Source organism: Porites lutea, chromosome 6 (genome assembly GCF_958299795.1).
Source record: "Porites lutea chromosome 6, jaPorLute2.1, whole genome shotgun sequence".
NCBI lineage: Eukaryota > Metazoa > Cnidaria > Anthozoa > Scleractinia > Poritidae > Porites > Porites lutea.
In genome coordinates this window covers 6,096,684-6,240,862 of record NC_133206.1, presented here as the reverse complement: position 1 = coordinate 6,240,862, position 144,179 = coordinate 6,096,684, and the positions used below count along the sequence as shown (strand labels likewise).

At 40.1% G+C, this 144,179-nt stretch overlaps 7 protein-coding genes and 1 non-coding gene across 8 annotated transcripts; 4 read left to right on the top strand and 4 right to left on the bottom strand.

Annotated features, from left to right (window-relative positions):
* Window positions 1-37,972: 37,972 nt before the first annotated feature.
* LOC140941816 (uncharacterized) lies at window positions 37,973-38,389 on the bottom strand. The gene has a single exon (XM_073390827.1). It carries the CDS (start codon window positions 38,387-38,389, stop codon window positions 37,973-37,975), a length of 417 nt encoding a protein of 138 aa, XP_073246928.1.
* A 6,572-nt stretch (window positions 38,390-44,961) lies between these two features.
* LOC140941815 (trace amine-associated receptor 9-like) lies at window positions 44,962-45,414 on the bottom strand. Its single transcript, XM_073390826.1, has one exon. It carries the CDS (start codon window positions 45,412-45,414, stop codon window positions 44,962-44,964), a length of 453 nt encoding a protein of 150 aa, XP_073246927.1.
* Window positions 45,415-45,571: 157 nt separating this feature from the next.
* LOC140941814 (tRNA-splicing endonuclease subunit Sen54-like) lies at window positions 45,572-60,617 on the top strand. Its single transcript, XM_073390825.1, has 11 exons — window positions 45,572-45,612; window positions 49,983-50,144; window positions 50,590-50,653; window positions 52,271-52,354; window positions 52,982-53,029; window positions 56,138-56,185; window positions 56,679-56,748; window positions 57,597-57,779; window positions 58,495-58,561; window positions 59,055-59,159; window positions 60,292-60,617. Exons 1-11 carry the CDS (start codon window positions 45,572-45,574, stop codon window positions 60,443-60,445), a joined length of 1,026 nt encoding a protein of 341 aa, XP_073246926.1. The 3' UTR covers window positions 60,446-60,617.
* A 1,088-nt stretch (window positions 60,618-61,705) lies between these two features.
* LOC140940862 (lipase maturation factor 1-like) lies at window positions 61,706-72,569 on the top strand. The gene is made up of 11 exons (XM_073389833.1): window positions 61,706-61,968; window positions 62,897-63,203; window positions 63,774-63,784; window positions 64,492-64,640; window positions 65,091-65,156; window positions 65,744-65,911; window positions 66,982-67,159; window positions 69,283-69,436; window positions 70,278-70,467; window positions 71,349-71,461; window positions 72,245-72,569. Exons 1-11 carry the CDS (start codon window positions 61,785-61,787, stop codon window positions 72,438-72,440), a joined length of 1,716 nt encoding a protein of 571 aa, XP_073245934.1. The 5' UTR covers window positions 61,706-61,784; the 3' UTR covers window positions 72,441-72,569.
* Trnat-agu (transfer RNA threonine (anticodon AGU)) lies at window positions 64,186-64,258 on the top strand. The gene has a single exon. It is a non-coding gene; the product is annotated as a tRNA-Thr (tRNA).
* A 3,602-nt stretch (window positions 72,570-76,171) lies between the features above and the next one.
* LOC140941812 (enoyl-CoA delta isomerase 1, mitochondrial-like) lies at window positions 76,172-80,028 on the top strand. The gene is made up of 5 exons (XM_073390824.1): window positions 76,172-76,361; window positions 77,350-77,532; window positions 78,549-78,568; window positions 79,179-79,357; window positions 79,720-80,028. Exons 1-5 carry the CDS (start codon window positions 76,200-76,202, stop codon window positions 79,881-79,883), a joined length of 708 nt encoding a protein of 235 aa, XP_073246925.1. The 5' UTR covers window positions 76,172-76,199; the 3' UTR covers window positions 79,884-80,028.
* A 1,160-nt stretch (window positions 80,029-81,188) lies between these two features.
* LOC140941811 (uncharacterized) lies at window positions 81,189-142,406 on the bottom strand. Its single transcript, XM_073390823.1, is given in 28 exon segments — window positions 81,189-85,979; window positions 87,024-87,254; window positions 88,162-88,280; window positions 88,282-88,331; window positions 89,368-90,587; window positions 91,262-91,445; window positions 93,330-93,554; window positions 101,116-101,751; window positions 103,801-104,046; window positions 104,301-104,444; window positions 105,263-105,531; window positions 109,941-110,034; window positions 113,276-113,413; window positions 115,543-115,728; window positions 117,722-118,110; window positions 121,449-122,261; window positions 122,409-123,702; window positions 126,724-126,748; window positions 127,058-130,677; window positions 131,362-131,519; window positions 132,537-133,256; window positions 133,992-134,351; window positions 135,003-135,629; window positions 136,512-136,611; window positions 137,093-137,415; window positions 138,444-138,597; window positions 141,772-141,873; window positions 142,011-142,406. Coding segments are annotated over 28 exon segments (15,765 nt in total). The 3' UTR covers window positions 81,189-83,037.
* Window positions 123,399-124,884, bottom strand: LOC140940857 (uncharacterized). The gene has a single exon (XM_073389827.1). The coding sequence runs from the start codon at window positions 124,301-124,303 to the stop codon at window positions 123,707-123,709; it is 597 nt and encodes a 198-aa protein (XP_073245928.1). The 5' UTR covers window positions 124,304-124,884; the 3' UTR covers window positions 123,399-123,706.
* Window positions 142,407-144,179: the final 1,773 nt, after the last annotated feature.

Sequence of the window (144,179 nt, the reverse complement as noted above, 5' to 3'; positions counted from 1 at the left end):
CCTAGAGTTACCGTTTTTCTTCTTTTCTTTCCGTCGCTAAGGTTATGCAGTGCACGGAGAATTCTAAAATCTGACTGAGTAAATCTTACTTTTGTCGCTCTGAGTCTAACATTTATTAGAGGTCATAAAGGTTTCTCGAAGTCTCATGCAGATCACGTAATTATCGGGTTACCTTGCGGTCAAGGTCAACTTTCCAGAATTTGGAAAGTACAGCGTGATTGGCTAAGCGTGGGAAAGGAATGTTGTTCTCGGTTGAGCACGCGTTTGTGGGGAGGGAAGAAATACGAGCTCCCCTAAAAACGCCTGCGTGGGAGGCTACCCCAAGTTCAGATTGGAAAAAACTTCGAAAATCGCTAAAAACATCAAAGACACCGTAGTGTTCGGGTGGGGCAGGCAGATTTTGAAAAACTCGAGCTAAACAACAGGAATCACAGCGGTAACTGCCAGCGCTTGTTAAATTTACAATTCATCGTGGCCGAATTTTCAGACCTTCGAGCTTTTGTCGACGTACGAGGCTACTACTATCCTTTGCCATTTTAAGGTTTTTTCGAAAGCTCTCTACAGGCAAGGACTCACACGCTTATAATCCCTCACCATTTTGAGATTTTTACGGGAACCGTCTACTGTAGTCTCCCTCGCAGCTGTTTTTTGGATGTGAGCGTTGCGTGACATCCAAAAACACGGCTGCGAGGGAGACTATCTCTACTGCGGCCGCGGGCGAACCAGCTCCCGTCTACACAGGCAAGCACTTCACAGGATTGTTCTGCGAGCCAAATGCTTTCTCTGCAGCCAAGCACTTTGTCTTCTTTATCTGTCCCATCCTCCTGAAACTGGGAAAGGAGGAAAACGACCCTTCGACAAAATGGTCGGTCGAAAAAGAGAAAATGTTTTTTGGTATCTGGCCTTCTTCAGTTCTCAATGACAATTAACTCCCACTAATGCGACCCTCCTCGGTTGGACTGAAAGTTTTCTTTTCCGGTTGCAGTTTCGAATTTTTGTGGTTTTTTAGCAGGCAAAGATGAAAACGTTTCCCAAGAGCAACGTATGCATAAGGATCTATCCGCACTTGCAAAAAAGCTGTTTTTTGTATTTAGACAATTATTCTATCATCACCAACGCTTAACAAATACGAATGGATTGTCGTAGCCTACGAACAGCAGACGCATGCGACTACTGGAAATGCGTCTGCTATTCGCAGGCTAGGTTTGTCGCGATTTTACAAATTCAAAGGCGCCAAGGACAAAATTTGTCCGGGTTAAAAACTGGGCAAAATCGACTATATAAACGAAAATATGTTTTTCTTGTCAGTCGTTTGTTTAAAGCCGTCATTCTCTCCATTAAGTCACGACAGATGTGACGACCTGTTAAGAGTAAATAGTTTCCAGTGCGGATAAATTTTTACAAAAAAAAACTTGTCACTAAATTGTCACTATGCAATTTTTTGTTTAGATGTCCCAAGTACTATTAAAGCCCCGTGCAAACGGACACAACATTGTTGGCCAGCAACTCCAAACATTGTTGGATGTTACATGTTGCGTCCGTTTGCAAACCCTGTTGCATGTTTTTGGATGTTGTTGCGTGTTGTCGCGCAAAGTTTGAAACCGGTCAAACTTTTCAGCCAACAACTCCCAACATTTCTTTTGTTCCGTGATCGCCGAAGCGTAGCGCAACAATGTTGGATCCGTTTGCACAGCTCTTCCAACATTGTTGAGGACACGCACGCTCATTACGCGTGGTTTACAAAGACTTATGGGTTGTATCCTTCCCACGATGCACTGCAGGTCCCAACATTGTTGGGTGTTGTTGCGTCCGTTTGCGCACCACTGCCAACAAGCACGCAACAACTCCCAACATTGTTGGCGTAACAATGTTGGGAGTTGTTGCGCCCGTTTGCACGGAGCCTAATATCAAAAGCGAGTGCGCGAGTTTCATTAGAGGCTCGATCCATTCAACCAAAATTCCCGGAAATTTCGGTCCAAAACGCAGTGGATCGGTTCGGTCCAACTAGAAAAGTTTCGAAAAAACGAGTCCACCTTTTGAGGTGGACCACTTTTCCCGGTCGGACCGGTCTGAATTTTTGTTGAATGGATCGCGCCCTAGGTTTCCAAACGCGAGAAAACATTTGAAACCACGAGGCCGCAGGCCGAGTAGTGGCCCGGCATATGTAAAAAAAATTCCGAAATCTCGGCCGAATGGTTTTATTGTTTTCGAGCGTTTGGAAACCTGATGAAACCCGAAGCACGAGTTTTTGAAATTACTTATCCAACAAAGAAAATTAGCGGAAATTATCATTTTAATAAGTTTTCTGAATTCAGACACATTTTATTTGAGGCGTGGAATGTGAACCTGTCACCTTCTTGGTTCTTGTTGCATTGGTGCGTGATATTATTTCATTTGCCTTCAATGACATAGTAGCTTCCTTAGGGCCTGTTTACATGGAGTGGGGGACCCCGGTCTAGTGGGGTTGGTTTCTTTTGTTTTCACGCTCTGGAGGACACAAAACAAAAGAAACCTACCCCAGTAGACCGGGGTCCCCCACTCCATGTAAACAGGGTCTTAAGCTTTGTGCAAACGGATACTACAACTCTCGATATTGTTGGCCCAACAATTTTGGGAGTTGTTGCGTCCGTTTGTTCGTTGCTAAACCGGTTTGACGGGTTTCAAACTTGCGCAACAACTCCCAACAACACGCAACATCATGCAACAGGGTGTGCAAACGGATGCAACATGTAACATCCGACAATGTTGCGTCCATTTGCGCGGGGCTTTAGCTGTTTGTGACTTCTGGACAAACACGTTGCTTCGCAATACAGAAGGCAGAGAAAAGGGCAAGGTTTTGGTACTAACCCCTATACGTTAATTATGCATGCACCTATTGTTCAAAGAAAACAAAGGTCAGGACAACACTACAGTGATTTTAGTTGAACCGTGACACAGATACTAACAAAAATTTAATCGTGCAAAATAGCGAGAGGTAAACAAAAGAAGACAATAGAATTTATACATTTGATATAGTGCGTTGTATTCTAGTACCTATTTCACGGTTCAAGTAAAATCACTCTAAGCCTTTGGATTTTAACTATTGTTTTAAAGATTTTTACTTTTTAAAAGCCTCAAATTTCGCGGTCTCTTTAAACATTATGATCTGCACAAAGTTTAGGCCTTGGAAGTTTTGTTAGTTCAAATGGATGCTTTAAGCCTTAATTAATAGCTGACAAAGTTTATCCAAGAAGTTGTAAAACCGTCAAAGGAAAGATATCCGACCAAAACGTTATACCAGATTGAGTGTGGAATACGTCGTCTCATCAAGGAAAAGAATGTGCAAGTTGGATTTTAATCCTCTCGATTCGAACAAAACTGCACGGTGTGTTGCTTTATGTGGCACTTGTCATTACTGATTCATTTTGGTACTTTGAAACTGTTTCATTTCAGTCGTTAGCAGTAAATAAGCATGCTCTAAACTGTATTGCAACTCTGTGATTAAATATTGTTTTTCATCTTCATGCGTTGGTCTTGCTATGAATTTGCAGATAGAGAAACATTTTACATACGGGTTTGAAATCGTTTCCTAACACGTGTCGTTTTCAACTTGTTTTTCATTGGGTTTCTAAACTCATCCACCTGACCAATATGAGGCGTTCTGGTTGGGTGACAACACGAGTTTGAGAAAATTTGTCTGCTGGTGCGGATTGGCCCAAAAATATTGCCAAGAATTTAAACAACGGACCTTCGTCAGGTTCGGTGCACTCCGGAAAGAAATCTTGTAGCGTTAATGTGGCAATTCTTACGAAGTTCTTGTGTGCTCATATAAATCAAGACACAGTCCCTTTTAAAAGTTCGATGATGCATATCAGGTTCCGTTGTAGGTACATGAATTTGATCACGTATTTAGTCTCCTGTGCAGCCGCTCTGGCCGGAGTCATGCAATGCTCTAGACTAAACGACTCCGAACAACATGCCGACAGGGTGTGTAAACGGACGCAACATGTAACTTCCAACAATGTTATGTCCGTTTGCAAGGGGCTTTAGGGCCTATTTACATGGAGGTGGGGGACCGGAGGTAGGTGAGGTAACCCGCTTTGGTGGGTAACCCGCCTGTCCATATAATCTCTCATTTTAATTTGATCACGTTTACATGATAGGTGGGGTGACCCGCCACATGTTACCTCACCTATCTTCGGTCACCCACCTCCATGAAAACAGGCCCTTAGTCATCATATAGCCGCCGGCGATAATTCTTGAATTATTTATGGTTCAAAAATTTTCTAACATAGCGCAAAACAAGAGGAATGCGAAATACACCAGTCGGTCTTCTGAATTATTCCCCATTTATGATACAACGGAATAGCATGGCCAGGGACTGAGCATTGCTGTACGTGCAAACGGACGCAACAACTCCCAACATTGTTGAGGCAATAATGTCGGCAGTTATTGCGTCCGTCACGTAGCTAAGTGGAAGATTAATCTAACCACGTCCAACCGTTCAACATCAGAACTCAAGCGAAACACGTTGTTTTCCCGTTGTTTCAATGAATTCCACCTTAGTATAACGCACTTGCATGGTTGTCTCTAGCATGCGTTTGTTCAGTCTGCGCTGAATTCTCGGACACAAAACTGTCGGAAAAGTCAAGGTTTGAGACTCCCTAATGTGTACCGACCAAAGCCCGAGTTCCAAGCAACAAAATTGCAATTATATATGGTAATCGTGTTTTAATTTGTTTTATAAGCTGCAATGTCTTCCAGGATTTTTGAGGCGACAAAAAAGACGTACAAAGAGTTTTGGTATAAAATTTGGTTGAAACTTCTCAAGATCTCCTTATTTTTAATTCCATATGATTAAAAATCACTGACTCAAGGTTTGATTCAGAGCCCGCTTTTTGCTTTTGAATAATCATTTTGTTTCGCAGTTTGCGTGCCACACGCCACTTGAACACGCTTTGCTTCGTGCATGCGCCTCAAATAAATGCAAAACGATGAGCCCAAGGTTAAAGGCAGCGAGCTATTGTTTTAAGCATAGGTATGAATAACAATGGTTGTCAGATCAAAAAAATACTACGCGCTATTGAAAACCATTCACTTGTGAAGTATATAGTTAGTTGATGCCGTTGAAGAACCTCTAGTGTACATGCAACAGATTCGTTCAGAGTACTTCGCGCAGTAAACTCAAAAGCAGTTGAACTTAAACTTTAGGTAAAATCTTTGTTTGCCAGTTAAAAATCTTGTTTCCATTTTTGCAAGGAGTAGTGACGTCACTGGAGGGCATTAACGGCTCATCGATTCAGACGTCACTGAGGACCTAACTGCGTAGTGATGTCGGAAGTTCAGGCAAATACCCTGGTAGCCAATCAAATGGGTTTAAAATATGACTTGTTAAGGGGGTATATAAGAAATATACTACTGTCACAAACTTTTATAATCAAGCTTATTTTGCTCACCTATCAGACACACCAAAGAACACTGAACGTGAGGGGCAATGTATTTTGCATCACTCGTGCTTCTTTACTTCATCACTGTAAGCTTGTCACATGAGTTTCCTTAGAGTGAATTGGACATGTCTTTGATAGATATCCCCGAGGCCACTAACTTAATATTTAACGTTTTTTGCAGTTAGCAAAAGTCTTGTTCGCTCATCCTATAGGTAAGTTAAAGTGTTTTTATCCATAAAAAAAATAAGTCTTAGGAATTTGTCAATGTTTCACTAAAAATTTGAAGAACTGTGATGATTTATACTAGCTTCTAAATTTCTCCCAGCTACTATGATGTTATAACTAGGAGTTTCAGTTTGATAGTAAGTGCTGGCGTCAGAGCTGGAAGAAAATACGGTCTGAATACAATTTGAAAAAAAATAAAGTGAAGAAAATGAAAGCGACTCTTGGGAATTAGGGTGGGTAAGCCTTTTTAAAAGAAAAATATGTTATTTTTGTGTAATTGTGATGTATAACAGGGGAAAGTAAATTTCCAGAGTGCAAGCAGATGATAAACGAGACCTGATTTTTTAATAAATTCTTGTTCTGCATATTCTATATTTCTTTATTTGCCTATCCAGAGAATTCATCAAGGCCACGAACGGTTTAGTGATGAATCCCGAGGAAGGCAAGAGATTTTTATGTGTTTGGCTGCTTTACTATGCTAAGTATTTCCTCGTTCTAATGGTAACGGGTATCATTCGCATTGATGAAACCTTGTTGGTTCCGACGCTGTATTTTTTACAATCAAGCATTTGTTCGTCAAAACTCGTACAGCACCTTTCGGCAATAATAATACATATTTTCAGGAATATTCAAGGACAATGGGCGAAAGACAGTTTAATGTGGTGCTCGAGAATTTCAAAAAAACGTGTTAAGAAATGGTCCAATTCCTCGAAACAATAGGCTTTTATCTAGGTGTTGCTGCCGAAACCACACCAAACACGTGAAATTTTGGGCGTGACAAAGTTATAATATTAGCGGGGTGGAGAGTGGTCTTTTGCTCTGACGGGTTGCTATTTTTACTTGGGTACAAAGGAAAAGTTAGACGCTTATCAAGTAAAACATTGGGGTGAACTTTTTTTCTTTGATCTGCCCAATACAATTCTCACATGAATGAAAAATCTTGGCCGTTCTTATGGCTTTTCAGTAAACTAAATAACTAAGGGAGTATCGATTTACGAGTGACATTTTGGGGGGTCGAAAAGGGAAACCGTTTCGTTTTGGATCAGATCGCAATGTGAGGGAATCTTATTATAACAGGGACATATTAACACTCCCATATGCGTTTCTACTGAGCGTTCTGTTTGTGAAGACTAAAGTGGCACTGAGTACCGGAGTTCTCAAACCGTCTATTCTTTGCGCGACCAAGTGGTGTGAATCACAAAGGTGCAATCTTCTTATCCACACCTTTTTTAAACTGAAAAATTATTTACCAGGTCTAAGGTGCCGGTCACATTCCACAGGTCAAGATAACAGGTCACTGTTCCATTGATAAATTACAAAACCACACAGATTCCCCTCAGTCTAATACTAGCATTTTGTTAAGAGAGTAAGGCTAGGGGACACTTTTAACGCTGTTTATTTCGTCATGGTGACCTGTACTGACCTGTACTCTGACTTGTGGAAAAGTGACCTGTATTTTGGACCCGCCGAAAATTATTCGACTTTTAATGCGCGCAAACTTTGCAGTGAAAATTATTCGACTTCTTATGCGCGCAAACTTTGCAGTGAAACCACCCGCCTGCGGCTCGTGTTTCCACTTGAATTTTGAACATTTTATGACGTCATTTCTATGGTCTATAAGAGTTTAAACCATGGAAAATTGTGGTCGATTTGTTAAATAAATGCCATGTGCAAGATGTGCACGTGCAGCGGTTCCAGGATTCCAATTAACGGACAAATAAACATTTATGTCTCTGTTAGCAAAAAGCATTGCGCAAGAGGCCAAGCCCAGGCCCTGTGGCGATTTCTTGCCAAAAAGCGCGACGTTCAGCCATTCTAGAGAAATGCTGAGAAAGACCTCGATTGTTTTTTGTTTCTTTCTGCAGCTCTTAAGTACTCGTAAAAAACGAATCACGAAAGCATATATTTTACAGTTAAACCCTTTGCAATTGAGTTAAAAGTAACGAAAAAATAAATACGAAACTACGCATGAAAAACTCTTTTCTATAGCAAAGGCCTCATAGTTTCAGCTTTTGTCGCGAGCAATCACGTTTGTGATATGCATAAATGATTTTACTGCGAAAGGTGAGAGACAACTTGTGCTTCAAGTAATATACTTTCTCAACAAGTGTGAAGCCATTTTTTCTACAGATTTTCAAGTGCACTTGAATCAAGTGCTTAGTACTTGAAACTAACTTAGCTTCTAGTGTGAAGCCAAGAATTATCTCTCCAAAAGAAAATGAACAAGTGAGTTCTACAACAGATAAAACGATTTCACTCTTTAGTTCAGCCTAATGAACACTTCGAGAAACGTGAACATGGAAATGCTTGGTTAGTTCCGTAAGCGGAACTTTGCGAAAGTGAGATTTTTGTGATCATTGTTTTTCATTATTTCTTGTTAGTATTGGCGTGCGCAATGAACATCGCGCCCGAACATTTTTTCGTTGTAAAAACGTTTTAAACCGATTCCAAGAAAAATCACAAAGTTTTCATGACAAACGCTTCTTTACGCTAATGAAAGGATTACGCCTGCAAAGTAATTAGTCACAAGCGGTGAATGCTTGAGTTGGTGTTTTGAATGAGATTTGTGAACTTTTCATGTATTGTTTGTTTGCCGAGTAGCAATATCCCTTAAGATACAAGTCCATGCGCAAAAGAAACTGTAAAAACATTTTGAACCGTTTCTGAACATAAATTGTAACCTGTTCAGAACGAACTCATCCCTACACTAAAAAGAAAAACCTGAAGTTTCACGCCCGAAGAATAAATGAGAGTCACGCATTAAGCTGTTTTTTCGTGTGACTTTTCGTTTATTGATTTTGTTAAAGAATCTGGTAAGCAATTTTTCCTAAAGTATAACTCGCATGCAAAAAGATCGAAAACTGTAAAAGAAATTTAAAAAAACCCTTTCCAAAGTCAAGCCAAGTTTTATGGCTAAGGGTGGATTTCCATTGTCGCATGGGCGCGTAAAATTCACGTTCTCAAATAAAATAGAGGCAATGCTTGAATGATCTTGAATGGTCGCACGTAAAAGCAAAAGTTGAACCTCGCTCAACTTCACGTATAAGCTCAACACTTTATATCCTGCCTCGATTTTATTTACGCGGGTAAAAATTTCGTGCTTGCAAACACACGCAAAAGTTACGCGAAAGCGGAAACCCACCCTAAATCTCTCTACTGGTATAACCTTTTCCGAAATTCCGTCAGTGTTGATAGAGTGAAAAGCGCCAAATATTTTGCTTATATATATAACATTTTGCTTACATACATGTCTATGGCTCAGTTTAGTAGAGAGCGCCGGTGTGCCGAGCGAGAGGTCATGGGTTCGAACCCCAGCCGGACCAAATCTCAGGGTCTTCAAATAACTGAGAAGAAAGTGCTGCCTTTGTTATGACATTTGCAAACAGTTGGACTTTCTACACTCTTTTCGGATAAGGACCAAAGGCGGCCGTTGTGTAGAGGTTCGACTGTACTTGAGTCTTAGCACTTTCTCAAGTATGCCAAAACACAACAATACATTTGACAAGGAGCATGACTAATGAAGGCCAAGGATATAACTAAAATGGAACTAAATAGCAACCAAAACGTACAGAAACCTTCTTGAAGGCGCACCCAAGATCAGTTAAGCCAAGTGCAAACGGACGCAACATTGCTGGATGATTCATGTGGCGTCCATTTGCACACCTTGTTGTTTGTTTTTGGGTGTTGTTGTTGCGCAAAGTTTGAAATCGGGGTCAGTTTAATAAAACTTTTACAGGTGCAGTTTACAAATGTAGCCAGTGATTTAGAGTATGAAAACAATAGTTACACTTGTAAGTGGTTAAGCTTTTGAGCCAACTACTCCGAACATTTCTTTTGTTCTGTGATTGCCGAAGCGAAGCGTAACAATATTGGATCCGTTTGCACAGTTCTTTCACCATTGTTAGGGTCACGCACTCGCTTTACACACGGTTTTCAAGATCTTCAGCCTCGTACCCAGGCCAGTTCGCGCTATCCGAGTTATCAAAGGAGGCTTGGAACCGAGTGCGTTTTCGACAAGCTTGACAGGTGACGTCACATCCGAAATCGCAGACGACGACTGGGAACGAGGCTGGGGAAATGTTGCATCCGTTTGCACACCACTGCCAACACGGACGCAACAACTCCCACATTGTTCGCCCAACAATTTTGGGAGTTAACCCGCCGTTTGTACGTAGCTTTAGAAATCCTAAGCAGTCATGTGTACCTAAGGAAATTAAATATATGGTTAAAATACCTGCCAAGAAAAATAAGGACTCAAAAGGCAGACTAGAAAAGAGTGTTGAAAGAGACACTGGCTCTTAGATATTATATAATAAAAACGGTTTCCAGTAATTTTATAAAGTACAAGGAAACAGAGCGAAAATAAATCTGATTCAAATACAGTAAAAATCCGCGTATAAGAACCTACATTTTAAGAACCTGCTAGGCTGCATAAGAACCTGTTTTAGCCTATAAATTTGAAACAGGTTCTTATTTTGAGAAATTCAGTCGAACACTGAATACACAAATTTAATAGAACAAGCTCTACCACTTAGTAAAATTCTCGTAAGAATAAGACGCTGGGCATAATTTCTAATACGTTTAATGAGAGCCAACACAACAAAGTTTAACAAAGTTGAAATGCTATATTGCAATGTAAAGTAGGAATTAGGCCTCGTCTTCGGAAATAGCTTGGTTGACATGGCTGGTAGAATCTTTTTCATAGCACGAATCTACTGAATATACTTTAAGAGTACCTTTCTGAGCTCTTTTCTGTAGACATGAAGGAGGGAATTCTTGGCCTTAACGCTAGTCACGTTTTCTGAATCTCACTAATCAAAGAGGATCTAAGTGTAAGTGTTCAATCTCTTCTGTCTGTTCTTGAGAAGAATCTGTTTCGTGAGAGACTTTAATTACTTTCTTGGGAGAGGTCCCTTTCTTCACTTTTGTCGACACTCCTACTATCTTTTTGAAGGTATTCATTATATCCAACACCCTTCCAAATTTTGTGAATTGCACAAGTTCTGGATATAGATTAAAATGCTGCGGCTGTGGCACGCTTCGGGCATCTTTTTTATTTTTTTCAAGGTAGGGTAATATATAGATTTAGCCAGGGCTAAAAGCGAAGCTCTGGTTAATAATTCTTGTAAACAAGAAAAATTAAATCGTGTAATGCTTAACGGGGAGGGTAATGAAAATGGCATCAAGATCAATAGATCTAATTAGCAAAAAAACAAATTGCATGTGCAGCACACTTTTTTTTTCTAATTAGCAAAAAAACAAATTTGCACGTGCAGCACGCTTTTTCTCTTTCTTTGCCGTTGTTTTGCACAACTACAACGCTGTTTTGTAGGGGTAAAACGTCAAACTTCCTAGTTACACATCATTTTTCTGGAGGAATTGTCGAATTTGCTTACCCAATATTTTGTCTCCTGTGTTCATGTTCGCTTTTATTTTCCACTGCCTCTCATTTTCACCTTGCTGGCCGCTAGCATTTCTCATTGTCTCACAACCGCTTTGAATTTTCATGTTTTTCTTCCTACAAAGTTCGTCTCTTTTGTTTTCAATCACTCGCTCTAGCTCTTTCTCTGTTATTCACGTGAGTGTAAACATCAAAAATAACGTCGAAAAAGACACGACTTTGTAGTTGTTTTTTCTTTCTAAAAGTCCGGCGGCCACGCGATCTCTTTCCAAATAAAACCTTGAGTTGCATTTGGGTTGCCATACCTGTTCATTGAATTATTTTACATTGGTATGCCTGTAGTGCGGACGGACGGTAGGGAGGGCGGTCGGTCGACCGGTGTACGGTCACGTGTTTACCAAATTTTCTCGGATGGGTAGTTTGCCACATTTTTTTAACCATGATGCTCCGCTGCGCGCGCTTCGCGCGCAAGAGCTCCGCTATTATTGAGCTTCCTCCTTCACTACGAAGTACGGCGATTTCAGGGGAGAGCATCTAAGGTTCAGCAGAGCAAATAGTATGCGTCTGTTAAACATGATCTTTGAAAAGATATTGATAAAGGCGGGGTTACTAGGCGTCTTCCTAGTTTGTATTCGACCCACCACATCGGCCTCAAAACCCTATAATTAGTTGTTATACTGATTAAATACAGTCAACTTTCGCCTTGCGGACACCCCTCTATAGCGGACACCCCCATAACACGGACAGCAGCTAAATCCCTAGTCTGCGTAGCAGACGTAATCTAACCTCGGTTAGTAACGTCTGTGAAGCAGCCACGACATTCTTGTTCTGGGCCTCCAACAGACTCAACAAATTACCTGAAGTGCGTGTCGAATTTCCTTTCAACCTGATCGGGAAATCGACAATGGCTTTTTTAACAGGCCAATCATAGCGCGTACTCAAATCCTGGTACACAGGCGGGTGGGGGCCTAGACCAAGGCTTTCGGCGCTGTTTCGCAGACGCACTTAACCAGTCTGTTAGTCTCGTACGGTGGCGCAGGCCACTAAATCCCAGACAAAAATAAAGAAGTTGTTTGACTGAAATAAACTCCCGCTATAACGGACTCTCGCTAATGAGAACACTAGCCCAAGGTCCCTAAGGTGTCCGCTATAAAGGGAGTTGACTGTATTCATTTACCTTAGCAACATAGCTTGACGAAATACAATTCTAAAAAGGAAATATTCTATTGTTCTAATTGTATTTTGGGGGTCGTCCACTAGATTAGCTTTAGCTTTTTGGATGATCCCAAGTCGCTCCTTATTTAGATGCTACAATTGTTATTCTTTACTTATTTAAATGTATTTATTTGTCTTTGCTCAACCTGTGTCATATGTAAACCAAGATGAGTGAAATAAATCTTGTTATATAGCTGAAAATTTTTTTCCCAACAGCGCGCGCTCTCATTGGTTACTTCGAAGTCACATGACATCTAACAATTAAACTGTTTTCCATCAAAATCTCTGAGCGGGTAACATTGCAAATCTATGACGTCAGAGGGTAGGAGTGCACTGTTACCCTCCACCGTTGAGATTCTCAGGAAACAAAATTAACTGTTTCCGTCCGGACCACTTAGGTGTTTATTTAGCCTTGTCTTCTTTTCTTGCTAGAGAGAAGAGGACCATGTGAAATACCCAAAATTAGCGTTCCTGGATTTGAATCCTATAAACAGCAGTTCAAACGCTCAGAGAAGATTACTATCAAACCTGTGAACACGTTTCACTGCTTCAATTTTACTTCCGAACTCAGGTGGAAAATTACAAAGAGATGCGGCATTCATGAAGAAGATCCGATGCCAGAGGAATTCATCTCAAAATCAGCTGATTTGCACTATCCCGCGAGGCATTTCAATATTTGCAAAGAGATCGAATTTCGGTTTTCGATCAACATAACTTGGGCAGAGGGATTTTGCAGCAGTGAGAAGAAATTTTCTATTGAAATTATTCCAACTCCTCTCGCGGCAAGTATTTTGGGCGGCTCCAAGAGGACTGTAGGCAATGACGTTACAATGCAAATTGATGCTTCTAAGTCAGTGGACCCAGATGAACCAGGAAGCAATTTCGAGTTTGCTTGGTTCTGTAGCTTTACTGGTTCCAAGTTGCCGGAAAATATATCCTCTATTGAGACAAAAAATCCCTCGAGCAATGGAAGCTGTTTCGGATATGCTCCAGGTCAACTTACGGATTTTAACGAAACAAAAATAATAACGTTAAATACAAGCATGGCGATTCCTAACTCAACATATACTATCAGATTTATCATGGCAAAAAGTGGTCGACAGTCCCAGTTTAAGGATCAAGATATTACCCTTGTTCCTGGTGATCCTCCTGTTATGAGCATCGAGTGAGTATATAATATCAATTTTTATTTATACTATGAACTTTCTAAACGGTACTTATATCTCCCCACAAATTTACACTAACCGGCTTATTTTTGGCAAGGGCGTTTTTTTTCATTTTCTTCTTTCTGAATATGCCAACCAATTCCATATTTTCACAAATTTGAATTTCGTTGACGTCACTTTTCTCTTCTCTATATATCCTGTATCTACACTTTTCCTACATTAGCCCAAGAAATAGCACAATAGAAAGCAACGGAACATGATCAGACCAAGAAGGATATCAAAGCCAATGAGTTTAAGTGTATAGCGCTAGCGTAGCTGGACTGGGAGTCTGATGGGTTTGTCCCCAGTTTCATACTAGTGAGGGTTGACGCTAAACTCTTGTTGACAAAGCCCAAGGCGAGATCTGGTCAAATCCGATTTTTACACGTGATAGCCTGTCAGGAATATGACAGGCGATGAAAGAGCGCATGCTTAAAATAAATCCTCAATTTTAGTCGTGTCAAAGAACGAATGTGATAGAGCCGTGAAGTTTTCAATAAAAAAAATCGTGGTTATACGCATATCTTAAGTATGAACCAACTAACTTGTTGTTGTTTTTCTTTGTAACATCAAATTCAAAGTGACAGCAAGTTAGGTTAAATTTCATCATCATTGCCCGCGTTGAAAGCTCAAAGCAGTACGCATCAACTTCTACGAGAGAATTTTTTTTTTACCCTTTCAAAACTCTTTATTTTGGTATCGAGAGAGAGTTTTAAAAAGTCTTTAAAGATGAGATTAAAACGGATTTACAAGTTATATTGACACGGAAAACTACTTCTTCAATGAAAATACTTATTTGAGCAGATCTGAAGACTTTACAAAGAATGAATTGCACATGTCAAGCCATAGCGCGCACAAGAGACAAGCGGCTCACGTCATTCGCTCACAATCTAGCCAATCAAAAAAACTGAATTTTCTTACTTAACCAGACCTGGCCTGCCTTCGGCTTCGTAGACAAGACATCTGGGTACGAGATCAAGTCGACGTGACAAAATATTACAAAGTGATTTGTAAAGGAAAGAAGACGCTGACCAAGGAATCTTTCATCGTTTTTTCTGCTTGCTTGCTGTTGGCAGTTGGAAAATTTATTTTTTGATAGCTGATGGTAAATTCTCTCTTGTTTGTCAGTTGAATGTTAAAAATACTGCTCTATATTGTCGCCTTTTAAGGCACAGTCGCAGCGCAAAGGTTGCTGGGAAATCGTAGCGCAAAAACGAGGCTATAATGATTATAAATCAACTGGAATAACCAGCAAATATCTAACTTAATGGCGATCACCCTTTATGTGATTTTCATCGCTACTTGCTTTTAATTTCAGGTGTGTTAAAAACTGCAAGGAAAAATTAAACCCATCGAAGAAATTTTCATTAAAAGGAAAAGGGAAGTCCAAAGATAACCGAAAGATAATTTACGGGTGGAGCGTTCAAATATGTGATACATTCAGTGATACCTCAAACTGTCCAAAGGAAAAGAACCTGCAGAGTTACTCCGCAGTGCCGGATCTAACGTCAGAGACCTTGGTCATAAACCCGGGTTATTTTAACGGTAATTTTGGTAGTGAAATGTGGTTGATTCACTAAGATAATCTTTACTTTTGCCTACAAAATTAAGCTTTTCTTTTCATCAGAATAGTTTAATTTTGTCCATGGCTCTTTCTCAAAAAGCGCAAGGGGTGTGATAGAAAGAAGACTGTGGACGAAGGAATAAAAAGCTTTAGCACCGACGACGGCAACGACAACAAGAACGTCAAAAAAGCAGCAGGTTTAATAAGCCAAAACAACATTTCTACGCGTGTAGCACACTTTTTATGTACATTTCTCTGCCCTCACTGCACGAGTACAACGTGAAATACCCTCATGAGACGGTTTATTCACCATTTTCACATAGACCATGATGCACCTTGTTTAAAAGAAGAAGTCCTCTATTACAATAGCGGCCAGTTCCGTGTGTAAGCACGAAATTCTTACGGATCGACTCAACAAAATACAGTTGCGTACAGTCTGATGTTCAATAAATTTCTACTTCCGTAGTAAACAAACCACGAACGTATTCTTTTATTGTACGTTCGCATGAATATGCGTTGACTTTTCCTGTAAAACAACTTTCACAAGTTATCACGTAATTAGTGCAAAAACTCGTGTTTTGAAGTGCTGCTGTTTGTTGTTTGACTGATCTGAGTTTTGAGAAAGTTCAACGCTATTAAATCGTGAGTCATGATTGGCTTATGATGACATTAGGGAGAAGACGTGACTTGCTCACGGTACTAGAACCATAAAAGACTCCATTCTACTAAAAGCTATTTTATTTTACTCGAAAAGCTTGTAAATCACTCGCCTTCGGCTCCTGATTTACAAGCTTTTCTCGTGTTCTCCCAACATCCCGCGTGGGTTATCACGACGGTAAACCCATAGAGAGTGTGGTATATTGCTTAAGTATTCAGTGTATTCGCGAAGTATTCAGTTCCAGGGTCTTTTTTTACGATTAAGCGAGTTGTTTGAAAAACGCGAAAGCTTTTTAATAGTGACGTTCTCGTTGCCATCGCCATACAAGTCCTTATACACCAGACGTAACTAGTCGATGATGCATAACATCAATGAGTAATCGATGAGTAATCATTGTTTTCGCTTGAGCAGGCGTTTGTGGTGAGGATTGAAAAACGATCGAGCTCCCCTCAAAACGCCTGCGTGGGAGGCTAACAACAACGATGCTGAAAACCAAACGAAGGGTGAAACAGCCAAATTGACGCCATGTTCACACTATACCGTGCAGCTTTTGAGCCGCCACAAAAACCATACCGGATAGGGCTTCTGTTCGCGCACAAGAACGGTGATTTCGGCGCGATTTCTGTAACGGAGCCAAGCTACACAGAGCCGATCTTGAAAGTGGAACGTTACATATCGCATGGGTTCTGTGCCAGACTTTGATGCAGTGGGAACAAGTATTGAGACCGTAAAAGAATTAAATAAGCACGAGCGAGGACTGGAACCCACTGAGATGGAACTACTGCTATGGCACGATATTCGATCAGTGTGAACGACTTGTTTCCGAGTTCATACTGTATTGGGTATAGTGACTATAGCGAAGACATAGTCTAAGAGGTATACTCAGCAGACATCGTAACGTAATTTACCTACCCTGAAGTGAGAAGAGTGATATTTTCTTATTTTCTTGGGAAAGCGTTTACTTCTGAAAATTTCTTATAGTTCTTGTATACCAGACGTTCCTGGTCGATGACATCAGTGACATCAATGTAATCAATGATTTGTGGGGAGGGATGAAAAACGAGCTCCCCTAAAAACGCCTGCGTGGGAGGCTACGTTGTTGGCGGCTGCTCAGGTATTAACCCGGTACCTTTAATTTTCTGCTCATATGAGACGGATGTAAATTAGGGCTTTGGTTAAGCAGCCACGGTTTCCTTTCCGCATGTTTATAATCACTTATCGAGTTTTTTTCTTTGATAGGTACTATGAAATACCAGGTTACACTTAGTGGACAGTTTGAACGTAGTACAGCAAAGGGCACAAGCACTTTCAATGTTGAAGTTAACAAGCCTCCAGAAAAAGGCCGATGTGAAGTATCTCCCAAAAAAGGGGAACCACTAAAACCTGTATTTAAAATAGAATGTAAAAACTTCAAAGATCCAGATGGGCCAGCTGAGTCTTTAAGCTACAAATTCTTCTACAAACAAAGTAAAGAAGGTCCTCTAACACCTTTAGGCCAGGGCTCTAGTTCCGATCTCAACGATTTTGCTTTGCCAAGTGGCAATTTGACTTTTACCGTGAAGGTAACGGACAAATTCGGGGCATCTGTCTATTACGATATCCACAAGTCTGTCGAGGTGGGTATTGTTATGTCAGTCAGGCCATTATCATTATCAATATCATTTTGCTCTAGTTTGATTGTTATCTCGTTCTTTCCTTGTACCTAACGGAGTGGGTGGCTCAAGCCAAGCGCCTAGGCCAGCTCGGATTGAACAAGCCTAAACCATACTGTGAGTCGTAACGTCATCAAGAGAGATACGGCTTGTTGTTTTCTGGCCCTGTCTACACGTATCCGCATATTTTTTAAAACGCAGATATTTTTCCCGTCAGTTTTAGAAAAACAACGCGTCCACACGTAGCGTATTCGAATCGTTTTCGCCCATTCACACAAAAACACTAAAACGATGGCAGAAACATTAGCATCCCAGCACATAGGTCACGTGGGACACCTATCCGTAAAAAAAATTCACAAGGCAAAATTTCAGTTCTTGTGCTACATTTTTTAAAACGCTTATATCTCGGTTATTTTAGAAGTGATTTAGCTAAAATTTGTCGGAGACATTGTGGAATGATGGACGTCAAGAGGTTTCTTTTTCATTTGGTAGATCGCGCTTTACAGTGATGCTTGAAGTCACATGTACAGTTGTATCAAATTGGGAAATCGTGATTTTGTGTCCAAGTTTGCGGAAAAATAGAAGACAACACTCTATTAGTGATTTTATTAATAAATTATCAGTTAAAATCATTAGTGTGTTTTGTATTAAGCAAGTTTTGCAATTTAAAGTTTACCAGCAAGTATAATAGTTTAAATAAGAATAATCTGTCATCCCTGAAATAACAATCATATGTCTTTTTATAAAAGCGCTCTTTTAGAATTCAATACATAACACAGGATAGTCTACAAAGTTTACACCTCTGCAGTATCAGCTCGTGAAGTTTTGTATCTCCGCTGAATTTTTGGACATAAAATTGTCGGAAAAGTCAAATTTTGAGACTTACCCGACTAAAGCACGAGTATGTAATAAGGTGCAATGTTTTCAAGGATTTTGGGGACGAAAAAAAACGTACAAAGAGTTTTGGTGACAAATTTGGTTGAATTTCTAAAGATTTCCTTATCTTTATTTCCACATTATTAAAATCACTGAAACAAGGCTTCATTCAGAGCCTTTTGTTACTTTTGAATAAACATTTTGTTCGCAGTCTGCGTGCCACAGGTGCTCGTAAACGCTTTGAATTATGTGCTCATCTTTTATCCAGTTATGAATATCTCGTAAATCTGTCGATATCAGTCGTTATACTTCATACATAAGCTATAAAGAAATGCATAAAAATAAGCCCAAGGTGTCCCCCGCGACCTCAGTGCTAGTCAGTATGATCAGTCAGTGGTAAGCCGATAATGTTCGAAAAGCTTCGATTTCGTCCGGGGCAGCCCTCACCATCAGCGTTTTAAAAAGTCTTCATTCTAGAGAGCGTTTCTGAAAAAAAAGGCGTTTTTGTGACCGTTTTATTTCACCGTGTACGTGTGTAAGCTATTCAACGGGACGAAAAATCTCCCTTTGGAAACAACACCGGACAGTGTATGCGTGGACGAGGCCTTAATTCTATCGTCAATGCTTTCCGTTGTTTATATTTATTTTCCATTTCCCCGACTAGTTTCCATCCAGTGAAAGCTATCATCTGCGGGTTGAAATTTGCTTTTATCAAGTTCTTGCAGTGAGGCTAAATATCACGTGAATGGCTTCCATTGCTTTTCATAGTACATGTTTTACATTAGGTGCGGGTTAGACATTTTACCCATGGAAAATGGCTGTTGCCAACGGGGAAGCAACTTTTTGAGTATGACCGATATCTCAAAGGTTAATGAACCGCGGGAAAAATTCAATTCCATCGATACTTCAAATTAATTAACGCCCACGTTCGATATATCAAGGGACAAAATTGCAAATTTTCCACGACTTCATTGTCTCGCAATTCCTCGAAGAGACTCGAGCGCAAAGAAAACCAAAATCAGATATAGAAATATGACCAGAAAGTGCCGGAGTCATGTTAGAATTTTAATATATCGAACGTGGGCTATTACCCAAGACAGTTACCGAAAAAGTGCTTTAATCCTTCTTTGACAGGTTACTAAAAAGGAATTGAATGCTAAGCAGCTTACAGAAATAGTAGACTCAAGTCTGGACGAAATAACTGCTGGTGGCAACCTTAACCAGAAACTGTCTTTTTTATCAAGTGTTGCCCAAGCTTTTGTACAACAAAAGCAAAGCAAAGAAGATTCCAAGGCAAGCAAAGAGGTAATTCTTACTTTTTTAACGCCCTATTATTACTTATATTTTTGGTCTGTCAAAGCGTGCCAGCTTCCTATTGGTCAGTTTAAATTTTTGCATCTTAAGGTAAACCCTTCGTTTCCAGCCGCTTATCCAACTAGCTAGCCAATTTTTGATTTCATGGACATTGATTGGTATAATAAGCTTAGAAAAATTACTGTTTTCAATCTAGAATAACAAATATATGCGGGTGTTTACTGAAAACCCGTCCTTGAGTGGCCTTTGGAGATGTAATAATTATTTATTTATTTTTGCCTTTTTCAGTTCGTTGACAAGCTTGCTTCTGTTGCACTTGACAATACTGGTATCGGAGAGGATATGAAGTTGGCTGATTTAACGCAGCTGTCTGGGACTCTCAGCAAAGCTACTTCCGTAACCGAACAGAATTCTAACACTGTGATCGTAAGTAAAGTATAAAATTAGATACGTTACATGATTCCATACTAACAGTAAAAGCGCGCGACCAAGAGCCTGGTTTTTAAGAATCTCTTAGGCTAAAATTTGCCTGTTAGGTACCCTTTTTATAAAACCTGTTAAGCTATAAATTTAAAAGAAGTTCTTAATTTCTACAATCTTTAAAAAATCCTGTATTCTTTTTAGGATCCGTTTTGGCGACATGGGCGGGTGCTTATCACAGTCCAACCGCAATATAATAGTATGCAGATTTTATAAAAAGGAATAAGCCGAATACGACTAAATACGACTAAATAATGTGCTTGTGCTCTAATGCGCGAATTAGAAAAACAAGAAATAAACAAGAGAGAGGAATACTGGTTTCATAAGCAGTGTGAGCTAGAACTTGCTTTAGAAGCAAAAAAAGGCCACACGGGAAATGACTAAACTAAAAGCAGTTAAACTGCGTAACAGAAGCATTCTATCACACCATTAAGAACAGATTAAAAAGACTAGCTCAGATTCTGGAATCCGTTTGTTGTGGAAGTTGACACTGAACTCTAAACTTTCTGAGATACGTAAATTCAATTACTTGCTTGAACGAATGGAAGGCGAACCAGAAAGTCATATTCTTGGGTTGCCGCACACTGCTGAAGGCTACGAGGAAGCAAAAAAAAGACCTTAGAAATTACGTAAGGAAAGGATACTAAGGTTCTCAAGGCATTAAAGAAGGATTTGGAAAAACTGCCTAACATATCGAGCATCAAAAAAAACAAAAAAACAAAAGAGATTCATAAGTTTTACAACCAGCTGTCTAGAACTGTGAGAAGGTCTGAGAACCTTATTAGCACAATGAAGAAATTTCAAATTACTCAAAGTTATGTTTACAGCATTATGGACAAGCTCAGTCCAGTGAGAAACCCTAGCACAAAAAGATGATGACTGGAAAGTGTGGGGATTAGATGAGAGGAGCTAGTAGAAAACCTACGCAAGGAACTTTACATTCCCCATCAGCCAGTAATCAGAGACCAGGCAGAGTATACAAAGATGACGAAAGTGTATGATTGATCATAGTTCTCAAGTACCTTCTTTGAATGACTGTCTGGAAGTGGGACACCCTTTACAGCCTATCTTTGACATTCTTCTACAAAATCGCCTGAAGTTGCTATGTATCACCGGAGACGTTCAAAAGGCCTTCCTCCAGATTAACGTCGATCCAAAGGACAGGGATGTTCATCGCCTCCTATGGTACCAAAACCTTGATTCAAGGGTAGTTAGAGAGCATCGTTTCACAAGAGTGATTTTTGGGTAAGGAACTAGTCCTTACATTCTCGGGATGACACTTACAGAAACACGTGAGTCAGTGTGCTGAAACGTTTCCCTCTACCACCGGTAAGTTTCTGAACAACACTTATGTGGATTATGTCCAGTCAGGTGAAGATCACAGAGATGAGCTGGTTATGTTCAAAGAGGAGGCCACACGGATTATGGAGGAAGGTGTCTTTCACCTTCACAAATGGCACAGTAACCTACTAGAGTTAGAGGGGCATTAGAGACTAAAAGAAGATGTACCCCTGAAGCAAGTACGACTTAAGTTAGAGGTGGGAACTAGTTCTAAGGAGACAAAAATACTGGGAGATCCTTGGAACAACACAGAAAATGAACTTTCTATTGGCTTCATGAAGCTGTTAGAATCGGTTCCCGAGGGTCCTTTAACAAAGAGGAAATTACTATCGGCTGTCAACGGTGTATATAACCCGCTGGGTCTTCCTTCTCCGGCACTAATCACAAGAAAGATCCTATACAGCGAAACTTCATTACACAAACTCAAGTGGGATGAAAGAGTATCCACGCAGCTTCGTAGACAGAGGTGTAAAAGGAACTGTCCTTCGCGGCTTCGCCGATGCCAGAAAGCCAGCAGTTTCGGCAACTATCTTCATTGTAGCATTTCATGCGAGTGCACTAGTTTGCAACAATCTCCTTGTTGCAAAGTCAAGAATAGCTCCAAGAAATCTATCAATCCAAGCTTGGAAATTATCGCTGTCCTTCCCAAACAGATTAATAGTCGACATTAAGAGAGCTCTTTCAAAAACGGTTGGCCGAAACCCCCTGACCTATCCAGAGCTTTAAGATGTCTTGCTGGACGTTGAGAAGTGCATGAACAACCGCCCACTTCTTAATCAACGGGAATAGTTTGAGCAACCAGTGCTTACCCCAAACACCTTCCTAAGGGGAAAACCAACCCAAATCTTAGAGGAAGATTTTCAGGCAATTGGTGAAGAGAAAGTAAACAAAGCGAAGGAGATTCTTACAGAAAAGCAATGAGCAGCTTCAAAAGAGGTTTTTAAAAGAGTATGTGTATGCCCTTGGAGAAAGAAAGTGTGATGCCGCTGCATACAGTGCAAAAATTCCAGACAGAGGATCAGTGATGTTGAAAAGTGAAGCAAAGGATAAAGCATCGTGCAAGCTTGGACGAGTCGTGGACAAGATTATTTGCAAGGATGGAGAACTTCGCGGATTGAAGCTGAGAAGCGGAAATGTATTTTTTTTATATGTTGTTGAACCTCCTTTTCAACTTGTGCGTAACTTGGAAATATGAAGGAGAGAATCCTAATTACAAGCTTAAACCCCGAAGCGGAAGTGTTTTTACCAACAGTGAGACCAACCAGGAGGATGAGAGATTGTAAATAAAGAGATTGCAAGTGAGCGAGTCCGAGACATTACTGCCCAAGAAGCTGAAGACGGTGACTGCCATTTAAGTTGATGAACACTTAAATGGGGGGAGGGTGTTGAGATCGTTGAGAACATTCGCGACAGCTATATTAAGTGTTTTGTTGTAGCCTCGTTTAAAGTATTTTTCGCAGACCCATCGGTAGGCAAAGAAGACCTATGGGAAGCGGTTTTGAATTTGTTGCTTTTCGGCTTTCTACTACCTTTTACTTTTACTTGCACTTGGATAGGATTGTATATATTATCAACCTGTTGAGATTTTCTAACCTTTTCCAGTGTATACTTATATTTCACGCTTCTCTTTTAAACAGAACAAAGTTACCTCTTTTATCAAGAACGCGGCAGACATAATTCTTAACCAAACCAAGGAGGCCTCGAGTAAGGACATTGAGGAAGCTTCAGAGGAATTGTTCGGTACAGCAGTGAACGTCATTAAGACCGACTCATCAAAATCAAAACAAGTAAGATCTACTACTACTACTACTACCACCACCACCACTACAACTACCACTACCACTATTCATGTTATTATTCATTCATATACCACTGTTCACTATTCATTCCACTATTTATTTCTTCCTGTATGATTATTCGTGATACGTTGTTATTGTCAAGGAAAAGTAATTTAACTTAGGGACTGTGCAATAATTATCAGGAGGGGGGCTGAAAAACTAGAGGTGGGGGCATTACATAAAATTGCTGCCAAGATAGGGGGGCTCAAAGTAAAATCACTCATTTGACGGAGGGGGGCCTTAAGTTTTATTCGAAATGTAAATAAAATCAAACGCAATAAAAGATTCTCAATACAGGCATCATGATAGACTGTAACAAATATCAATACGAACAGCTGTTAAACGATTATTGAAAATATTCCATCAAAATGAAAAGCAAATTCACAACTGATTAATTTTAACCCGTCTTCTAATTAATTGAGCTGATCCTATGTAAAGCAAAAATCATGAACTTGTTTTTCAGCTTCCCCATAAAACAACGGGAATCAAACAGATCTCGTAGACAAGCTTTGTCGGTTTTTGATGTGAATAAAAGTAATGTTTCTTCATCGACTGAATCGATTTGCTGAATTCCATATATATCTGGCTCATAACAAAGTTCAACAGGCTCTCCTCCCAAGGATCTAAATATAGTGAAAGCTCTTTTTCGTCTGCTATTTGAAGCGTTCAATCTCCTGTTCTTTGATTTTTTTTCTCTGCTCCTTTCTCTTTCTGGCTTCAGAAGTTTTAGATTTTGAGCCAATGTGGTAAGCACCCCGGTACTTAGCAAATGCTTTGTCTAAATCTTCAATCAAGCGATCAACATCCTTCTCGATACTAGATGTTACATAATAACGTTTGTCATTATTGAAGCTGTAATGGCAGCTCAGTCCAGTTTTGAGGTGCGACGTTATTTTTAACATAACAGAGGGGGGTTTTCAGCCCCCCCTCCTGATAATTATTGCACAGTCCCTTAACCCTCGGACGTACAAACAATTTCATACCCCCACCGTGGTACAGGGAGGGGGGTGGATGGAACCCCTCCCCGGAGCTTTTGATATGTTGCAGTATTTTGAAACGATTTTATCGTCAGTGGAAAACCTTTGATCTTCTTAACAAGATGAGGTATATTTGATGGGTGGTGGCGCTGCTGGAGGCCTGTGACGTCACCAACAATGGTCACCATCTTGGCTGCCATCTTAGATTTTACTAAGAATTAGAAATCAGGATAAAACCGCGAGCAGGGGTAATTTTTTTACGCTTTACATGAAAAATAACACATAAATAAGCATATGCATGATTTTAGCCACAAGATTTACTTTTATTGTTAAAAGAAATTGAAAAAACATATTTTCACCTAAAATTGGCTTGACCACCTTCTACTTATGATGTCATATTCCGTAACCATAGCAACTGAGCATCACTAAACTGGTCTCAAAATCTGCAAGAGGGATGAACGAACAGCTATTGAAAACGTCAGATGCCGATGTTTTCTCCTCTAGGAAAAAACTCAGGAAAACCTTATTGGGGGTGGCATCCACCCCCCCCCCCCCCCCCCCCCCTGTTCGTCCGAGGGTTAAGTTGATTAGTATAATATATTCATTGAAACAGGCAAGCTTTTGCAATGCTGTAAAATGTTATGGTCATGCAAATAAAGCAATTTATTGCTATTACTTACCACTACCACTACCACCACCACCAGCACTACTACTACTACTACCACTACCACTACCACGGACCGCTACTGCTACCGCGACCGCTTTTAAGTAATGTCTTGCTCGAGTAATTCAACTTTTGCCGTAAGCAGAAAACAGACTGAATTCCGCGTTAAAAGAAAGAAACCTGAACCCGTGATCAAAGTGTTCATCCGATAACTTTTAAAATCGTCGCTTCAATGAGTTGTCTACTTGAGATACAATCATGTGACATTCGTCAGCGGATACCGTTTTTTGACAGCTGTCAATTGCCCATAACATGGATATTCAATACCAAGTTAAACAGAGCTAGTATAGGCCTTGGACTCCGAGCTACAGTAGTAAGTGTGCTATTTCACATCCATTAACATGAAGGGGTGGACGTACGGACGTACTTATGGACGGTTTCGTCAAAACCAAAACTATTTGGATGCATAGACCAAATTTTCTTTTCCATGGTGCTCTGCTACGCGCGCACAACAAGAGAGCTCCGCTATGATCAAAAATTATCTTCGTCCTCAAAAGTTACTTGTAAATGGTCTGACCCAGAGGATGAAAAAAGTCTCAGAAGCTGATCACAAAATTTTGTTTGTAGGATTCATGAGAGAGCAATAATACACAAGAAGCTGTCGGTATAGTCAAAAAAATTGGAGCAGCTATACTGGCCACTAAGATTGATGGAGAAAAAGAAACAACAATTAAGAAGGAATCTTTCGCTCTGGCAGTTGAGAGGTACAAAGCAGATGACATGAGCAATAAAACCATCAATTTGGATGGAAGTGAGGTCATTTTGCCGGCAAATTTTAAAGCCTGCCTCAATAAATCAAGTGTTAATCGAATGGTATGTTTACCAATCCACTTCTTTCCATTGTTTCGTAAACTTTATCTTCAATGAGGACTCTCTCTTACCCTGTCATGTCCTCGAGACTAGCTTTAGCTGACACCCAGAAGAAAGGGGGGACACTATTGTCGATTGCCTAATTCAGAGCCTCTAAGGAGAATGAGTGCAAGCCTTGAGTGCAGTGTTATTGGGATCCATTGGGTGGACGGAGCTATTATTGGTCGATGGTATTCAATGTGACCATTAACCAATCATAAGTAACGCTTGTCCACCCACGCGATCCCAGAAGTCGTTGCGTCGAAAGTTTTTTGTCCATTTTGGAGACTTCCAAAAGGAATGTGTGCGGCGGAGGTCCTTTAAAAATCCCTGGCTTTATTCAGTTAGTTAGCTAAAGCGAGAAACCTCTTAGAAGATTCGCATGCAAAGCCAAAAAAGATACCTTTTTAAGGATTGAACACCAAGTAGAAACCATACCTTACTCTGGCGGCTCAAATTACAATTGTAGACGTCAAGGTGAACCCAATTAACATTCCAGGGGAAGCCTGAAAAAAGCTTTCACTTTGCTACAAACCAAGAATAAAGGTACGATGGTGGATCTCTGAAAAAAAGAAAAAAAGTAATGTTCAATAGAAACCAGCTGGCCTATACTCTACAAGAAAATACATTATTAATTTTAATGGATCAATCCTTTATTTTTCAGAGCTTAATATCAAACACAAATCTGTATTCAGGCGCTAAGGGAGGAGGCCAAGTAACAGACAAAATTGTAAGCTTGTCGGTTTTTGGATCAAAAGATGATGGGAGTGTTGACGTTGATGGTGATGAGTGCAAAGTGAAAGGTCTGGAGGAGGAAATCAGTGTTATGTTACCAAGAAATAATACCGCTAAAGATTCTCCAGTGCAAGAAGGAAGTCTTCGCTCTGATAAGTACAATATATATGAATTTAATATAACAGAAAATGCATCTGCTGTGACTGTTCAAGTAGCTTGGAATATCAGTGTTGCGGTGCAGATTTACATTAAAAGGGGAAGCATACCTAAGCCAGAAGAAGGTGTTTACGACTTCAACGCAACATTTCGCTTGGGAGGGTGCTATAGTGATCACTCGACAAACTTCTCTCTTTGTAAGCTTTTTTTATCCAATGATGATTTAAATTGGACTGCCGCTGGTCAGTATTTTGTGATGATGGGATATACGAAAAATGACTGTTTACCTGTGGAAGAGCTGAAGAAGATTGGATCTGATGACACTGTACCCTACAATTTTTCCATGTATACGTCCAAGTGTATGTTCTATGACGAAAAAAAGAACGTGTGGTCAACAGACGGGCTTAAGGTAAGGTTGAGGAGGACTATCCAGTATTCCTATTTCTAAATTATACGCAATCTGATTACAGAATTGAGAATAAAAAAATAATCAGCGAAAAACGTTATACACAATATTTCAAGAACGTTTGACTCACATTTTGTTCGGCAATTTGACCCAACTGGCGAACATCAAAATTTAAGTCAAACCAAACTCAGCTTAACAGGGGCACTCAACGAGTGTTTTCTGTAAAATATAGGGAGAAGCAAATATTGCCTAGAATTTTCTACGGCTTGAGGACGGCTACAAATTTCTAGTTGACCCTTTCATTTACGTACAATTTTCGAAGCTCATCACGAAATAAATTCTCTACGATTTTCTTAAGTTTGATTTTTCACATTTCACTCCCCAGTTAGGCTATTTTTGTCAAAAAAAGTAAAACCTAAAATTTGAATCAGAAAAAAATCTCACTTTCGCAGTAATACGTTACATTGCATCTTAAATTCTCGATAAAATAATACTGAAGCCCTTGTAATTTAATGACCGAAAAGGTACAAATTTTATAGCACCGCTTAGAATGCATTTCTAGAGATCTAAAAGTACTGTGGACAGCCTACAAAGTGTTTTCAACGTATTTAGGGGGAAACCATCGTAACCGGGTGCCCCTGACTGAGATCGTTTCATGCGAAGTAGAGAGTTTGACCTGGGACTTACTCGGCTTTTTTTCTCACACGCGCCTCTGAGCGAGTAGTAAATCAATCACTTCTCATCAAAACTTCCACAAGTTGAAGATGCTGTTTTTTGGTTACTGACTTCTTTTTACTAATAACCATTTTGCTATCAACACATAAACAGCAAAATATCTAAAAACGTGTGGATTCACAATTACACCATTTCTTTTCCAAACAAATATTATATCACTGACTAATCTACCCTTATACCTCCAATACGGTATTATGAGTTGGTGACACACATACCCAAGTAGATTCAAAACAGTCCAGACAAAACAAAATTAATTAGTCCATCAGCTGAAAGTCGAAAATTTGGTTTTATGGCTCACTTGAGGGGAACAGCCGAAAGGTGTCAAATCTTAATCTTTGACTATATTAAGTATCACAAAAAGGTATGATAGCAAGGATAAAACTGTAGCTTTCACTTTGAAAATCGAAATTTAAATTTGCCCCTCATAATCTCCTTTTGGCCGCCATCTTAGATTTCGGGGATGGCTACAAAAGTTGCTTATATCGTTATAACGTTAACAAATCGCGTTTTAAACTTCAATTTAAAGCATATTGAAACTAAAAACACGCATCCCGTTTATTCTAGTGCTTAAATTATAACTACCTGACGTCGCGTGTGAATACACATCGCCTGTTAGTGTTGGTCACAATAAGAACGGAAGTTTGCACTTGATGTTATTACTAGAAAAAATTGGGAGGTTTACATTCATCCTAACGCAGAGATATTTGTTGCATCCTTATATCGTGCTTTCGTGATCCTGAATCAGTTTTACGGCCGAGTTAGACGGTACCTATGAGTTTTGCTTACGACTGAAGTTCATACGTCAAGACTTTCGACCATCCACAAGCACACATGTCGTACGAATGTCGTGGGCCTAATTTACACGACACAATCTGTCGTGAAGTCTCGACACATGGTAGTCGCGCACGATAGTAGTAAGCAAACATCGCACCGTCTAAATAAGCCTTTAGAGGTTTCAGCTGAATATGAATTCCTCGCACATCCCATCTAATATTGATTCAGTTACCGAACTGAGTTTACCAACAAGAGAGATTTGCATTTCGCTAAAACTGTCCACACAGAAGTAAAATAATGATGACTGACTGCCGGTCACGAGCACGTGAAAGCAGCCATCGATAAACTTTGTAACGGGCCGTTGCTCATCCAATCACTGACTCTAGACTATTTTTAGCCAGTGGAGAAAGCTAAGCTGAAGGCTGTGCGTAAGGTTCGCAACAAGGATCTAGTGCTTCCTTTTCGTATGGATCACGATTTTTTTCGCTCGGATGGCACTTCTCAGACAGCTTCATCATATTGACATTAAAGTTGCCTTCACATTGAAAACAGCTTTAAGAGCCCCTAAGCTCTTCCTTGGTCTCTTACCGATCCTAAGGGACTCACGCGAAAGACAAGCAAAGCCAGACTCTCCCAACAGCTTAAGCGACGCATCACAGCCACCTCGAAATGCCCAGAGAACGTAACCAGCGCCGTTTGTGCGGCTTGTACCTATGTCGGCTCCTGGAGAAAGTTACTCTGAAACTCGTTCTCGGGAACCTTTTTTCACCTTATGATGCTCGATACACAAATGCAGTACATGTAAACATATTTTTATGTTGTATCTTCCAAACGCGAGTGTCAGGATTGAAGAATGATGTTATACAATTATGTTATATGCGATCAACCCGATAAAGATGCTTTTCAGTGTTCCCAAACAAGCTCAAGACTAAAGAATAGACTGAATAGAGCCAGTTACCTAGTATCTAGTCCGATTTGTGGTTTAAAGCCTCGCGATAGAAGTATGTTTTACTTAACGTGGAAATCGACGTTACAATAGTCCTTTGCACGTTTTTCGAGCATTGTGATGTAGAGGGCCCGAATAGTAATTTTATTTATAACTGAGACAGCAGTTGAAAACACTAATGCTAAAAGCAAAATGGCGGTCACTATGACGTCATATATGACGTCATCTTATCTTGACTAACTATAACAATCCTAAAATAATATCTCTGGTACCTATCATTTCAAATAAACTTCAAAACAAAAATCGTGTGTTTTTGAGAGAGAAATCGAAGGTCTGTTTATTATAAATCCAAGATGGCGACCAAAAGAAGGGTATTTGGGGTAAATTTCGATTTACAGAGTGAAAGCTACTGCTCTTTCCTTGCTATCTTGCATTTTTGTCATGCTTTTTACTCAAAGATAAAGATTATACAAGTTTTGTTTGTTCCCCTTAAGTGAGCCATACACCCCCCCTAGCTGATGGATGGACTAAATGTATACGCTGTATAATATTTAGCTATAATTCAAACTTCTAGACATCATGCTCAATAAAGACAACATTTTTCAACTTAAAATCTGCTTACTAACCCATAAAATCTCAGAAAATGAAGCCAATATACCTGAAGCCGGTTTCAAACCTCTGATATTCACTCACTCGACACCAGGTATGCCCCAAATCTTAATTTTCATGTCTTACGTGTAAGGTCAAATTATTGCAAACGCACATTTTAGTTTGGCATAACCAAAATCTGAGAAGAGATTCCTATTGAAATAAAAAAAAAAACTCTGAGTTACTACCGCTTCAAAAGACAATAACTGAACTGGCATTTTCGATTTATTAATTTTTATTTTTGTTTCATATGCTTCTAGGTGGGTCCCAAAACTAATTTGAAGTCTACCGAGTGCTTAACAACACATCTAGGAACATTCGGAAGCAGCTTCTCCTCTCTATCAGCGTTCAACTACACTGTCGCACGTTGACAAGCAAAGTGTGAAGCAGCAGAAGAGCCCACGACAAGCCGCGCGCTCTTAGCCACCAAAAATAACTCAGTATCCAGCTGAGATCGGGGACTTTTAGTCCTCGATCTCTGCTGGATACCTAGTAGCTTGTAACATTCTTTATCCATTAATCTCTGATCGTATTTCGCATCTAATATGCTGAACGTGTTATAATAATATATCAAGAAGAGCTTAGGCATAATTAAGCTGGGATCAGGCCCAATTTTAGCAGTTCTCAGACATTCTCTCTTACGTACTCCCGCTAAACTTGGGCCTGATACAAAGTCTGCTGCTAGATTTTGTCCGCAACGCTGATTGGCTGTCAGAACAATGCCACAGGATCTGATTGCCTGGTGGAGTCAACGGAAGTTGAAAGCGCTTATAGACCTTTGTCACGCGGCGGTCATTTTGTCTCAGGAGATTTAAAAAAAGCTGTGGTTATGCATGGCTAGCCTCGTTCTGTCTAAGAGGCTAGCCGTGCAAAAACAAAGCTTTTCATTTGAAATTTTACCCGGGCATGACGTCTCTGAACGGAGTACGCAAGCTGAGGCTCACTGCGAAAGAAACTTCAACTGCCAGACGCATATCGCATCGCCGTTCAAGCTAAGGATTCTTGTAGACATTATTATAAAAGCTAGAGTTGCTAGTCTCAAGGTAACAGAATTGTTGTTTGCCTTCGCTTTTTGGCTGTTTGCTTTTTGTTAATTTAGCTTATATTAAATTTAGCGAGTTTTTCCTGAACTGTAATAAAACAACAACACAACAGAAATACAAAGTGTGTTTGTAACATTGTTTTTATTTTGTTTATAGGTCAGTTGCGCATGCAGTTTTAGTATTTTTAGTATGGCAGATATTATAAAAAAATATGTTTTCTTAGACGGTTGTTTCTAGTAAATTCGCAAATTGTTAGCGTACTCACGGGACTAAATTAAATGCACTTGAGAACTCGTTTGGTTTGTTCTGAGATAATTTATATATTCTTTGAAAAAGTTAGCGATATATTTCTTCAAGATTTTTACAGATTCATGTACCAAAATCGGGGAACAACAGGAAAAATAGAAATCTCACTATTTTAAAAGTCGAGTGCATCTAACTAAAAATACCGTAAAATTCCGAAAGTAAGCCCTGGGGCTTACATTTTTCAAAGGCCCTTTTTGGGGGGCTTATTTTTGGAGGGGCTTATATTCAGAGGGGCTTATGTACGGAGGGAAATTTGCGTTTAAAAGCAGATTAGGCTAGCCTTATTCTTGGTAGGAAATTTACCGTTTTTCTTTGTTTTACTTTGTATTAGAGGGCAATTAACAAGTACAAGCCCCCCAGGGGCTTTTATTTGGAGGGGCGATTTAACGGAGGGTTTTTTGCGTTACAAGTCTGGGGGACTTATATTTGGAGGGGCTTATACATGGAGGACTTATTTTCGGAATTTTACGGCACTCTCAAAGCCATTAATAATTCATTAAGAAAATACAAAGGAAATTAGCCTCCTCGCGGAACGTCCCCAGCGGCGAAGAGTGAGGAGAAACGGACGTTTTCGCAGGCTATAAGGAAATTATTTTAATGTTTAACGAGTGTTTGAAAACCAGGTGAAAAACTGCTCATTTTGCATCCTTAATTTCTCCCTCTAAAATCATTTTGTTTGAGAAGTAATATCAAGCACTCGACACAGTGTTTCATCAACAGATGAAACACCACGAAGTTCGTCAAAAATGCGTCGCATTTTCAACTCCCTTTCTCGGTGTTTCATCTAGTGATGAAACACTGCGTCTCATGCTTGATATATTACTTAAAACTACAACATGTAACATGTCGCCGTCTTTTCGAAAACGTTTTACCTTCTACGCCAACAGAAATAACCTTCAAGAACTCCTTTAATCTCGCAAGAAGTTAAACGTGACTGTGCTGATTGATTTGTTTTTAGACGAAAAAAAAAAAGATTAATTCTATTTTCTACATTTTCCCACGTTGCAAACTAAAAAAGCATGCAACGGAAGTACAGTGAAACCTGTATTAAGCGGACACCGTGTAAAGCGGACACCCTCTATTAAGCGGACAGTAGCCGAAGTCCCCAAATTTATTACCCTTATTTACTTTAAATGAAACCTTTATTAAGCGGACACCTCTATTAGGCAGACGCGGACACCTAAAAAGTACCTGAAATAGTCATTTCTATTGTTTCCAACCTGTATAAAAACGGACACTTGTAATTAAATTCCACCACCTAACATGCCAGACAACGAAAATGCGAAAGACTGCCACCTATCTGATTTCTTCAAATTTGAGTTGCAATCTATGTTTATGGTACTTTGATCAACTGGCCCACTTAAATAAAGAAATTAATGCAAACGTATACAGGGACCGCGGAGGGGGAGGGGCTGGTAGGGCCGCGGCCCCACCACTTTTTTGCGTCCCCGCCCCCACTTTTTGCGCTAAAAAGAAAAATAATTAAAATAAAAAAAAAGACTTGAAACAAGTTTTTTTCCGTCTATATTCCGCTATATTCTCTGTATTTTCTTTAATTTCAAACGCCAGGCATTTTGTGGGGCTCCTGTGCTTTTCGCGGTAATTGTGCTCTGGGGCCGACTTGCCCCTTGATCAAACGCCATGCCTTGGCCACTCCTTCGCTTCTTTCGGCAGCGTGTTTTGTATTTCCAGCTCCGGCAGAGTTTTTTATCAGTTTTATCAGACGAAATGAAGAAAATTACCAGCTTTTTCAAGCCAAACGAAGGTGAGTAGTTGTTTTGAGTTGATAAAAGTTTTATCTTTTGTCAGTTTCTCCTTTCGAATGAAATATTCGATGGCAAGAAGAATAACATTACTTGAACAGTGAACGGCCATAGTTAGAAATTTTTCAGATCACTTCAGTGTAGTATTTTCTATACTAAAATTGTAATCGCGTCTTTTCTTGCATTGAATCTGAACTGACCGTGTATGTTGGCCGACCTATAAAGAGCAACAAATACACTGGATAAAGTATGCAAAGTCACGCGACAGAAACAAATCAAATACTATGATTTTATTCGTTTTTTCGATTTTCAATATGAAAAAATTATTTTCAATTGTCAGCCCTGCCACTTTTCACCTTGCTCCGCGGTCCCTGGTATATCGTCATAGTCTCTGGGAGTATTCTAAACGTTTCCACTGTTCATTTGAATGGCATTTGACACCTCATATGACGTTATCTATCGAAACCTGTATTAGGCGGACACCCTGTATTAAGCAGACACTACAGCATTCCCCGAGGATGTCCGCTTAATACAGGTTTCACTGTATCTCATGTATGATATCAACAGACAGTGCTCGCCAACTACAATCCTTAACCAATTTACTAAATCGTCTTCGATTGATAATTACGATACTAGATCAGCCCCAATGAATCTTTTCATGTTATAAGTTTTCGAGGACGGAAAAAATGATTGACTCCTTTACAAGAATCGGTCTTAAGATTTAAAACTCAATTCCACCCTCAATAAAACTATTTAGCCGAACCAAATATCGGAAAGCGATCAAGAGTTTACGTGAAGACTTTCTGCAGTCTGAATATGATGACTATGTTGAGGTCCCTCGCAGCCTTATTGAGCTTTTCTCTTCAATGTCATCGTTACCTTCATAGCTCTTTTACCATAGTATTTTAAGAATTCTCTTTCTCCTGTTTATAGTGTTCTCTTGTTTATAGTTTATTTAATTATTTGTTAAATTATCGAGAGTTTTCTTTCTTTTCTTTCATTTTTCTCTTCCCTTCCCTTCTTGTCTTTCTTTCTTTTCTCCTTGTGTGTGAGTGTTTATGTGTCATTTCTTATAACCATTTATTGTAAATATAATTGTAAACTATAGGAATAGGAATAGCATATTTGCTAATTGTGTGGACAAAACAACTGTAACATGTTGCATGAAATTCATTAAAGATTGCTGCTATTTTTTTCGTTGTTGTTAAAAAAGATTTAATTAGAAGTTGAATTTTTCGCTATTTCTCTTTCACTTTTTACATACAGTTCATTTTACATGTATTTGCCGCAAAGTAAGCCTTAGAAATTAAAGGTTTGAACAGTGCACTGAAATTCACGCTCGCGCGTTCTAGTCTTTCTTTAAACTTTATAGATGGAAATCCGTGAGCAGGGAAGAGGTCAGCACAGAATTTGATTGTCGGCCAATTTCTGTAATCGTCTATCGTTTTGCTAGTGATAAGCTAGCCACTGATTCACTCGTCGTGCTTGTTTGGGACTGAGTCTTATTCCCCGAAAGAGAGAGAAAGAGTGTCTGGTGAATTGTTTCCAATCAAAAATTTGAGAACTCGTGTCTGGAAAACTCTCGAAGTGTTTATATACACAATTATAGGCACCTTATAACTTGATCTGCGCTTAACGAGTGTCTTTTGGTCCATAACTTTTAAAACAACTGCTCCACAGAATGTCACTGATAACACGTAACGCAAAAGACTATCGAAGTATGACCGTACAATAAATGTCACAAAATCTACCTAAGCGGTCCCTTCGATATTTTCTGTTTTACGTCACCCTAACAATCTCTTACTCGCGTGCGCCAACGATAGAGACGTCATCATTACCCACCGATTCCTCGCGGCCCCTGTTCAAGCAAATCGAGATTTTTTCTGCCATACTAGCTGTATATTTCAACTGTAAGTATTTCCCTTGATATATGCGCGAGTTACTAGAGAGTGCCTTCTCGGGATTTCTCCTGCTGGGCTAAATCCCTGCGGGGGCAATCATATCATGCCAGGACTTCTACCTGTATGAACCAGAAAGGATATATAAAACAACTGCCTATTTTTATTTTCGGCTAGGAGTCGAAATGCTAAACGTGTTTTATATCCTAGAAGCGCTCAGGCATAATAATATCATGCGAGGACTTCTACCTGGATGAACCAGAAAGGGTATAGAAAAACTGCCTTATTATATTTTGCTACAGATCGAAAGGCTAGACGTGTTATATATCCTAGAAGCGCTTAGGGAAAATAATATGCCAGGATTTCTGTGATTAATTTTGCGGTGCGCAAACGGCATAAACAGCTGATCGATCGCACAAAGCCAGATTATGTACACCTACCTTTCCAACAGTTCCTTCTTATGACCATTTTGATTTATACGGCGGCATTTAAACCAAAACTTTAGTTGAGCAACGGTAAATTTTTCTCTCTTCTTCTCTAAAGGAAAGTCCTCTGGAGCAAGATCGACTTGATCGTCCGCCATGTTTACTTCGTTATTTTAAATTTGCCGCGAGGGTTATTAAGCCTCACTTCCATGCAACTTCCGGTAGTATTCGTTCAGAAACAGGTAGCCAGTGAAGATTGAAGAGGATGGGAGTGATGTGATCACACTTCCTAGAGCGTCTAATCAGTCTGGCAGTTGCATTCTGCACCGATTGAAGCTTTTTGATGTCATTTTTGGGGACATTATATAGCAGAGAATTGCAGTGATCGAGTTTGGCAGTTACAAAGGTGTGAATAACCAGTTTGAGTTGATAAGTATTTCCTTATGCGGGAAATGGTGCGAAGATGATAAAAGGCAGATTTATAAACACTGTTGACATGGGGAAGCATAGGCAAAGTGGCATCGAAGATAGCGCCAATATTTCTTGCATGTGAAGAGGGCTTGATTATGTCAGTTCCAAAGCGAAGCGGGAGTAGAGATTGTTGTGGATTATACTTTGAGAATAAGTAGAGAAGGTCGGTCTTGTCTTTGTTTAGTTTTAGTCTGTTGATGGACATTCACTTATCAGTGTCGGACAGGCATTCCTCAATCGTAGTGATACTATTTGTTAGTTCCATATCGCTGTTTGTAGAGAAAGAAATACATAATTTAGTGTCATCGGCGTAAAAGTGAAATTGCATTTCATGGAATCGTAGAATGTCGGCCAGTGGTGATGTGTAGTACATATAGAGTCGGTCCGAGAACAGAACCTTGAGGTACACCGCACCTGAGCTCGCGAGACGGTGATCTACACCCTTTGATTAACGCAAATTGCAAGCGATTAGTAAGGTAGCAGCGAAACCATTCAAGAGCTGGGCCAGAGATAAAGGAATTAAATTAACCGCAAAATCCGTGGACGAAGATCATGCTGGTTATAAACGTTGGATCTCTGGAAAAAAGATCTTATCAGCCAAAATATTAAGAACCAACAAAGTCCAAAGACTACTGCAAAGCTGTTTAGAACAACGTATATTGTTTTTTCATAACAATATTTCAGCTGGCCATACCAGCCTTCTTCAGGTTTACAGATGTTACTGAATTTATGAAAGTAATCATAATATCATAGATGGAGAATGTTGCAATAAATTTGTTTAAAAGGGAGAGGCGGAAATGACGTACAACACGAAAAACTGAAAAAGAAAAAATAATAAGGATATGGATTACAATAATTCGTCACGGCAGTTTAGGCCATTAGGTTCAAGAGTCATCGCCTTATCTATCAAATGCTACTCCCTAGCCTAACGAACTGAGTCACGTGAAGAGTTTTTTGAACGGCTTCAAAATCTCTGATATAGGTCAACTGATTCCTTCACAAACATTGATTTTAGATTTGGGGTTATTTTTGTCTAAAAAATTGGACGTAAGTTTAGCCGAGTCTTCATCAGGTGTAAAGACACTCATTAAAAATTAATTTCTTTCGTTTTTTTCCTTTTTAAATTATTATTGAGTTTTTGAAATCACTTTTACAGTTCCTCAAAACCTTTTCCCTTTTTTATCACAATTTTTATTACGAAAAATTTTGATTTACCTACTGCTGAAAACCCCTTATTCTGACTCCAATAACACGAGATTTTCAATGCGAAAACCCTTATTTATGATACGTTAGTCAGTCATCTGATGCAGATGTATCCTAATAGAGTCAAAGAAAGAGGAAAATGATGAAACAAACGGAACATATTGGTAAAATCTTTAAGTTAAATATCCAAGCTCCTGGAAACTAACAAACGCAACTCCAAGAACATAACTATTTTTTGAAACAGACTTCTATCTGCCGTGTCTCTGAAATAACCTATCTGCCACACCTGCTCTTAACAAATGAGTACTGAATAGCGAGATGTCAGGAACAATGTCCTTAAAGGTTTTCTTAAAATAATCCCTTACACTAGAGTAACTTATAGGCTTATTAAGAGAAGCCAACTTATGACCTGACTTGGAATTTGAAAGAGGCCAGAAAATAAAGTGACCGGAATCAAGAACATAAGGACTGGCCTTACTTAAATAACGCCTCAAAATCTTGACAGTGCAACTAAGAGTGCTAGGACTCTCAGAAATCACTACTTCTTTACCCTTTCCTAAGTTGATAGGTCTTACTTCTGTCAACATTAATTAATAGCGACATAACCTGTATGAAAAACAATGTCTCTATACCTAATACGGAGAACTTCATCAATTCTGAAAAAAACCGCCAACGCCAAAACAAAAATACAAATATTCCTAAATTCAAGGAGGCTATCTTAATTCGAAGCCTCCTCGAGCTTTCTTAACATATCTGGTGAAACAGGCTCTTTTTTATTTAACAAACGAGTTCCAGTCAACCGCTTAACGGCATTAATAACAGCTTGGATGAAAGGACTGTCAGTCGGCGAAGAAATGCCAGCCAAGTTATGCACCCCTTGGATTCCATGAATGGCAGAGTCCACAGCAGAATGAGAACGAGTTGTGTCCAACAGGTACTGGAGGTAGAGGGCAACATGCTCTGTACTGGCAGGAAAAACCTGAATTACGTCTCCAGAGCAGGCAAAATCTCTCCATCTCAAAAACAATCTTCTGTAGGCATCTGGTGTTTCCGAAGCTCCAGACGCAATTACTGTAGACTCCAATCTAGAACCCAGGTCCCTCAATGACGGGTCTTGGAGGGCAGGTAGAGACATTCAAACGCCGGAAGCGAAAATATCTAAACAAACCAGGAGAGAAAACAAACAAAATAGAGAAAGAGACGGAGAAAAAGAAAATGCAGAATAAGTATAATATACAACATATCAAAACATAAAAATCACAAACAACATTCAAAAGTCAAAACGAGTCCTGAGAAGGGCGATGCCGAAGGACAATAATCCTAAATCACACGTGAATTAAACGCCAAGTGAAAGACACGGGCGAGCCACAGGGGGACAAACGGAACAACAGAATGCAACGATATTGCTGTACATGTCACCACCAGGGGTGCCTGGTACCAATAAAGATACGATACATCACTTGATGCGGAAAAAGCAACCAGTAAAACCAGTAACCCTACAAGTAAGGGTACGAATGAAGAGAATACACCAAAGGGATGCAAAGAATAAAGCTACTTCCAGAAATGAGCCATAATGCAACGGTAGAACTGCGGCTAAGAAATACACCACATCACTGGCGATTAAATAACAATAACGACGAGAAGCCCCGCCGAGGGGCACTAATCAGTCTAATAAACAAAGGCTTCCGGGGCGTCCACAAAATAATAATTTTACTGCCCAAAACCATCCAAAACTGAACAAAACAGGAGGGTGAAAGCAGGATTAGGCACATACTTGAACACAGAGCTCTTAGGGCTCACACACGAAGCAGTGGCCCTTTGAAGATGTGCAAAACCCCGCATATGAACCATGGTCACTCGTAGCAGCAAAATCAATGCGTGGAGCAAGACACCTTGACTTGAAGTGGTCTGTGGAAAATAAGCAGTTGTTTGCTCTACCCTTGACAAACAAATCGGGTCTGCTCGGAAGGTACATCCAGCCTGCTATAAACGAATTTAGATGAAAACCATTCGTACTCAACAAGGGCCAAAAGTATGTAGATTTAGACATCGGCACAACTAAAGTCCCGCGTACCGAAGAAGATCTCATAGTAGGGGCTAAAACTTTACCGACGATGGCCAATGATGACCAATCCTGTGTAAAAGCATCAACAGCCTCTGCACTAAAGGAATCTGGAATTAAACCGAGGCAATTTAGCATTTTAATAACAAGCAAATCTGTTAACCGTATGCGGACCCCAGAACTCATCGAGTTGAGCAAAGACTTCATAGTTAAACGGAATAGTCGTCAGAATCAATTATCTTGCTGATTGAAAAAAAATCCGCTTTAGCATTCTGTTGTCGAGGCAATCAGAAATATCCAGTTGAATCCGCCACTGGGAGACGGAAAAAAATCACCTTCAAAGCTATGTCCAGTAGATCTTGAACCATACTACCGAGCTGAATAATTCTAACAACATTCTGATTGTCAGTGTATAAGCGTACTCTTTGGCGTATTAAATGATTCTCGAAGGACTGAAGAGCAAACTGAATCCCAACCAGCTTCCTCCAAGTGGAAGACTTACGAGACTCTTCAACGGACCAATTTCGGCGACAAACCAGACTAGAATCTTGAATAAAAGCAGCACAACCCGTAAAAGAAGCATCCGAAAACAAAACTTTAGATGGAACAAACGGAACCGGCCAGAACAGCTTACCGGCCATCATAATTAAGCATTTTAAATTGTCCCTCCAAAAGAATAGCCTGCGAGCAAGAAGAGCTCTTTCTTCGCAAAAGTGTAAATGGAATTTGAATGCCATTTTCCCACACTATCGAAAAACGGTTGCCACTAAGGTACACGTTTTGTAGTGAAATAAGCTATTTTGCTCCATTAGCAATCATCATAAAATCGAAAATTCAAATTCAGTGGCGATTTAGTGGCTAGCAGTTGCATAAAGTAAGCATCTATGAGAAGTAACAATCTCAAAATTCTTGGAAAATAGATACTCGCAGCATGTTCTGCCTCAATTTATATGTGCTTTGCATCAGTGTAATAATGCCTGGCATGATGGAAACAAAAAGTATATTTCCCGAAGAGTACTGACAAAAACACAGGTACGGCCTTTGAAAGAAATCGCTATCTTGTTGAATCGCAAAGATTGTAATATGTTTCTTTAATAAACTGATTTCATATAAGTGAAACATATTCAAACTTCTGTAAAAGTTGTTTTGCTTCGTTTTCATTTTTTTCTTCTAGGAAAGGTCAAAATAGCCTGTGTACAGACCCCCCTCCCCTCAGGAAAAATTCGGCCTCCATAAAGGATTAGCGACGTTGAATCACAGACGCCCCTTCTCCGATTTTTCCTGAGGGAAGAGGGGTCTGTACGCAGACTACTAAATCACAAGAAGTAAAAACTTTTAAGTTCTTGGGAATTAAATATTTGACAACATACGGCCTAATTCTGTCTATTTCCCAACTAATCTCCTTTTTCCTTATTTTAGTTAGAGGGTCGTGAAGGGGGGTACCAAATCCCAGTTCCCAGCCTAAATTTGGCCCAAATCCCAGTTCCCAGGCTAATTTTTGCCAAAATCCCAGTTACCAAATCTAAAATCCTATTACTAATGATTATTTGCAAAATCATGCGCATAATAAATTAAAAGCACTGATTGACGCTATTTGGATACACGTACCTTCACCTGGACTGAAGAAAATCTCTCATTCTGCTGGTGAACACTCTTTCTCTTCCAGCCCTTGTTGACATAACCATATGAAAACCAATTCTATCATCTGCACAATCCTCGTCTGACTCACTGTCTCCGCTTTCACTGCTAGCTGGTAGCTAGACCGCGGGCGCGAAGGCGAAAAATACTGATTTCACGGTCTCTACTGAGGAGTGCAAGGTCTATTGCTACGAATTTTTTTTTTTATTTCAAAATATTGGAGCAAAGACCGCTGAAGAAAAGAAATCCCATTCTCATTTTATAATTGTTCATCCCATTCCCAGTGGCTAAATCTCAGTCCCAGTGAGTAAATCCCATTTTCCCAGTCCACAATAAGGCTAATCCCAGTTCCCATTTTACCCCTTCACGACCCTCTAGTTAATTTGCAATTTTGATTTGGCAGAATTATTACCTCAATAGTTTTGCTTACATTTTGCTTTACTGTGATATTTTCTTTAAGTAAATTGTAAAGTGACTAAGATCAGTAAAAAACGTAGGCACCAACTTTGAAATAAACGATCGTTTATATCTTGAAAGGTTGTAATAACATTTCTCAGTTTTGTAAAAAATACCATATGAATCAAACAGTAACCTTTTATATATTACGTTAAATTTCCTAAGGCCTTGTTTCGCTTGTTTTTATTTTTATTTTTTTCACGGAAGATAATATCTTATTTTGAGGTCACATTGAGTAGTAAGAAATCACTATTAAAATCAATTCAAATCGTCGTGTAGCACGAAATCTTTCGTGGGAGTATATTTTTGCGGATTAGCGAGTTTTTGTGTTTGGCGGGAACTAATTTTTGCGATTAGCACAGCTTGATTTTTCTTGACGGAAATTACTTTTTGCGATTTTCAGAATTTCCAGGACCAGGTCATAGGCTCTGGCCACGACTGTTTTAACGATAAAATTTTCGTTTTTATTGAGCCATGCAATGGAAATACATTATTTTCTACGGTGTCCGTACCCTACGTAAAACCAGTAAAACAAATTACGTACTTTCCTTCGTCATTCGATTGCGAACATTAAATAGACACGAATTCTTACATGTATTTTTTGAGTAGCAAATTTGAGTTTGAAAATATTTACTCTGGGGTAAATTTTTACGAGGATATTATTTTTTATTTATTTATTTTTTTTTTTTTTTTTTTTTTTTCGTTTGCCGGAACTTACCTTTGCGTATTACTGGAAAAAATGCAAAACTTAGAACCGTAAAAATTTTGTGCCTCACGGCACTCGCGGAGTAGCTAGGCTCATCACACTAGAGCCGTAAAACCTCAATCGTTCTTAGACTTTTTGGAAATTAAGATATGCCTCACTCTATTAATTTCTCACCTTATATCTTTTTTCTGCAATTTTGTGAGGTCCTCTCCTGCTGGTTTGAGGGGAAATTAAGCGCGCGGGGACCTTCGAAATTTCTTTCTTCGCCCCTACTATGCAGGCTATAATCTAAATAGACTAAAAGTCAGGCCTGAATTTAGGTCGCGATCGATGGAGGAAAGGATCAGACTTGTTATCAGTAAACGGCAAATCACTGCCTGAATCCTGTGCTTTTCATTTCCTTTCTTTTCTTTTTGTCATGAAAACTGAGAAACAAAACTGCGGTGAAATCGTTATGCCCTGCTTTGCTCTTGCGATCAGCAGTTAGTCAAGGGCACCCGACCACTGTTTTCTGTAAAATATCTGTTCGGAGAAGGATTTTCTTTCGCTCGAGGACGGCTAAAAATTTATAGATGACTGTTCCATTCATGTACAATTTTCGAAGCAGTCTTTAATATCTAGTAATAAATTCCCTACGATTTTCTGAGGTTTAATTTTTCCAATTTCACTGCCGGCGGGTTATGATATTTTTCGTAGAAAAAGGAAACCTAAAATTTTCGGATTCAAAAAAGGCCGTGGAGGGAGCAAGCCAAAAAACGCTGACTTTCGTAACATATTAAATTGCATATAAAATTTCTTGGATAATAATACTGAAGCCCTTGTACATTTCGAAAAGACTTGAATTCCCCTAACTAGGATCGATAACCGAACAGATACAAATTTTATAGCGCCTCTTAGTATTTCAGGGCTAGAGATCTAAAAGTACTCTGGATAGCTTAAAATTAGAGGGAAATCGTCGTTGGGTGCCCCTGTTTAATTGCTATACTGCATCAAGTAAGCAAGTACATCTAGTAATATTACAACCTCAAAATTCTTGGGAATTAAGTATTTCGCAGAACTGTTGGAGCGTTTAAAGTGGTTAGCAAATTTATGTTGGCTCGACCCAGTATTTTTGTAGGTACCGGCTTCCGTCTTTGAATCTTTTAGACTTAAACAAATCTATCTTCATTGTAAAACCATTAAAACAAATGTTTTACACAAAAAAAATCGAATTGCAGCCCTCATCGACATTTTCTTTAGAAATGCCTGACCTGTACCTTGGGTGCTTGTCTTCTGTTGTGCGAAGTTTCACAAAAATCTAAAAGAGGAATTTCGAGATAACTAGGAATTTCTACAAAAAGGGCATAAATTATGCATGAACTGAAGACTGGACTTATAAATGCAGACCAATTTGCTACTTTTTGGATGTGTCTGAAAAGTTGTTATCACTCATTCGTTTTGTAAAAGACCCTCATATACTCTACAACCGGCTAAACGCAAGTAGATTTGCGCGATTTCGAAAAACACGAAAACATGTAAATCAGAGTAAAACGCAATGCTGAGCCCTTTTTGTAATTTTAAAGGCTACTTTCACGAAAACAGCGATTAAACCAAAATTCGTCGATAGGTTTTCTTTAAAAAAATTTCAGTGCTACATCAGATTAGCCGGTCCTATAAAACCTCTGAATTTCGTGTCCTTTGAAAACTTTGAAAAATTGAGCAAATATGTGTACCTACAAAAATGCTGGGTGGAGCCACCTTAATTTCTTATTTTGCCATTTTACCCCTTATTTGCGTTTCTCTAGTGACCCCTTTAACAATCCAGAGTAAAGCCAACGATAACCCGCCTAGAAGAACATCACATAATACAACCAATGAGTTAAAGAACATTTTATTCTACAGTTTCATCACAGTAAAGGTTTTCTACAATTCCTATCGAACTGAGTTATTATTTCATGCTTTGTCGCTCACGACTCCCCTTACGAGTTTTTTGTTGTTGTTGTTCCGTCTGTCACGTGACTTTGGACATTTTTCGCTTCATATGTTCTGTGTTGTCGTCCGTAGCGGGACATTGTTAGCAACTTTGAAGCCGAACAGTTCGGTAAGTTAGTCTTTTTATGGTTTAGACCTGCCTTTTTTTCTTTCCTTTTAGGTTTCAGATCGAGCGATTGTTATTGAGAACTTAGGTAGCCTTTGTGTGGCTGTTATTCCTCCTTATCAGAAAACCACCTACAGCCACAAGGTCGACCATGTATGTGCAAGTCCTCGATTCGTTTGAGTACGATTTTCATTTGAGGCGAGATTTGCAGGTTTTCGACGTTCACAAATAAAGCTGCAGAAAAAGATAAGTTCTTATGAGTTCTTCGTGATTCGCATCAACATGCTTTGTGGATAGCAACTTAGTCCACAGGCCGCCCAAACTCTGTGGGACTGAGTTCGTTGGACTTTGAATTTATAAGAGAATGTATGAAAATAATCTGCAGAGTTGTACTAACAGAGTTGTACTAACAGTTACTGTTACGGTTTCCAAATGGCTCTAGAGGCGTAGAGACAGTAAATAACAAAACACAAACACAAGATATGTCATTTTTATTTCTATTTTTTTCAAAAAATGGAATTTAGGACGTATTTTGTTTATTTTCATACATTCTCTTATAAATTCAAAGTCCAACGAACTCAGTCCCACAGAGTTTTGGCCGCCTGTGCTTAGTCGAACCGAGATAGACAAGTTTCCTATTTGGGCGCGGAACTGTTTCTGTGATGCTACGTACTACTGCGTATGCATTATGTCCGTAACAATATTGAATTGGCGGCGCTGCTCAACAGCTGACTTGACCATGGCCACTTCTCGCAATTATTACACCGGTCAAACGATGTCATTGCTGTTAGAATCTTGACAAACTCCAATCCGTCGGAGCATCTTCTTCACCGCATCACGGAATTCTCTTTTACGGATGGAATAGATGATCGGGTTGCATATTGCGCTGAGGAAGAAAATGCATTTTGCCGCGAGAACCACTCCGGCTGGAACATCGATGCTTGTAACGAGTTTTTGGCATATACTCATACCGCAGCCTGGCAGAAGGCACACCAAAAACGCGGCGATGACGATGGCCACATCGATAGCTGCCTTACGATCTGCTCTGAACGGCCTCGACATTTCTTGCTGCTGAGAGCTTACAGCATCACCGTGTCCACCCACTTGAGCTTCAATGGCGTTTATTTGCCTTTTCGCCGTCCTGTATACGTGCACGTTTAGGAATACGATCACCGGGAATGGCACAGGCACAATAGCGGTCGCAATTAATATCACGATCATCTTTCTTGTGGACGAACTCCTCTGCTCAGCCCATCCTGGTTCGCAATGGAACACCTCTGGGTTTTAAAAGCTCTGTCCCCAACCCAAAAGTAGATCGATGGAAAGTGGAATCGGTATTATCCAGAGGAGAGCCATAAACCCCACACTAGTTTTCGTAATGGCGCCATCGTACGTCAAAGGCGACCTAGCTATTGCTAGGTATCGATCATAAGACACTGCTACCAAGTGAAAAACCGTGTTGATGTAAAAGTATCATGTAAAGAACGGGTTGAGATAGCACATTGTTTCGCCATACAACCAATGTTCCTGAGCTGTGCTTCCGATACGGAATGAGTTAACGAGGATCAATAGCAGAACGTCCGATAACGCGAGACTTGCCAGTAATATATATCGCATCACATGAAATCTTGATTCCAAGATGATCGTCAATATAACCAATATATTACCAGGAAGACCGATCACGTCGTACATCACGTGGAAGGTTGCTATCACTTGGGGGAAACCCATATCTGAAATTGATGATAAGTGTTGTACTTTGCTTGTTGTGGGCTACAAAGTACATAAATGAGAAATTTTCTCAAATGTATGTGCTTTTAAAACTTTTGCTTCAATAGCATTAACTTTTTCACTCTTCACCAATGCGCGTCATCTCCGTTTTCTTTCGGTCATAATGAAAACTTAACGGAAACTTTTGTGACAGAATCGTTATTTTGTTGAGTCGCAAAGATTGTTACAAGTGGGGAATGTACATAATTTCTTTATTTGTGTGTGACTCATAATCTAAACGAAACCTTTTTTCCCCGAGAGTAACAAAACCACCGGCAGTGAATTCGGAAGAAATCATGATTTTGTAAAAGATATGATGTGAATGAGACATCTGTTAACTAAGAAAGCTTCTAAAGCCTGATATTTCGATTAATTTTCAACTGCGCCAAAATGAAAGCGGATTTAATTTTTTAAAAAGACATCCTAGCAACGATCCTTCACCAAATTACTTTTTTTGCAGTGCTAATTAAGTAGGACCTCTACCCAATTAAAACTGAAATTCAACTCGTGATAAATCAGCTTTGATACAATTTGTTTGTAATGTTTTGCTTTACTGCGATGGCTTTTTTCTAAGTAAAGCTTTAAAGAAAATAAGTTGGTCTAGTTGTAAAACTCAGTCAAAAAATATATCGAGCTGCAATACCTTCACTTTTGTTTGTTTAGACGGTACCTAACAAGTTAGCATGCGAAAACAGTCTTTCTCCTCGCTCTTCGCCGCTGAGGACGTTTCGCGAAACGTCCCACGCGGCGAAGAGCGAGGAGAAACGGTTGTTTTCGCACGCCACTTACAAGTGTGTTACCTCACTTATCCCAGTGGTGTTTGATGAGGTTTTAAAGGTCCCTAACCCATCACAAAAATTGGATAGAAAATAGTTATAGGTTGGTCAATTGCTTTTACAGAAGACAGCATATCGTCTCGGTCCAACAAAATAAGATCAATTAGTATTCATTCCAAATATTTCGCTGTTTATTATTTATTCCAATCCCCGCGGCAAATTTTTCATAACCCACTGGCGCATACTATGTTTAAAGGATGAGAACAATGTTTATTCCTTAGTGAACTAAAACGTAAAATGGCGTCCACGGCTATGCGAGGACAAGATAGCTGAATTTTTTACTAACTAAAAGGATCAATTGCGTAGAATATATTGTTCAAGGTATTATCTACTGTTTAAAGAGTATCTGCAAGGAAAAACAATTTTATCTTTAGTTAACATTTTTTCCTTTATGTTAAACTCATTATCATACATTACCATACCCAAAAACAAAGGAAAATAAAATTTAAACCAAGGAAAAAATTGAACCACAATTTTATCCTGAAACTGTGGCGATAATAGAAAACGTTTTTAAGAAAGTTTACGAGAGGGTATAAGCTTAAGACTTAGAAAGTATCACTCTTCACATTTAACTTTGCCTCCTTGGCTTTCTCTTAGGTGGCCTTCTCATTGTAGACTACGAGTAGTCCCGCATTTTTCCTCAGTGATAGTAGAGCAAGCGAAACTCGAGCGCGCGTGAAAATCACCCCACGCGAGAAAAGGCGACACGCGGCGGGGAGATTTTTCATTTTTCTCTCCCCCCGCCGCGTGTCGCCTTTTCTCGCGTGGGGTGATTTTCTCGCCCGCTCGCGTTTCGCTCGCTCTACTATCCCTGAGGAAAAATGGGGGACTACTCGTAGTCTATTCTCATTGCATCCTAGGTCCAACCCTGAGAAACACAAACTACTTCTGCACTGTGAGCTTTCCCAGAGAAAGGTAACATGTTTTAAAAAAGCCGAAGATTCACAGTCTCTTATTGTGTATAAGTGCCTCACACATGCTGTGCAAACCATTCGTGGATGCGATCGAGCCATCTTCTTGCAAATTTACAAACAGCTTCAATAATGCTTGAACTTTTCTCTAGCTTTCCCTTTGTTTGCCTTGATCTTTTCCGCACAATATCCACATGTAAATCCGCAATCATTTCCCTAGCTATTAAAATCCATAATTTGGGTCTGTCAGCCGCTTCTTATTGCCAAGGTCCACACTGTACTGAACTAGAATTTAACATGGCCGTCAGTAACAGAATCAGACCGCGAAACGAATTTTTACCCTCGTGCACTCGAAAGTTCAGTATTTCTTGCACTCAAACACTAATCAACAGGAAAGAGGCATAAAACTGCGAATAGACTCACTGACTGCGTGAGCTCGATCTTCTGTTGAGCATACTTTCTTGATATAAAAATAAAAACGTTTATGCTTTGTCTGTAATTTTGTATTCAGGCTCCTGGCCCCTGTTGTTCAAACGTTGGAAAGCGTTATCCGCCATAAAAATCATTACTTTTTTAACAGTATACTATGCATGTTGCCCAGTATCCGACCACTTAGTTTCAAACTCCTTTAACTTTCCTTATCCGCCCCCCCCCCCCCCCCCTTGCTTTGTTAAAATTTGTTTCGAAAAGAATTGAACAAATACTAAATAAATTTGATGAATAGAAGTTCTTTGATCTCACCACGCATTCAGCAAAAAGTTGTTCTTTCTGTAGTACTAACTGTATTCGCCGTAGGTTTCCGATAACTTAATTTCTTGCAATAAAGCTCAAGGTAAGAATACCCTTGAATTAAGATGGGAGATGGTCCTTCGGCACTCTTCAACTATTTGTGCGTCAACTTTAAAAAATGTTTTAGCGTAGCGTTTTAGGGTTAAATTTGACTGGCATTTTGTGCAACGAGTTGTGTGGTCACGTTTGACTTCAAACTTACAGATATAAACCTTGAGGGCTCTGAGGCCAGGGGAAAATCCGTAGTAGCCGATTTCGAAGTTATTTTCATTTTCATTTTTTTTTTGTCGATATCTGGAACGTTTTTATACCTACAATAAGTAGTGGTAACAGGACTGAGTGGAGTCCAATTCGGTCTGTAATCATACGAGTGATTAACAAAATCGGACGACCGCGTAGCGGGAGTCCGATTTGTTTAATCACGAGTATGATTACAGACCGAATTGGACGACACGAAGTTCTGTTACCAATTAATCATAACTTTAACAACATTTGTGATATATTAGGCTCTTTTTAATCCAAACGCAAGAGATGTTTTTGCTAACAGTGAAAAAAAAAGCCATTTAAGCGCGCGCGTGATGGCGCGTACTGTCCAATTACTTTGGCATGATGCGTACTGTCCTATTTAACTGTCCTATTAAGGCTGAAATCAGGGCAGTTGATAGCCAATCAGATTTAAGAATTGTGTTATAGTTATGATTAAACAAATAACATTTTCTTAAAGTTCCACCATTCTTTTTTAAGTATGCTAAAAATCACAGAAATCGGTTTAATCGTTCCTGCTAACCACCACTCATAAATAGAACAAATGGACTACAAAGTGGTTAATTTACGTGGTCGCCCGTCGGAATTTTAAAGCGTCTCGTGTCGGTGTTTATAAATGCTTGTCGCTTATCAGTTGTCGGCTTTGCTGTCACTGTCGCAATTTGGCAGAGGGAGGTTGTCTCTTGTCACGATTTCACTTTACGCGCTGTCGCTGCTTTTTGGGCCATATCGCTTGTCGGAATTTACCCTGGCAGGGCCTCTTTGTTGCTGTCTCCTGTGCAAAACTTCAACATGATTTAAAAATCAAATTATTGTCTACTTAAGAAAAAATTTTTACTTCGGCACAAGTCTGTTTTATGCATCATTGTACTGTTGCTGGAAACTTATTAAAAATGATGAACAAACCACTGACCCCCAGTCCATGGACAACCGTCCGGGATATGCTACCCATATAGACCAACCTGAAATGAACTACACCTGCTGAAGTGTAGCAATTAGCTTTAGGAAACGGAGTGATTCTGATCCCATTTAGGGTCATTATAGTGGGAAAACTTTCCTGAAACTTGATTCACTTAAGTTTCCTAAGCCTAATCACTAGACTTCGGTGGCTTGATCCATTTTAGGGTAGTCCATATGGGTAGTCCATGGGTTTATTCCATGGACTGGGGGTCAGTGTTTTGTCCATCACCCTTATTAAACACATACCAATATTTTTCTTTAGCCCTGATGAGCTTCTCTCGCAAATCAAGAAGCCTTTAAACCTACCACTTCATGGCGGACCAAAAGCATTTGCACCAGATGAAAACAGTGTAGAAGATGAGCTCTTAACATCCATGCTGGAAGAACAGAAAAATGTTTTGAAAGAACAAAGAATTCATAAAAGGTATTGTTTTAAAGATAAGCACTATTTATTTTACAAATAAGCCCCTTCTTTTGTACTGGTAGTCCTCACTCTCACGGTGTATTTTTTGGCTGTAAAATTAGGTACTTAGGTTAGTGATAATAGTCTGGACTTATTTGCTGAGCATTATTCAGATCTGCCGATAAAAATTAAAACTAGTTTAACAGAACATAAATTTGATAAGAGTTTTTAAGAGATTTAACTGTTGAAAAGGATGCATCAAGGGCTGTATATGTCGCGATTCAATAAATTCTAATTGAATCAATTTATTATTATTTTTTTATACATGCTATCATAAATCAGCATACCATAAAACGAAGGAAAATAGATATTGTACAAAGCTTAAAATTGAACCACAACATACATACTTTCAGAAAGAATTGACATGAATATCTCTGAAATGGCTGTATTTTGTATTTGCTTGAAGGGGAAACTTGTCTGTTGCTACTTGGAATCGTGAAGAACATGTGGTTGAGGTATCAGTTGCAAAGGTAACTTATATGTAAATATTGGCAAGAAGTAGTTCATAGTTCAGCTGTAAGGAAATCAAGGACTGATCTCATTTTACATTCAGATTCACTATTTTTGAGCGTGCCCTTTTTTCAGAATGATCTGCTGGTTTCACATAGTGCTGTTGATACTGTCTAGTTAGTCCACTGTCTGGGCTAACATGATCATTTTCTTTCAGCTCATTATGCATTCCTCCCCATCCATTCTTTGACAATGATCCCAAAATCGCCTGTTTTGAAACTGACCTCACCTGGACACGCAACATCCACGAAATAATTTGCATTATTATATAAACACCAATGAAATACCAGGTGAGCTTTCGCGCGAACACCTTATATCTTCACGTGTGAAAGTAACATGTTATCTTCACGTGTGAAAATATCACCGTTGCTATGGCTACATAATAGATCGTGCCTTTCACACCGAAAAACTATTATAGTGAAATGGTTTTGTAGTTCATTGGTGTTTATACAATAAATAGGACATTACATGGCTGCTTGGAGATACGAAATTTCTCTTCTTGTGTTGAAAAAATATTGAAATTTTGTATCTCCGCGCGGCCATGTAATATCCTCTATATATGAGGCTAAGTATGATAATTATTCTCTATACCATACAAAAGCCAAATCCAATATTTCTTTTATTATTGATTCCAAAATTAACAATTCCATGCTTTATACCTTCATTTATAAAAAGTTTCCATCACCTTCATAACATTTGCCTGTTTATCAGCAGTTTCAAGACAGGGGAGATTTATTCTAGTAGAAATATTTTTCAAATAAGGCCTGGTACAGACCCCAAACTTTTCATGAGCTGAACCTAATTTGAATTAAGGCTGACCCAAATTATTTAGACCGGCTGAATTGATTTAGATGCCATTCATAATCCCAGCTGAACTAAGATCGAAAGGCGAAGAAGACTCATTTCGATCAAACTGCTCACAAAATACGCTATAATAATTTATGCAGTAGGTTCGGTACATGAAAAGTTCAGTGTCTGAATCACAGCTGTTCGAAGTCCCTCCAAAGGCGTAAATCCCGGCCGTGCCAGGGGAAAAGAACGACTGAGCCATTCCGAATTGAAACAGGCATTCCTAATTGATTCAGACTCCAAACTTTTCATGTACTTAATTCAATGTATTAGGTAGAGCTCATGAAAAGTTTGGCGTCTGATCCGTGCCTAACAGTACTGTTGTTATATAACAAGTGGTATTAGACCACGAGCAGTCCTCTTCAGTCAGTTGAGTCTAAGCTCGGCAGGACTGGAGAGAGCGAAATGGCCGAGAGGGAAACTGAAGAGAGGCGCCTCCTCCCCAGCTTCCCCTTGGCTTCTTGTTTTTTACTTTCGCTTGCTTCGCTCGATTTCCTTGCTCGCAGTCTAAAGTGGTATTTTGGTATTCTTGGCATAAAGTGGTAAATCTTCTCAATACTTTATTCTCTCCATAATTGTTATTTATGCCTCTGAGCCATTTAGTCTATTCACCAAGTTTTGGTACACTGTAACCAGGTGTATGTCCTGCATGTACATTGTACCAGCTGTATATTTATTTTGCTCAAATTTCATTGTTATTTATTTATTTGTATTTTCTTATTTGATAGGGTTCTTATTGGCAACACTTTGGCCAAAGAAAAGGAAGCAAGATGCTTCTACAGCCACATGAAGCTCTGTTTCTTTTGGAGCAGGTTAATGTCAACTAATTCTTATCTTCATTTAATAATAAAAGTGATAACTTTTTGATTTGGACACCTGGTATCATTACAAATTGAAACTCACTTTCATTTGCTTGTATAGTATTAAGTTGTTGTTTATATACTACTTATTAACTGAGAGTGAGGTCATTACAGGGAAATCTCAGACTGAGGCCTTGATATATTGACTGAGTGATAGCAATAATGCCTTGTCATTACAAGAAAACAGCCAATTAGAGCATCCATACTATTGAAGCTATATAATAAAATTATTTATTGTAACCCTATCAAACAGCCATGCAAACAGCAGTGTTCTGTTCTGTATAGTAATCAGTCGCAGACCTGAGCAAGGGGTACTCCTATATAAGATATTATCAAAAGGGTATGCATTTTGACTCTTTTATTCTGGAACTGGATATTAAAGTACCCTCTCTGCTGGAGGAGGGGTATATTTCACTTCGGTTTGACTTAAGGGGCTGAGAAACTGTGTTTTGGTGAGAGAGTTTGTCTCAATCTTATGTCAAGGTAACTGGTAACAGTTTTAGTACCAGGGAATTTTGGTCAAGTTTGCTTCAAATATTTTCTTTTAATGAATTTGTTCTAATGTCATTTGTTTTCTAGGGAAGCTTAGAACTTTTTTATGGAGGACTACCAATGTCTTTTCAGCAGGTAAGTGTACTTATTTAATAACTGGATTTACTACATCTGATGACTGAAAATAACTAAACTGTGTGGTTGTCTTCCATGGGTTATATTTTGATCTGGTCTGTAGATGTTTGTACTCAAATTGACTCGATAAAACATCTTAAGATTGGATCATTGTGTGTGCAAGTACCTCCCCACAGTGACATGTACATTTGACACATATTGTTATTGAAACCTCTAAATACATTTTTATAATGACCACCTCTAAATCATTGTTCAATAAAATACATGTAATCCAATCACCTTGAATGCATGTTTTATGTCACCTCGCCCACCCACACCAATAACGGCACAAGCCAGATAGACCTACATGTGCTCTTTCCAAACAATATGCAACTACCATCATGTCACCTCCAAATAAGCTGTCATCTGAACTAAGAAAAGGTTTTTTATCAGAAACGAGCAGCGCTGCTGCAGCGCTGCAGAATGACTTCAAGAAGCGCTACAAAAGAGCTGCAAAAGGGCTGGCTGCAGCAGTAGCAAAAAATGGCTGTTTCGCGCTGCAGTGGAAAGCCCTTTACAGCGATAAAGAGCGCTGTTGCAGCGGTGCAGAAAATTCCCGAATCACGATCTGCGCTGCAAAGTGGCTTCCAATTTTAAGACAAAGAATGTTGTTCCCGGTAATGGCCTACCACTCGTTAGTACAAAAAAAAAAGAAATGCAGACTTCAATAATACAATAACCACGAAACATGGTAGAGGAGGTGACAAGGCCTTAGGAGGGGTAAAAACCACTAGAAAGTCAAAATGCAACTGATACTTTATTAGTATCCACGCGTACACGTTACAAAAGAAAGTGACATAACAAATCTGCAACAGTCCCGCTTTGTAAATATTCAGCAGTCACGGTCACTCATCTAAATGTAAGAACTTCAATTAACATGCAGACATTGAAGTTTATCTTTTTTAAAAAATAAAGAGAATAACAGCGACTGTTCTACATAAAGTTTACACCGGACAACAGTCAAATGATATTTTGATTCGTTGCAACACGTTAAGCCTGACATCGCTCACCTTGACGTTTTGTCCATGATCGACGATCTGCTACACTTTTTCGTGAAAGAAATCAACCCAATCTTACTTTGGTCGTCGTTAAATTTTACTATGGACTAAGGAACGTACATTATCGTTGAACGTTTGAATCTTGTAAATGCATTCGTACCCCAGCGAAGATTCTTGCATCTGTGTTGCTTGCTCTGGTTCGATTCGTCGGTACTTCGCGTAGAATTCACCGTACAGTGCTGTTGTTTACAAATACCTTTGAGCTGTTCCATCCAAAAACATCAACAGAACTTCCATCTCGAAACAGAACTAGATGCAAAACACTTACAAATTTGTATGAATGTTTGCGCCTTTCATTCAACGGTCACAAATGTTTGTCTAGAGATGTAATGTGATCTGATGCAAAAGTGCCGACCAATTAGATTACAGCCTAGAATGTCTCCAGGGAATTAGCGATAACATTCCCACACTCGCCAGTCACGGAATGAAATTTATTGAAAGCATAGAATTTGAAGGTTTATTCAATAAGTGATCTTCCTTGCGCACAAGCTTACTCACATTTCTTAGAGGTACAGTCAAAGTTTTCTCGTTAGAAAAGCCGTAATCTGTGGCAAGGCTTTTCTGGCGATTCATATTATCTCAAGAACGTTGTGCTATCAGATCGAGCGCAGCTGAATTGTAGCGTTACTGCAGCTACTTCGCAGCTTTTGAAAGTCGGCAACTGCGCTGCAAAACCGCTGCCGAGAGCTTCAAAGGCTGCACAGCGCTTTTGCATCCCGCTGCAACTTGAATTAAGCTGCTGTTTGGCTTCTAAAACGCTGCTAAACAGCTGTAATTTAGCTGTACAGCTATTTTGAAGCGATTTTGTGGCGCTGTACAGCGCTGCCAGTTTCGTACGGGAATCTCACCAGTCAGTGTAATGACTGTGGTTGGTGGTCTGGCCGGGGTTTGAACTCATGGCCTCCTGGCCTGTAAAATGTACAACATGTACAGATTTTGTTGCAAAAGGTAGAAAAAATCTCTACTTTTGCAACAATTTTCCAGTCACAACCTGCAAGAACACCTGATTTGTTTCACTACAGCTTTGAACATGGGTGTATAGTAAAAGTTGCAACATTGGTTTTCAAATTGTTTTGCTCATGTTACAGCAACATTGCTAAAGCAAGTCGCACATATTTTATTCCTGTTTAACTGTACCTAATACTCACCCATGCTTTACAATTGCCAATCTCCAGAAATAGGCTATAGTTGACTCTCCCTTACAACCCTCCAAGTTAAAGTTTTTGTTTGGTCGCCATTTGGTGACCAATCCTTTTGGTTTATGGAGACCTTTTTGTAAATCAAGTCGCCAGCTTCAAAATTTTAGGCGCCATGGCAACTAAAGTAGTCGCAACTTGGAGGGTTGCCTTATACTGACGGCCACAGACACCTCTTAAATTTGGACACCTTGGTAAAAAGGACACCTAGAGTTGGTCCCTGCCTCTCTTAATTTGCCTGTCTATAAGGCAGACCTCACTCTCAGATGGACATTTGGTGCTGGTCTCAAAGTTTTGTGTCTTTGAGAGTTGTCTGTATTGCTACTCAGATCTAAAGTCTTGCCTCTTGGACACCTTACTATTACAGACACCCTGATAATATTGACAGTAGCTTATGAATTACCACGGTCACAGACTTGTGTTGCTAAAGAGAAGAACTCGTGCTTCCAAGGTTGTCTGCAATAATGGGAGTTGATTGTTCGTAACTGTAGTAAATACCAGATATTAGTTTGTTAGGGGATCATGATACACCTGTTTTGTGTATGCTACCAACCAGCCATCAAACTGCTGTCTCAATACCACTGTTGTTTAGAGCTCTGCCTATAAAACAAACTGAAGGAAACTGTCTAAAAGATGCCTTGTTACATAGTCTTGGTCCCAAGCTCTATAATACATTTAAAACACCCCTGATTCTTTGGTGCTTGTGTGTCTAAAATGAAGTGGCCTAAGTAATACCCTGACAATATGTCAAAGATTCTTCAGGGATCATCAGAGAGCAAAAGTTTAATGAACAAAGTTTGTATCTCTTTTGTTAGGGTTATATGTCCTTGCTATCTGAGGATTTTACGCCTGACCACTATCAGGTAAGTATTTCTTTCTATTAGTTGCTTAAAGAGCATGTATGTTTTTAGTGTGGGACTGTATTGAGTGCGGCACATGCATATTGTACTTTCAGTGATTATAGAACATTGAAAGACTTGTGAGTGTCCTGTGTCGTAGTCTCCTTCGCAACCACTCGGGCTGGAGTCATGCAATGCTTTCCACCCCAACGCGGGGAGCATTGCGTTACTCCGGCCGGCCCGAGCGGTTGCGAAGGAGACTACCTGTGTCTCAGTGGTAGAGCATCTGGTCTAGTTCCCAGAAGGTCATAGGTTTGACTCCTGTTGGGCATCCTCTGATTTTTTCTTCCAAGCCGCCTGTGTCACTGACAGAGAAAAACATCCTTCCACATCTTTCTAGGTTAGAATCGAGTTAGGATGTTGTACACTGTCCATGTAAATGCCCATTAAGTTTCCTCACTTACTTATCTACTTACTTACTTACGTACATAAAACTGCTGTTGTGTTTTTATTACAGGTTTATGCTTATTTTCTGCGTCTTGGATTTACCGTTTTACAACATTCATCAAGGTTAGTGATGGGCACTTGTATCACATGTATCTACAGAGTTACGCTCAGGTGAATACAGGGAGTTTTAGCAAAGACAATGTACCGTCAATTGAGAACGCGTGAAGCACGTGGAAAGGACTGAACTCGACTTCCACTGCCCAATTTGCAGTTCTTTTTGCCTGTCCCAGGCTCTGACATAGTCGGTTCCACGAATTAAATTGAAAAAGCGCCAACACGAAAATAAACGGGAGGAAACTGGGAAGTGGAAGACCCTCCACCGCCCCCTTTTCCCAGGTCACGCGCCCATATTTTTTAGGTGCCTTTCACCTTCGCGTCTACCCTACCATCTGATAGCTTGGAATAGGCTGCCGTTCTGTCATTGGTCAAGTCCGTTAATTAGATCTACGCGCGTCGTCTTTGCTGTAGTCGCGTTGTCTTTGATAAATCTCTCTAATAGCTGATGCGAAGATTGTTCAAATCGCAAAAAATTCGCTGATTACATAAAAAATTAAATCAGACACTAGAAATACACATCTACAATCATGGACAAAAATCTTGGGACAAATTTGCATTTTGGGGGCTTTTTTTCAAATCACACAAAAAACAAACAACGTTGGTCGCTTGTATCCAGAATTTTCACGAGTTTCAACTTTGTACCGGGTAGAGGAGGGAGAACTGCGCGAAATTTTTGAAAAGGTTGCACTGGTTTATGAGGGCACCCTGACCCAGAAATTATAGAAAACTATGAATACTGCGTTACTGTCCCAAGAAATTTTGTCTAGGATTGTATTTGGGTCGGTCATCTAAACGAATCTAATTTACTAGGCTGCGATTTTTAGAAATATTTTGACCTATTACGTATTGTTTAGACCTGAAAGTTCTCCAGGCAGTTCACGAAAGGATCCGGTTCAAGAGGAAATGGGACAGAGTGTTGAGACATGCAGTGAGGCTTCTAGTGATGATTGTGTTAGTAGCAATAAGCCAGTGATATCCTCCCCTGTATCACACCTTTGGAACAGTGAAGATGGCGTCACACCACTTGTTAGACCTGAGGACGCTACATCAACAGGTATAATGTGCGCTGAGCCTCCACTGCTTTAAGGAAGCATTGCACAGTATTCTAAGGCCGCCTGTTTGGGATGTAGCTAAGGAAAAGCTAAACGTGCTTATGTATTCGAAGCAGTTCCCTAAAAAGCTAGGTTGACTGTTATTTTCTTACAAGAAAATAATTACCTCATGTGACTACTAGTCTGTCTGTGTTTTACGAAAGGTGCAATTTGAGCCGGTCATAAGCTCCTTTTCATGCTGCAAAATTCGCTAGCAGCCGGCTAGACTCTCTTAAAGTGCGTTTCAGCTTTCTCTTGACCTGTCCCGCGACTTCTGTCGCTCACTTTTGCTTGCTTCGCGCGCTTCACTCGCGCCTTTGCCGCTGTCTTGGTCGACTTTTGGCAAGTCTGGCTTAGCCGCCCTTAGCTAAATACCAGGGATCAATTAAATAAAACTTTTACACGTGTAATTTACAAGTGCAGCTATTGTTGTCAGACTCTAAAACAAAGGAGGAGGATTTTGGAGCATAATAATTATTATACCCGTGCAAATATGCACCAAATTGCACGCGTGAAGTTCTTCAATCCCCTCTACTATACAGGAAATAGACAGTTGGAAATATTGAGTGCTGAGTGCTTAACGCATAAGGTTGTAGGCGTTTATCTGTGTTGAATATTGGGCATGTTTTTCAGCCAGCTTTAATACTGCAATTTATTGTACTTGTTGGTGAATTTCAGCTGCACTATTGTCAAAGTTGCAAGTAATTAAGAATCAAAGAATGACTGACACTGACTCGGCAAAAAAGTGAGTGACTTTTCGTGGTTTTTAATATTTAATTTTATATCATTGCTTTACCACAGTTTGGTAGATATCTTTCATTTATCTGCTTATTGATATTTTTTGTTTATCAATTTATTATATGTTGGTCTTTTGATTTGCCAACTGCAGAGTAATGCATACATTCGAGCTTAGGTTGACGTTACCTTGTCCCTATGCCTCATTGTTCTATGCGTTTCGGTTCACGTGGTCCGAACGAGTCTCCTCGCCTTTTGTCTCGGCTACGTCACCGAAATGTATTGACTGAGAAGGCCTGGGAAGCGGCCGTGCAGGGACTAGGCAAAGCCGGACGCAGAAAGGAAAAAAGAATAGAGAACTAAACTACCCTATTTTGCGTCAGCAGCCCCCTTTTTTATCAAACTACCACATTATTACAGCCGCCATATTCAGTTTTCTCCAAGCAAACTCTGGATCATTGTTGATTATTTATTTATTCATTATTTATTTTTGGTTAACACAGCTCGGATCAGCAGTCTCTCCAAGTAGCTTTTGATGTTTATCAACCAGGTGTGAACTTTAAGAAAACAGATCCTGGACCACCACATTTTTGCATCGCTGTGTGCAGGTATGAACTTACTAGGGTTTCTGAAATTCGGACGAACCTCCTTGAGCGACCACGGATCCATAACACCAAAATGTCCCACCTAAAACCCTCTAACGAGAACCTCTCGTAAACGAACATCTCTCGTAAGCGACTGCGAGCTCCTTCTGTGCCTTAAGGTTTTGAAGTTTTTCATAAGGTGTGATCTCTATGTTCACTTTGTGTGTACTATGCTCCTCAGAGTATGCGAAACTTTTAGTGAGAACATAAGACTACACATATCCTAGCTTATTAGAAAGTACATTCAACAAATAGACCTTTTCACGGTTTTTTCAACTTTTGGCCTGGACAAGTTACGGAAAATCTGTCAACACCAGGAAACAGCGCCTTAATATTAGTAAAATTACCAAATTTGAAAGTGAGCTAAAGTGTTACGACTTAAGCGAGTGAAGATACAGTCAACTCTCTCTAAGGCAGACACCTTTGGGACCGGCATTAAGTGTCCGTCTTAGAGAGAGACAAATAAAGGGAGTAAAGAAAGGCAGGGACCAACTCTACGTGTCTGTTTTACAGAGGTGTCTGTCTTATAGAGGTGTCCGTTAAAAGAGAGTCTATACTGTATACATGAAGATGTAGCTCCACAAAGTTTCGAAAATTTACAGTCGTTTGTATCGTGGGGTAGTGGTGGGGGGCGGGGGGGGGGGGACATATTCACCATACAAACATCTGTAAAGCTATATCTTCAGTTAGTTTTCAACAAATCGCTTTCAAACTTGGCAATTGTACTAATCTTAAAGTGTGCTTTTCAGTGGTGTCGACGGATTTCCCCTAACTTGTTCATGTCTAAAGTTAAAAAAAACTGTGAAAAGGTCTATTCTCTTCCAAACAATGTAGGTGTGTCGTAACCTGTTCTCGGAAGAGATCCCCTGTGTAGTGGATCGATTCTCGTAAACGAACACCTTTCGTAACCCACCACTAACTTTTTGCCCTTTGGGTCGTTTACGCGAGGTTCGAGTGTATTGAACTTTTTTTAACAGCTGAGAGTTTTACAATTGAACTCATGAAACTAATCGGTATCAACAAGCTACTTTTTACTAGTTTTAACTTTTTAATTATATTTGTAACGAGCCTAATTAACCTCTCTGATTCGTTTCAGGTATTATGACCCTCCACCGTCGCTTGCTGCTTTGTCATTTCTTACCAAACAGTGTTCCCCTGTTCCCCTCAAAATCGCCCTTGTGGATGGTGGGAACGTCTCATTTTACAGCGTGTTGGACGTAGACAGCCCAACGTTTATCACAAGGGGTTGATTCTTTGCGTCAAAGATAAAAACTTGGGATAAATCCCTGAATGAGACGCGAGATCATACGCTAACACAAACGTTAGTGTGAACAGGAATCGAGCTGAGACAAGAAAAAAGGATCTCTTTCCGCTCACGTCAACAAGCGTGTGTCAAGAACTCCATGCAGCGGGAGATACACCGAGGTGGCCGATGGCGTTGTGAAGATCGTGGCTTCAGCTTTTATCGGCAAACTTGATAATGTCTTTTATCTGAACAGTGCTAAAGAATGTTCTTTCTGACATTACATTCGCGTTTATGCCGGTTTAACCTCCGATAGTGCGTTTGGGTTTGAGACAGTGGCTGAGCGATTCAATAAAGAGATTGTCATTCAAGATTATCAGTGCATTCATTCATTGACATTTCTGCCGTTATAATGTCTAATTGACGCAAAGCTTGATAGATGACCTTCTATACCGTCGATAGTGGGGACCTTTAGATGCGAGGGAGTGGACGAGTACGAGGACGTGATTCGCATTTTCTCGAAAAATAGCCACCCCAAAAAGCTTCATTTTCCCTTTTGTCACCAGAAAAGTAAAGACGATTATTGTTACTGAGGGAGGTCAAGCCCTCTCTCGATTTTAAAATGATAAAACTTCCAACAATTGATAACTTGTTTCCGTCACTCGGACATTTTCGCTAAAACCCGAAGGAGAATGACATCGGCTATCACGTTTTCCCGCCCAAATAGCGCTGGTTCACTCGCGAGCGCTACGTTATGGTATCATAGGAAAATCTCCAGCCCAGTCCTTAGGCGTTCCCTCTTGCCTTGTTGTCCTCGGGAACCAGAGTTCAGGACGCTCAGGGACTAGGCTGATTAAACTGCTAAGGACCAGTTTAATCAGGTTTTTTACCATTTACAAAAATGTTTCGGGAAATCCGGTTGGAAAGTAAGTGGAACACGACTATTTGGGTCATTACGGGACCTGGTTGTGGGTTGCAGTCCCCGCTTCCGAAGAACAGGCATCTTGTTAATTTCACCGCACCCCCGGTGACAACACGTTGTTAAATGTGTGTTTTAACACACATTAACCGCGTTGAATCCCCGCTAACTCCCGCCATAACGCAAGGGTCGGGAGGCCGGGGGTGCAATTGACTGGTGCATTACATATCTTTCGAGTTCTTTCGAGTTAGGCATTTTCGCGGGAACGAACCTTAATGGTCCGCTCCAATCACCTCGTGCCATTTGTCGTGGCGTCATACTGTAAACAACCAAGATGGCGCCTGGGGAATGAATCGCGGTGTAGAGGTAGTAGTGAGGTCCCTTTCGAGAAATCTTTGTTTATTTCCTTGAGGAGTGTTAGAATATCATGGAGGTATTTGACGCAATAAGGAAAAGAAAAGGACGTGTTAATGGAGAGAAGAAAGGCAGGGAAGAGAAACGGAACGTCGAAAAGGAAAACAAGTCTTCGAAAGTTGACGTTGACAACGTGGAAGCTGGGACGTACTGGCTGACACGAATTGTGCTTTTGAGATCTCTCAGTTTTATCTACCGTAAGTTTACAAATTTTTAGTAAAAAGTTTCACTTTCTTTATGATGCAGTTTAGCACTGCACCGTGCAGAAATTTTGATAAGGGTCGAATGTACAAAGTGGATGTGCCATTTGCGACCTCATTTTTGTAGGAATCTCTCTCAATCTCTCAGCATTCCCTAATACAAAATATGACAAAAAGTAAGTTAATGATAGGGTAACAGAGGAACTTTCCCTTTTTTATCTCCCACCCTTGCTAAGGTTGACAGGTTTTGAAATGGGTCCCTGGAGACTCTATCTGCAAAGAAGCTGGCAACATTGAGGTGGACCTTTCAGATTTTACTGTAGGCAAAGGTGCAAACAAAAAATAACAATGAACTCTTTCTGATTTCATTTCATTGGGGGTTTGATTTACAGCCAACTTTTTAGGGGGTGAGGATAAAATATAAAACTTCCCAGAGGCTGATCGAATCTATGTTTTGTTGACACCAGCTCTTTGATATCCTGCATGGCATGAAATTGAAAAGGAAAAGTTATAGGGTTTGATGTGATGCATAGAAGACAATTGTATGTATGGACATTATGAACTGTTAGGTTTTGTGTCACCCGTGCTTCTGAGCCTGCAGTCTCAGTCAGTGTCTTTTCAGTGACTGTATTTTAAGGAGCTAGCCTTTTGCACTTTGCTGCCATGTTTTCCTGTAAGCTTGATAGTAAGAGTTTAGCTAATTAAAGCCTTAAGTTTGAAGGTGCAACAATAATATACTACAGGGTTAAGGCACTAGGGTCCACTGGGTGCTGCCAGTGCATAGCCTTGCCAAAAAGCCACATGAGGAGAACCTATAAACATTAGTCTCTCTTAATTGAGCTAGTGTTATGCAGGAAGGGACACATACATAGTGTGTAGCTTTTAACAGATTTTTCCGTTTTGTCTTTTTTTTTTCTTTCTGCAGTTGTGGGCTTTGCCGTTGCAGCTAACCAGAGCAAACAACTTTTAGGCAAAAATGGACTTCTTCCATCTGACCTATACTTGAAGAGGATTGAAAGTCACTTTTCAGATACCAGCTGGAGGAAAATTCTTCATGTTCCAACTCTTCTTCTTTACACTGATAAAAGTAGAATTGACGAACATTTGGATCTACTAGCGTATACTGGGATGTTATTCTCAGGAGTTGTTGTGGTCTTTGGATGTGCTAATATGTTTATCATGACATTGCTTTGGGTATTATACCATTCTATTGTCAACATTGGACAGAGGTGGTAAGAGCTTAGAGTTAATTGTATCTAATAAAATAAATTAATGCATGACCTTCCAGGAACCAGCTCTCCACTGGCCCTTTAATTACCAGCTATTAGTCAGAACAGGTCTGTTTTACTAGGTTATCTGTACCCCCTGATGTGATGTGAATATGCTTCAACTGCTTGCTGCTAAAACTACTAGTAGCTGTGTTGAAAGTGCCCTGCAGTGTGGTAACAAAAAAATACTATAAGGGGTAGTAAATTAGAAGGTAGATCATGCTGAAATGAAAGAGAGTGATGTTTATCATGTCATAGGTGCAAGGCTGAAATGAAATAGACTTTGTGTCCCTAACTAAAGATAACAGGGCAGTTTCTCATTCACTGGAACATGGTTTATCATTCTTAATTAGACTTATTTATTCAATGTGCTAAAAAGGGCTCATTTTTGTTTGTCAGTCGTGTGCTTAGTTATAACTGTATTGATGTTAGCTCTGCTCTAGCAGACAATAACTATTTTTTGTTGAATGAAAATATCTGTCACTGACTTTTGTTAATACTATTTTTCTTTCACTGCTATTATGTTTGAGCAAGGTATTCATTTGGTATGTACTCTACTTTGCTTTTATTTGTACACCGTGTATCAAATGTAAAGTCGTTGTATAAAATTAATTGCTATTTAATTACGTGATAATGACAAATGAGATGATCTGTTGTAGGAATATACATGGGTTTTAAAAGTCTGTCAGTCACTCGAAATTATGATCAGCTCAGTTGAGTTAATGATATATGAAATAAATCACATATGAACTCAGGACTTCAACGTGGTCCTGAATATTTTTCAGGCTTCTTTACGCAATTGCATAAATTGCGTTCACTGCAACGATCATTTCTTCGTTTTCATTTCATTTCTATAGTCCATATATGATTTATTTCATATATCATTAACACTCATTTCTTTCACAGGAACATATGAACCCACAATTGACCTGCTTCCAACGTCTGTGGCTTCATAGCTCAGTTGGTAGAGCATCACACCAGTAATCGTGAGGTCACGGGTTCAAACCCCGTTGAAGTCCTGGATTTTTTTCTGGCTTCTTTACACAATTGCATAAATTGCGTTCACTGCGACGATGATTTCTTCATTTTCATTTTATTTTAACAGAGCTGCATAATTTCTTTTTATTTTGAAGATTTGAGTTTGAAAATAAATTATTGTGACTCGCCATCTATAGTTATTGATTTGTTACGTTTTATGCTGCATATGGTTGCATGTATATTTAACTGTGGTTTGATGATTATTTCATTTCAGGTTGGGAGTCACAGCTTCTTGAAACAGGTTTCTTGGCAATCTTTCTGTGTCCAGTATTTAAAATGCAGCAAGTTCCTGTCCATACACCCACACCTCTTGTTGTCATTTGGGGATACAGATGGCTTATATTTCGTATCATGATTGGTGCTGTAAGTTCTGCTATATTATGCATGTAAAGATGGAGGCGATTGTGTATTTTGACTGCAAGCTGTTATGAGCACTTGCATGGTATCTTGTTTTCGTCATCACTGACCAGCAATTCTCTTCAACAAATAAATAGTATTAATTATTTGAATAAATATTTTTAACTAAAGTTGAAAGTTGCCTTCTTTACCTTTCTTGAAATCTTGAGCCCAGCAACAACTTTTCTTTAAGTGTTGTATGTTTTCAAGAGGAAATGGGATTCCAGAAATCATGGGAGGTCATAATTTGGAAGAACTTTGAGGGTGTAAACTCAAGAAGGAGTTAAAAGAAAGAGGGTTTTGATGGTAAAATCAAGAACAAAATGTTATTTTGTAGTCTAGCAACACAATCAGTTTTTTTTATCATACACGTAGGTAATTACTAATCATTCTAATACCATTGTATTTTTTGGACAGGGGCTGATTAAGATCAGAGGTGATCAGTGTTGGCGAGACTTGACATGCATGAATTATCACTATGAGGTAAGTCATTATTAAAAAAGCTTCAAGCTGATGGTTTATCTATAGTTTTAGTTGCATGAAGTGCATGAATAGGCATAAAAAACTCCTTAAATGTATAGTGGTTGTGATAAATCTAAGCCTCATGATAAGTCTTATTTCGGCAGTAGTAGAAACAAGGTCTTTGTCTGTGATTTAAACTAATTAACAGACCTACATGTACCATAGATAATAGAAAGACCCAATCTTTCTATTATCCATGCATGTACATACACTCATTGCACTGCAGGACCCCTGGCTTCCCCACCCTGACTGCCAAAGTAAAGGCCAATGTATTTTTAAGAACTTTGTGGATGGCAGATGAATTACAGGATTATGTTGCTGTGATGGCATGCTTGTGGCTCTCTCCTCCGAAGAGGCCTTCTTTTGTTGAAGGGAGGATGGGGAGAATGGAAAAAGAGAGTGCAAGGGGGACGATGAGCGCGCTTTTTATTTTTCGATTGTTGCTATTTTTGGGATACCCAGCAGAAGCCTTTGCTGAGGAGAGAGTGCTTGTTGGACATCTGTAAGGTCTTTGATCATTGGGTTTTTGTTTCTTTTTGTTTATTTAGACTCAGCCAGTGCCAAATCCTATGAGTTACTTTATGCACCAGTCTCCTGAGATTTTCCATAAATTTGAGACTCTGACAAATCACTTCATAGAATTAGTGGTTCCATTTTTCATCTTTCTTACAAGACCGTTTAGAATTACATGTGGCATTTTGCAGATTTTATTTCAGGTGAGGATCCTTTAACAATATTGGCCTCTTCACAACATTTTGATTAATTATGTAACGTTGCGCCATTGTATATACCCCGGCCAGACCAACACCAAAGGTCTTTACACTAAACTGGTGAGAACATGCTAGCTGTGATTAAAATCCTGTTCTCAGTGTCTCCTTCATCTTCAAACGCCAGCATCAGTTAATCTGCGATTACGTAAAAGAGCCCGTGACAATGATTCTATGTGACCTGTGTCGTCATTGGTCTGGGTAGACGAGATGAGACAAAAAGACTGACTGATTCGGCTATATAGTGCGCCTTAACTGGCCGACGTCCAACCTTACATCTATGCTCCCTCTGCAATGCGGCCACTGACTGTACGCGGGAGAAAACTATATGCTCTAAACTTTGACGCATCAAGGAGCAATAGAATTCTACAGCACGCACCATCCCGATCTGCTCCTTTCCAGTACCACCAAATAAGCTGCAACAACGAAGGCGGCGACCGCGAAAACGTCACTTCAAAAAAGTGAATTCGCGTTGTTTCAAACTTTATCGCTCTTACTCCACCTCGTTCCACTTGTTAAATGTTGGTGCATTTTTCTGGAGTTGAATTGTAAAGGACTGTATCTAAGTTTATACAAAGAAGAAGAAAATCTTAGTCTTGCGTACACGTCCTCCATAAAAAGTGAAATTTAGGGGCTGTTTATATGATTCCAGAGTGAGTTTCATTCCAGAATGAAAACCGGAATGAACTCATTCCAGAATGACCTGTACGGGAACAAAATTTCTTCACGGTATCATGTGAACAGATGTAAAGAAATATATGGAGATGGTATGAAGTCGCTCCGGAATGACAGTCATTCCGGTGTCATGTAAACAGCTCCCGGCCTCTTAGTTTCACGCCGCAGTCGTGTCTCGACGGCAAAGAAATGTACGAAAAAGCGTTATGTACATGCAAAGTTTTTGGTTTTTCTGATCCGCTTTTTGGACGATCTTGTTGACGTCGCCCTCGCCGTCCCCGATTGTTACTTATGCTTTCTAATATCAAGTGGGAATTACTCATTGTAACTGCATTTCTCTGCAGGTCATGTTAATAATCAGTGGTAACTTGAGTTTTTTAAACTGGCTGACCATTGTACCAAGCCTGATGAGCTTTGATGACAAGAGTCTGGCTTTTCTGTTTTCTTCGTCCTCAGCTAAGAACGATGTCATTAAAATACAGCAATTTCAAAAGGCTGGTGCTGGACCAAGGCCCACATGGGGTACTGAATTTCATTTTATTCTACCAAATTAATAACAGATAGCGACTATTTTTGGTTTTCACCTCCCATAAGCACCCACTTTACACGTGTCTGATCTATAACCTGTGCAAATGGAATAATGCTACACCACTTCTGTAAGTAAACCCTAATGGAAGTGGGTTTCTGGGAAACTGCCCCGCTTACCCCTTCCCTAAGCCAACATTAACACTTTTGTGTCACTTAGGGCAAAATGTTGGTTTAGGGGATGGGTAGGTGGGCAGTTTTTCTGAAACGTATAGTGATCCAGTGAAAGTTAAGCTGTTCCTTATTTTACGTGAGCCATGAACGTCAAACGGAAGTGAGCTTTTTCCCTCTTTTATAATGCTTTGACACCACAAAATTTGTATTGCTAAGGTTGTTTACTCTTATAGAGACCCTTTGCCCAAACGTTTGTTCAAAATCCCCACTCGAGTGTGCATAAAGTCCACTTCCGGTTGACGTGTTGAGACCGACAGTGCGCTCATTTTACCCTCCTCTCTCCATCAGTGCTTCCCTGCTAGCAGAGGTCTCTCACGACAAGGCAAGAATGAGAGAAATGAGAGAGTCTCTCTCCTTTCTCTCATTTTTGCCTCGTCGTGAGAGACCTCTGCTAGCAGGGAACATCAGTGCTCCGTTATACAAGTATTTAAAGTTACTTCAGTAAAGCTACTCGGAAAGGAAAGAAGTCGAAACAAGGATTTGAGGTCACACCTGGAAATCGGTCTCGGGACCTTCCGCATTGAGAGGGCCGTGCACTAACCGACTGTGCTTTATCCTTGCTCCATGTTCGCTCTTTCATCACCACGTTTTATTTCAGATATCTAATTTGGACTATGTACCTTTTGGGATGCTCCCAAATACAGCACCGTGCAAAGAAGCTACAAACAAGATGAGTGCTCATTGGGTGAACCTTTAATAAGGAGGAAGGATTAGTGCGCGGCCTTTCCTTAGGTCGATTCCTACGTGTGACCTCTAATCCTTTTTTCGACTTCTTTCCTTGATATAATGTAGCTTTAGTAGCTTTAAATACCCGTAAAACGGAGCAGTATTAGAGAGAGAGGGTGTGGGAACATGAGCGCACCGTTGTCCTAAGGCTATGTTCACTATACCGGGTAGCTTTTGCGTCGGAACGAAAATCCTATTGGATAGGGCTTCTGTTTGAACTTTGTTTCGGCGCTATTTCTGTAACAGAACGAAGCTGTTCTGCGCAGATCCCGAAAATGAAGCGTCACATATCGGATAGGCTATGTGCCACACTTTGATACAGTGTGAACAGTTATTCCGCTGACCGTAGCAGAATTGAATAAGTAGGGATCTTAAGATCCGACGACGGCGACGGCAACGGGAACGCCACAAAAGCAATAAGTTTAATTAACAAAACAACAATTTTGCACGAGCATCACGCTTTTTTGTACATTTCTTTGCCGTCACTTTACGACTACGACGACTACGACTACGAATTTCACGGTGTACAGAGGACGTACACAAGCCACGACGAAATTTCCTCTCTTTTTCTGAACTTGGATATGGTTCTTAGAAATTCAACTTTAGGAGGACTCGCCTACATTTGACAAAGTTAGTGACTTGGAGTAATCGCGATGAAGATTGAAAGAACGCGAATTCACTTTTTCAGCGACGTTTTCTCTGCCGTCGCCGTCCTCGGATCTTAAGGTCTCTAGTGTGAGCGATGACTGCAATCCAATGAGGTGGACGTAAATTTTCGAGCCCTCTCGACTAATCGCTCAGGCACGATGTTCGATGTGTGTGAACACATTTTCCCGAGAACTTTTCGTGTCGACTGTCTGGTATAGTATGAACGTAGCCCTAGGTGATGACTATTTTGAGCTACCCATGTAAAATAAACACGTTTTACTCTCCTTGTGGTGTGGATTACCGACTCGATACAAATAATGACACTGCAAGCCTTAAAAGGTCTTTTAATAGTCAAAAGAGTGCACCGTTTTCAGTTTTGGGTGATCGACTATAAAAGATCCGTGTACAATAAAGTAAACTTCTACCTTTTTAAATGGTTAAACTTGTGTATTTTCAGCAGAGAGTTGTGACTTTCACGATCATGTTGTAGAGCGTGTGTTATATTTTTTTAGGTCTTTGTGTTCGTCGTGTGTTTGAGGTCATGCTTGGTATCATGATAGCGTATTTAAGTATTCCGGTGGTGCAGAACCTGCTCTCATCTCGCCAGGCCATGAACACTTCATTTGACTCCTTCAGAATAGTGAACACTTACGGAGCTTTTGGAAGGTAAAGGAACCAACAGGTCGCGCTGCTTACCCTTCATGATCTTCGACAATTTTGAATTCAATAAAGAATTAGAGACGATAGACGAGAGACGAGTACGAGCCCACGAGGCCGAGGTTTAACTTAAAGTTTTTTCGCGTATTCTTGAAAAATAGACACCTATAAAGTTTCATTTTTCTATTTTTTCACCAGAAAAGTTGACACGGCTATTTTTATTGAAGGAGGTTGTAGACCTCTACCGACCGCAAAATGCTAAAACTTAACTCCCTTCCGCTCAAACTCGTGGTAGAATGGCGACGGCTGTCACGTTTTCCCGCCAGAAGGACGCTGGTTCACAACCTCGTCCCCAGGGCGCTTTTTCCTGGAGACGAGGTTGGCTGGTTCACGCGCCTGCACTACAAAGTATTGAGAAACGTGATTGTAAACCTCCAGTTTCAGTGTACACACTATCCTACCATAATCTACCTGGCATCATAATAGCTTCGATACTAAGAGGGAAATTACACGGAAAAGCAAGCAATTTGTTGATATCGTTATATCTAATTTCCTTCTTTCTCTAGTTCTCAATTTTAACTGAATCAACTGAAGGCTAACTCGATATATACTTCTGGTTGTTTTCAATATTTAGCATTCAGGCTCCAAATATTTACGTGTACAATTTTCCTTATTTTAATATTACTTGTTTGTTTGTGTGTTTCAGTTGTGTTTTGTCAATCTGCTTTAAGCGCAAATAAAGTTTAAAATGTTGAACTTCATGCGATTTATCGCAGGAACAAGCCCCAACATCCGTGTGTTCAGGGAAAACGGATTATGCACTGTTTGACCTTTTACGTTCCTTTTCCAGTGTAACAAAAGAGAGAACTGAAGTTATATTTCAAGGAACAAGAAACTTAACTATTATTCCTGATCATGAAGGAGGCATTTGGGAAGAATATCAGTTTCAGTGTAAACCTGGTGACCCAAAAAGGCGGCCATGTGTTATTTCACCATATCACTACAGACTGGACTGGCTAATGTGGTTTGCAGCTTTTCAGGTCAGTATGCTGTTAATAAGGCTACTTGCACATGTCTTATGGTCAAGTCGCCTGAAATTTGTCTCGCCTGAAGTTATGTCGCTGAGAGTTTTAACTAAAAATTTTGGGCGACGTAACTTTGGTTTTGTGCGACATATATCTTCTGGCGAGATGACTTTCGGTCGACTTGACTGGTTACCTTGGAGGAAGGGTGGCTTAGCTCGTGGCAAGAATACTCGCCTTGTATTATTGTCTGACTCGTCAGTCCCAGACGTTTCTAGTCTCTTCATAGTGGCGCAGAGGATGGTTTCTCACCCCTCCGTGCGCGTTAGGTAGACGGTTGAGGACGAGTCAGTACTATTGCGGCTAATCGAGACTAGGTTTGCATCAGGGAGGAGAAGCTTAATGTGGGTCGGGTTTTTATTGGTTCTAGCCCCAGTTCTGAGACCTAAACCCACCCCTCCGCCCCCCTCCTCGGTCCCACCCTTAATCTTCCAGATCAACTCCACTGGATGTAGAACGCACAATAAGAAAACTATTTGTCTTGCTACAGGTTTGAACGTTTGTTGGGTGTTTTTCTTGTACTGGTCCTCCGTAGAGTAGTATAGTAAATATCAAAACCTTTTTTTGCGAGGAGGTCTACTTATCTTGCCCTTTAACGCACGGGAGCACCATTCATACCTGGTCATCCGGGCCACGGGAAGGTGTAGCTGTTTGCTGGGAAAAGGCAGTACCTACGTTTCTAGGGTATTTTAAGACACTGTATATCAGCCCGTCCCGGGGTTTTAACCTGTGACCTCCGCTCTGCAGTAAAGCGCTCTACCGAATGAGCTAGTCCCTCCTTGGTTTATAAGTAGTACGAAACAAACCTTATGCAGGCACAATGAACTGTCTGTTTTCAGAATTATCAATACAATCCCTGGCTGATTCACTTTGCGACCAAGCTTCTTGTTAATGATGAGCAGGCAACATCTCTGATCGCTCATAACCCGTTCATAAATGGTACACCTCCAACGTAAGTTTGTTTTCAGGTTATTTATCACAATACTGGGGTTTCTATCTACTTGTACTACATGTCGACTCGGACTAAACGCTAGTTTTCATATTAACTTTTGCATAATCTCTATCTTCCCATTCGTCGTAACGTGTCATAAGCTCGATAGAGTCGGAGTTGAAGGAATCAGACCGTTTCCTTTTCTTCCAATTCCGTTCATGACTTCTTTGAATAGACCTCTTTAGATAGGATGTTCTCACTCACGTGGCCAGCATCTATGCAAATGTTTTGGAACAAAAGAAATCATTTGCATAAGAAAAGAGTTCATCTCCTACAGGACTGGTTTGGGACACCAACATGGCCGCCGTTTCGTTGTTTTGGGACACCAATATGGCCGACGTGACGTCATGTGAAAACACTTTATTGTATGTTTTGTTTTCCCAATAGTGGGCCCAGGGGAACTTGACTCTTTGTCTTTCCGAAAATTATGGGTACATACATATGCACGTGAATAAGACGAAATTTGAAAGAAACAGTTCCCTAGAGTATTATCACATGACCTATATTGGTAAAACAAAACTTGAAACGACGATCTTGAAGGCAAACAAAACAGTTTCCGGTCCCAGTAATCATCGGAACTAGAATAAACCAGTCACTGTGCTTGTTAATCGGAACGCTGGTTTCACTAGATCATAACACTTTGCTCTTCAGATTCCGACTCCGTCATTGTGAAAGCCAGCCTTTTTTTAATGATTAGCATTAGAATGGTTGACTTCAACTGGTATTGCATTTCTTGTCTTCTAGATTTATCCGGGGAGAACATTACCTCTACAAGTTCACCACGCTTGGCAGCCGAGAAGCTAGGGCTGGATATTGGTGGACGCGCACAAAGATAGGCTCTTATTTCCCGCCAATTAACTTACAAGCTGTCAGGGAGTACGTCAGGTCTAATGGATGGAAAATGCCTAAGCTAAAGAAAAGCCGTAAAAGTTCACATTAAAGTTGAACTAAGAATATTATGCAATTTAGATCTCAACAATGTTTGTAAAATGGCTTGTAGCCAACAGAAAAATGCCTAATTATAGGGTATACACTTTGTAATTAGAATGTTAAAAGGAACAAAAAACCACTCTTTCAGGAATTTGTTGATTTTGCGTTCTACTTTGGAGTGTCTAGTTTAGTCTTTTACGAAGCTGCATAAAGCTCCGACCAAGTCATTCTTTTGGTCGGGCGAAGCGAAAATTTGTTCGGATCAAGAATGCATTACGCGTCTTCAACGAAACTTGTGCTTGGTAGATGAGGGGTGGGCAGGAATACATAGATTTAGCCAGGACTTGAAGTGAAACTCTCGTCAATAAACCTGTAGTTTACTCAAGCAAAAAATAAAATCGTATAATTCAGTCTAAACGGCGACGGCAACGAGAACGGCAAAAAAGTCAATCGGTCTATTTAGCAAAAACATCAACTTAACCAGCTAACTTGTTATGAAAATGTCCACGTGATTGGTCGCGCCATGTGTCACGAAAGTCAGTCACGTCACCGTCTATTGCATGGCCAACTGATTATAACACCCACTTGATTAATGAAAACATCAATCACGTGACTTGTCAGCTTTGGTTTACAGTGGAGCCCGGTTAATGCGGACACCAAGGAGACATTCCATAGTGTCCGTATTGTCCGGGTGTCCGTATTAAGCGGGCTCTGAGAAAAAATGTCAAGTTTTTTGCCCCCGCACAAGGAGGCATCCTAGTAGCTCGCGCAGTTAAATGGCGGGTAAACTGGGGGAAGTTGGAGCCTATCCCGGCCTGGTTGATTTCGGTTTTACTGTATAACAGGTGCTTTTTGTACCTGCCTAAGTTCACTTCCGACTCATCTACAGTCTGTAGCATACTGAATCTCTCAATAAGCCCTCCGAGTGCTCACTCATTCATTTATTTACTTTCTTATTTTAATACTTATTTATTTACTGATTTGATTTGCAGCATTTTAGTTCTTGATCTTTTTGTTTTGTTGTTGTGTTTTTTTTTTGCAACGTTCGCTTTCCGTTCAGGTTAATGTTGTTAGTAACTTAGATCTGTATGTGTTTGAAAAAATCTTTCCAGCGAGGTGCAACAGCTTTCATAGTCAAGGCCTGGGGCGGATGTGACTGGAATTCAATCCTCCCCTCCTCTCCCCTGCAATGCTAGCTGGTGACGAAATTACGCCGCGTTATCGATAATAGCCTACGTATAGCCGCAACCCACTCCCCCTAACAAAGGAAAAACGGAGAAACAAAAAACAGTTGCTCTTCGGGCAGTTCTGGAATGCGGAACGTTCCAAAAAAAACTTGGTTCAAAGCAGCTTCGTAAGTCTCATTTGCGAAGTAAGCAATCTCGCCGCCATTTTTCCGTGAATTTTACCATGTGCTTGAGTGTTTCACATTTCACCCAATGAGCGCCTCCGACAGAAATGATCGAACGGGCAGCCAATGAAAAGCTATTGTATATTTTCTTGCAAAAAGAGTGACGTCACATAACTCGATTTCGGACAATATTCGTAGACGCTGGGTGCGGTTACACGTAGGCTATTATCGATAAGCATTCCCCCATCATTGCTTTCCTTTTACACAGCCGGTTTCTGGTCCTTGGCAATGAGTGGCTATTATTGTCACAGTGAAGATGTATCACCATTCTTGTTAGCTTCGCCGGCCTGGATCAAACGGTCGTTTACTTTCTCTTCTCTGACCACAGTTGTTAAATCAAACCGCTCTCCCGCTAACTCGAACCCTCGCGCTAAACCAAAGTCGATAATCAAGCTTTGTTGCTTAACTTTTTTCAAAATACAGTGAAACCTGTATTAAGCGGACATACAAACTTGCACAGACCGATTGACCATACTGAAATTTGCAAGTCTCAAAAGTTTGATAAAAAATTGGCCTCGGCCTTAAACTGCCCTAAATTTGAGCTCTCAAATGTTTAAAGAAACGTACAAATGTATACAGAGGGGGTGGGGGAGGGGGCATATTTGCCCCCTACCATAAATTTCTTTTAAATATATGAATATTGGTAAGTTTGAATACTCACATCTCTGAATGTTTGCGACATGAAACTTAATTGGCAGTTTCGGGTGTGTTCACTTTGATAATCCGACCAATGGAGAAGGTCTTTGCAGGAACATTCTGGGTGACTTCAGTAGAAAGGTCTTGCACTGATAAAAAGGGAGTTTGAGCAAACACCTTTTTGAGTGACACGTGTCAACCAGAAGTGAGTTGAAGCCTTTTCCCTTTCAGTATGACATGATGCTACCAAATTTGTATTCAACAACAACAACAAATTTTATTTTTACATGAAAAGCGATTAATTACTAGTACAGACTACCTGCAAATATTCCCAAGTGTCTTTTTCTCATAGAGATGATTTGGCCTGAAACTTTGCTCAAAATTATGCCCCAAGATTGCAAAAAGTCCTCTTCCAGTTGATGAGCGTCGTTCAAAAATGTTGTTGCTCAAACTCTTTGATATCATTCCTTTTGTGGGGGAGGTGTTCGCTGCTATTGGCAGAGGTGGAAGCTTTGATCAGAAAACATTGTTTGAAGTAACTAACAGGAGTTTCAACTGTAGTATGATTAGTTATACCTGACTGCATGGAGGTAAACTCCAGATAGACAATGTCCAGCAATGAGAGACAGTTATTTACAGTTGATCTGCTATAACGTGCTGTGTATGGTATTAATTTTTATTGACAAGGGGAGAGGAAGGGGAGAGGTCACCAGCACCTGAGGACCCCTCACATTACAGAATTCTGTCTATTGATCTTCGTCAACGGTAAAATTGCGGTTCCCATGACTATTTGTGCGCTCACAGAGGATTGCCGAGGCATTTCGTGTCCTTTGACTCTCTCAGTGAAGTGTTAGCTTATTCGTTTCCATGATGCAAAGTTAACTTAAGCAAATCGATAATTCAAAGCTTTCGTGCTACTGCGTCCTTTTATTAGGAAAAGCAATCGCTCAACTTGTTAATTATTTTGAATTTTTAAAATATTTTAAGGATTTAAGCCAGCAGAATGTATAGAATTTCAGAAAAACAAATGTGAAGTTGAATGGTTTTGAATTGCGCTAGAAGTTGTTTTCATCAGTATGCAAATTACTGGTATCTATTGTTTCCATCAAACTAAAATATCCTGGCTCTTTTACGACTTTTTGATTTGCTTTGTTTCATTTTATATTTTTTTGTGAAAGCATAATTCTTTCATGTGAATTTATGCTTTCAAAAGGAAAACAACTTTGAGGAAACACAGCGATACATGTCTATTTCACTTCACTTGCTCTTATATACAAATTACCCTAAATCATTCAGCGGATTTTGGGTTTGACCTCACCAACCTATTGTAGGTTGTTTTATTGTGTGTGCACAACCTCCCACAACCATTTCTCATATTAAAACTCCAAAATTGTCGTAGCCCTTAAATGTACATGTATATAACTGGAATCTCCAGTAAATTTTACAGCCACCTCTTATAAGCAACTTGAACCACTTTCCAATCTTTTTGCGTAGTAGTAGCTGCTCAATGCATAGACTGATCTCTTTGTTCACTGTATATATACTACACTACTCAGCCTATAAGATACAAAGAACCTTTTTTAAAGTGACAACATCCTCTATATATTTGCAAGGCAAATCTACCCAGGTGGCTTTAAGGAGATATTCATTGTGTGAAGCAAATTACCTTTTTAATTGGTTTTGTTTGCAGTACTATGCCTGGGCTGTCATCATGTGAGGAGAATGTCATCACTTGTAAATGTTGAAAAACAAGGGAAAGTCGCTGTCCTAGAGCTGAACAGAAAGCCAGTTAACAGCTTTAGTTTAGACTTTTTACAGGAAATAAATGAAAATTTGGATCAAATGGAAAATGATCAAGACTGCTGTGGAATTATGATCACCTCTGTAAGTAAAATTATTTTAGTCAAATAACAAGCCAATTAGTAATTTAGGTAGTATACATGTAATCAAGTAAAGTTTATGTAATACCATAGATAGCAATGACACTCTTAAGGTGATTAAACTTGACGACAAAGAGTCTCTCCAACCTGATATATACCTCTAGATTGTCGTAGTTAAAATTTTTCTCCTGTGTGACATTTTGAGGTGAGTGAAAAGGATGCTCTATTCTCTGATTAATGATGCAGTTCATTTTGCTAATAAACAGTAAATATTTTAACACAGTCATAACAGTGAAAAGGGGGAAACAGTGCTCCATTGCATGGCAAGCAATTTCCATCATCAGGGTTTACAATATATTTCCCTGGTGCTACAGTATTTTTGAAGATCTGTGCCAGATCCGACAAGTCAGGCAGGTTCAAAACTTAAATTGTTAGAACGGCTATTTTACTCCTCATGGTACTTACAAGCTGAAACCTCCAGCCAGTGTGCCAGCACTTGCTTCTTAAGAATATATGACAAAATTTTCATGTAAAGAGTTTGGAAATAATTCCAGTCATAAGCTATAAAACTTGGGGAAGTTGGTGGAGAGTGGCCACCAGCTGCACATACATAGCACTTTATAGAGCCTTTGTCAGGGTGGTGGACAAAACACTGACCCCCAGTCCTCACCCAGTCCTTGGACTGCCCATATGGACTACCCATGTGGACTACCTGCCCTTAAGCGTGGACTACATCACTGAAGTTTATTCATTAGTGTTAGGAAACTGCGTGAATCAAGTTTCAGGTCAATTTTCCCAGTATAATGATCCTGGTGAAACCAGATTCACTCATTGTCCTCACCAGCTTTAATCACTATAAAATGTCAGTGGCATTAAAAAGTCCATTTTAGGGTAGTCCATATGAGTAGTCCTTGGGGGTAGTTCGGCATGGACTGAGGTTCAATGTTTTTTTCCACCACCCTTTGTCAGTGACAAAATCAATATTTAATCAGGGCCTTCCCAAAGTATTCTCTGCTGGCCTTGATCTTGTGAAAGAAGTTTACAAGCCTTCTAGTGAGAAGCAGCTTTCAACTTTTTGGCAAGCTTTTCAGGAGATGTGGCTTCGCATGTATGGCTCAAGACTACTCACAGTTGCTGCAATAAATGTAAGTGTATCTCATAGACATTATTTAGTTTAATCGGGAAATTAAATCTGTTAAGAACATCCATTTTTTCCTGTTACGTCCAGTTTTACATTTGCCCTCTTAAGTAACATGGCCTTTGAGTGCAAGCAAGAGGCTATATAGCGGTAACTTTGTTTTGGTAAAAAGCCGCGGCATTCTAATGCATAATGTGATGATGCTTTTCATCGAAAATCAGTCACATTCCAAACAAAGCGGGGCCATTTCCAGTAAGGGCAAGCAAAAACACTATACAACTGTAAAAATGGTCTATTAACTATAGAAGAAAAAGTCACTCTAGGGTAAGTCATTATGTCTAGGTCTAAGTCATTATGGTTCTTGATCACAGCTCTATGATGTAGACTGCAAAAACTGATGGCTTAGTTTAACGTGTAGAATAACTTGTACTGAGGCTTATTTTAGCATCACCCCATGTAAGGGAATTTGAACTCCAAAATCTGGGAACGTTTTGCTAGTGGAATCCGGAATCCTGGGCTTTGGAATCCGGAATACAGCTCAATCAATCTGGAATCCCACGGAAAATTGGAATCCAGAATCCAATTTTACCTTTCAAAGACTGGAATCAAGTATCTGGAATCCAGAATCCACGATTTGAAATGCAGAATCCAAGGCTGTCTTGGATTACCTTACATTGGTCAATTTAGCAGTTATGTTATCTAACATGAGTTTTATCACCTGGTTTGTAACATGTGTGAGACATAAAGTGTTGTCCTTGACTTTATACGTCTGGACTGATATCTTGTTATTTATTTATTTATTTTTCAATTTCTTAATCTTTTTATTTGATTGATTTTATTGATATATCTTAGTCGTTAATCTTATCTTTTTGTTTTCATTTGTTATTTACTCGTTTACTAACTTCTGTCTGCCTGTGGGCAAACCAGGTGGGAGGAGCTAACATATTACTCCCGCCACAGCTGAAAGTTATAGCCTGCTAGTGGCCAAAAATTTTAACGAATTGTCACAATACTTTTTTTATACTTTATTCAACTTTTTGTTTTCTATTTTAGGGTGTTCCGCCACCTTTCTGGTAAGTTTTTCAGTAATAGCAAGTACACACTAGTGAAGCCGTTTTCTAGTCAACATCTAGCGAAAAAGAAAAATTGTTTTTGCGAAAACTCCGAGGATCATGAAATTATTTCGAAGGAAGTACAAGCGAGAAGTTGAGTAAGATTTTCATCGGAATCTTCTGGTCGAAGTGACATGATTTTTTGCATTTTCTCTGACCCATTTGAAAGAATCGCACAGATTTGAGTATTGTTTGCAAGGTCTCACCCCTCTGCACAAGTCAGGTTTTCAAAGTTTCCCATGGGCGTTAAAAATTGATGACGTCACAAGTGGTAGAAGGGTGTGGTCCAGGGGTGCATGTGTTGATATTTTATGAAGACTAAATAAACAAAAGTGGAATTTTATTAGCTTCTTTAAGCTCCAAGTTTTCTCCAAAACCCAACGATTGTTGAGGTATTGAACAGATCTAAATTAGTGAGTGGAGGAAAATTTTGAAGGTTTTCATTGATCTTGTGTTTTGTGTTTTATCAAAGCTTGTAGCCAATAGTCTACTTTTTGTTCTTAAAATTGTTAAAATTGTCTAGCTTGTTTATTAAACCGTACTTATTATTTATTTATTTACTTATTTTTAGGGTTTTTAACAATCTTGCAGCTGTTGTTGGCAAAGGAGCTGCTGAAAAGGCGATTTTAAGCAGTAAGCGATACACTGCTAAAGAAGCCTTAGCTATTGGAATGGTGGACAAAGTTGTTCCGAAAGAGAAGCTGATAGATGAAGCCAAATCGCAACTGAATGAATTGACAGTGTTTTCTGGTGAGAAATGTTCTTAAAACAGTTTAAAGTAAAAGCAAGCGAAACGATTTTATTGCACAAAAATATGACCTAAGACTTAAATTGCCTTTTTTTCCAGCGTGCCACCATTTTGAATAGTTACATGAAGTTTTTAAGGTGTGGTTTACAGCATTCGATACAATATAATGTTGCCGGATTTTTAACTAAAGAAGCAATCGAAAAAGAGCAGCAGGCGAGAAATTTAAAAGCAAAAATAGGCGATAGTCCCGATATTTGTATGGAGTTTGTGTTATACGACTTCGTGAATTTTTTTTCCACTGTGCTCTTTACTCGCGGAAATAGCATATTCCTTCTACTGTTCTTCAATAAGTTTCTTCATGCAGGGAGGACTATGCAACTGACTAAGATGGTTATGCGTAAAGATGCCGTGGAGGCTTTGGAAAACAGGCGCGAAGAGGACATCAAAGAGTTTGTTGACTCCATAATGGACGAAGAAGTCCAAAAAGCAATAGGCCTTCAAGTTGAAAAGTTGCATAAAAAAAAGTAAATTATGTCCTGTGAGGGCCTGAGGAAGCTCTGTGAAATTAAGTCATGGTGTAGGCCACGTATTTCCCCTTTGCTAGACTGCAGAACAGTCTGTACTTTTGCGTAGGCCTTCCATACCTCAAGGGTGGTTTAGACGCAAGACGTAAGCCGGCATTAGCTAGAGCTTTGTCTATAAACCAATGCCACGCAAATAAAAGCACTCCAGGATCTATGTTCGTACTCATCATACTAAGTGCAAACACAAGCAATAAAATCATAGAATTTTTCATAAAACTCCACGTTTCCTGCCTTGTCGGGTTCATAGTAGAGCTTCCGCACACGAAATGCGCGCTGTAAACAGGGGCACGCAACGACAATTTTCGGAAAATATCTGTTCGGAAGACGATTTGAGATCTAGAATTTTCGGAACATTTGTTGTAAAATTTCTTGCTTGCCTGCCTCTCCTAGGATTTTCGAACATCTATATAATGGTATAATTGCCTATTTAAAACGGATTTTACCCTAAAAAGGACACCTAGAATTTTCGGGAGCCTTTTTGCTGGCTGAAATTTTCGAAGAGGTAAGTTTTGATCGCTATAATTTTCGGATCACTAGACTTTCAGTTGGGAAATCCGAGCAGATGAAAAATTTTTAGGGGATGAAAATATGCCTATATCTACCGTTTAAATACTTAAATACGTTTAACAATGCTATGTTTAAGTGGTTTGAACTATATTCTCGTTGGGTGCCCCTGAGCAAAGTCCCATTGCATTGCTAAAAACATCAATAGAAACCATTCCGTCCGTCTCTGTAGACTCTGGGGGAAGGGGAGGGGAGATTCGATAAGGGAGGGAAAGGAAGTTATATAAATTCAGCTTGCCTTTTCCTTTGCGGAAAGTTAGCCAGTCGAGAGGCAACCAATGCAGTGGCTCCGGTAAAAAAATCTTGCAGTTTCTTGTGTCTAACGTAGGACAAAAAACTTTTAAAAGTACTTTCGAGGGCTTTGCTTTTAGCATGGTCAAGCTCTGCGACCGATCCTGTCTCAAATCGGTCACAAATTTGCGTAAAAAACCCTGCGAGAAGAGGTTAGTCTTTCGTGGTATGTTCTTGCGAACATCACAGTATATATCACGAAAAGAGAGCCTCTATTAGTACATTTTCAGCATTTCAAAGGTATCGAAATTTGAAATCTCGTTAGCCATTCAAAAATTAACGAGAATTCCATGCAAAATGTCGGCTGCCCCGGTTCAGTTCGTTTCGACGAAGCTTAAGCTATTACGGCGACGACGGCGGTGAGAATGTCACTGAAAAATGTGCTTGCCTTATTTGAAACTTTCCTAATTTTAAAGCAATTAAAACAAGATAGACTCGCGTAAATATATTTTCTATTTAAGTTTAATTACTCTAATAATAACTGTTTCTACAATGTCTTGCGAAATCTTCTTTTCTACGTAAGTTATGAAAGTTATGGTTCTGGCCAAAGATCTGATTTTTGTCGTAATAACGTTTCTACATTTAAGTGATCTCTGTTATCATTACACTAGACATATTTTGACCACATACATTTCTACTAAAGAAAAAACAGCTTCATATCGTTCCTTGATGGTACTTTCCACCGGACTCATTAACCAATGAGGTGCATATTAAAGCAACGACCGCCTCGCTTGATGATCTCAACTAAAGCTTCAGTAAAACAGGAAACAAAACGTGCAACTTGTTTTTCAACATGCAGCTAAAACGAGTTGAAAAGCTTTGTTGCGCGTTTTACCACCCACGTTCAAAGATGTCTTCAACAAATCAGGTTGTTGCAAGTTGCGCGAATACTGACATTTGATGGTTAAGATTACGCGGAAGTTGCGTCACTTGCTGTCAAACAAGTTTTTTCGGGGAAGCAAAACGCGCAACATCAGTACAGGTTTTGTTTTAAAAAGTAGAACTACGTATTCCCTACTTTCTGCAACAAATTTTTGCAACCTGCAACAATCGAATTTGTGGCAGGACAGGTTTGAACGAAGCTAATAAAACGCGCAACGTCGCTATTCAACTCGTTTTGCAGCAATGTTTCAAAACAAGTTGCACGTTTTTGTTGCCCGTTTTACCCCACCTTGAGCCTAATTTATTTGCAGCATACATGTATATTTGGGAAATTTTTTAACGCGTACCTTGTTTCATATAAAGTTTTCTATAAGCTCCCAAAACAAACACCCCTTCAAAACACGGGCCTCTTTACAACGTTGATCAAGTCATGTGTACGACAACTGTTCAGTTCAAAATTAAGAAAATCAGCGTTTCAGAGGGTAAAAAAACATTGGCTTGTTCCAGGCTCCGAGATAGTGGTAAAAAGTCGTTCAGTAAAAAGAGATGAGAAAAACGCGCGGGGGCTTGGGAGAAACAGCCATTTTTCCCGCTGCCACTGCCCCCTTTCCCAAGTCGCGCGCGTCTTATTTTCGCTTTCTTACTTTTAAAACGTCCCCACTTCACTATTTGAGAGCCTGGCACAGGCTAAAAAATATGAACAGCCTCACCCATTTGCAAACAGTCGCAAATGTCCGCTCAGTGATATCGAGTGGATTATCGATCTTAAAGGGGTAGGTGTTGGTGTTAAACGAATATCCTGCCCGACTTATCTGTTTGTTAATCCGTCTATTTAAATTGATGGATTTTCTCTCTGAGACAGCTGATTCAAATCTGATGAAAACGACCAATAGCTAACTCCAGAGTGTTTTCATCGCCTTTTTAAATTCTAACTTTAACTCCCGTCAGTTTACAGTTGAAAGCTGACTTACCGCATACCCCATGCGCGTACCGCAAAAGCTGCTAGAAAACTGGTGCTTGACAAATTTCTAATATACGTGTCAGCTACCAATAAACTCCATTTGTGATGTTTTCAGCGGGGAAACATTCCCTTGGGAATCGGACGTCACATGAATTTCATTGGAGCAACGTTGCTCACAAGCAAATTCAGTCTGTCATAGCTGACGTAAAGCCTTTGTTTTGGTGCTACAATCAAGGAACGCTTGACTAGGTTAAGACAAAAGAAAACATTTTCCTTCGCGCGAACATCAACAGGCGTGAAGGCTAGTTAAATAACAATTAAAAAGAAGGAAAAAACACGAGATGTAATCCTTTAAAAAAACGCACGCTATGTTTAAAGCCTTGAAAAGTTCTGCTTTATGTCACTTAAACAGTAATGACCATGCAACACTTTCCTTCCTTTCAACACTGGATTCTTCCAACGAAAACTTTCTTTCTTTTTGCTCCTCCCCTGTTCCATAACTCGTTTCGCCAGATTTAAACGAACTTGACCCGTCTTCCTCTTCCAAGACAAATTTTTTCTTTGCTTTGCCTTTTTTCTTCGTCTTTCTTAGCCCAGTCTGATCAGCGCTTTCCTTCCTTTCAGCACTGGATTCCTCCAACGAAAACTTTATTTCTTTTTGCTCCTCCCCTGATCCATAACTTGCTTCGCCAGATTTAAACAAACTTGACCCGTCTTCCTCTTCCAAGACCAATTTTTTCTTTGCTTTGCCTTTTTTTTTTTTTTTTTTTAGCCCGGTTTGATCTTCGCAGCTAGAGCCCAACACTTCTTCAAACATTTCACTGAACTCGTTCGAATTTTTCTTTGTTTCTGTTTCCTCGTCGACGTCTCCCTTTGTCTTTTCTTCTCCTTTTTCTTCCATAGCTTCTTTTTTCTTTTTTCTCTTCTTCCTCCTCTCACCCTCTTTCGGTCTCTCTTCTTCTGCTGCGGATATCTCTATGCTTTCCTTTCTGGATTCTCTTTCGACTTGTTCCTCGCTGCCATTCTCGCCGTTGTCTTCTTCTTTGGCTTTATCGGCTATGGTTTTCTTTTTCTTTTCCTTCTTTGCTACCTCACGTCCGCTCGTTTCTTGTTTATCACTTTCGCCAATAACCTCTAAATTCAGCGAAGCTGCGCTCTTCTTTTTCCTCTTAGTTCCTTCACCGTCTCTTGTTTCTCTTGTTTCTTCGGCACCCACATCAACTCCATCTTGACCCTTTTTCTTTTTCTTTCCAGTTTTGTTTGGTTTTCTTTCGCCGTCTTCTACAGCACTTATATGGTCCTCTCTAACTTGCTTTCCTTTCTTCTTTACGCGTTTGTTTTGTTTCTTCTCTACTTCAGACGCAGTTTCCATTCCCATTTTGTTTTTAGCTTTCGCATTTTCTTCACCATCCATTCCCTCTGCCGTATTTTCGTATACGTCGTCGGGTTCTTTAGCGGTAAGACTTACGGTAACCCAAGCTTCTTTGATCGTCTTTTCTTCGACTGGCAATTCTGCAGTCTTCTTTCGCTTTTTCGTTTTCTTGTCTGCCAAGGAGGTTTCTGGATTACTGTCGCATCTCTGTGAAGTGAACGTATCTTCATATAAAATGCTGTCCAACTCCGCGTCTGTGGCGCACCGACTTTCTACATCGCGCTGTACGTCCTCAAGAATTGCCAACAGCTCATTGTCAGACACTCCCTGATCAGCAAATGAACTTTTCCTCCTGTTTTCCTCAACATGTTGTTCTAATTCCACTACAGTTTCTGGTCTCATATCAGTAATTAGTAGAGAGGGAGTCAACACTCTAGCTGCAGTTCCTGGAACTTTAGCTGAGATCGTTGATGAAGTACTGTATGTTGAAGTTGACGGGCGTCGGTCACTTTCGGCATTAGGCTCAGTTTCCGATCTATTTTCGTCGTTACTCGATTGTTCATCGTCGCTTGTATTATCAAGGCCGTCGCTGCTATCATCACTGTCACTGTCGCTTTGGGAGGAGCTATCTTCACCATTGATTTTATCGAATACCAGATCCTCCACCATACGCTTTTGTCTATAGGACTGCAGCATTGCCTCCAATTCCTCTTCGCTACGTTCGCTAAGAAACCGTTCAAAAACAGGAATGGAATCACAGAGCTCATCTTCATAATAATCCCAGTCCACTTCCATTAACAACCGTATCAGGTTTTTCTTCTTTTCAGTGCATGTTTCGTTTTGGAACCACCGAGTTTTACGGAAGTCTTCAAATGTCATGTTTCTCATAAAATGCATGACATTATCGGCGTCGTCGACGATTTTGTCAAACTTGAGCTCCAGATCAGACTTTGGCTCTTTGTAGACGGGATGAATGGCGTGGCCTATTGTTTTGCCAATATTCTTTTTCAGGCGGTGAATCATAAAGTCTACTATTTCATAGTCGTTCGACTGCTTGCCTACATCACTGCGAACTTCAGTAAAAGTATCATTAATTATGGTGACAAACATGTTGATGAGGATAAACATCATTGACACTGTGTAGCTGTAGAAGAAGATGGGTCCAATGATACGATTGGCTTGAGACATTTCTTTCAATGCAAACTTACCGAGTAATGTGTCCATCAGAGAAGCACAGCTATCCAAGAACGTTCCAAAACCCTCCATGATCTGCCCAAAAACAAGGCATGCAAGGAGTGCGAATGCGAGAAACGCCAGGGCAAACATGATCATGAAAGATATCAACTGGGTGAAACATCGCTTTAGAACTTGCTGAAGCATTGACATTCGGCGGTTGAAACGCAGCAAACGAAACACTTTCAGGAACGAGAGGAAAACGATGATCCCGATTATGCAATTAAGCCACTCGTCTAGGAACGCAGTGTAATGGAAACTTACAAAGCTTGTTCCAAGATTATTATTCATTGCTTTTAACGCACTGTTGGTGAAAGCCAGCCTGGCAAAGTACAAGCCCACTGCTGTCAAGGAAAGACATGTCAGAAAGATTTCCAGTACGCTCCACGGGTTCTTTAAATGTTCCTTCCCTTTCTTTACAAACTGTTTGATCTCCTTAAATACAAAATATATACAAAACAAGAGGTATACAATTTCGCAGGTCATGACGAAGTACATTTCACCACCGACGTACCGGAAAAGACGGAGCGTCAGAATGCTTGGGTAGGGCGTTAGACTTCCCGTTGGCAGTTGTTCAAATAACAGTGTCACCACACTGAACAAGTTTGTATTGGCATTGTAAATGGCAAACTCGGAGAAGATAGCTCGCGTGTAACGGTCCAGCCAATTAGTGTCGCTCAGGTTTTGGGTTGCATTTAGGGCCTCGCTTTCGTTATTGGGTAATTCCTGGACAAAACCTGCAGTGAAATTGAACGAACTTTAGCAACACTGAAGTGTACTTCATAAATTTTTTTACGCGCCGTTTCTCAATATGTGAATATTAATATTAGTGTTGGATCTAAGATTGGAAGCCGCCTGCTCTCCCTCATAGTTTGTCCAAAAAGAAGGCAAAAAAAGTCAAGCCAGCACGATACCTCGTCTATGCCATAGAGCTCATCTTTGTTATTTTTAAGGTGTGGATTCGTCATTACCTCTTTATGGGTAACACACAAGAAAGAAAAAAAACCTTCCACACGTTTGCGTATCTTAGCACTTCTAGGAGACGATGTAATGGGGCTAGATTCTCTCGTACCTCCCATTTATATCTCTTTTTTTTTCTTACATATACCTTTGAAATTTCTTTGGTGAACAGAGACCACCATGGTTATGAGTGACGTCATACCTGGTTCTCACCAAGTTATCAAGTCAAGCAGTTTTTAAGCAATAAAGGGAGACTTTTGAACAAAAAAAAAGCAATTTTAATTTTTTGATCGTAAAACGTTTAAGTGCCAAAACAGAAAATTTGTAAAATGTCACCCATGCATCTTTAATGACGTTACAGACACCTGCAACGCTGTATTAGATCCATGATGAGGGAGATTTAGCAATAATACAAGACGGTGACGGCAACGGGAACATAAAAGCAATCATTTTAATAAGAAAAACAACAATTTTGCACGTGCAGTACACTTTTCATAATAAGTACATTCTTTGCTGTCACTGCACGATCACAACGTGTTAGGGAGGACGTAAACACAAGACGATGAGTTTCCCTTTCTATTTCTAAACTTTAGTGCGATCCCCACTATACTACTGGCGTCACTGAACTATCGACTTCTTCTTCCGGATATCGCAAACGTCTTTCAAATTTGAAGAATTCGCCGTGAGATCTTAAGCAATCAGAAACGGATATATTTTGAATGAATAATAAACGAATATATTTTAAAAGTGACGTTTTGTGGCCGTCGCCATCTTCTATGCTAAAGCTCCCTAATTATCACACCATAAGAACCTTATCTTACCCCCGGCGCTGTATGTCGCCTTGTAACCCCAGTACGGATATGTGTTCAGTTGTGAGCCCGTCTGGTACATCCAAGGGTCTGGTTTACTGTTTGCAAGCAGGCTTTGATTTGATGTCATAGGTTTGACTTTCCAGCCAGGTAGATATGAGCCTCTGTCCTCTTCATCAATGCTATAGAAGTCATTGCACTCGTGGATGAAGTACAAAAAGTAACGTTTGAAAACGCAGGTATCTGCAACAGAAATCAATATCCCGAGATGAAAACATTGCAAGAAGATTGAGATTAAAAACGAGTGTTTAATTTAAGACTGAGTTGAAAAACACGGATGGGAAAACTTTTAGAAGATTAAAGTGGATTGCGATTGGGATTTTTGAGACCTGTCCAGTTAACAAACCGTTTCAAAATCTATATTTTTAAAATCTAACTGTAGATATTAAGATGCATACTGTCCAATCTGGTTCCCAGGTTCTCTATCCCATCTCTCACGCTCCGTAGGGACGGGTAGGAGAGATCCCTGGGAACGAGGTTGGTATACTGTCTTGTTTCTCAAGAGGCTGAGGTTTTCTTGTTTATAAGTAATTTCTTAACAAGATAAATAAGACTGCATTTTTTTTACTCATCCCCTTTAACAGCAGGGGCTTTCATATTAGATACCATCCGCCAAATGAAACTCGTTGGCAAAATGTACTGTACACAAGATAAGACATACAATTGGAGGCAAGGCCTTAAATCTTTCTCGCCATAGAAGAGAGACCTTGGAGGTAGGATGTTCTTAATATGTAGGTGGCGTGGTCGGACGTTTAGAGCACTGGACTTGAAATTGGGAGGCGCTTAGTTCAAGCCTCGCCCTAACCACTCGCTGTATTTGTTCAGTACTCTCCATGCTAATCTCGAGTCCAAATCTCCGGCTACGCTTGTAAATAGCTAACCAGTTTGCCTCCGGCCAGTTCACGGCGATTTTAACCCTCTCGAGTTTGCTTTAATTTATTTGTCTGAGGTATTTGCTTGGCCCCACTGGCAAATATAGTGCAATATCTGAACTATAAATACTGCCGTGGGTAAACTGGAGAATCTGCTCTTAACCCCCATGGTTATCTTTTTTTTGGTATAAAAAGTAAATCAAATCACATGTCCATACCTTTCTTGATTCTGAGCTGCCTGAGTCGAACCACACCTAAAAGGAAGGCCGTTGGAGTATCTGCAAGGAATCTTCTGTCATAATCTTTTTCGTTATTGTAGTAATAACGAGGCATCAGAAGGTATGAATATAGTTCTAATCCAAGTCCAGTAATGGCTAATCTCGTGCACCTGAAACAAATTGAATTAAACATATATACATTTATACATACAAATTGCCATTCAAGCATGATCGTGATCGTGATGTGATCGTTTTTCATCGTTCAGGATGATGAACTTCGAAACTAGTGCAAACCTTTAAAGGAAATTTTGTCCGAGTGATCTTTGAAATCAGTTTACGCGTATTTTATTTGTTGCCAAATTTTTACGTCCTTGAATTTTTATTATAAATACTTTTGGATTGTTCTCAGCTTTGCTCCGTCAATAAGGCCTGCCAGCTCCGGCAGCCACAAAATGTCATTAGTAACAATATTGTTAATTTTACGTATACTAGCTGACTTTACTAAGTGAGAACGTATTTAGCATGAAGTGCTACAGACGACAAAGTTTATATAACTGCTGATGGTGACATGATTACTACTCTTTTGCTACGAGATTATTGCAACGCGAAGGACAAGCCATGTGCAGCAGTGAAAAGGCAACATCTACCTTCTTCCCAGTTTTTTTAAAGACCCTTAGGACAAGTCCAGCTTCTGGTATCAAACTCACGAGCTCCCGAGGTGCAAAGGCTTAGGCTGTGAACACACTTTACCACGTAGCGTTTCGTATCGACAATAAAAGCTATCCAATATGGTACGAAAAACAAAGGCTCGGGACAAACCGTTTACACACATCAAAATCACGGCCGAGCGGTTGGCCAAAAGGGTTTGGTGCACCCCCGGATCAATCCTACTCGCTACCCCCGAATATTTTCTTCCCTGTCAGTGGCTTCCAATCCTCGCTAACTTATTCGCTCCAGCTCTAAGGAATGTCTGTTCACCACTGCACCAAAGAGCGGCACAGGACCTATCCTATACGTGACTCTCCACTTTCAAGATCGGCGCGGCGCGGCGCGGCGCGGTGCGGCACGGCGTAGCGTCGCTACGTTACAGAAATGTGGTTGGAAATCACAGTTCTTATGTGTGAACAGAGGGCCTTTCCGTTAAGGTTCTCGTGCTGGTCCAAAAGCTATTCGGTGTAATGTGAACTGAGCCTTAGAAGCACTTACCTTTCCGTATGTAACGTTTTCCCCATGAACACTATCTTCAAATGTATCCTTCATGTATTTAGTCACCTTGGAAGTTGTCAGATCTCGGTTGCCATAAGCGATTGTCAGGAGGACCAGTAGAAAGATAACATACCATGCAATTTCCCGAATGATGGATTCCATTTGTCTTTCTTTCATTCTTAACTTGCGCGCTATCTCTAGCTTAGCCTCGTCTGGAGGTTTATCATTTCTCAGTTGCTTGAGGGTTTGTTGCGTTTCGGGATCGAGATCCTCAGTGTTTTTCTGCAGCCACTCCTCATCGTTCGCGAGGGTGTTTGCGTTCGCAAACGACTCTTGCTCGACCTTTTTCGGGTCCTTTATAAGAAGGGCGAACAGGGTTGCCATGATGAACACTTTAATAGGCTGTGTAAAGAGCACGTCTTGTATGAAAGATATCGTTATTGATGAAAGCCACTGTGCAGATTTTTCTGGTCCAAACTCCATTCCATACAAGATCACAAATGACGCTGATGTACAAGTGGCGAAAAATGCGATGACGTATGCTACGTACACGAACCAGTGTGGTAAAGCAAACTTCTTTGGACTCTTTTTCTTTTCCTCCCCGGCCTCGATATCAACATCTTCGCCTTCACTGTGTCCTAACTTCACTTCATATTGGCTTGCCTTAGGTTTGGCTTTTCGGAATATGGTCACAATGATTAGATTTGCTGGAAAGACGATCATGCTGCTCATGATTCCAATGGAAACCTGCCGGATGGAAAAACTAAATCCCATTATTCTGATGGCATTTTTAGGCGTTTCGTTTTCTCCCACTTTGTAAAACATAGCGTTAGCAATCAGCGTCGTCATGAGAATCGACAAACAGCAGGTCAAACGTTGCACGCGAGTAAAGTTACTTCGCGGCGGCCGAGCAACAACTGAAAACCAAATATGGCCGTCAGTTAGGTTTTTCCTCACTTCAGATGTGAACAGTACGTTAAACTTGGTCAGGTCTTTCTTGGAAGCAGGATACAGAATCCTCTCGATTTTGCCATCGCCTTCATCGACAGCCAACCAATCATCACAGACGAACCACCATCGTTGATCGGTCTGCAGATCCTGAATCATTACCCTGAGGAGATTCCACGAGGGGTAATTCCCACCGTTATTGTGCCATATCCGGATGTGCTTTAAGCTGCCGAGTGACTGGGGCACAGTGAGTAGAAAGGGATCCACAGAGCCTGAAAAGCGTAAGAAAGTTATCAATTGACTTACAGTCAACTCTCTCGACGTTAACAACATTTTATGAAGTTAAGAAATGATTCCTCGTCTCTACTTACGAATAAAACGGTGAAACCTCGGAAGGTATGCTCTCAAGTTGGGAAATTGAATATTCGCAACTGAGATCAGGGACTGACTAGATTAGGTACTTTGGGGTGCGCTTAACCTACTGGCAGGGGCGTAGCCAGGATTTTTCAAAGGCGGGGTCACAGAGGCTACTCACCGCTGCTCTCCCTCGTGTATCAGCGGGCTCAGTCGTATTATCGCGGCATGAAGGCCCACATTAACTAACGACACGAGCCGTTGACGAAAATATACTTTACAAAAAACCAAATTTTAAAAAAGTGTGCTTTTCAACAATGGCTTTTACGGCCAAGATATTGTCATGGCGTTTTCGCTACCTGAATATTGTAGGTTGTTTGCTCAGAAGAAGGCCTACGGGGTCACGGGCACCCCAGGACCCCCCCCCCCCCCCCCCCCCCAGCTACGCCCCTGACTGGGCTATGGGAGACCCTAAGAGGAGCAACATTTAAGATTCGACCTGTTGATGCTTGTTTATAGGGTTTTCTGAGCTCCATGCAAGTACTTCAAACATCGTTTAACTTAAGTTTAGATTTTACGAAAAAATACAAACCTGTTTTAAAATTTTTCCTGTTAGGGTCTTTCAAGACTCGCGGCTCGGTTTCTTCAAGACCTCCGGTTAACACAATTGACACTTCTGCGCTTGTTCCTGCACTGCGAATAAATCCTGTGTGGACGTGTATCTCATAACAGTACGTATCTCGAGAATCATTGTCTGGTAGGGGGGTGACTCCAGTCTTCAAGTATTCAAAAGACATAAAAGGTGAGAAATCGTATTTAAAAAAAATATATATATTTATAAAAGCACAACCAGAGCTCGGTCAGGTGAATGACCTTCTACCCAAGATACTGTAAAATTCCGAAAATAAGCCCCTCCAAATATAAGCCCCCGGGGGCTTGTACTTGCAAAACTGCGCTCAAATACAAAGTAAAACAAAGCAAAAACGGTAAATTTACTTCCAACTATAAGGCTAGCCCAGTCTACTTTGAAACGCAAATTTCCCTCCGTAGATAAGCCCCTCCGAATATAAGCCCCTCCAAAACTAAGCCCCTCAAAAAGGGCCTTTGAAAAATATAAGTCCCGGGGCTTATTTTCGGAATTTTACGGTATGTTTTCTTCATATAAACGGGACCTAAATAACACGCCATGAAAGCCGGCTACAGTAGATTATTGTTGCCAAAATACCGACAGTTGTAGTTTATTGTCAGGAAAAGAAACGCAAAGGATAGACATTGTTCAAGATAACCGCTATTTTTACACGCGCATGGGATAAACGTAATGTTACATGGTTTGTTTAGCGCTTTAAAGACCACGTGACATACCTACATTTATTGCGCTTCCTAAAGAGAGGTTTTCAGCAGCGATATACAAAAGTGGGTAAATTAAAATCCATGATAATAAAACTCGCGATAGAAAGGGAAAATGTATAAAATTGAAAATAAAAGTTATGTAAAAAAAATATTTAGTGTCTAAATGTTTTAAGTTCACTGTCGGTTTAGGGACTGTGCAATAATTATCAGGAGGGGGGGCTGAAAAACTAGATGGGGGGCAGTACATAAAACCACTGCCAAGATAGGGGGGCTCAAAGTAAAATCACTCATTTGACGGAGGGGAGGCCTTAAGTTTTATTGGAAATGTAATAAAATTAAACGCAATAAAAGATTCTCAATACTGGCATCATGATAGACTGTAACAAATATCAATACGGACAGCTGTTAAACGATTATTGAAAATATTCCATCAAAATGAAAAGCAAATTCACAACTGATCAATTTAACCCGTCTTCTACTTAATTGAGTTGATCCTATGTAAAGCAAAAATCATGAACTTGTTTTTCAGCTTCTTTCATAAAACAATGAGAATAAAACAGATCTCGTAGACAAGCTTTGTCGGTTTTTGATGTGAATAAAAGTAATGTTTCTTCATCGACTGAATCGATTTGCTGAATTCCATATATATATCTGGCTCATAACAAAGTTCAACAGGCTCTCCTCCCAAGGATCTAAATATAATGCAAGCTCTTTTTCGTCTGTTATTTGAAGCGTTCAATCTCCTGTTCTTTGATTTTTTTTCTCTGCTCCTTTCTCTTTCTGGCTTCAGGAGTTTTAGACTTTGAGCCAATGTGGTAAGCACCCTGGTACTTAGCAAATTTGTCTAAATCTTCAATCAAGCGATCAACATCATTCTCGATACTAGATGTTACATAATAACGTTTGTCATTATTGAAGCTGTGATGGCAGCTCAGTCCAGTTTTGAGTTTACCAGTGTGGTTGGAGGGGGGGGGGGGTGCGACGTTATTTTTAACATAACAGAGGGGGGCTAGAATTATGTTTTTTGGTTTTGGAGGGGGGTACTGTCTAGGTTTTTGCTAGATAACTCTAGTTTTTCAGCTCCCCCCCCCCCCCCCCCCCCACCCCCGCCTGATAATTATTGCACAGTCCCGTTAAAGGCAGTTTAAAAAGTTTTTTCTTAAAAGCTTTTCTGCTGAAGGAATAGTTATTAGCGGCAGATCGAGGTTACTTACTGTGGAAATGCGATCTATATTCAAGCAATTCTAAGGCAATTTTTAAGATAGCCGTTACCTGAAAATTGATCTATTGCTCTACCTATGACAGCTTACCTGGAGCGCATCCCTTTTATCTGCTCTTCTTGCAGGAATAAGACATATCAGGTAGAGGCCCAGGATCACACAGACAAAAATCAAGGCGTGTGGGCTATCCAGTAGCTGCTGCACACTTAGCTTGTCAAAGTTGATCTTGTTTGGTGGAACGAAGAAGCTGCTTCCGAATGTTGTAAGATGTGTTGTTAAGCACTCGGTAGACTTCAAATTAGTTTTAGGACCCACCTTGAGGAATTTTAAACAAAAATTAATAAATCGACATCACTAATGATTCTAATATCTTTAAATCTTAGGTGTGTTCTTTGTTCAACGAGCAGTAATGCTATCTTAAAAATATTTACTTCAGTTGTTTTGTGTGCAATACAAATTTCAAGTCATCCACCTAGCGTGTGCGCCCGGTTCAGCTGCCGGTTCAAACGTTGAATTTGTGGCGAACCTAAAATGCTACTATACAAAATCTGTTTTTCTTGCTCACTAGCAGATTAAGCTGACAAAATCGCATTTCAATGATTCATTGCATTGGGTTTAGATTCACAGACATCAGAGCCACATCAGCGGTAAAATTAGGAGGATTTTTCGGACATTTTGTCTCCGCACCAAATTCGGTGACCCCCTTGCCAATTTTTACATTTCGGACATAGATAAGACATTCCATCAAAATCTCAGGAAAATTTCAATAAACTGAAAACTGAAAATCGGTGTTAGAAGGCTTTCGAGTTGACGTCTGTGACAGTTGCAATGTGTCATTGCCCAGCATTCCAGGCACACGTTCGCACAAATTATAGCAAAATGGTACTACTAATGATTACACTCTTTTTTTTATAAGAATGTTGTTTTTCCGGCCCAGGCTGAATATTCTTATTTTTCTGCCGATTTTAGGCTGAAAATATTCTTGTGTTATTCTTAAATAAAGCCTAGTGACGTTTTTGCTTTCGCTAGGTTTTGTTATTTAAAAAGGAAAGAATTTGTCATAATACTTTTTGGCGGTTTAGTTTATGTCTTTTGTGGTGAATACTGTACATATGTATTACATTCATCGAACTGTCATTAGCGTTGAATATTTTGCTATAGCTAGTGCAGGTTTTTTCGTTTTGTTGGCTAGTTTCGCCGTTCAGAGAAAGGAATAATTTTATACGGTTAAGTTAAAAACATAAAATTATATTGTATTTACAGATGTTTCAACACACAAAATTATATCTATCCTTTTCAAAATCTCAGCCTCGGCTTTATTCTTAAAATATTCTTAAAATTTCGCAAATTTCAGCCTCGATATTCTTATAAAAAAAGAGTGTAGGTAACCAAACTATGAAAAAGCAACGTTTGTGTTGTGAAAATGAAAAACACAGTCTCAGTCAAAATGGTTGGGACACTTTGGGGTCTCCTTGTCCCCTCAATGTTGGTGTACAAGATTTGGTGACCAAACCGCGATCAACAACTTTGAGAGGGACGAGGGGAGCACGAGAAGGGAAAAAACAGCGTTTGGTTAAAGTGTCCCAACTATTTTTGTCTGAGACTGTGTCAGGGAGGAATTTGAAGGCGTGTTGACAGATACAGAGGTTAATCTGTAGGTCGGTCACAAGCGACGGGCTTTTGGTTTGTTGGGTATCCATTGTGTTTCGGGAACGTTTCTATAGCAGTGAACTAAGTTATTTGGGCATAACAACATAACACAAAGAATGACCAGTTCGCAGAAATTTCTTGGGCAGAGTAGAGTATTGTAAAATAAAAGGAACTGAGTGTGCACTAAACCGTACACAAATAGCTTTCTAGTGGCCGATTGATAGCGTGACAATATAGCACGTGCATACTATCTACGTAAGATTCAGGGTTTTCATATACAGAGAGGCGCTCGAATGTGCCACATTTCTAAAAAAAATGTGTGGAGAATAATAGAGAAGGCCTCTTTGCCAAGAAAGAGTGTAGGAACAAGGCTCAAAGGGACGCATTTCTAGCTTAAGGGCAAGAGGCGAATGACAGCTGAAAGAGCGATTAAGCGATTTCCAGAGAAAGGGGGAAACTTTTCCTCAGTTTGGAGGAAAATGCAACAAGCCAGGATTATTCCCAAGACCTACCAGCGAGAACAGTATCCCGCTTTCTAAATTTCTAAAGATACTATTGACTACAAGCGCGTAAAAAGGGTGTCCCACAATAGTGTAACTGTTTGCTCCGACGCCAAAAAGTTTCTTAATGATATTCCAGGCTACTGCTGTGAAATCGACAACTTTTTATAAGTTGTTTACAACATATGTTAATTTGGCCTTGCGCCAAATGGTGACATCGGTTCTCATTCTTTACCCCAAATATACGCCTTCCTGAATAACTCTAAAACAAACTACTGTGCCATAAATGTGGGACTTGAGGTACAAAACATGAATCATATAAAACGAGGACACTACCTATCCTTGAAACCTCCAAAAAAGCGTTCTACTCGACGTGTACACGGGTCACCGTACATTAATTCAATTAAGATATTTATAAGTTTCTTTCAGCGAACAATCGTGTCACCATGATCAAAGTTTTAATAACTTGTCTTACATGTATCAAGGCGATATAAACCTTGGCTATTTCAATTAAGTATGAAAGTACCTTATCCTTTTCTTTCTTAATCCATTATATATACCAGAGAGCTCTCAGAAAACGCCCTGGATAGTATGGTGACCCGTTATGGTGACCCGTCCAATCGTGTCTCCACCGGTACAAGATATTCGCGGCAAGATACACAGCCTGCGAAATAATGCGCGCAGTTTTGACTCATCCGTTGTTCACTCTTTAACCCTAATACGTAGAAAGCTTTTTTAATACCGTGGAATGTTGTAATTAAAGAAACAAAGACTTCTGCTCCTCTATTAATTGCCTTCTCTCTTTCTATCCTTGAAATCTTTAATGTTTTTCCCGAAAAAATGCCTCCGAAACGTGCATATACCTGCCAAGCGATTTCCCGCCACTAGAGCCAACGAGGAGTCACATAACTAAAATTCCTCAAAAACACAGTCTCAGTCAAAATGGTTGGGACACTTTGGGGTCTCCTTGTCCCCTCAATGTTGGTGTACAAGATTTGGTGACCAAACCGCGATCAACAACTTTGAGAGGGACGAGGGGAGCACGAGAAGGGAAAAAACAGCGTTTGGTTAAAGTGTCCCAACTATTTTTGTCTGAGACTGTGTCAGGGAGGAATTTGAAGGCGTGTTGACAGATACAGAGGTTAATCTGTAGGTCGGTCACAAGCGACGGGTTTTGGTTTGTTGGGTATCCATTGTGTTTCGGGAACGTTTCTATAGCAGTGAACTAAGTAATTTGGGCATAACAACATAACACAAAGAATGACCAGTTCGCAGAAATTTCTTGGGCAGAGTAGAGTATTGTAAAATAAAAGGAACTGAGTGTGCACTAAACCGTACACAAATAGCTTTCTAGTGGCCGATTGATAGCGTGACAATATAGCACGTGCATACTATCTACGTAAGATTCAGGGTTTTCATATACAGAGAGGCGCTCGAATGTGCCACATTTCTAAAAAAAATGTGTGGAGAATAATAGAGAAGGCCTCTTTGCCAAGAAAGAGTGTAGGAACAAGGCTCAAAGGGACGCATTTCTAACTTAAGGGCAAGAGGCGAATGACAGCTGAAAGAGCGATTAAGCGATTTCCAGAGAAAGGGGGAAACTTTTCCTCAGTTTGGAGGAAAATGCAACAAGCCAGGATTATTCCCAAGACCCACCAGCGAGAACAGTATCCCGCTTTCTAAATTTCTAAAGATACTATTGACTACAAGCGCGTAAAAAGGGTGTCCCACAATAGTGTAACTGTTTGCTCCGACGCCAAAAAGTTTCTTAATGATATTCCAGGCTACTGCTGTGAAATCGACAACTTTTTATAAGTTGTTTACAACATATGTTAATTTGGCCTTGCGCCAAATGGTGACATCGGTTCTCATTCTTTACCCCAAATATACGCCTTCCTGAATAACTCTAAAACAAACTACTGTGCCATAAATGTGGGACTTGAGGTACAAAACATGAATCATATAAAACGAGGACACTACCTATCCTTGAAACCTCCAAAAAAGCGTTCTACTCGACGTGTACACGGGTCACCGTACATTAATTCAATTAAGATATTTATAAGTTTCTTTCAGCGAACAATCGTGTCACCATGATCAAAGTTTTAATAACTTGTCTTACATATATCAAGGCGATATAAACCTTGGCTATTTCAATTAAGTATGAAAGTACCTTATCCTTTTCTTTCTTAATCCATTATATATACCAGAGAGCTCTCAGAAAACGCCCTGGATAGTATGGTGACCCGTTATGGTGACCCGTCCAATCGTGTCTCCACCGGTACAAGATATTCGCGGCAAGATACACAGCCTGCGAAATAATGCGCGCAGTTTTGACTCATCCGTTGTTCACTCTTTAACCCTAATACGTAGAAAGCTTTTTTAATACCGTGGAATGTTGTAATTAAAGAAACAAAGACTTCTGCTCCTCTATTAATTGCCTTCTCTCTTTCTATCCTTGAAATCTTTAATGTTTTTCCCGAAAAAATGCCTCCGAAACGTGCATATACCTGCCAAGCGATTTCCCGCCACTAGAGCCAACGAGGAGTCACATAACTAAAATTCCTCAAAAACACAGTCTCAGTCAAAATGGTTGGGACACTTTGGGGTCTCCTTGTCCCCTCAATGTTGGTGTACAAGATTTGGTGACCAAACCGCGATCAACAACTTTGAGAGGGACGAGGGGAGCACGAGAAGGGAAAAAACAGCGTTTGGTTAAAGTGTCCCAACTATTTTTGTCTGAGACTGTGTCAGGGAGGAATTTGAAGGCGTGTTGACAGATACAGAGGTTAATCTGTAGGTCGGTCACAAGCGACGGGCTTTTGGTTTGTTGGGTATCCATTGTGTTTCGGGAACGTTTCTATAGCAGTGAACTAAGTTATTTGGGCATAACAACATAACACAAAGAATGACCAGTTCGCAGAAATTTCTTGGGCAGAGTAGAGTATTGTAAAATAAAAGGAACTGAGTGTGCACTAAACCGTACACAAATAGCTTTCTAGTGGCCGATTGATAGCGTGACAATATAGCACGTGCATACTATCTACGTAAGATTCAGGGTTTTCATATACAGAGAGGCGCTCGAATGTGCCACATTTCTAAAAAAAATGTGTGGAGAATAATAGAGAAGGCCTCTTTGCCAAGAAAGAGTGTAGGAACAAGGCTCAAAGGGACGCATTTCTAACTTAAGGGCAAGAGGCGAATGACAGCTGAAAGAGCGATTAAGCGATTTCCAGAGAAAGGGGGAAACTTTTCCTCAGTTTGGAGGAAAATGCAACAAGCCAGGATTATTCCCAAGACCTACCAGCGAGAACAGTATCCCGCTTTCTAAATTTCTAAAGATACTATTGACTACAAGCGCGTAAAAAGGGTGTCCCACAATAGTGTAACTGTTTGCTCCGACGCCAAAAAGTTTCTTAATGATATTCCAGGCTACTGCTGTGAAATCGACAACTTTTTATAAGTTGTTTACAACATATGTTAATTTGGCCTTGCGCCAAATGGTGACATCGGTTCTCATTCTTTACCCCAAATATACGCCTTCCTGAATAACTCTAAAACAAACTACTGTGCCATAAATGTGGGACTTGAGGTACAAAACATGAATCATATAAAACGAGGACACTACCTATCCTTGAAACCTCCAAAAAAGCGTTCTACTCGACGTGTACACGGGTCACCGTACATTAATTCAATTAAGATATTTATAAGTTTCTTTCAGCGAACAATCGTGTCACCATGATCAAAGTTTTAATAACTTGTCTTACATGTATCAAGGCGATATAAACCTTGGCTATTTCAATTAAGTATGAAAGTACCTTATCCTTTTCTTTCTTAATACATTATATATACCAGAGAGCTCTCAGAAAACGCCCTGGATAGTATGGTGACCCGTTATGGTGACCCGTCCAATCGTGTCTCCACCGGTACAAGATATTCGCGGCAAGATACACAGCCTGCGAAATAATGCGCGCAGTTTTGACTCATCCGTTGTTCACTCTTTAACCCTAATACGTAGAAAGCTTTTTTAATACCGTGGAATGTTGTAATTAAAGAAACAAAGACTTCTGCTCCTCTATTAATTGCCTTCTCTCTTTCTATCCTTGAAATCTTTAATGTTTTTCCCGAAAAAATGCCTCCGAAACGTGCATATACCTGCCAAGCGATTTCCCGCCACTAGAGCCAACGAGGAGTCACATAACTAAAATTCCTCAAAAACACAGTCTCAGTCAAAATGGTTGGGACACTTTGGGGTCTCCTTGTCCCCTCAATGTTGGTGTACAAGATTTGGTGACCAAACCGCGATCAACAACTTTGAGAGGGACGAGGGGAGCACGAGAAGGGAAAAAACAGCGTTTGGTTAAAGTGTCCCAACTATTTTTGTCTGAGACTGTAGCATGTCACGAGCGTGGGACAAAGAATATTAAAGAGGTGGTCATAGGTTCGAATCCTGTCGGGGACTCAGATTTTTTCTCTGTCCCAAGCTCGTGACATGCTGATTATTCATTTACACATTTGTCTCACCAAGCTTAAAATTTACCATCTCTCATTCTTTCACCAACATTTATGTTGTAGATGTGAGCTGATTTGTTAACTACTTGGAGCAGAGTTAGTGCTAGCTCATGTGTAACAAAATAAAGACTAGGGCCTGGTTCAAGCGCTGTACATCGCATGCACAATACCTAAATTTTGGTTTGACCATAACTATTAAGTTCGCCGTTAGCTCAATTGTCATTATTGTCGTTATTGTCAATTGTCGTTATTGTCATTTTTTTTAAAAGCACGCGACCGGTCGTTTTTCTCAGCTTCTTTACTAGCAAAATTAATTAAAATTAAGTTCGGTTCATTTGAAGGGCGTATTTGACCCGGATGAGTGGTTTGTCACGCTTTCTTCAGCCGTGAACAACGTTTCGGCCGACCAAAATATAATCAGCCGACCTTAAATAGGTTAAACACTGCACTTCTCTATTCTGCGAGTAATAAGGCTCCTTATTTGGTAGTAAGTGGTGAGGAGCGTTGCGTGACGACACTAATAACGGCTGTGTAGCAGACTACTTATTTGGGGGAGTCGCGAGAAGTCGTGCAAGAGCCACAAGTCGAAAAGGAGGCGTAAGTGCGATGGGCTAGCTCTCACTCGCACGTTCTCTCGCCTCGCTCGCCATTATTGGAGAGCTTAGTCGTAGGCTACACTTTACATTAACTGAGTTCGGCTCTTGTGAGGTTCAGCTTTTGAGCCTGGCCTAGGGACTCAGGAGGTAAAAATATTGACCCCAAGGACTCAGAAAATTAACAGTAATAACATGAAGCTCCAAAGGCATATTGCGCGAATTTATTCTTAACGTAAGAATTACCAAATTCAACCTTACAACCGAAAGCCTACTTTGAACACACATTGGGACTTCATTCGCAAAAAAAGCTGTTTCAAACACTGTCTAACGCGTATGAGTTACGCCATTGTTATATTTTACGCCTTAACTGTGTAACCGCGAAAGACTGTTTGGTTAGATACACTGTCCAACCTTGCGAAAACATATGAGTTACGCTATTTTTCCTTGCCTCCCTTCATATTAAGAGAATTTTTCTTTATTTTTCCACTTAAAAATGATGTCATAACCACATCAAAACGTTGTGTAAAACGTTTTTCGCTGATTATTTTTTATTCTCAAGTCTGTAATCAGATGGCGTTTAATTTAGAAATAGGAATACTTGATAGTCCCCCTCAACCTTACCTTAAGCCCGTCTGTTGACCACACGTTCTTTTTTTCGTCATAGAACATACACTTGGACGTATACATGGAAAAATTGTAGGGTACAGTGTCATCAGATCCAATCTTCTTCCGCTCTTCCACAGGTAGAGAGTCATTTTTCGTATATCCCAGCATCACAAAATACTGACCAGTGGCAGTCCAGTTTAAATCATCATTGGACAAAAAAAGCTCACAACGAGAGAGGTTCGTTGAGTGATCACTGTAGCGCCCTCCTAAACGAAATGTTGCGTTGAAGTCGTAAACACCTTCTTCTGGTTTCGGTCTGCTTCCTTTTTTGATGTAAATCTGCACCGCAACACTGATGTTCCAAGCTACTTGAACAGTCACAGCAGATGCATTTTCTGTTAAATTAAATTCATGTATACTGTACTTATCAGAGCGAAGACTTCCTTCTTGCACCGGAGAATCTTTAGCGGTATTATTTCTTGGTAACATAACACTGATTTCCTCCTCCAGACCTTTCACTTTGCACTCAGCGCCATCAACGTCATCACTTCCGTCATCCTTTGACCCGGTAAACGACAAGCTTACAACTTTGTCTGTTACTTGACCTCCTCCCTCACCACCCGAGTATAGATTTTCGTTGGATACTAGGATCTGAGAAAAAAAAAGGTTCACCCAATAAAGTTTCTCGTTGTAAAAGCGTCCGACTTAAAATAGATGCTAACTGGTTTTTATTGACCATTGTTTGTCTTTTCTTTTCTTTGTTTTGTTTTGTTTTGTTTTTTTCATTTGGAGGTCGACCATCGTACCTTTATTCCTGGTTTATAACAAAGGGAGGTCTATTTTCAGGTTTCCCTTGGCATGGAAACTGGGTACCTTCAACTTGACGTATCAAAGACAAAAGCCTCGCCGGGGGTCAAATCCCAGGGGTACTCTCATATGTTACAGGTGTGTGCCGCGGAATAGCGGAGCGTCCGCACACGCGAGGCGTGCGCAGCGCAGTCCCACAGCTTATCGAAAATAGAAACCTATTGGTGCCAGAAAATTTGCTTATGACGTCAGCGTTCACCGTTCGATTGCCCGTACAGACACTGGGGGTAGAGGTAAAAAAACCTCATCTGGGTAGGGAAGGGAGTCCCAGACATATTACTGTGCGTTTCGTTTTGGCGCAAAATTAACCATTTTCGAGGTAACAAAACGGAGGTGCTCGAGTAAAAATCTAGATTGAAGTTTCTTGTGGTTGGCTTACCAGAAACCTTTTAAAAATATTCTAAAAGGTTTCTAAAATATTCTAAAAGCTCTGCTTTTTGCTTGGTCACGCTTTTGGTCATACTCCAGGAACAACCTAATCTCCCGCCTCCCCGCTTAGTCAAAATTTTGACAGGTGAATTCATGCGTGAAAACTTATGCAGCATCTAGAAATCTGTTGGCCGCCAGACGACTTGCCGACAACTGCAGAAGCCCTTTTTCATTTCAGTTAAGTTTTAAAATTAATTATCGCCTTTCTGTACTGTCGCCTCTTTTTCTCGAGGAAAGTGTCGAAAAGAGATTCATCGATCAATGCGTTTGTCTGTTAGTTCATGCAGGCTCTTACGGCGGACTACAGGGAACATCTTGAACATCTCAAATTTTTAATTATTCGTGTTCTTCCACTGGCCACTACCGCCATAAATAAATTGAAATATAGCTGCTATCAGGATTCTTCTGTTATTCGAAGAGTTCCTTTTTTTGGCCTTGCAATTGATCCTTCTAATAGTCTTCCCGCTTCAAATTCTACAAACTACCTTGGAGGAAATGGATTCATGTAAAACTCTGAATTAGGCGTGAAAACATTAAGAAAACTCCAGATGAAAAACAGTATCCCTGTTTTGAAAGAGAATAAAAAACGCCTGATTCCAACAATTCAGCATTGATTATTTTTTCTCAAATGACGTGCATTTTTCCTTCGGATTTGAGCCTAATAAAGTGTACGAAGTTTCAATTATCCGTTCCCTTTGAATAATGCCAGGGATAAAGAACCTTCGCTACACACAGTCCTAAGTCCCCCAAATGGGTAGAAACTTTCGACTGAAAACTGAACTGAAAACTTTATTTATACTCGAGGGTCTGGAGCTTATTAGGCTCCTAGCTTAAATAGCTAATGAGTCGAGGTTAAAAACAAACAAAAAGAAATGAACTGAATTTAAACTATTTACATCATGATACGATATTGTTTACAGATAATGATTCTAAAAGGTACAATATTCGACCCAAAGACTTCTGGGATCCGAGTGTTACATATGATTGGTTAATGCCGGCTTGTTTTGAATACCATCGACCAATAATAGCAACGTCAGCCCAAACGATCATGAAAACACTACACTCAAAACTTGAACCTGTTCTCCTCAGTGTCCCTTAATTGTCACAGGGATATGGGCATGCTCGCGTTTTGAACACCTTCGTTCCTAGTGATATGAGCATCACCTCTAGACCTACCCTTAACTCTAACCCAAATCGGTAAGGCGGGTAATATGAGAAGGGGATGCCCTGCATATCACCAGGGTTTTAGTAATGGGGTTTCCCAAAACGCGGAATGCCCATTTCACTGTAACACCCTTTCATCTTGGTGCCAAATAAACCTGGTCTCGAGGACATGACAGGGTAAGAAAGAGAAGAAGATAAAGTTTACAAAACAATGGTTTGAAGGGAATTGGCAAAACATACCATTCGATTAACACTTGAATTCTGATTGCGGCAGGCTGTAAAATTTGCCGGCAAAATGACCTCACTTCCATCCAAAGTGATGGTTTTATTGCCCGTGTCCTCTGCGTTATATCTCTGGACTCCCAGGGCTAAAGATTTCTCCTCAAAAGTTATTTCTTTTTCTCCAGCAATCAATGTGGTCAGCATAGCTGTTCCAACTGTTTTGATTGTACCGACAGCTGCTTGCGTGTTATTGCCATCTGAATCCTACAAACAAAATTTTGTGATTAGCTTCTGAGACTTTTTCCTCCTTTGGGGTCAACCCTTTACATGCAACTTTTGAGGACGATGATTTATTTTTTGTATCATAGCGGAGCTCTCTTTTATTTTTTCGTCACAGACATCGCTCCCTCTATATCGGTATTTACTAATGACAGGCAAAAGACAAAAAAGGTTGTAAAGAATAAGTGTGTAGTAGTGGTAATGGTAGTGGTAGTGGTAGAAGTAGTAGCAGATCGTACTTTGTTTGATGAGTCGGTCAAAATGACGTTTATTGCTGTACCGACCACTGACTTTGAAGCACCCTGAATGTCTTTACTCGAGGCGGTCTTGGCTTGGCTTAGAATTGCGTTTCCCGCGTTCTTGATGAAACTAGAAACTTTGTTCTGTTTGAAAAAGAAGCATAAAATATAAGTACATTGGAAAAGTACTAATCGTAAAGTTAAAGTTAATTCGATAAAGTTCACTCCTTCCAAAAGAGGGTTGATCGTTCTTGCAGATACTGTATTTACAGAAAGGTCAAGATATTTCAATGAGCTAAGAGTAAGCCCAAAATTTAGACTAAGATTTCTCACATAGAAATGCGCTAGTTGATTATGTTTTACTTTTACTAAGAGACCCATTTAAGAGAACCTAAGTTAATGGCCAAAGAAAGAACGTAAAACACAATCGTGGTTAAATTTTAACATTGTAAACTTGGGTACTCAAGCACTACCTAGCCATCGAGCAACTAAGAATACAGATCTGTCAATTGCAACGACTAACGTTTGCGGTTCCACAGTCAGTGTGAAAGCTTAAGTCTGTTTTCAGTTAACGTCGTTCATCTGTGGTTGTTGACCTGATGTTGAAAATAGTGAAATCACGATGTTTTATCTTTTGTACCGCCCCCCGTCTCGTGAAAAACAGCAAAAACAGAGTTTTTGTGTGGGGGAAGAAATCCAGTGCACACCAAATAAATCACAGAAAATCTCAACAGGTTTAATGTCCACAATCCTATCCACAAGCACAAGTAAGAAATAGTAGAAATCCGAACAACAACGAAGTAAAAACGCTTCCGTTAGGTCTTTTTTCTAACCACGAGGTCTGCGAAAAATACTCTAAACGAGGCTACAACAAAACAATTTATACACTAGTCACGAATGTTCTCAACGATCTCAACACCCTCCCCTCATTTAAGTGTTTCAGTAACTTAAATGGCAGTCACTTTGTACATAAGTTGCAAAGGACGTTCGACAACATATCCATTTCCCCTTCTCAGCTTCAATCCGTGAAATACTCCACTTTTGCCAATAATCTTGTCCACGACTCGTCCTAACTTCCACAATGCTTTATCCTTTGCTTCACTTTTTACTAACACCACTGATCCTCCATCTGGAATTTTTGCACTGTCTGCAGCGGCGTCACTCTTTCTTTTTCCAAGGGCATGCACGTACTCTTTTAGAAACCTCTTTTCAGCAGCTGCTCCTTGCTTTTCTGTAAGAATTTCATTCGTTTTGTTACTTTGTCTTCGCCAGTTGCCTGAAAATCTTCCTCCAATATTGGGCTTGGTTTTCCCCTCAGCAAGGTGTTTGGGTTAAGCACTGGTTGCTCAAACTCCTCCCCCTGATAAAGAAAAGGAGGGTAGACAACCACTTCCCAGTGGCCGAAGACGTCTTCCCATTGTCACTTACAATGGTCTGACGGCATCCACGCCTTGCAATAAACTCCTTTAGAGCTCTTTGAAATCCATTGGAATAGAGATCACAACAGAGCTTATCAAGGTCCACTGCACGGGTACTGGCTCACGTAAATGGTGTAATGTAAGATTTCCCAGTATTAGATTTCTTCTCCTTGTAGTGAACAGGACCGGCAAAGTCAACTCCCGTTATTGCAAAATGATCAGACATTTTAACCCTAAAAGCTGGCAGGGTTTCAGTTGTAACACACGAGGCAGACACAGGTTTCTGCCAGTACTTGATGAACCACCATAGATGTTAGGTGACTTTCTCGAGGTAGGTAGATCGGGTTGTAACCACGAACTCTGCCGTCACATCATCATCTTCCTTCCCAAAGTTTACATTTGTTGTTTGGAGCTCCAACAGCCTGTGCCTGAGCAACCCAGAATTTTTCTGCTGCTTGCAATTCCTCTGTTTTCAATGGTCCTTTTGTTTCTCTGTTTTCGCGCAGATGTTGATAAATCTCTTCACATAAACAGTCACTCGGCGGAGCTTCCAGTACGACGAATAACTGTAGGAGTTGGCCCACATTGCAGTTCTTCTCTTCTTCTCTGGCGAGCAGCTGCCTCTCCCATTTTGGCCTTATAGTCTACTGTGGTCTCCAAGGTTTCGCACACTTCAGGTTGTGATGGTCATTTGTCTGTACCGCTGAGCCAGTTCGGTCCTTTGAACCATAGGCTTCCTATATTTCCGGGTTCTGCACATCTGCTACCTTGTTCGCTAGGGTTTTCACTTGTAGGCACGTAATTGCATTTAAGTACCCTTTGTCTTGAATAGTCTGAGTTCTGTTTCGCATAAACTGAGTCCAAGTTCTTTGCCCTTAAATCAAGTAAAGTAGAGTGGTGCTGTCAACCCAGCAATGATACTCTTCAATTGGTTGCCTGTGTGATAAATCTTTTACATTATCCATCAGTTTACTCAGCATGTGTGCATCGATAAGTTCCAAGCTTAGGATTGATAGATCTCTTAAGGGCTATTGTTGGCTTTGCAACAAGGAGATTGTGTAGTTCAAACAAATATCCATACCCCTTCCCACGGAGGGCACTTTTCCTTTACACCCCCATGGAATTTCCATCCCATTGGATGCTTCTTAGACCTCCCCACCCAGCTTGGTCAGGCACCCCTGGAAAAATTAGTTACGTCAAAAATGCTTTAGCGCTTTAATATTATGCGAAAGTTGATTGTTTCTGCGATAAAAAGAGAAAAAATCCTTATATTCATGTTTATACAGTGTCTAATAATCTCAAGTTTGCATTGGAAAGGTCTTTGGACAAGACAAGACAAGACAATGTTTTATTTGGAGTCTTATAGCGGAGCTCTGGCGCGAGAAGCGCGCCTGCGGAGCACCATGGGTAAGTAAATCTACCCATCCCAGAAAATTTGGCAATCACGTGACCGTACACCGCCCGCCCGCCCGTCCGTCCGCATCACAGGGAAACCAATGTTTAATCTCTCACTTTCTAGCTAGTTTGGGAGCACAGGAAGACTGATATTGCACACATAATGTACATCAATGTTGTGATCAATTGACAGCTGTCAAAACAGGGTATCCGCTGACCAGTATCACCTGACACTTATCGCGGGCTCAGGTATCGACCCATCGAGTTCGAGTATCTTTTTGAAGTTATTCGCTGACAAGTTACTAGTTTTCAAAGGATCGCAGGCTCAAGTTTAATTTTTTTAAATTCATATGAAATATGTTGTATTTAATATGTGCCGCACAATTAAAATTTTGATTTCAAACTGACCTCGGAAGCTAAAATTCAGCCAGTTTTTACTGGCAGGGAAGACATGCCAGTTGCTTTTGTCTTTTCTCACCAAGGTCACGCGTTGGTCACGCTCTACGTCCAATGTTTATGCTCTGATTGGTGAAAATTTGACAGGTGAGTTCATGCGGAAAATTTATGCAGCATCTTGAAACTTGTTTACTTTGATAGCTGAAGATGACAGAGTTTTGTGTCAACTTGTGATGTTTTTAACTGTCTTTTTCCACTGAAAGTACAAAATGAAATTCTGCTGCTATCAGTAGTCTTCCGTTATTCATAGCTAGTTTGTTTATTGGGTTTTTGGTTGAGAAATACGTCGCTTGTCAAAGTCGGAAATCTGATTTTGGATGGCATCGTTTTCGTTTTTCACCTTGCTTGATGCGTAAGAGGGTTGAAAAGTCTGAAGCGATTCTGGCCTTACTTGATAGTTTTCAGTGCATCTCGAATGGTAAGCCTAAGTAATTATTGTATTTGATGTTTGTTTTTTATATCCAATTTAATGAAGTTGGGCGTAGTTTATGCAAGTTTGTAAGACTGATTTGAGACAATGATCTGACCGAGTATCAGGTGAGGTTTGATTACAAGCTTATAGAACTTTAAAAAGCCTTAATAGACATTTTCTCACCGCGAAGAGAAAGAAAACTTTCCAAAGGATAGTTAGTTATAATTCTGGCTGTAAAAGAAAGCTTTGAGCGATTTTCTTGCCTCGAGTTCATCTTTGAAAAAAGCAAACGCCGGGAAGCCGGCTTAAAACATAAACAAGGATTTTCAGAGACACTTTAATACTTGTCTTTGTAAATGAAAATTGTTGTCTCTGTAAATGTTTCACCGAATTATTTTCCTTTTATTGATTGTTAGTAGTCCGCTCTTTTGCAATTTTAGTCGCTGTGCCGTTTGTTTTCAGTCACTCATGAACAATACATCGCTTGCAGGAGTACTGAAAATGCCGCGCGTATCAAACGCCATCGTTATAAAATCATTAGACAAAAAATAAACATAATAGATTCTTTATCATGTTGAAGCGTATAACTCTATTAATCTTGATTTAAACAGTCGACTTTGGCGCTTGTCAAAAGACTATTGAGAACCGGCTAGCCGTATAGGTGATCTCGGAAATTTTTTTCAACGGTTTCGGTAAAAGCCCATAACGCGTGCTTCGATCGTCCTGAATATTGAATGAGTGCAATTTGTATTGTAAAATTGTGAAATATCGCATTCTGTCCGAGGTCTGTATGATAAAAACAGCGCCTCATGGTACTGTTTCACCTCAGATGTGATGTATAAAAAGTATAAAAGGTTGGTTTACACGTCTTCAGACTTGTTGGCAAGATTTTGCAAAGTAAATGATAAACTTGTCGAAAGCAAAAAAAATTCGGCCTGATTTGTTTTCCAAGAATTTGTTTTCCAGGCCTAATCTACTGTGATTAAGAGCCATTATGGCTCTTAAATGTTATCGAAGATGATTGCTATTCTTTGGGTGTACATATAAGGCTATCAACTTGATGAAGATTAAGTTCACTCTTAGCTTGGACTGTTTGCAAATTATTTTTTTCTAAAATCAAAAATCACATGAATGTGCTCTAAAGTTAACTGATTTGTGGAATACAATTGCAAGTTTATTGTTTGATTTAAATTATAAATTCGAGTTAATAGGAGCTTCGCTTTTAGCCCTGGCTAAATCTATATATTACAATCCTAAGTATATCGACTTTATCCAAATAACTTAAAATTATAACACAAATTGCACACTAGTGGAACTATAATCAATGTTAACCTAAACAACTAATGATCTTCTTTTCTCATAGCAGTCGAATACGTATTTTGCAATAAACTTTTGCACTTTGGTCCGCGTCCTCTTAGCCCCCCCCCCCCCGCTTCCTATCTAAATTTTCGTTACGCCCCGTGGGGGAGTTGTGAGCTACACTCGCATGAAATGGTACAGTGTACATAGCTGCCGCTTCTAGCTTGCTAGCATCGGCGAAGCCGTGAAGGACAATTATTGTCATTTACACCTCTGTTTACAATACTGCAGGAACTGATATACATGAAAGATTCTCAAATCCCTTTAGCCACTTGTCCCAGGATCTGCAAATTTCATCAGATACTCTTACATCCAACTTGAGTTTGCGTAAGCAAGTTTCGCTGTATACGATCTTTTCCGTGATCAGTACTGGAGAATCAAGACCCAGCGGGTCATTATATACCATTGACAGCCGATAGTATTTTCCTCTTTCTTAAAGGACCCTCGCTAGCCGATTCTAACGGCTTCATGAAGCCAATAGAAAGTTCATATTCTGTCTTGTTCCAAGAAACTTCCATTACTTTTGTTTCTTTAGGACTAGTTCCCACCTCAGCCTCTAACGATCTCCTATCTCTAGTATGTTAGTTATTATTCGATTACTGTGCCGTTTGTGAAGGTGAAAGCCACCTTCTCCCATATTCCTTGTGGCCTCCTCTTTGAACTTAACCAGCTCATCTCTGTGATCTCCACTTGACTGGACATAATCCACATAAGTATTGTTCCACAACTCATAGGTGGTAGAGGGAAACTTTTCAGTATACTGACTCACGTGTCTCTTACTTGTCGCCCCCAGAATGTAAGGACTAGGTCCTGACCCAAAAATCACTCTTGTGAATCGATACTCTGTAATTGTCCTTGAATCAAGGTTTTCATTGGTACCATAAGAGGCGAAGAACATCCCTGTCCTTTGGATGGACCTTAATCTGGAGGAAGGGCTTTGGAATGGCTCTGGTGATACATAGCAACTTCACTCGAAAGACGATTTCGGAGAGGAATGTCAGAGATAGGTTGTAAAGGGGGTCTCACTTCCAGACAGTCTCTCAAAGATGGTGCTTGGGAATTGGCCTTAACTGAGCATCCATACACTATTCTCATCTTTGTAGACCCCGCCTGGTCTCTGATTGCTGGTTGACGGGAATGTAATGTTCCTTGCGGAGGTTTTCTACCAGCTCCTCAAATCCCCACTCTTCCCAGTCATCATCTTTTTGTGCTCAGGCTTCTCTCACTGGACCGAGCTTGTCCATAATGCTGTAAACATAACTTTGTGCACTTTGCAATTTCTTCATTGTGCTTAAGGTTCTCACAGTTCTAGACAGCTGGTTATGAAACTCATGAATCTGTTTTGTTTTTGTGATGCTTGATATGTTTGCTGGCAGTGTTTCCAAATCCTTGATCAATGCCTGGAGAACCTTAATATCCTTTCCCTAAGTAAGTTCTAAGATCGTTTTTGCTTCCTCATATAGCCTTTTGCAGTGTGCGGTAAGTTACGAATATGATTGACCTTTTGGCTCCCCTTCCACCGGTTCAAGCAAGTAATTGAATTTTCTTATCTCAGAAAGTTTCCACAACAAACTGATTCCAGTATCTGAGCCAATCTTTGTAATCCCCTCTAAATGGTGTGATAGAATACTTCTGTAGTTTAACTGCTTGTATTTTAGTTATTTCCTTTGTGGCTATTTTTTGCTTCTAAAGCAAGTTCACACTTCCTTATGAAACAAATCTTCCTCTCTCTTGTGTATTTCTTGTTTTTCTAATTCGCTTAACGCTTCCTTCAGCTTTTCTCTTAGGTTTCGCACAGTAAGAACTCGTTTACGAGTGTCTGACCACTGTCTTACCTCGTCAAATCTCTTCTCCGCATCCAAAATGGTATCTTTCACTCGTTTCGCTAAATCTTAGAGTGCCTTGTTTATGTCACATATTCTCTCGTACGCCAAACGCAAATGTTCCGTTCCTCCAGCGTTTAGTTTTCACTCAATTTCTCCATCGTAGAACGTTGCCCTTTTTAATTCCTTCTTGTAATTTTGTTCAGTAAGCTGCAACATGTTTCACAGTCAGTAGTATTTTCTTGAGTCTTCACACATTCGATGTTTGTATCCACAAGGTTCGCTTTAATCACATGCAGTCCTGGCAAGGTCGCCACTTTTGGTGAGGGGAAAGAAAATAATCCAGTGGGCAAAAAATAAATCACAGAAAATCTAAACAAATTTGATTTCCACAATCCTGATCCACAAATACAAGTAAGAAGTAGTAGAAGACCAAACAGCAACAAAGGGAAAAAACCTTCCTAATCGCGAGGACTGTGAAAAATACTGAAAACGAGGCTACAACAAAACACTCTATATAGCACTCATGAATGTTCTCAACGTTCTAAACATTTGCCTCAAACTTGTTTGCAAACAAATTTGGGAAAACCTTTGAAGCGTTGCATCCACCGGCCAGATATTTTAAAAGCTTTAGCCAAGGCTTAATTACGCCAAAATGTTAAACAAAAGTTTCTCATCTAGAGTTATTTTTATGCTGAATTCAGATAAATAAATTTCATCATCAAGCCTCATTTTAAAATTGTAAATATGAGAAGTTTTCCTAGATGAATTCGAAACGCAGTAGAGAAGGAAAAATACACTGGCGCAAACAGTGTAAATGCGAAAAAAAAAGTTCATAATGGAGACTGGGTGGTGAAATTTGCTCGTTTGTCGTTAACATAATTATTTATTTAATATTTATATTATAGTTATACGTCTAGATTTGTTGCCAAATATTGCATGTAAGTTTACAATATTTTGACAGTACTTAAAAGGAATAATCACAATATCGAACACGAAGTCTCAGAAGCCTTTCTGAGCTTATCTAGGACACTACCAAGAGACCCCATCATGACTGGCAATTGCTAGTCCATCAGGAGAAAACTCAATACTTGTTCTTCAACATTTTTACACTGAGCCTCAATAGGCCTTCAAACAACTAGGCCAATTGTTAAAAGCTTATTTTTACAGTCGGTCGTGAAATACAGAGTTGTACATGCTAAGATATACAACTTACGAATCGCAGAGTTTTCGAACTCGTCCCTTTATTCCTAGTAGGTTTTTTACAGGGCTAAGCCGTTAACATGTGAATAAGTAAAAACCCGCGACTAAGAACCTGTATTTTCCCTAGTTAGACTTAAAACAGGTTCTTACGTGAATGGTAATGAGCGCAAATTTAGGCTATTTAGGTTGTTAAATAGGTTCTTGTTTTCAGAACAAAAAACACATTGTAGCCAAGAGCAATTAGTCGTATTCGGCTTATTCCTTTTAAAAAATCTGCATACTGTTATATTGTTTTTGGACTGTGATAGGCACCTTTGTCTCCAAAACGGATCATGAATGTTGACTCATTTTTTAAAATGTACAGGATTTTATAAAGATTCTATAAAATAAGAACCTGTTTCAGATTTTAGGCTAAACAGGTTGTTTTTCAGATCGAGCCTATAACTGGCAAAGTTTAGCCTAACAGATTCAAGCCAGGTTCTTACTGTATCAGGGGCACCCAACGAGAATATAGTTGAAAACCACTTAAACATAGCATTGTTAAACGTATTTTAGTATTTAAACGGTAGATATAGGCATATTTTTATCCCCTTAGAAATTTTCCATCTGTTCTTACCTTTGCGAAAATTTCAGCCAGAAAAAAGGCTCCCGAAAATTCTAGGTGACCTTTTAAGGGTTGAAATCCGTTAAAAATGGGCAATTATACCATTTTTTAGATGTTCGAAAATCCTAGAAGAGGCAGGTAAGCAAGAAATTTTACAACAAATGTTCCGAAAAATTGTAGATCGAAAATCGTTTTCCGAACAGATATTTTCCAAAAATTGTCGTTGGGTGCCCCTGCTGTATGTCATTGATATGTCAGTCCCCGTTAGCACGGAATCATTTTATCTATTTTTTGACTTTACTTACGATCACATTGGGAGAATTCTGTTTGGCTACGGAAGTAGCAACTCTGAGAGTCCCGAACAGTTGAGTCACATCAGCTAAGTTCATATCCTTTTTGACAACAGTATTGTCAAGTGCAATAGAAACAAGCTTGTCAACAAACTGAAAAAGGCAAAAATAAAATAATTACTTCATCTCCAAATCTCCAAAAGACACTTAAGACCTACAGTAAACACCCGCAGTAGTTTTGCAAAGCTTACTTGTGTACTTATTTATCAATAAAGAATTAAAGAATAAAGAAGAATTATTATACCAACCAATGTCCATGAAATCAAAAATTGGCTAGTTGGATATATCCGACTGGAAACGAAGGGTTTACCTTAAAGTGCAAAAATGTAAACTAACCCGTGGGAAACTAGTACGCTATGAAAAACCAAACATACTTTATATAGTAAAACCAGGGGAGGGGAGGGGGGGAGGCAACTCTATTGTTTCCCACCTAAGTTTCTTGACCCACTCCGCCTGCCAGTATGACGTCACATAGTAACGGGCAAGAGCCTCGGGTCGCTTGTGCAAATTAGCAAGGAATACGACATTTATTTGGACGAGCGAGGTCAAGGAAAAGCTAAGAAGCTAGCAAATATCGCTATATATCACTTATTTGATCGAATGTGTGTGAGCTTTGGTGTTGCTATAATCTGCTTGTTTAAACCCGTTTTGATATTTTGTGTCCATGATTGTATAATTTTGTTAATTTGTTTTGCGTGCAGTGTTGCGGGACACCATCTATTTCACCGGACCGGCAAGGTCACCAAAACTTAAATCTTTTTTTTCTCTAAAATAGGCAAGGTCTAGTCTCCAGAATCGCAGGTTCCATTCTCAGATCACGCATGTTTATATTTCATCTATTCTTTTGCTAATTAAATAGGCCTAACTTCATATCATTCCTTAAGAGTGTGGGCCTCTGTTGATCTCCTAATCCTCTACCAAATTCAGTAAAACTTGTTCGATCGATTATCTACATCGAGTCGGCCTGTTGAACCCGAAATAATGCGAAATAGCTTTGAAAGACGCGTTTAAGAAAATTTTCCTCAAATGTATATTTGAATTCATGATAAATACCGCTCCACCCGCTTCAAACAGCGTCTATGGCAGAGAAAAATTGTTTTGATATGACAAAATTAATTTTTTAATTATTAGCCTAAAATCTCCACTGAGTTTGCCCCCCAAAAATAATTAAACCAAACCTTTTATTGGTTTTCGGGATTTAATTACAGAATTACAGGTGTATGCCCAATACAGTATTAAAATGCGATAAAGCAATAAGATTCACTCACAAATACCTGTCATTTAGCTTCCTCTTTCAACGCTACAACTAAGCGAACTTTGAGAGGAATGATATGGCGTTCCACTAGCTCTGAAGAGCTGAAAATACGCACAATGTAAACTATAATATATACATCCTTTGATGAACCTTCTACTCCTTAATCTTGCTGTGCACTGGCCCACAAAAATGTGACCGGTCTGTATGATTGCCCGTAAAATTTGCTCGACGATAGAACTGGGAATCTTTAAAATTCATTACGCCACTGGACATTTCATTCCAAAAAAGCACTTAAGTCTAGTCTTCTATGACAATAGAAACCTTAAAATCTCCAAATCCAAGAAATCGGAACAGTATTTCCGTGATAACATCGAAATTTTTATCTGTCCCTTCCATAAACACTTTGCGCGCCATTTTGAAAGTCACTGACGCGAGACGTGACGTCAAGCTGGCAGGCGGACTGTACCCCGGGGGGGGGGGGGGTACTCCCATACATTACCTATACGGGTATGTGCCACCCAAAGGGGTCGTGATTTTGAAGCTCCTGGTTTAGAACGGGGTATCCATTTCAGACGCGGTTTCTAGAACGGGGTATAATATTTCGAACGCACGAAAGCTCTCCACTTTTGTAAGCAGTCATTTGAAAGCATTCAAGGACAGATTGCTTTTAAAAATACGGCTCAGTGCGTTAACAAGCAATCCGTTGTACTCTTGTTGCACCCTAAAACGGAGTATAAAAAATTGGCCCATTTCTAGAACGGGGTGTTAGTTTTAGGGCGAATTCTAGAACGGGGTATAAAAAATTGGCCTATTTCTAGAACGGGGTATCAATTTTAGGGGAAATTTTTTCTAGAACGGGGTGCCAATTTGGAGTCCCGGGCGGCACATACCCACCCAAAAAATACCCAAGTGCCCCTCCCCCGGTACTGTACCACAGATAACAGAACATCAAAAAGAACGTTATTACCTCTTTGTTTGCCTCGATATCTTCATCACTTTCCTCTTCAGTATCTTTTTCGTTTAATGCTTGGGCAAAACTTGATACAAAAGACAGTTTCAGGTTGAAGTTGCCACCCGCAGTTATTTCGCCCAGATTTTCGTCTAATAGTTTTGTAAGATCCTTAGCAGTCGGTTTCCCTTCATTCGGATTAACCTGTTAAAGAAAGATCAAAGCTCTTTCTCGGGAAACGTCTTGGGTAATAGGCCACGCTTGACATATTAAAATTCTAACATGACACCGGGGCTTTCTGGTCATATTTCTATATTTGATTTGGTTTTCTTTTCGCTCAAGTCTTTTCGAGGAATTGCGAGACAATGGAGTCGTGGAAAGTTTGAAAACCTTATCTTACCTCGGAGTTACGTTAGAATTTTGATATATCGAACGTGGGCTATTTGAAGTATCGACGGAATTTTCCCCAAAGTTAATTAACCTAGGGAAAATACGTCACACTCAAAAAGGTGCTTTCCCGTTGGCAACAGCCCGATTTTCCATGACTAAAATGTATAGTATACCCCGGCGCACCTAATGTAGGGTATGTGGTACGAAAAGCACAGCCATTTACGTGATATTTAGCCTCACTGCTCACTCACTTGATAAAATTCAGCAAATTTTAACCTGCAGAAGATAACCTTGGCTGGAAATGCCTGGTTGTAGACTAACTGGGGAAATGTAACCGTGATAGTTATGATAAGATTAGACCACTTAGATTAGAACAAGGACAAAAAGTTTCGCATATTTCTCTTTCTTTCTACCTCATGATGAATCAGAAACGATGAATACGTTCATACATTCCTTCGAGTTCCCTCGAGAACCATACCCGATTCCAGATCCTAATGGGCAAAGTCTATACCCGTTCATACCAAAACGGCGCAAGAACCCTACCCTTTGAGGAGGCACTTACCTATGGTTTGTACATATGAGTACCCCCGGGCCACGCGTACTGTGTCCGGTTTTGCTTGAAAAGAGAGATCTTTCTTCCGGTTTAGCATACCTTCCACAGGTGCCCGATAAGATTAAAACTACTATTTACAGAAAACCGACACATACCGACCGATTACTAGACCAGTCTTCGTACAACCCGACCTCTCACAAGGATACTACTATCCGGACTCTGACGAGACGAGCGCAACTAGTTTGCGACTCACCTGACAGCCTACAAGACGAGACTGATTATCTTAACAACGTTTTAGTAAGAACAATTACAACACGGACTTTGTTAGACGGAACACTCACAGTAACACTGATTCCAACTCTCAGACCAACTCTGGCCCTGTTACGACAGCGACTATACCGTACATCAGAGGCACCTCTGAAACTATTGCACGTATATTACAACCTTACAATATACGTGTTGCGCACAAACCGATAACCACTTTACGGCGACTGCTTACTAATGTCAAGGAAAAAGACAATCCGGAGGACAGACAGGGAGCAGTATACAAGATCAAATGCTGCGACTGCCAGGCTTCTTACATTGGTGAAACCGGCAGAAACCTAAGCACGCGACTGACCGAACACAAACGCGCGACGAGGAATGGTGACGTCAACAATCACATTGCTGAGCACCATTTAAAGACGAAACATCAAATTGACTGGGACTCTGCGACATGTATAACGTATTCTACAGACTACTATCGACGTCTTACTTTAGAAAGCTGGTTTACTAACTTAGAACAAACGCCACTGAATCGTAGCCAACAGTTACCAGCGCCGTACAAACGACTTATTGACGAGATCAAGCAAAACTAACTACGAGAGAACAACTGGAGAACTGACAATTTGACTAACAATAGACGACTGTTTAACTGTGACAATAGACGGATCGAAACGCACCAATCACTGATTACGAGTCTTCATAGCCAATAACATCACGGCTTAACTGACAGACGACCAATAACATCGCGACATAATTGACCAATCAGATCAATAACCAGAGTATAATACCATCTACTGACGTGATACAACTCACTTTGACTCTGAAGATGACTACCTCGCAGGTTGTCGAAACGTCAGTCACTGTCAACAACAACAGTCCTATTCAGGACTACGTTCACCCGGACGATCAAACTCAACCTTTTGAAGATTAAAACTGTCAGAAAACGCATCTTTTCAGAAACCTTCTCCTGACTGACATAACGATACCCACCTTAACAGTCTCGTTGATCTCGTAATCGAAAGATGCTCCTAATTTGTCCGTTACCTTCACGACAAAATGATATTTGTAATCGTTTGCTTCCAGACCACTTGATAAGCGGAAATCTTTGACAACGGGACTAAGGCTCTGGTCTAAAGTTGATAGAGGACCTCCTACGGCTTTCTTGTAGAAGAATGTGTACGTTAGAGGCACTTCTGGATCTTTGAAGCCTTTACAAGTTATGGTAAATAGAGTTTTTAGCGGTAGCGGTTTCCCTTCTTCGTGAGATACACTACATTCGCCATCTGCTGGAGGCTTGTTCACCACAACATCGTAACTGCTTTTGCCTGTTGCTCCACCTTCAACATTTCCACTCAGTGTAACCGTGTATTTCTTATCATCTATCAAGAAAAAAAGGTCGGTAAGAGATTGTAAACACAAAGGAAAGGACATCCTAGATAAACAAGTCGGGTTATCCGGCCAGGACTGCTACATAGCTCTAATTTACATGCGTGTCATATGCGCGGAAAAGCTAGCGGGTAACTTTTGAGCTGTGGCTACTAAAGATGGTAAAAACCATAGAAAGGGAAAAGCAGCCTAATAGGCTTAAAAGCCTATGTTTATTCTACACCGGATAGGGCTTCTGTTCACACATAACTACTCCAGTGATTCGGATGGATTTCTTTAACTACAGCAAAGCTACGCCGTGCCGATCTGGAAAGTGAAACGTTACATTTGGGATAGGTGCTGTGCCACACTTTGGTTGTCAGAACAGGTATTCAGATTATGGCAGAATTGCATACTAGCGAGGACTGGAACCCACTGAGACGAAAATAAATACAGACTAAACTCCTTAAAAAATCCATGTGCGACTACTTCTCGTAAGCGACCACCTCCGATAAGCGTCCATCCAAAACACCAAAGTTTTTCTTCTTCGTGGTGTATTTACGGCAGGGAATTTCACGTTGTACTCGACTGCAGTGACGGCAAAGAAATGTACAAAAAGTGTGTTGCACGCGCAGAATTGTTGTTTTGGCTTATTACTTGGCTTCACACTAGAAGCTGAGTTAGTTTCAAGTAAGCACTTGATTCAACTGCACTTAAAAATCTTAAGTCGCTCTGTAGAAAACATGGCTTCATACTTGTTAACAAAGTATATTTACTTGAAGTACAAGCTGTCAATTATCTTTTACACTAAAATCATTTATGCATATCACAAACGTGATTGCTCGCGTCAAAAGTTAAAACTATGAGGCCTTTGCTCTGAAGAAGAGTTTTTTGTTGTTTAGTATTTATTTTTCATTACTTTTTAATTCAACTCAAAGGGTTTCAGTTTACTGTAAAACAGATGCTTATGTGCTTCATTTTTTTACAAGTACTTAGAAGCGGCAGGAAAAAAAGAACAAGCGAAGTCTCTCTCATCATTTCACTAGAATGACTGAACAACCCTCTTTTGGCAAAAAAAAAAAAAAAAAATTCGCCATAAGTTCTGGGCTGGGCCTCTTCCGCAAATGCTCTTCGCAGCCCGAGATATGAATGTGCATCTGTCCGTTCACTAGAATCTTGGAACAGCTGCGCGTGCACTTCGCGTGCACATGGCTTCCATTTCTTATTGGTCAAGTGTGCATGGTGTACACCACACTTGGAAACGAACATTGGCTTTCCATGGTCACCAAGTAAATTTGAAATAGGTACATTTTTCCCCTTCACACTCAAAGAAGGTTCCAAGTACACTTGGATTATACTTGAGTAATCTAGTGTGAAGCCAACAATTAAAGCTATTGCGTTTGTGCCGTTCTTGTTGTCGTTGCCGTCGTCGATGCTGAAAGTCCTTATTTTCCCTGGTCTACAGTCTTCTTTCTATCACACCCCCTGCGCTTTTTGAGTAAGAGTCATGGACAAATTTAAACTATTCCGATAAAAAGAAAAACACAAATTTGTCGGCAAAAGTAAAGATTATTTAAGTGAAAGAATTACATTTCACTACCAATATTCGTAAGTACCTTCAAAATAATCCGGCCGTATGACCAAAGTTTCTGACCTCAGATGTGGCACTGCGAGGTAATTCTCTAGGTTCTTTTCATCTATAAAACAGGTGTCACTGGATGTATTACAAACGCTCCACTGGTAATTTATCTCTCGGTTACCTTCCCTTTTCCTTTCAATGAAAATTTCTCCGATGGGTTTAATTTTTCCTTGCAGTTTTTAACGCACCTGAAATTAAAAGCAAGCAGCGATGAAAAAGTCATAAAGGGTGACCACCATTAAGTTAGATATTGAAAGAGCATTGTACAAAGTAAATTTGGAATTAGGCGCAGTCCAAGTCAGTATGTTAAAGAAAAAAAAAAAAGAAAGAAACAAATCGCTCTCCTTTACCATAGTCAAAATCTTTAATGAGCAGAAGGTACAACTTCAAAGACTTCAAAAGACATCAAAACAAAATGGCTTAAATTTGAAGAGTAAAACTGCCAAATGTACCAAACTGAACACTGAGAACTGCTTTCATTGTTGGTGGTTGTTCTTCTAGTTGATTTATAATCACCATAGCCTTGTTTTCGCGCTACGATTTCCCAGCAACCTTCACGATGCAACTGTGCCTTAAAAAGCGACAATATGAATCTATTTTTTTTACATTCAACTGACAAACAAGAGAAATATTACCATCAGCTATCAAAAAAAAAATTTTTCAAACTGCCAACAGCAAGCAAGCAAGCAGAAAAAACGACGAAACACTCGGCTTGGTCAGCGTTTTCTTTCCTTTACAAATCACTTTCTAATGCTTTTTTTTTTTGCCGCGTCGACCCAATCTCGTACCAGATTTCTTGTTTACAAAGCCCAAGGCGAGATCTTACTGTTTAAGAAAGGAAATTTAAGTTTTTCGATCGGCTAGATTGTGAGCGAATGACGTGAGCTAGTGTCGTCTCCTACGCGCTATGGCGTGTGCAATTAATTCTTTGCAAGTGTTACGCGGGTAATCTTTTAGAGGACGGGTAGCTTGCAAACCAAACTGAACGCAGGGTTGTCGGAACAGTAACAAGAAGATTTATTCCACAAATGAACGTAGTTTCCACGAAGTAAAACTCCACAACAGCACTTAACTCGATAAACTTACACGGCCTCCGCCAACTTCAATTAACTTGATAAACTTACACGGCCTCCGCCAACTTGGATAAACTCTGCTTTCGTCACACTTGACTAAACACGACCAACGTCAAACTCTCTTCGCTTGTGAAAACTAGTTAAACCTTAACTCGAACTAGCCTACTTATATACTTTTACAATAAAGTTCTAGAACATTCCAAATAGTCTAATTATAGAAAGATTACAAAATATACCGCTTTTAGAAACGCTTACGCAAGATCCTAAAATAAACAAACTACGAACTCTCGCGAAGCTTCTAGAAAGTCACGCTAGTCACGCAATACAATTTTTCGTAACATAACCCCCTTTCAGAAGAAATTTCCTAAATTTCCAATACAACAGAAAAATTGTTAGCTAATATACAACAGGGGTAGTCCAGTGTCTCTCAGGTTACTCCCATTTTGATCATATCGGCGAGATCTTTCTTCAGTGATTCTCTCATGCTATAACGAACTGGATATGGTCTTGATCGAACAGGCTCATCTGAGGTAAGTTTGACGTGCTGCCTTCTCCTTTCCTTTCACTTTAACTCTATAGTCGTTAAGGGCTACTACTGAACTCACTTCAAAAGGACCCTTCCACTGCATCAGCAACTTACTGTAATCAGTTGGTAGTAGCACAAGAACTTTCTCACCAGGCTGAAATTTTCTGACTCTAGTCTTGCGATCATAATAGTGCTTTCCTTTATCTTGAGCCTTCTGTAATTGACTGTGGGCTAATTTAAGGGTTTCTTCCAACTTCTCACGCAGCTCAAAAACATACTGGTAGCTGTTTTTGACTTCCGGTTCCTCTACTTCTTTCGTCCAAAGCTCCTTAAGGATAGTCATCGGACCTCTGACGGCTCTTCCATACAGCAGCTCAAACGGTGAAAAACCAGTAGACTCTTGGGGAACCTCACGATAAGCAAACAACAAAGGGTTGATAAAGCGATGCCACTGTCTTGGTTGTTCACTACACAATCTCTTTAACATAAGCTTCATTGTTCCGTTGAACTTCTCAGTTAAACCATTACACATAGGGTGGTAGGGCGTGGTTGTGATCTGCTTGATACTCAGCAATCGTGTTACTTCCTTCATGCAATCAGAGACGAACTGTGTACCAAGATCACTTAAAATCTCTTCCGGAACTCCCAATCGACTGAAGATATTTACTAACGCTTCTGCCACGGTTTCAGCGTCAATAGTCTTCAAAGGAACGGCTTCAGGATAGCGAGTCGCAAAATCAACAAGTGTCAGGATGTACCTGTGCCCTTCTTCACTTGGTGGACTGATAGGTCCGACAAGGTCAATGGCTACTCTTTTAAACGGTTTATCAATCAAAGGCATCTTCTGTAGTGGCATCTTTGGAACCGATCCCTTGTTTACGGTCTTCTGACAGACATCACACGATTTGCAGAAACGGGTTACATCACCTTGAATACCAGGCCAATAAAATGCACTCTGAATCTTGTCAGTCGTCTTCTAAATTCCTAAATGACCTCCCATTATAGATCCATGAGCCACTTCCATTATTCGAGGTCTTAACTGCTTAGGAACCATCACTTGCTTCACAGGCTTACCACCATTCACAAAAGGGTGTTCGTAGATGCGGTACAATATCCCACTCTTTACCTCAAAAGAAATCTCAGCTTGACTCTTCGCTAGTACATCACCTCGGTCCCAGTACTTCTGTAAACTCTCATCTTCACTCTGCATCTGTTTAAGTTTCTGTTTATCTACAATGGGGCTCTCTTGGTAGCTTGGTACTTTTAAAGGGGTAACTGCACCGTCTTTCTTAGCTTGACTTCTCGTGGTGACAGCGCATGCTTCTTGCCAAGTGGGGTCTGGTTCATCTGCAGGTCTAGCTCCAGGAACGTTACCTATTATCAGGTCGTAAATGGCATCTGGGAGACACTGCGCTTCAACTTGCCCCTTAAGATAAGGTGTATCCACAGTAATTCTTGCAATAGGTACCTTCCTCGCTGTGTTGTCAATGAGCAGCATAACGTTAAAATCACCGGTTAACTGGTCCTCAGACACAAGACTCTTCTTAACTACTATTCCACTACAACCAGTGTCTCTCAAGACATCCACAGTCTTCTCTCCCACTCTTCCTTTTACAACAGGCATTTTCAACCGGTCTCCAGACAGAGGTTCAAGGCAGGCATTGCTTACTATTGGGATCTTCTTACCACTAGCTAACAACAGTTTATCATCCTTAATGCAGGCTCTAACTTCTTCTTCTGAGGGTTTAACCTCGGGTGGCTGAACTAAACAACCGGCACTCACTTGCCCACGCTGCACAGGGAGACCATCTCTATTTTGTCCTCCTGACCTCTGTTTACCTGAGCGGCAGTTTCTAGCTTCATGCCCTTGCTTGCCACACAAGAAACATTTCTTGACCAGAGATGGGCAGTTAACAGCCTTGTGGCCACGAGCGTTACACTTAAAGCACACTACTGTCGTTGACTCATTCTGCAGATTCTTTGTTTCATCCTTCTGAGGTAGTGCTTGTAGCTTCTTGCTCGCAGAGCCGAACAGATGCTTTCCGTGTGCTTCCAAGTACTGATCGGCAATCTTTGCTATCTGAACAAGCGTTTTCGGAGCTCTTTCACGAAGGTGAATAGCTAACTCTTTTGGACAAGAGTCAATAAACTGTTCTTTCACTATTAAATCTTTCAGGCCTTCAAAAGAACGTTCAGTGTTCGACAGCTCCAACCAACGTAACAAGTATCTATCCAGTCTCACTATAAACTGTTCAGGACTCTCGTCAACTTCCGGCTTTGATGCTCTAAATTTACGGCGATAGCCATCCTCTGTAAGGTCATATCTCTTCATCAAAGCTAACTTTACTCGATCATAATCTTGGGCTGCCTCCTCAGATAATCGTGAATAAACTTCTAGAGCACGCCCAGACAAAAGTTAGAGCACTAAGTTTCGAAGCCCATCCTGTCTTCTCCCATTTAGCTGTAGATGCGAACCTCTCGAATCGTTGTAGATAAGCATCCAAGTCGTCCTTGCCATCAACAAATGAGGGAAGCTTGGGTGCCTTGGCCCTATCCTCTCTCACTTCAGCACGTTCGGTATCGTTACGGCCTTGTCCTAGACGAGCAAGCTCTAGTTCGTGTTCTCTCTTAGCAGCTTCAATAGCTTCTTTTTGCTTTAACAGCTCCGCTTCCAGCTCTAATTTTCTCAGTTCGCGTTCATGCCGTCTAGTTTCTCTTTCTTCGTCTTCTCTTCTACGCCTTTCCTCTTTCTCTTCTTCTTCCTTTCTTCTGTCTTCTTCAAGTATTCGACGTCTCTCCTCCTTTTCTTCTTCTACCTGCCTACGCTTTTCTTCTCTTTCCTCTTCCAATTGTCTACGTTTTTCTTCTTTTTCCTCTTCTAACTTTTGTTGTTTTTCTACAAACTCAAACAGCTTTTGTCCTTCCAATCCGAACTCTTTCCCAATCTGCAAAAGCTTTTCCATTTCCATAGCAGTAGTTCACAGCAAACAAACTCGATATACTTCCTCGAAACAGTCCTTCTTACTTTCGCTGTATTTCCCTTTTCTTGAACTGTCCTTTCCTGGTTACTGTAGTCGGCAAACAATTGAATTCCTCTCCCAGGACAGGCCCCCAATGTTACGCGGGTAATCTTTCAGAGGACGGGTAGCTTGCAAACCAAACTGAACGCAGGGTTGTCGGAACAGTAACAAGAAGATTTATTCCACAAATGAACGTAGTTTCCACGAAGTAAAACTCCACAACAGCACTTAACTCGTTAAACTTACACGGCCTCCGCCAACTTGGATAAACTCTGCTTTCGTCACACTTGACTAAACACGACCAACGTCAAACTCTCTTCGCTTGTGAAAACTAGTTAAACCTTAACTCGAACTAGCCTACTTATATACTTTGACAATAAAGTTCTAGAACATTCCAAATAGTCTAATTATAGAAAGATTACAAAATATACCGCTTTTAGAAACGCTTACGCAAGATCCTAAAATAAACAAACTACGAACTCTCGCGAAGCTTCTAGAAAGTCACGCTAGTCACGCAATACAATTTTTCGTAACAGCAGGTCTTCAGTTCTGCTCAAATAAATGTTTTCACTCACGAAGTAGTTGATATAACTGGAAAATCCGTTTTTATCTCATCTTTAAATTAAAGACTTTTTAGAACTCTCTCCCTGTATCAAAATTAAGAATTTTGAAAAGGGTAAAAATAATTCTGCGTAGAAGTTGATGGATACTGCTTTGAGCTTTTAGCGAATGATCATAATAAAATTTAACCTAACTAGCTGTCACTTTGAATTTGATGTTACAAAGAAAAACAACAACAACAACTTAATTGGTTCATACTTAAGCACTGGTTAAAAAGTATAGGGAAGGTGGGCCGGAGCATTTGCAAGTGTGGTTGATCGAAAAAAAAATGTCCTACCCACTCCCTTCGGCACAAAAATGACTGACCCACCCCCAAAGCAAGAGTGGAAATTACATGACACACTCCCTAGTATTAAAACATGGATTTGTGGTTTCCTCTTAATAATCCAATAAACCTTGTTCTGTGCATGACAAAATCATAAGTCTCTAGCCTCTTGCCTCGCTTCATAAGGTTGGAAACAAAGTGTTGACAGGCCAAACACGACTCATAACCTCGTGATAATGTGAAACGTGTCCTTGGAGTTTGCTTGGGAAAAAGGGAGATTTTTCTTCTCTTCTCTCGCACGTAGGTCACTCGCACTACACAGCGCATGGAACATTCTAAATTCTGACTGAGTAGATATTATTTTTGCCACACTAAATAGTCTTACAAATAGAGGTCATGAAGCTGGTTTCTTTCAAGCACTTTGAGTAATTAATTCCTGCGGTTTATGCTTCTGTAGGTGTTTCTGATAGGATTTGATCTCAGATGCAGTTGCATATTACTCATAGTTTCTTTGGTTTCTTCGAAATGCCTAGATCTGAATTACTACAGTCATGTAGTTTCTTTGTCCTTGAATGTGATTATTTCCTGCTATATTTAAGCCCTGGGCCCAGCTACAAAATGTTGTTTCCAGGATGCTGAATTTTCACGCGAGATAGTGTGATCTTCAGATTTGAGTTGTAGCTTAGACTAAACCTTCTACATGAATAAAGATTTATGCTGTGCGTCAGCCAAGATCATTCTCCGAAGGGCGTTGATACAGTCCACTTAGTTTTTCTTAAGATAAACGAGTCTTTGGAATGGAGCGCGATACATCTAATACTGCTATGTAAAAGTTTCTGATATTTTGAATACATTTGTTAGGTTTGCGTTGATATTTCTGCTTATTATTGATACGTATTTCTTTCGAGTTTCTTTCTTTGATTCCTTTCTAGAATATATGTAACAACATAGGCCGGGTAACCACACCAAGGTACCAGGATTTAAAACAGCAATGAAATGTGAAAAAAAAGAAAGAAAAATCATGCATTTTATTAAAATTGCATTTTAAAAAGGGCGCAACAAGTTTGAGAATATTTTTAACAATAATTCCATCTGGCTGTGTTTTATATTCTCTATGACCCACGCCCTAAGGGTAGCTGAAAATTACACGACCCACCCCTTGCAAAAGGCTCAAAACCTCATGACCCACCCCCTCTCTGCTCTAGCTCACCTCCCATACTTTTTGACCAGTCTCTTAAGGTATGCGTATAACCACGTTTTTATTTTTTTAGAGAAAACGTCACGTCTCTCTCAAATTCGTTCTTTAACACGTCTAAAACTGAGGATAATTTCGAGCATGCGCTCTTTCATCGCCTGTCACATTCCTGACAGGCTATCACGTGTACAAATCGGATTTGACCAGATCTCGCCTTCGGCTTCGTCAACAAGAGATCTGGGTACGAGATTAGCGTCAACCCTCACTAGTATGAAACTGCAAACAAACCCATCGGACTCGCAGTCCAACAACGCTAGCGGCACACATTTAAATTCATTGGCTTTGATATCGTTTTTTGTCTGATAATGTTCCGTGTGCTTTCAGTATTGCGCTATTTCTTGAACTAATGTTGGAAAATTAGATACAGGATATAAAGAGGAAAAGTGTGACGTCACAAAAGTTCAAATTTGTGAAATTATGGAATTGGTTGGCATATTCAGAAAGAAGAAGATGAAAAATGCGCCATTGCCAAAAGAAAGCCGGTAAGTGCAAATTTGTGGGCAGATATAAGCAACGTTTAGAAAGTTCATAGTATAAATAAAAATTGATATGATATACTTACTCGATGCTCATATCAGGAGGATCACCAGGAACAAGGGTAATATCTTGATCCTTAAAAGACTGTCGACCACTTTTTGCCATGATAAATCTGATAGTATATGTTGAGTTAGGAATCGCCATGCTTGTATTTAACTTTATTATTTTTGTTTCGTTAAAATCCGTAAGTTGACCTGGAGCATATCCGAAACAGCTTCCATTGCTCAAGGGATTTTTTGTCGCAATAGAGGATATATTTTCCGGCAACTTGGAACCATTAAAGCTACAGAACCAAGCAAACTCGAAATTGCTTCCTGGTTCATCTGGGTCCACTGACTTAGACGCATCAATTTGCACTATAACGTCACTGCCTACAGTCCTCTTCGAGCCGCCCAAAATACTTGCCACGAGAGGAGTTGGGATAATTTCAATAGAAAATATCTCCTCATTGTAAAATCCTTCTGCCCAAGTCATGTTGATGGAAAACTGAAATTCAATCTTTGCGCAAATACTAAAATTCCCCGCGGGAAAGTCCAATTTGGCTAATGGTGTGGTGAATTCAGTTGGCATCGGATCTTTTTCATCAGTGCCGCATCTCTTTGTAATCTTCCACCTGAATTCGGTAGTATCATTGAAGCACTTAATCTCGTTGTCAGTCTCAATAGTTATCTTCTCTGAACGTGTGAACGTCTTTGTTTTACCGGATTCGAATCCAGGAACTCTAATTTTGGGTATTTCGCAGTATCCCCTCCCTACTAGCACTGTTCGTTCTAAATCTATGCAGGATACTGAATTGTTGGCTCTAAAATTAACAGTATAACTCCTGGCGTTTTCATACGTGACATGAAAATGTTGAATACAATTATTGCCAGTGCAATCCGTCAGACTCCCACATTTATTCTCTTCATACTGTTCTGGATAGTTAGCGCCATGTGCATTAAGTAGAAAACAGGGATTATCCCCCATCTGACCCACTGTGAGAGTAAAGTTTACTGGCTTTTTCTGTACTGTAGGCCCGTCGTCTGTTAGGTTAACACCACGTATGCTCTCCATCAGCGTGATTCTAACATTACTTGTCATCTCGCTGACTTTATTCTGTGCCTTTAGACGAATGGTGCGTTCACATTTGGTGTGTTTTCCACAAGTACTGAACTTATGCAAGAAGGTCTTATTCGGGTAACTTTTGTCTCCATCGTTTTCAAAATTCCAGGTAAAAGTTACGTCGGTACCGCTTGTGATAAAGGCTTTAAAAGATACGTCATATTCCACAGGATACGTATCTTTGCGAAGAGTAAAATCTGAGCATGATTGATTCTCATATTCCGTATGTTTAGTGATAATTTCAAGTCCTTGGATTGAATCTTGTATTATAACCTCCACAGAACCAACTCTGTAACTTATCTCGTTAGAGACATTAACAGTTACAATATAGACCCCACATTTATTGGGATACTTGTAAACCGTCGTTGAATTATCTGTCAGCGAGTAATTGTTATCTCCGTATCGCCAGTAATAGTTGAGGGGTCCCGAAGGCTTAAACTCAGGACCAGGGAATGATACATTCAGTGTCACTGCCGCATCAGAAGAGTTCTTGGGCGAGTCTGAGGTCACCATGACGCGTTCAACTGGATACTGAACTATCAGCAGGCAAGTGTAGCTGACATTTGAAGGATTTCTGTTGAAGAATGTCACCGTAATGTTGTATTTTCCTGCAATGGAGTAGGAATGATTGGTGCTCCATCCCGAAGTCGGAAACTCTCGGTGGAAATACTTGAATTCATCACTTGAATTATCTCCAAAATTTATCGCCACGTTTAAGTTGGTGCCATTTGAAATTGTCACGTTCAGTGTAACAGAATCATTAGCTTCAATGTACAATTCCTTTTTACACAGTTTTTCTTGGGCTTTAGAATATATAGTACGCCATATAGAGAGTCCCGGGCCCTCTGCTGGCGTCTCCACATATACTGTGGTGTTAATTGTTTTCCTATCGACAAGATTACTCGCATTAATGACCACGTCATATTCCCTAGGCTCAGTATAATTGTGCGTACTAATTGCTACAAAAATATCGCCAACTGAGAGACTCCTGTTGACAATTTTTGGGCTCCCATCACCATAGTCAATGGAAACAAGAAGTTCAGAGCCTTGGGTAAGCCTCCAGTGTATTTCTGCCGGAGCGTTCACTGCTACGGAATGATTAACGCTAGTGTATTTCAAGCCTTCGATTACGTCCTGGACGATAATCTCTGTGCAGTTCACAAGCATTGAACTGACATCATTGGATGCGATCAATACTACCTTGTATCTACCAGCTGTGGTGTATGTGTAGGGTATCACTTTATCAGTGCTGTTCGTTGTTTTTCCATCCATGGTATGTAAGGTATATCGGGCCATTTCGTCTCCTAGATGAGGCAATACAGTGAAGTTGAACGTTTCGTTGGTCTTTAGGATCAGTGGATGCTCAACCACCACACCATGAATTGCATATTGTACGCTGAGGTTCCCTGCAATTGTTTCATTGTTAACTCTATTGGTGGCTGTGATGACTACACTGTACCAACCAACAATTGTAAAGTTACTTTTATAGAGTCCAAAAAACCTTGCACCTGGCACTTTGACGTCAGTCAAATTCCTTGTTTCCACACTCCCATCAGGGAGTGTGATGATGACATTAAATTCAACGTGTGATCCATTGAACAATGTCCAGCCAATGCTAGCTGTAGTCCCGTTTTCTATTGCTTTCAAAGAATCGTTTTTCAATTTCAAGCCAGCTATTCTCTCTTGAATGACCACCTGACACCAGAGTGCAGCTACCCCTATCTTATTCCCTGCCAAGACGCCGAGGGTCCTCTCCCCAGTGTTGTCAAATATTTTCGTGACCCATGGTAATTTTGTCGTGTCGTTGCTGTTGTCACCAAAATCCCAGATGAAAGTAACATTAGTTCCTTTGGTTATAGAGCCGGTTAAATTTACAGATTCCGCCGAAGGGAAGACTTCCGGTATATTTAGCTGCAATTCGGTGACCATTTCCAGGAGGCAAATCGATTTTCTAACATTTTCTCTTGTAACGGAGTTTCCGACTGATAAGGCGATTGTCTTATATCCAACCTCTTCATACACTCTTTCTACACGGGATTCAGAAATAGTGGACACGACCAAAGCGATCGCAGGGAGTATGGAACGATTTTGTGGACTGTCCTCTGTAAATGGATGGTAATTACCAAGAAGAATTCCCGCACCAGTTTTGTTAATAACTGCACTGGAATAAAATAGAGAGGACCCTGATGAACTGGTTTTTAGCGCCCCTGTCGGTCCCGAGGAAGGGAAACGCACGCCAAAGACATCTCCAGGTTGAAGCTGAAATCTCTGATTTTCATCTTCAATCAAAATACGCTTGGGACCACTTGTTGTGTAGACCAGGTATTTATGGATTTGTTGGTAGTTAAAGTTTCCATAAGGCAGTGTTTCGTTTTTGCAACGCGACATACTTTGCACGACACACTGCCCGTCAGAGAAACTGAAGATTGCATCGTTGTCGCATGTTTTTTTCTCACTGCCTGTGCACATAGTGATGTCGCTGATACACGTCTTGGTTGATGGACAGTATCGTTGAGTAGAATCCGTGCACGTTGGTCGATAAACCTAGCGATGTAAGTGATTAGTGTTTACTACAAAAACTACAACATTGCTCAGGAAATTTGGATGACAGTTATTTCAAAATTACTCACAAATAAAATTTTGTTATAAAACTGGCAGCCAATAGTAACATTTGCATGACAATCTCGTTGCACTGGGCGATTTTTCTTACAAACTGCAATTTTCTGTTCCTCACAACACTTTTGCTGCCCTGAGATGATCATGCCTAGCGACAGTTTCTTCTCACAACGTTTCATCAATACTGCATTAGTTTTATAAATATAGGTAGCAATTTAATGTATTGGGTTGACTTCTTTTATCTTTTTTGCCACTTGTATCGAACAGGGCAACGGAGTTCCAAGAGAATTGCATGAAACCTGTTCCTTAGTGCCCTGTTTTGATTCCGGTTTGATGCAGCTAGTATGTCATCCCTCCAGAAATCACTCTTCCTCACCTCAGTCTTTACTAGCTCAGTAGTTGGAGCATCCGACTAGGGTGCGGAAGGTCCTGGGGTTCGAATCCCACCTGGATTTTTTCTGCATTCCGGCTCCGTGATTGATTCTTATCTCCGCGGCTTTTTCATTATTATTGGTTACTTACATCAACCAGCAGTGTGGTGTTTTGTAAAGTAAAGATGAACAATGAGTTCTATTTTCAAAACACTTTATAATTAGTCTATTGGAAGAGTACCATGATTTCTAAAGACCCTCCTGTCTCAACATCCATTTCCAGGGCAACAGCTTCTCCTTTACTTTTGACTTCCGTACCCGCCATCAGATATAACCCGTCAGATGTAATTGGCGAGTGTGCTTCCCCAGCTGGTGTGCCTACAGTCAGTACTGCTGCATCTGTGGATTGAAAAACAGGTCCATTAATTGCATAATCAGCAAATTCAGCAGTAGTGCATGAAGGAAAATCAAATGACCCCGTTTTAAGACTAATCTCATCTAGGACTGGTTAAGGCTTTGCCCGGCTTAATTTGCGCCGGAAAATATATTTGCACCCAGTAGGCGACTAAATGTTATATTTTTTAGACCTGAAATTCCTCGTGTAATCACAGTGGTGGATTAAGACTGTGAACAAGATAATATGAACAAGTGCTGATAGGTTCTCACGTTGACGTTTAGGCTAGCTCTATCCCCAGAATCCTTATCTTTGCATGTCCGAAATATAGTTATACTAATTTAATATCATAGTGGGGAAGGACAGGAAGTAGGAGCCTGGGAGAATAGTGTGTGGGAGGGGTACAAGAGGTGGGAAAGCAAAGGGCGAGAGGTAGGAGTTTTAAAAGCATGGAAAGTGGGATAAACAGGGGGAAATTGCATGAGAATGCTTACTATGTCGCAATCGAAAAATGGAGAGTGGGGAATGCAATGTATAAGACGCAAACGACTTTGACCCCATTTAAATCTCCCTACCATGATACACTTTCTGACTTATCAATCAAAAGATTCCAATCAACATAATTTGCTCTTTCATTAGAGACCTTATGTGTTTGAGGACAAAAACGACTAAGAGTACGAAATTTGATTTAATTTTTTTCCGCGTATTGTCAAAAAAAAAGACAGTAGGACTATTTTTCACAAAGAAAGTTAGCACCGTTATGTCTCAGGGTTACGCCCTCTCTCGATCGCAAGAAAATAAAACCTCGAACATTTGACGACTTTTTTCTACCACTTCGAGATACTCGCAAAAACTCGTAGTTAGGTCACGACTGCTATCGCGTTTTCCAGCTAAAATGATGCTGGTTTACGTATGCGCAACACTTCGTACTCAGAAAATCTCGTCCTCGTCTTAGAATCTAAAGGTCTCTGTTAACAGAAGTTAGTGCAGCAAAGTAGTAATGTTTGGGTGTTAACACTTACCAGGCAGTGAACCACTATCTTGACCTTTTCCGTCCCCAAACTGCACTGAATAATTCACGTTAGAACCATAACGGAACATCACAGAACAACCGGCGGAAACGTTCACAGGAGCACAGGATTGGCAAGAAATATTAAGACCTGTCAATTCAGAAACTACTCTCCTAGTCTTCACAGGAGATTCAATTGTTGATCGATAACCTGTTTTACTATGTTTTACGATTGCTGTTCCTTTGATGTAGTAACTTCCGGGATGCAGAATTGCTATGGTTGCAGGGGAATACGTGGTGTAATGAGTTGTGCCATCCCCGATGTTAATCGTGTAGGACTCAACGGTTTCATTGGCTGGTAACGTCGGCGTCAATGTTATGTTAAAAGCCTTGAAGGTGTACACAGAGGAATCCAAGGACATATCCAGCCTCCGAGGCCACACCGTAACTGAGTTGAAAACAGAAACGTGACTTTTTCCTCCGCATTTAAGATTTCCGGAACCAAAACAGGGCCAAAAGCACATGTCAGCGGCACCTTCAGCCGCTGGGGAAGTGGAGTTAGAACACAAGCACAGCATTCCCCCCTTTACTGCTGCATAATTGTAGTACCAAGTGCCGCACTCGTGCATGCAGAGACCTGGGGTCATGCTGCTTGGCTTGTATCCACCGGGGTTAAAAACAAAAGCTGGCGATGTGTCACTGTCCTTGTAGCAACCCAAGTACTGGTAAGGAACTGTAGTGAAGAAGGATAAACATTCAGGCATTAATAATGATAAACTGAGAGACTAAGATCAACAATTTCTGAAATCACTTTGATCGACTATGGAACGTAAACGCAAAACTGAAAAATTGTTGGCCGTTAGTTTCCTTCCGTGACGAGGACGGCAACGAGAAAGTCATAAAAGCAACAGGTTCAATAAGCAAAACAAGAACTTTGCACGTGCATTACTCTTTTTGACTTTGTACATTTCTTTGCCGTCACTGCACGACTACGACTTGAAAATGCCTGATTTCACGTTTTATAGAGGAAGTACACAAGCGACAGCGAAATTCCATCTCTCTTTCTGAACTTGGATATGGTTCTTCGGAATTCAACTTCAGGAGTAGTTACCTACATTTGACAAAGCTAGTGACTGCGTAATTGCGATGAAGATTAAAAGAACGTGAATTCACTTTTTCAGCGACGTTTTCGCGGCCGTCCTCGTCCTTGGATCTTAAAGTCCCTACAGTGAGTTGTGATGATTTTCCAAGGAATTTGCTGTGCCGCATTGAAAGCAATATGATTATATTAGACACTCAAAACACTATCTGCTCTGCGTTTATAATGAGGCACTGTTGACGGGTAAAAAGTCCTCAAATGTAGTAAATGTTTAAAAGAAATTCATGGCACAAGGCATAAAAAAGAGAGATTTTAATCAACAGCGAAAAAACCGCCGTTTGAAAATTTATCGTGAACTTGAAACATTACCTTGTTCACAAACGTATCTCGATGTGTACGATGAGCATGAAGTTTTGCTCCAATTTCCACTCGATTCCATAACAACACAATCACCACTTGATGATCCGTTATTCCATTTTTCATAAGAGACTTTCATTCCGTCTCTCCAGTAATATAATTCATCGTTTGGTTCTCGTTCAAGTCCAATCCAAAAATCCCCTTTTAGCAAGCTACGAACAAAAGCATTTTCTTCTTCTGATGTAATCTTCACCAGATCAGCTGTTTCACTAACGCATGCTTCACCAGCTGCGGAAGCTGAGAGGTTTGAAGGCGACACCTTGTAACAGGAACCATCGAAATATTCCCAACCCACGAGGCAGGAGTCTGGATCTGTGAACATCATAGATAAGAGCGACCGCTCATCAGCTCATAAGAAAAGTGCGCTTAGCTAGGCCTTTTATCTCACGTCCCAAGCCTCTGTTTCAAAGCGAGGCTGGAGGCGAACCAATTCTTACAAAAGTAATTCTATTATAATTCACATTTTAACAAGACAGGTTTTTGCACTTAGCCTCTCTTTAACAGTGAGGCTTTTTGGAAATCAGTAATGGCCTTTGACCTCATTATTTTTCTCCTTTTTCGCGATAGAATTTTTGACTATGTTGGGAATAAACAGGCACAGCATTTCTTGATCTTAAATGAACACATTGAAATAATCATACGGTGCTTCTTCTAACACGTGAGCTTTTCAAACGCCTTCTTCGTTTCCAGGAAAAATAAGGAAACTATATGACATCGTCATGACAAAGGTTAAACAAGTGTGAACTGTTCATAACATATCTCGGTCTGATCGGCTCGCTTTGATCGCGAATTGTCCCCCCTTTTCCCCAACTACGAAGCCCCAAAATTACAGGCTACCTCCGGCAAAATGATGTTAACTTGTTTTGTATGTTTCGTTATTTTTTTATTATTGACAATCATAATGTTGCAATGAGGGTTGATCTGCACAAACCTATTGAAACAAGTTATAAAAAGTGGACTCACCATTGCATACATGAAGTGTTCTCATCCTTTCCTCACTTATTTCCAGTTCCCAAATTGCAACATCTCTGATTGCACCACTGAAATATTTAGGTCGACCAATCGTAAAAGAACCGTTTGTCACAGCTGAAGACGTGACAGTCTTGCCACTGAAATCATACAACACAGTAGCTGCATTACCGACTATAACAGCTGTCAGGCCATTTGCGTAGCTCCACCCAATGGAAAATGTCTGCCAGGTGTTCCTCTTAAAGGCTCCTTTAACCTCCCACTCCTTGTGTGTGTCCTTAACAGTAAAATACATGGTTTCGTCGACATAAAAGATGCTTACTGTGCCAAGGGATAGCAAATAGCCGGTTCCAGTTCCAGAAATACTGGCTTTGAAGCTTAAAGAAAATCCATTGGGACACTTGGAAGGAATGCTTAAGCAGCTGTCTGAAAGGTCGCCAAGGTCTACCCAAGAAGCGGAGTTGTCGATGGAGAGCGCCAGAGGTGAAAAGTCAGCTTTAGCGGCTGCGCGCTCTGTGATCCATGGACCGTGAATCTTTCCGATCTTGCCGTTGTTTATGTCCTTTACGAAAACAGGCTTGTCCAGTGGCCAGTAGTGAGTCGCATCCTTATAACATTGATCTGTTAAAAGCATGCAATGAGAATGCTATGCAAAAATTGCGAAAACAGTCCCCCCCCCCCCCCCTCCTCCCACTCCGACTCAATTTTAAACTGAGAAAACAGCCGACATTTAGCAACGTCCCTGACGGTTTTTCCGCGAAGTGATCTCTGAGGAACGAGCGCAAAAATTTCATACTGATGAGGTGTTACTACCCAGTTCTGGGTAGTGCTTCTGATTGGTTAGAGCAAATTTTCAACCAATCACAAGCACTATCCCTATCAGGGTGTGACACGTCATCAGTATGGAATTTCTGTTGTCGTTCCTTGAACATCTTTTCCCGGAGAAACCGTTGGTGGAGTTTCGAAATGTCGGCTGATTTCGCAGCCTACGTCAATTTATAAGTCCCTTTGGATCAAAGAATTAGAATTTCCCCAATTGCCAATTCCAAAAGAATTGACCTTTCCATAATAAGATCTTCTTTACATGCTTTATATCAAATGATACTTATCTGAGAGTTGCTATAAAATACCAATTTATCGAAATAGTGTACAAGACAAGCCTGGACATGCACTTTCAAACATAGTCTATATTGTTCAGCTATCATATGAATTAAATTAGAATTTTAATTCTGTTGTTTTTGAAATTTGTGGTCCAATACTTTATCACATGTCTTCGGAAAATTACTCACATAAATTTCCCTCCAGTTATGAGCAGAAGCGATATTGAGGAAAACAAATTTCCGTCATAAAATACGCCAAATCCACCCACCCGCCAAATATAAACTGTGCAACCTTTTCCTGAACTGTACGACAGAAAATCATCATTATCAGTTACCCTGATAAACTGGAAATTTTTAAAACGTATAAGAACGTGACCAGCGATATTAAAAATGAGTTCTTTACCTGTACGTCCACACACATGAATATTTGCCGTTGATGTGGTCGTAGAGAAGAACACGTATTTCACGTAAATTGGATCACTATCTCTCCAAAACAGGTAAAGCTGTTGAAAAAAACGATAATATTTGAGACAGTGAATCAATATATGATTCTGGAAAGTATGGTTGTCTAGTCTACTTGGGTATAAATACGTGCTACATGATAAGAGAAAACATCAACTACCGTGAATCCTATACTTAAGCGCCTACTTATCGTTACTTCCAAGGTGGCCGCCTAAAAGAGGTTCAGCTGCTGAACTTAGCCCCAATATGAAGAAAACCTTAAACCACTGAACTTTTATGTTAAGCCATAGTCTACTAAGCATTTCGAAAATGAGGATGATGATAACGATGATCTTCGACAAGAAAATGACAGAGGTTGAGGGGGCTATGACACGCTCAAAGACTCAAAGGCGTATCATACAAGAGGGTATGGGCGAGGGTCGTGCGTGGAACGCGTCGCAACAGCCGTATCTCAAATAAGAAATATCGACCAAGTAGTTTCTCTCTTGCAAGAAACTAATCATTATAGTCTGTCAGACATACCACTTCTCCAGAACCAAACACTACTCTGTCTGTTTCTACTTCAATCCAGAATGACCGCATCTCGTTTTCCTTTAATGGCCCAGTATCGTTCTTCACCAACAAATCAGCAGTAATGTTGCCTTTGATACGTTTTAGTTTGAGCCGGTTATCCTCCACAGACCCAATGATTATTTCATACCGCGAGCTAGTGTCAAGGGATCCACTTGTTAACAGAACGGTAACTTTTCCCTGGGCGTCAATCATGAATTGAAACTTTCGGTTGTGTAGACGGTAATGAGACGATTGGTTCTTGCTATTTAGGAGGACAGCGTCACAAAGTGACTCTAAAAACAAACAAATTCAAATTCACTTTAGTGTAAACACTCAGTTGATAATAGATTTCCCTCGCCCTGATTGGTAAGGGATTGTGTCATTAGTACTTTATTATCCTCTTCCCTTATGGGGCTTTTCAGACAGAAATAATTCAAATGGAAAAAATATGGTTAAGAATCCGAACTGGCGGGAGGCGATTTTACAAGCTTAGCGGAGAATTTAAACTTGGGACTACCGACTACAAATTCAGCTAGGGGTCAGGGCGAGACGTCCGGGTTACATGTACAGCGCTCGACCACGCTGCCCTAATAGATGAAAAAAGGAACTAAGGCTGATATGAATTTATAAGTTGTTTACTTATAGAAAATGCAAAAGGGATTCTGACAAGAACTTAGAGTAAAACCACAATATAGAGACTTTCTGTTGCATTCCATAGCACACTAACCTTCAAGTAAAACTCGCATACATCGACAGTCAATGTAAAAATCTAAATGAAGATATGACCACCGCAGTTGTAATTGCAATTTAAGCAATTTTAAGTCCGAAAAAAGTTCTGTGGTTTTGTACGGGATGCGAACTAATGGTCTCTGCATTAGCACTGCAGTGCTCTACCAAATTAAGTGATCTATGAAGAGGCATACATTGGAAGCAGGCCAATTTTTTGAGTTCATCTTCACCGGCGAAACGAATGAAACTTGGAATGAAGATGAATTCATTTAGCTCTGAATTCCCGCAGTTCACATCATCTTCTTTCTGTAGTCAAAATCAAGCTGTGTATTACTTTCTTCAAAGGTATTGATCTTTTAACATTCAAAGATGGTCAAACTGCTAATTCGTGGCAAAGTTTCTCAGAGCTCTAGCAAGCACACTTTTCACAAACATAGCCGAACACCAACAAGGTCCAACAATGGATCAAAATTTTAATGAAGTTATATACAACATATCTTTCCCTTCAAACAAGGAGGATATCTTTACCAATTAACAGAATCGTTTGTTGGCTCCTTTTGTGTTTATCTGTTCAGTTTTAAAAATCACTTACTTTGATTACAATATTCATTGTAAACCTCTATTTCTTGGATTCCAACTCCGCCGCTAGCCCCATATAATTTCTTGACTGTAAACTTTATCCATTTTGCCGGGCGAGATAGAAAACTTATCTCTTCAAAATCGGAACTGTTTGCCTTTAGTGTAAACTGCAAAACACAATAAAAGTATCAAAATGACGCTAGTTTTGACCAAAACGTGGTTAATAGCTCCACCTCTGTTTTCACTTCACATATACCACATACGTTACATATCGATAGTGCGTTGGAAGGTGACCCAAAGCCCCTAAATTAAATGGACTGATAGCGGTAGCTACTGTCACCAAAGATGACGTCCGAGTTTACTCTAAATACTTAGTGTTAAGAGTGACAATCACAGGCATTGTTGTTCTCTTGTTCCATTCAGGCTCTTAACAGAAAGGAAGCATAGTCATAACCTGAGATCAGGCTCTATTTTCGTTTCGCTTTCTAAATAACATTCCGGCGGGCATGGCGAAACGAAAAGAGAGGCCCAATTTTAGCGGTAGCCGTTAGAGAGAATGTATGAGAACCGCTCAAATTGTGCCTGATCTCAGGTTAGCATAGTCATGAGGCTTTATGAAGTCTTTTTTTTGTCTTATTATTATTATTGTTGCTATTATTATTATTATTATTATTACTATTATTATCATTATTATTATTATTATTATTATTATTGTTATTTTTATCTTTTTTATCACAGTCTTTGCTGGTGTTCTTTTTGTGCATCAGCCGGGCGCAAACCATGCACCTAGCTCGTCAGTCACTCAAGTCAATCATTCTGTTCATACACTGAGCACCTTTCTGAAGATTCGTGCAGATCCCAGCATGCTAATCTTTTGAATCTCTGTCATAGTAGCTCTCTCTGATACTTTCTTGATGTTTTCTACCATACCCTTCTTCACTGTACCAAGCGCACCAACAACCACAGGGATCACTACGGTTTTCATATGCCACATTCTCTGTATTTCTAGTTCTAGGTCTTTGTACTTGCTTTTTTTTCAGGGCTTTAGCATTTTCAGAGGCAGATTTATCTTCTCTGTTCTTAATCTCTGGCATTGTTACTTCCCTCTTGAATTTAGTAGCATTCTTGGATATTGAATTTTTGGCTTTAGATCTTTAATGTTCAAGCACCTGCTTTGGATATTGCCCTTCTTTGTGCTTCAAATAGTGATCAAGCCCTATTGTTGCTGTTTTGAATGCTGTTTCTACATCAATCAGGCCCCTACCTCCATCTTTTCTTCTTCTTCTTCTTCTTCTTCTTCTTCTTCTTCTTCTTCTTCTTCTTCTTCTTCTTCTTCTTCTTCTTCTTCTTCTTCTTCTTCTTCTTCTTCTTATTATTATTATTATTATTATTATTATTATTATTATTATTATTATTATCTCTATTATCACAGTCGTTGCTGGTGTTCTTTTTGTGCATCAGCCGGGCGCAAACCATGCACCTAGAGCGTCAGTCACTCAAGTCAATCATTCTGTTCATACACCAAGCACCTTTCTGAGGATTCGTGCAGATCCCAGCATGCAGATCTTTTGAATCTCTGTCATAGTAGTTCTCTCTGATACTTTCTTGACGTTTTCTACCATACCCCTCTTCACTGTACCAAGCGCACCAACAACCACAGGGATCACTACAGTTTTCATATACCACATTCTCTGTATTTCTAGTTCTAGGTCTTTGTACTTGCATTTTTTTTTCAGTTTCCTTCAGTGCGATGTTTCTATCTGATGGAACAGTCATATCAATCAGATTGCAGGTGGAATTCACTGAGTCTTTAACGATGATGTCTGGTCTGTTCTCTGTTATAGTTCTATCAGTATTGACTGGCATGTCCCACATGATAGTGATGTTGTTATTTTTATTGTGCATTACGGTCTCTGGCTCGTGTTCGTACCATTTGTCTGTAATCTCTATATCATGATCTTTACATATGCTCCAATGGAGATATGCTGCAGCCTTATTGTGCCTGGAGATGTACTCTGTTTTGGCTAATACCTCACATCCAGATACAATATGGTCCACTGTCTCGTTGTGTTGCGAACACATTCTGCATTTGCTCTCCACTTGCTGGCCACATATTACTTTCTGGTAGTTTCTGGTGTTTATTGCCCGGTCTTGAGCTGCTACAAGTAGTCCCTCTGTTTCTCCTGTCAAATTACTTGACAACCATTTAGTGGTGGTAACTGTGTCTACATGAGGCTTCTCTAGGATCTTTGGATACTGGCCATGCAATGCTTTGTTTTTCCACTTTTCTTCTCTCATTGACTTCATCTTGGACTTAAACACGTGTTTCGGGGCTTTAGCATTTTCAGAGGCAGATTTATCTTCTCTGTTCTTAATCTCTAGCATTGTTACTTCCCTCTTGAATTTAGTAGCATTCTTGGATATTGATTTTTTGGCTTTAGATCTTTCATATTCAAGCAGCTGCTTTGGATGTTGCCCTTCTTTGTGCTTCAGATAGTGATCAAGCCCTATTGTTGCTGTTTTGAATGCTGTTTCTACATCAATCAGGCCCCTACCTCCATCTTTTCTTCTAATTATTATTATTATATTTTCTTCTTCTTCTTCTTCTTCTTCTTCTTCTTCTTCTTCTTCTTCTTCTTCTTATTATTATTATTATTATTATTATTATTATTATTATTATTATTATTATCATTATTATTATGGTAGTGTTACACGTCTGTATGCCCAGCACTAGTAAAAAACACAGAAGTTGGGTGTGTGACCGTTACCAACCACCGCGCCATGAAGTCTTTCTTGTGTTTTAAATACTGAAATATTAAGAATATCATAGCCGGCTCTTGTAAAATATTAAAACGTCAAATAAAAAATAAGGATGTTTCCGTTTGTCCTAAAATTTTGTCCACCATTCTATTTAGCTTAAAATTTATGGCAAAATCATTATAATAAAAGTTTCAATGAAATTTTTTTCTAAAACAGAGCACTTTAGCAAGAATCCTCTTGAGCAAGAATTTGAAACTGTGAGCAATGTTTAATGTACTCGATATGACTGATCTCTGCATTCTTTGTAAGATGGAGGCACTCATCTTTGGAACAAGTTCATTTACTGTTTGACTCAGATCAGCTGAATATCCTCCAAGAACATCGATAATGATGTTATTCTGTTTTACTTGCTAGCCAGGATTTTTCTCTCTCAATTCCCACATTAGTAGACAATATTTCTGTGTCTTCTCCATCTCTTTCACTTCGCGGTACTCCAACCAAATAGGACAGCTCATTTTAATGGCAAACACTCGTTTCTGCTCTTTGTCGACTATTCTGGTGTCGATTTTGCGGGTCCTTACCTCAATGCTGTCTGCATAAACCGGTACATCCCATAATGCTCGCGCACTCCCACATCTCATACGACGGCTTGGGTTGGGTCTTTTAATACCATGGAAGCACTTCTGAAATAAGTTCAAGGTTCTTCAGCAACTCAAAGAAGAGGATTTTAAGAGCTGCGTTATGCCTCGCGAGATACTTAGTCTGAGCGAGTGTACCACACCCCGCCAACACGTGCGGCACATTTTCGTGAAATTTATACCACACATTCGGCACATGAATGTGAAGTTCCACTCCCTTTTCCGGTTTGCCTTTGGTGGTATAATTTGGTTGGAAACATCTGTTGGTACAATTCCTTCGTGGCTGCTGCTATTATCAAGGGCCGAGTCCTCTCATCTATTTTTAGGTCAGTTTGCCTTGCATTTCTCTTCTCCCAGTGTGTTACAAAAAGTTTTCTTTTGTGCTTTGGCAAGAGTGGTCTTTTAAGCTTTTTTCCTTCTATTTCGTCACCATCCTCTGTGGTAACCCTTGGATTAGGATGCTGTAAAATTAACGTCAGAGTTAAGTGTAGCTCTGAGGCACACTTTTCAGCATCTTTGATGATCGAGTGACACTCGGTCTGCACTGCCTTCTCTTTAAACTTCCCCACGGCGCTCATGATCGTATCTGAGTTCTCAAATAATTTTACAACCGCTTTGATCTTAGTAATTTTATACTTCGCTCAACACATGATCTAAGACCTCTTCCACCGTTCTTTCTTGAATTGTAGAGTTATGCTATCGATCCCAGGGGGGTGATTCCCATCATTCTCCAAGATAACTTTACGCGCTTTTCTATCCAATTGCTTTAAGTCTGCAAGTGGCCATGTCTGGGTCCACATGAAATACATTAAAACTGGTAAAGCATACTGTTTCGACGCAGCCACTCTGTGGTAGTCTGTCAGCGGGATAGACCAGATAATAGATAACCTTCGCAAGTACACCTTCCCTGCATTTTGAAGAACAATTCTGTCTTCTTGTTTCACATTTTTCAATACTCCCAGAAACGTCTAAGAGCAACCTTCTTCCAAACTACTAATTGCAACATGTCAATCTCCAAGTTCTCCGCCCTTGAATCAAACACCCTCTGTTCACATGTGTAACCGCGCACTTCTTCTCGTTCCACTTTACATCCACACATTTCATGTCATCCTTAACAGATCTTAGAACTCTCCGTAGCTTTCTTTCCGACGCTGCAAATACCTTCAAATCATCGATGTACAATAGATCTGTTATCTTCAGACTAATCGGATTGTACAACTTGTACCCTTCCGTTTCTTTGAGCTTCTAAGCTGTATGATTTAGGCATACGGTGAAGGGCCTTGGACAAAACGCATCACCTCCGTGAAAGTTATACTTTCTGACGCTTCCATCCCTTGCTACGTCTTAACCACGATTATAGTGTTCCACCTATTACTCAATTGCCGTATCGCTACGTCTAACCACCGATGGGAGTCGATGAAGCTCAAACATCTCCCCTAACCATCTGTCATCTACCATGCCAAAGGCTTTTCTAACATCGACCAAGGCCATACTGAGATTCCGCTTCCCCCACTGACTGTCTTGACACACCATTCGGTCAATAAGGAGGTTGTCAAAAGTTCCACTGCATTTCTCTCTCGCACCCCGCTGCTCTCGTTCCATGAAGCCATACTTCTCGAGGTGACAATTCACTGGTTTTAACAGGCACGAAGTAAACCACTTGTAGAGGGTATTCAATCAGGCGCTGATTTTCGCTGGAAAATTGGCCTGGCTTCGGAATCAATGATGTTTTACCGCCCGTAAACCACCAAGGAATGTCTTTGTGTTTGTTTGTTTGTATTAATAATGATAATAATAATAATAATAATAATAATTTTATTGAACTTTACATGTACACAAACATGTACACAATTTACAGAAACATTTGAAGTAAGAATTAAGCACTATATAACATTAAGAATTATATAAATCCTAAAAATAACAATCGCTGCGTCAATGACGATTTCGCAAATACATTCCTTGCGGCTCTTATGCGGTCAATAACTCTTGCAAACAGTCCAATGTTTTTCAATTAAGTCATTTAACAAAAGAGAATTATCCGTCTCTGATATTAAAAAGGAAACAAGTTAAAAGAATAAAATCTCGTATTCCTAAATTCCTAATTCTTTAAAAAGTTCTTTAGAAAAAGATCAGTTCGGGCAGGCTCTAATATTATGGATCTGTAGGTCTGAGTCAACAAAGTCTAGCCCAGTGTCTTCTTCTGGATCTTGAGCCTCTCAAGCATAGTATCGCAAAGCGTACGATGGCGAAAGACACTTTAGCTCTTTTCCAGGAAATTGCGTTTGAGTATCTTTCTCCCTTCTTATTTGCGATCAGCTCCGCAAGTCTTCTGTGTTACCTAACACACCCAT

Bases quoted from the DNA above. Each gene is read 5' to 3' on its own strand.
- LOC140941816 (XM_073390827.1), bottom strand. From the start codon at position 38,389: ATGTCTCTACCTGCCCTCCAAGACCCGTCATTGAGGGACCTGGGTTCT.
- LOC140941814 (XM_073390825.1), top strand. From the start codon at position 45,572: ATGGCGCCATCGTACGTCAAAGGCGACCTAGCTATTGCTAG. The intron at 56,186-56,678 runs GTAAGTATTTCT...TTTTTATTACAG, and splicing joins TTACGCCTGACCACTATCAG to GTTTATGCTTATTTTCTGCG. The intron at 59,160-60,291 runs GTATGAACTTAC...GATTCGTTTCAG, and splicing joins TTTTGCATCGCTGTGTGCAG to GTATTATGACCCTCCACCGT.
- LOC140940857 (XM_073389827.1), bottom strand. From the start codon at position 124,303: ATGGAAATGGAAAAGCTTTTGCAGATTGGGAAAGAGTTCGGATTGGAA.
- LOC140941812 (XM_073390824.1), top strand. From the start codon at position 76,200: ATGTCATCACTTGTAAATGTTGAAAAACAAGGGAAAGTCGCTGTCCTA. The intron at 77,533-78,548 runs TAATCGGGAAAT...TTTCTATTTTAG, and splicing joins CTCATAGACATTATTTAGTT to GGTGTTCCGCCACCTTTCTG. The intron at 79,358-79,719 runs GTGAGAAATGTT...TTCTTCATGCAG, and splicing joins TGAATTGACAGTGTTTTCTG to GGAGGACTATGCAACTGACT.
- LOC140941815 (XM_073390826.1), bottom strand. From the start codon at position 45,414: ATGATCGTGATATTAATTGCGACCGCTATTGTGCCTGTGCCATTCCCG.
- LOC140940862 (XM_073389833.1), top strand. From the start codon at position 61,785: ATGGAGGTATTTGACGCAATAAGGAAAAGAAAAGGACGTGTTAATGGA. The intron at 64,641-65,090 runs GTAAGTTCTGCT...TTTTTTGGACAG, and splicing joins TTCGTATCATGATTGGTGCT to GGGCTGATTAAGATCAGAGG. The intron at 71,462-72,244 runs GTAAGTTTGTTT...CTTGTCTTCTAG, and splicing joins ATAAATGGTACACCTCCAAC to ATTTATCCGGGGAGAACATT.